Consider the following 135136-nt stretch of genomic DNA (forward strand, 5'->3'; position numbering starts at 1 on the left):
TGGAAATCAGAGGAGTCAGTTCTTTCCTTCCATCTCTATGTGTAGATTTCTGGGGTTGAATTCAGTCCCTCAGACATGCATACATGTACCTGCAGAGCCATCTCACCAGCCCAGGAGCCCGTGGGGGCTGAAATTAGTACGTCAAAGTGCTACTTGTTTGACTCCCCTCTTCTTGGGACCCCATTCATGCCTGGCGAAGCTTCCTTCCTCTGCTGGTCCTTCTGTGGACCCCATCTTTTACCCAGCCGTGATGACGGGGAACACGGTGTCGCTTTCTCACTTTTCTGGGTCAGTCCAACATTATCTGTGATGCTATCTGACATTCCCAGCTTTTCACCTCAGGTAGATGGAGTCGTGGCAGCTAGTGGCTATGGTAAAGTCAGTGATTCCGTACCTCCTGCTGATGGTATGATGTGGGTAGAAGTGGGGCCTTGGCAAAGTGAGGCACGCGGTATCACCTCTCCTATGGCTTGTTTGGTGCACACTGTCTGCTCTCCTACTCACCGGAGTACCAACAGCAGTGAGTCTGGCCACTGCCAAGCCTGGGTGAGCCTCGGGGACCTGCCAAGGCTCACGGCTCTCTGTGGGAAGGGGCTGAGACAGGAGGACACTTGTATCGTTAGGGGGTCTTTCCTACAGCAGAGAGAGAAACTGGCCTCATCCTGGTCCTTGAGACTGAGGAAAAGAGAGTCTCAAGGAGGCAATCTGATACCGCTTCAAGTCAACAATGCTGGCACCAGGGAGTGGCTGAACACTGTTCTCTCTGCTCAGAGTCCTCCCTGGGAAGGCTAGAGATGGCATGAGGAATGACTGGAAGCCTGTCAGTGTGACAGACAGCTGAAAGGGGACTCAGGGCTCGGGGCCTGTAGTGTGACAAAACTTTCCCTAGGGAAACACACACACACATCTACCCACCTCAGATAGGGAGCCCAGGAAAGATCAACTTACAGATACCACCAAAGTCCAACTTGATGAGCCAGTGAATTTCATTGGGGTTACTCACAGAATTATGGTTGAGGGGTTACTTACAGGAACAGAAATTGTTGGCAGGGGCGGTCTGCTTAAATCCAACATAACTCAAATGCCAGGTCAATGCACATGACAAAATTTATTGTAATCAGGCCGCTACTGATCAACCAAGGCTGCAGAAGAGACTTGGGAGCTGAACTATGACACTGAAGGGACGCTGTACAGCACATCAAAGGATGAAGCCATAGACGGAAGGGGAGCCGGGTGGGCTGTGGCAGTGTCCAGTCATATTTTGACATAAAGGGCTGATCAAGGGAGTCTCCATCAACCAGGGGAGGAGTGGGTCCCTGGGCCTGGGAACGTGAACTTAGTTTGACCCTGACAGCAAGATGGGGACGTTGTCCTTGAGATGTCTGGACTCAGACAACTGTCTCCTTGCAAATTGTCCTTGAGGTGTCTGGACTCAGATAACTATGTCCTTACAAGTTGTCGCTGAGATGGCTGGACTCAGACAACTGTCTCCTCACAACAGAAGCTGTTCAGCTATTGGGAAGTCCCCAGTTTCCCTAGGGCCTGGGACCTTGAACTGAGTTTCTCCCTAGGATTAAATGGAGCCTGAAAGCAAAATGGTAGGACTTAGAATGCTCGTTCCCAACAAAATGACTCAAAGACAACAGCATCACCAAAGCCTGCGCCAGGATAGGTGACAGCCCACAAAAGCTGGGAACCCAGAGCATACTGCACAGCCAGCAGGCAGCTCCACTGGTCAGAAGTGACTCCGTTTATCCACACCTACTGGTCTTAAGAGTCTTCACAACTTGTCTGGGAGAGACGCTCAGCTTTGGGAGAGAGAGACCTAGAGAATCTGGTCAGATTTAGAGACTTCTGGAAGCTATTTTTGGGTTGTTTACCTCCTGTTTAAAGAACTTCCCTTTAGGATGGAATGCTTCAATTTCAGATGAAACTGTTACACAGAGGGGAACAGACCCTGACAATTCTTTGTTGTTTATTTGTTTTTGTTGTTGTTGTTGTTGGTGGTGGTGGTGGTGGTGGTGGTTTTTCAAGACAGAGTTTCTCTGTACAGCCTTGGCTGTCCTGGACTCACTTTAGAGACCAGGCTGGCCTCGAACTCAGAGCAATCCACCTGCCTCTGCGTCCCAAGTGCTGGGAATTCTTTTTTGTTGTTGTTTGGTTTTTTTTGGGACAGGGTTTCTCTGTGTAGCCTTGGCTGTCCTGGACTCACTTTGTAGACCAGGCTGGCCTCGAACTTACAGCGATCTGCCTGCCCACTGCCTGAGTGCTCAGATTAAAGGCGTGCGCCACCACACCCGACTCCCTTGACAATTCTTGTAGCTTTCTTGCAGTATAAGAAAGCCTCAGTATAAGAAAGGCCAAGGGCTGGAGAGATGGCTCAGTGGTTAAGAGCACCACCTGCTCTTCCAGAGGTTCTGAGTTCAATTCCTAGCAACCACACGGTCGCTCACAACCATCTATAATGTGATCTGATGCCTTCTTTGGCAGATAAAACACTCATATACAATAAATAAACGAATCTTTAAAAAAAAAAGAAAACCCATGTGGCCTGGTGGTGGTGGCCCATATCTCTGTGAGTTTGAGGCAAGTCTGGTTTACATAGTGAGTTCCAGGATAATGACAGAATACAAGGCTCAGATATTATGTTGTAGAGGAGTTTATTAAATGAGCATGGGGCAAGAAGGAAAAAGGGGAAGGGGTTCCCCAGAGAGAGATAGAGAGTAAAGAGGGGGGTAGAAAGATAGAGGAGAGGAAGGGATTGTGGGAGGGAGAGAGAGAGAGAGAGAGAGAGAGAGAGAGAGAGAGAGAGGGAGAGAGAGCGCATGTGAGCATGTGGAGGGTCTGTCTTTTAAATGGCCCTGGGCAGGGCCACGCCCCCGTGGCAGGTAAGCAATGACATCACAGGTAGGCCCACTGAAGCAGAATCCTAACAGCCAGGGCTGCACAGTGAGACCCTGTCTCACAAAATTTGAGTGGTTCATAGAGTCTGTGAGTATTCTCTCCCGGGAAATTCCAAGTGCTGGCGCTTGGGCTTTGGAAGCAAATCAGAAGAAGCCGAGCACTAGCAGCCTGACCCAGAGGAGAAGTTCAGGATCCTGTGATGAGGCTGCAGATGGCAGAGCGCGAAGTTTACAGCAAGGTCCTGGGAGGGCAAAGCCGAGCACAGGCCCGAGGGGTGAGGAAGAAAGGGGACTAGGCAGAAGGCTCAGCATCTCCAAGGCCACAGAGCTGCGACTCTGCAAGAGGCTCAGCATCCCTTCAACAGGGCTCATGTGGGGCCCTGAAAGAATCAATCAGACACACAGTTATATGTTTATATATTCCTGTGCTGCCTGTCCTCCCACACAGTGTCAGCAGAAGGGAAGGAATTTTGCTTTATTCTTGGAGTCTGGAGGGAGGGCCAGAGGGTGCTCAGGGGAGATGGTGTGGGGCCTGCTGAAGCTGTGAGTTTTATCCTGCAGTCAGTAGTTTTTGGTGGTTCAAAGTAGAACCATGGCCTGGCTGCTCTCTTGCCTGTAATCCCAGCACTCGGGAGTGTAAGGTCTGTTGTGAGGTCCAAACTACCATGTTTAGTGTGAGTTTCAGGCCAGACTGGGTTACAGAATGAGGCCTTGTCTTGTAGCAAAACACAAAGGAACGGGGTGGGGGTGGGGTGGGGTGGGGTGGGGCTGGGGATGTGGTAGGTCGGAAATCACTTTGACAGGACTGGGGCAAAAGATGAAGGCTGGTAAGTGAGATGGGCTGAGAAATGTTGAAATTTCCATACAACAAGCCAGGAGCCTGGCAGGGAAGGCAGAGTAGGCTTTGAGGATGAGGGACTTGGTGACTAGTGTGTCCCCTGATTTCCAGGCTTTTATCTTGGGGCACCGTTGTCATTTAGTCAGAGCATCTGTCCTTTTCATGGGACCAGGGAAGCCTTCTTCCTCGTCTTCAACTAATTCTTCTCTGCCTCCTCTCCAGAAAGTAAAGTTTAAACACACAGTGTGTCTGAGGCAGGCAGGTGCTTCTTTGCAGAAGGAGGAGTGGACCTAAGCTGCCTCCTCCGACATCCAGCATCCGACAGCATCTGTCCTGAGCCAGCGGTGGTGAGAACTTGTTATTTCCGTCTAAGTTCCAGATGAAAAGCCAGGAAGATGGCGATTACCTAGGGTAAGTGGTCCGAGAAGGCAGGGAGGGCTCAGAGAGGCGGGAACGGAGAGTTTGGGTCTCTGCGGCCGCCGTAGTTGCAGCTCTGGGGTCCCCATGGCAACGGCAAGAAGCAGCGCCAAGCTTCTGGGCGGTGCTGGCGCCTTGGCGGTTCGGACCCGAGGCGGCGCGGAATCTGCCCGTGGCCGGGTGGTTGTAGGTGCTGTGGCCGCGTGGCCCGAGGGAGCCAGAATCTGGGGACCGTGGAGGGCGTGGCCCAGCCGGAGGGGAAGGCGCTGGATCCCCAGACTCCTGTGTGTCCAGCCGCCATCCGTGGGCCTCAGGTTTCCCACACAATAAGAGAGAAGAGATTGGGCACCCCGGCCTGAGGGTACTTTTTGAGCCCAGAATCTTCTCTCTTCTGCAGCTCCTGGACGGACTGGTGTTGCCCCCATGGACGTGAGTCCAGTGCTCTGTGCTCGCCTGCCTTGGAGCTCGGACTGGGGAGGGGGGCTTTCTATCTAATAAAAACTTCTGGCTCAGGACATGAGTTGGGAGACCGTGCCCGGGATGCACTTCCTGTGGGATGGCACATTTGGTGGGGGGCGGGGCGGGCGGGGCGGGGATTCCCAGCAATTAGGGAGACTTTGAGCGGTGCAGGCGGAGGCCTGGGGGCCAGAGAGAGATGATGGAGCCTTTGGGAACTGCTTAGAGTTCATTGTGATTGCAGGGTGGAGGGAGAGGAGTAGCCGGGCTGGCCTCGGGTGGGGAAGCTTTGTCCCTGAAATAAGCAGTTGTCTGGAGCCGTGGGTGGGAGATAACCGGGGAAGCTGGAGTGGAAGGAAAGAAGCAAGTTGGAAAAGGGGCCAGGGCTGAGGGCTTGAGAAGGTTGTCATACTGAAGTCAGATTGGAAAAAACTTAAAAATCTGTGTAACCGGGCGTCCAGCACTCGGGAGGCGGAGGCAGGCGGATCGCTGTGAGTTCGAGGCCAGCCTGGTCTACAAAGTGAGTTCAGGACAGCCAAGGCTACATAGCGAAACCCTGTCTCGAAAAACCAAAAAAAGAAAAAAAAAATCTGTGTAGATAAGTATTCCACAGAGAGCAGGATTTTGCAAGTGACTCTAAATTGACAGCAGGTACTTATAGTAAGTGGAGATCGCAGGGGGGACAAAGGACGGTGAGTCAGGGTGCTGCTCTGTTGAGTGTTCGCGTACTCCTGCGTCCCACCTGGCGCCCCTGTACAGCCCTTCCCCCACCTCCTTTTCATCTTTTCCTCTGTGCTTGTCCAGACCTCCTCTGGCCCGTGGAACCCAGCCCCGGCTTCCATCAGCAGCCCTTCCCTGCGGCTCCCCATGCCGGCTATCGTCTTCATCGCTGTGGGCGTCTATTTGTTGCTGCTGGGCCTAGTGTTGCTGACCAGGCATTGCCTGCTGGTGAGGAACCTGGTGATTAACGTGTCCGTCGTCCTGTCGTGGCACCCCCCCCCCCGCCCCCCGTCGTCCTGTCGTGGCACCCCCCCCCCCCGTCGTCGTCCCATCGTGGCACCCCCCCCCCCACACCCCTAGCAAACTTTTATCTTGGGACACTGTTGTCATTTAGTCAGATCAGCTGTCCTTTTCCTGGGGCCAGGGCAGTCTTCCTTCTTGTCTCCAGTTAATCGTCGCCTTGCCCCCCTCTCCAGAAAGCAAAGTGGAGAGCTGTCTGTCCCCTCTCCCCCCCCTTCTTGTCTGGCCCAGATCCTGATTCTTGTCATCTCCTAGGCCCAGGGCTGCTGTCCAGACTGCAGCTCCCCTTGCAGGAACCGAGGTGCCTCAGAGACCCAAGACTGTTGCTGGAGCTGTGCAGAAGCCTGCGACTTCCCCCTGCCCAGCCCTGCCCACTACTTGGATGCCTGCTGCCCTCATCCCAGCGACGTTGTGAGTTCCATTCTTAACCCACCCTGCTCCCCCTGACCTAGGTATGATCTGGGCCTTGGTTTTTGTTGTTCAGCACATTTAACTGAGCACTAACCCCGGGCCAGGCACCGTTCCAGGTATTGACTGAGTCATAGGCAGACAGCTAAGAGCAACACAACAGATCAGATTGTTTCTTGTGATGAATGGCTCTTGAAAGAAAAGAAAATAGAGGGTGCTCGCTGGAGAAAGATGGTTTGTGTGACAAGCCCACTACATAATCAGGACTTTTTTTTTTTTTTTTAATGCAGGGTTCTATTATGTGGCTCTGGTAGTCCTGGAACTTGCTGTGTAGACCAGGCTGGACTTGAACTCACAGAGGTCCTCTGCCTCTCGGGTGCTGGGAAGCCCGCCACTTCCAGCCTCGTAATCAGGATTCTGAACAAGGTAGTTAAAAGAAAACAGGGCTTTGAGTCAAGTGCTCAGCTAGTGTGAACCAGGACCTGGCTTTGATCTCAACAAAACACCCTGCGTTGTCTGGGTGAGTGTTAGAGTCCAGGGAACAGCATTACTGTATTCACTGTACTGTTTCCACATGCAGCTCTGAGAGCTCAGGACTTACATTTACCGCCCGGCACAGTGACCCACGCCTGTACCCAGCACTCAGGAGGCAGAAGCAGACAGAGTTTGAGGCCAGCCTAGTCTACAAAGCCAGTCCAGGACAGCTGAGGCTACACAGAGAAACCCTGTCTCAGCTGGGCATGGTGGTGCACGCCTTTAATCCCAGCACTTGGGAGGCAGCAGTAGGCGGATCACTGTGAGTTCGAGACCAGCCTGGTCTACATAGTGAGTCTAGAACAGCCAGGGCTACACACAGAGAAACCCTGTCCAGAAAACTAAAATAAAAAAAAGAAAAGAAAAGAAAGAAAGAAAAACCCTGTCTGGAAAAACCTTAAAATAAAGAAATAAATAAATAAAGTTACCATTACTTAATATAAAAAAAAATTTGAAGCCGGGCATGGTGGCGCATGTCTGTAATCCCAGTACTTGGGAGGCAGAGGCAGGCGGATCGCTGTGAGTTCAAGGCCAGCCTGGTCTACAAAGCGAGTTGTCCAGGATGCCCAGGGCTACACAGAGAGACCCTGTCTCGAAAAACCAAAATAAATAAATAAATAAATAAATAAATAAATAAAAATAAATAAATAAAAAAAATTTGAGAAACCGAGCTGGGCATGGTGGTGCATGCCTTTAATCCCAGCACTTGGGAGGCAGAGGCAGGCGGATCGCTGTGAGTTCAAGGCCAGCCTGGTCTACAAAGTGAGTCCAGGACAGCCAAGGCTACACAGAGAGACCCTATCTCAAAAAACAAAAACAAACAAAAAATCGATAAACCCTGAATTTTTTCGTTTTGCTTTGCTACAGGATCTTATACGAGCCTGGCCTTGATCCTTACTTTTGTTGTTGTTGTTGTCGTTGTTGTTTAAATTTGTGAGAGGAAAGCCAGGTGGAGGTGGCGCATACCTTTGACCCTAGGCAGAAGCAGGTGGATCTCTGAGTTCCAGGCCACACTAATCTACATAGTGAGTTCCAGGACAGCCAGGGTTACATAGGGAAACCCTGCCTCGAGAAAATAAATAAATTAAAATAAATTTGTGAGACCAATCTGTGTCCACTGGCTTTGGTCCTCAGTCACCTTTCCCCAGATCATTCTGGCTTTGTTCAGTTTGTCACCGGGAGTCACTGTGTTGTTTTCTGTATACACATAAGCACATCTCTTGCCCAAGTAGAATTAAATTTCATCTCAGCCATAACCACCTTTAGTCCTAAGAAGGGCTGTGTGCTCTCTTTGGTTCTGGTGACTCCCTTATAGCTAGTAAAACTGGCCTTGGACATAATGCCTTCCAGACATTAGCTCCTGGTCCCAGTAGACATCCGCAGTGCTGAGATGGTGAAAGGCTTAGTTTTACTTTATTTTTATTTATTTTTTGTTTTTGTTTTTCAAGACAGGGTTTCTCTGTATAGCCTTGGCTGTCCTAGACTCACTTTGTAGACCAGGCTGGCCTCGAACTCACATTGATCCACCTGCCGCTGCCTCCCAAGTGCTGGGATTAAAGGTGTGGGCCACCACGCCCTTTTTAAATTAAATAGCACTAATTATTAAAGAATCTGGATTTTTTCTAGTTTAGTTGGTCTGTTTTGTTTTGCTTGGCTTACTTGAGACATGGTCTTACCATGTATCTCAAGCTGGCCTGGAACTTTCTGTGTAAACTAGGTTGGCCTCAAACTCACAAGATCTGCCTGCCTCTCCGTCTCCCTAGTGCTGGGATTACAGGTGGGTTTTGTAATAGAAACCTACATTTTTATTACAAAAAGTATTGTTTCCAAAATATTCATTTAGAAAGGCAAAGTGTTGAGTGCTTGGCTAGCATCTTAAAGCCAGGGGAGGGAGGGGACAGAGAGACAGGAGGAGAGGACAGCCATTTTCTAGATCAGCTCTGTAAAGTTGTCTTATTTCCGTGTTACCCGCATGGGTTGCTGTTACTGCCATGTGTTGCTACCTCCCTGGCAAAAATGGAGCCCCATCTCATAGCCTGCTTCTTCACAGCCATTTTAACATGGTACTGCACTTTGGCCACGTGCCAAGCCTGAACAGGGAGCTATCTACCCAATACTATTCTGCTCCTCTATCAGAGGGGCAAGATGGCTTAGCAATGGTTGTGGCTTCCCCAGGGTTATGCAGCAAAGCCTTGGCTAGCAAGTTGCTCCTTGGTTTAAGCTGCCACGGAATCCTCGGAGGAGAAGCTGGCCCACAGAAGACGATTTTTACATCTGTGGGTTTAAACATGTTCCATGTGATCGACCACCTTCTTAGTGATTATTTTGAGTGCATAGATTGATACAGCAGAGTGCCTGTCCTTGGAGTGCTGACCTTCCTTAGCAGGGAGGGTTAATAGCCAGAGCCGCAGCAAATTCGTAACTTGGATTGACTGTACTTGGTACAAATCCTTGGCAGATGTTTTGAGTTTCAAAATAAATTATGAGGGCTGGAAATGTAGCCCAGTTGGTAGAATGTTTGCCTGGCATGCAGGAGGCACTGGTTGATTCCCAGCACTACATAAACCACGTATGCATGCCTTCTTTTGCTCCACAGGCAACAGGCGTGCAAGTGGTACACAAACATACACACAGTGAAAACACTCATACACATGAAATAAAAATAAAATGTTAAAAAAATAATCACTAGTTCAAGATAAAGCTACTTAGGAAGTTCAAGGCCAGACTGAGCTAGCTAACCCGTCTCTTAGCTGCTGAGCCCCCTCTTTAGACCCTTAGCTACCCTATCTCAAAACTTAAGTGTGAGGGCTGGAGAGCTGGCCCAGCAGTTAAGAGCACTGACTGCTCTTCCAGAGGACCTGGGTTTGATTCCCACCGATCACATGGCTCAGAACTGTCTGTAACTTCAGCTCCAGAGTTCCAAAGCCCTCTTCTGTCCCACAGCAATGCAAGTGGTGCTCAGACGTCCATGCAGCCAAAACACCCACACATACGAAATAAGTTTAAAATACATTTAAATCTATGTTCAAAAAAGAATTATAAAAATTAGGGCCAGGCATGGCGGTGTACACCGTCAATCCTGACCTCAGGAGGCAGAGGCAAGTGCAAATTCAAGGCCAGCTGTGGCTCCATAGTGAGAGAGTTCCCCAAACTGACCACGAGGGGGGTCTCCCAGGTTGGAGTTAGGGTTCTAAGAACTCCTATCTTAAGGAGATACAGAATGGTTTATGGCCCTGAACACCTGTCTTCTTCCCTATGTGTCCATATACAGTGACAAGTCAGAGATCCACCTCTTAGAAAAGGATGATTTGCCGGGCGTGGTGGCGCACGCCTTTAGTCCCAGCAGTCGGGAGGCAGAGGCAGGCAGATTGCTGTGAGTTCGAGGCCATCCTGGTCTACAAGATGAGTCCAGGACAGCCAAGGATACACAGAGAAACCCTGTCTCAAAAAACCAAAAAAAAAAAAAAAAAAAAGATGGTTTTTATGGCTTGAGAAGACAAAGTCTTCCACCTGTTGGTCCTGGGCTTCAGAACTGTGTGTATCTGGTCCTGTCCAGTTTCTGCCTGATCCAGGAAGAGCTATAGAATTAGCAAGGGTAGGGCAAGCGTGTCCTGTCCTTGGCTTGTCTTTCCTCAAAGTACACTGAGGTGCCTCTGTTCTCCGGGTTCCATGTAGTGACAATGACAGCACAGAGGCCACAGGGATTGTCTGTTTGGCCAGTGTCGATAACTGAGGCCCACAAGAGGCTTGAGTGACACACTGGCCCGGGCCAGTCAGACCACAAAGCCAGGGTTTTTCCTTCCTGTTTTTGAGACCTGCTTGCTGCTCTGCATTGTTAAGACAGAGTTCCTTCACCTCTTCCCTACCTTGTGTACAGTGTACAAGGAGCCAGTGTGGGAGGCTCTTTGCTAACCCTGGGGGCTCAGCAAAAATAAACCAAAGGCCAGCCCTGTGTTCCAAGGACTTACACTGTGGTGAAGGGCAGAGGTAAATAAGTAGAAGAAGGTGACGTGCATTTTGGTGATCAGAAACAAGTGGGAGCCTTGCAGGTCAGGTTTCCAAGGCCTCTCACCAGTAGGTCTGGGGTGGGACTGTAGTTTGTGCTTTTAAACAAGTTCTTGTTTTTGTTTTTTGTTTTTCGAGACAGGGTTTCTCTGTGTAGCCTTGATTGTCCTGGACTCACTTTGTAGACCAGGCTGGCCTCGAACTCACAGCAATCCGCCTGCCTCTGCCTCCCAAGTGCTGGGATTAAAGGTGTGCGCCACCACGCCCAGCTCTAAACAAGTTCTTGTAATTCCAGTGTACATTAGAATTAAGACAAACTGCTAAGGGGCTGGAGATCTGGCTCAGAGGTTAAGAGCACTGGCTGCTCTTCCAAAGGTCCTGAGTTCAATTCCCAGCAACCACATGGTGGCTCAAAACCATCTATACTGAGATCTGATGTCCTCTTCTGTCCTGCAGACCTACATGCAGGTAGAACACTGTATACATAATAAATAAATAAATTAAAAAAAATAAAAAGAAGAACAACTGCTAAGCCCGGTACGGTGGTGCATGCTTTTAATCTTAGCACTCAAGGCAAAGGCAGATGGATCTCTGTGAGTTTTAAGCCAGCCGGGTCTACAAAGTAAGCCCAGGACAGCCAAGGCCAAGTCTACACCGAGAGACCCTGTCTCAAAACAAAAACAAAACTATCGCTAAAGTTCAGCACAGTAGCACATTCCTTTGACTCCAGCACTTGGGAGGGAGAAGCAAATGGATCTCTGTGAGTTCGAGGCCAGCGTGGTCTCCATAGTGAGCTCCAGGCTACCCAGGGCTACATACTGAGTCAGGGAAACAAATTGCAGAGGGCAACTGGGACCTGGTGACAAGTGTGGCTCCCTTCTCTGAGCACTCACTAAGGGTTTCATTTCTCCCTACTGACACTCTGAAAAGCAAGTGCTGTTCTGTTTCAGAGATGAGGAAACTGAGGCTCAGAACGTGCTTTAGCCAGGCACACATAGGCCTTACTGACTAGGGCGTGAACATTGATTAGCCAGTAAAAATGTCTGGCCCTCCCAAAGTCCAAAAGTAAATCCCACCCAAGAGCCTATAGAAACAGAAGGGTTAACAGGCGGCAGAGTCCTTGTTTAATGTCCTTAAACAGCAGAGTCTTCCAGAAGCCTTTGCTTGTGAGAGTCAAGAAATCCATTAGCCAGTTATTAATGGCTGGACTAAACCCTTCCATGAACAGAGCCAAGAAATGCTTTTAATACCCTCTTTTCAGAGATAAAGGCAGTGGAGTGTTCTGGCAAGTGGCTCAGTGCACAGAGTGATGGTGTGGTCCTCTAGAAACCCACAGACCCGACTCCATCTCCAGAGTTGCCCACACCCTCCTCTTCATCGCCCATGAGAAAGCCACAGCCTTCTCCCCCTGTTGGCAGTAACTCTGCCCAGTTTAGACCCCTTGCCCTGTCACTGCCGCTCTCTTCCCCTTGCTGGAGCCCCTACTGACAGCTGATCTCACTGGTCATCTGACACCGTACCCCCGAAACCTCAGCTGTTGGAAAGGTCATTACCCTATTCCTGGCTTGGCCCAGTCTCTGATTGAACTGTGCAACTGTGGCTGTCACTAGCTTCGCTCGTGGCCTCAAGGAGCCAGTCTTCTGTCCCACAGCCATCCTGGGTGTGTCCACGCCAGCACCTTGGCCTGCCTCCCACCCATGCCTGAGGCAGCTGCAGATCGCCTCTGTCCCAGGCTAAAGGAGCTGTGGATTGAAGGGGCGCATGTCCCTTTCTCAGGACACCCTGTCCACGAGACAGGCATCTTCCCTGCAGTTAAGAGGCCCTCTACTGCCTTTGCCCAACGGGTAAAATGATACGCTTTTAGTTCACACGGTCAGCATTTATCTGTCTCAAAACACCTGCTGGGCTTGATTCCTCACACTTAAGCAGAGAACATTCCTTGCCTTTGAAGCCTTAGAATGAAGCCGACATTCCTGGCCTTGGGAGAGGAGGCCCAGGGCAGTCCCAGGCCTTGGGAAACCAGTTCCTCTTGGTGGTTGCGGGTTTTTTGTTTTTTCCTTTTTTTCTTTTTAGGTTTTTCAAGACAGGGTTTCTCTGTGTAGCCTTGGCTGTCCTAGACTCCCTTTGTAGACCAGGCTGGCTTTGAACTTGCAGAGATCCACCTGCCTCTGCCTCCCGAGTGCTGGGATTAAAGGCATGCGCCACTACACCAGGCTTTTTTTTTTTTTTAAAGATTTATTTACTTAGCTGGGCGTGGTGATGCACGCCTTTAATCCCAGCACTCAGGAGACAGAAGCAGGCAGAATGCTGTGAGTTCGAGGCCAGCCTGGTCTACAGAGTGAGTCCAGGATAGTCAAGATAACACAGAGAAACCCTGTCTCAAGAAAAAAACCAAACAGAAACAAAACAAAACAACGAAAAAACGATTTATTTGCTTTATCCATATGAGTGTTTTGCCTGAATGTATACTGTGTGTGCCTGAGGAAGTCAGAAGAAGGTGCCAGGTGCCCTGGGACTTGAGATCTGGAGGTAGGATGGTGTGAGCCACTGTATACATGCTGAGAACTGAACTCAGGTCCTCCGGAAGCGCAACCATTGCTCCTGGCCCCTTGGGTTGGATTGCTTGTCTTGTTCTGTCCTTTAAAGACAAGGCCTCATGTAGCTCAGGCTGGCTCGAACTTCTTGCCCTCCTGCCTCCCCATTTCCCTCAAAGACTGGGGTTATAGGCTCAGGACACATGGCTTGGAAAGTTTCTTGTTTTTGTTTCTGAGACAGGGTGTCTCTCTGGGGTTCCCAACCTCTGCACTTTCGCTTAAGACCATCCCAAAACACAGGCATTTACACTACGATTCATAATAGTAGCAAACTTAACAGTTCTGAAGTAGCAACAAAAATACTTTTTTGGGTCGGGGGCCACCACAGGATGAGGAACTGTATTAAAGTGTCACCCCATTAGGAGGGTTGAGAGCCACTGCGCTATGTAGGCTTGGCTGTCCTAGAACTTGATTTGTCAGCCAGGCTGGCCTCAAACTCAGAGATCAGCTCGCTTCAGCACTAGGAACTGATTGAGTCCCATGACAGCTGGGTCACACAGTGAAGCCCTGTGTGAAAACAAAGGGCAGCAGCGACCCCACAAAGGACAGCAGCGACCCCCATGCTTGGGAGGCTGAAGCCAGAGGATTGTGGTTTTGAGGCTGGCCTGGGTTTCAGAGGTGCAGACCAGCCTGAGCCAGAGAGCACAGCCCCATCTCACAGGGACAGGAAGGAAGAAAAGAAAGACATCTTGAACTTTGGTTTCATGCCAGCAAAGAAGTTCAAAACCCAGAGACTACCTTCATTGAAGATGGAAACCTGTTTTCTGTGTCCTGACTTCTCTCAGTTGCACAGGCCTCTGAGAGTAAAGCATCTCTGAGCTGGACACTGACATCAGAATTCTAGCCAGACATTAAAGCCTCGTCTTCCCTGCTCCACTGTTCTCACCCAGATGGCAGGAAAAGGGACCGTGCCCCTGAGCTTGGAGCCCACAGTGGGCTAGTCCTGTGTCACTGCTTTGTCCCACTGGGCAGGGGGGTTCCTAGGCCCCTCTGCTCCCTTCTCCAATTGGAGGAAGGCAGACTCAAGTCCTGGCTCTGCTTCATTCACCCTTTTCTTCTCCCTCAGGGTTGGGCCCCTCGCTGCCCGCGCTGCTGCCCGTTGTGTGACTGTGCCTGTGCCTGCCAGCTCCCAGACTGCCAGAGCCTCAACTGCCTCTGTTTTGAGATCAAGCTCAGATGAAAGATGGGGCTAGGGGGCTTGTTCTCTGGGGAGTGGCCAGCCCCCAGGGCCCCCTCTGCAATGGCCCTCAGGACACTACTACCAGGCCACTGGAATTACAGGTGGCAGGCTCAGCCTAACCTGGGAACTTTAACTAGAGGGCCCGGCTCCCTGCAGGGCAGGATTCTGAGAGCCTTTGGACAGCTGAAAGGGGGCTGGGGTTCTGGCCAGTGCCCCTGCCCCTCCCTCCCCTGATAAACTATGGTATGTGAAGGTGAGGTTGCAGGACATCACTCACCTAGGCAACAGTGTAGGAGGGCGCTGCCAACCTGGACTATCAGCATAAAGGGATGGCCGGCCACACCCTGCCTATAGACTACTGGTTACTTTAAGAGGTGAGTATCTTGCTTGCATCTGTTCTTTTTTTTTTTTTTTTTAAAGTGCACCTACCAGCAGGCCCAGAGTAAAGGGAGGAGGGGACACCAGAGGAGTCATTGCGTGGCAACATCGAGATACACCGCACACATCTAACCTTCTTGTGCTGCCTTATAGATCCCGGACCCAAGACTGATTTCTCGACCACCAAGTTCACTTTATTTCCAAGGAAGAGGTTCCTCTCAAGATGGTGAGTGGGCAGTGGCAACTCCTCCTCCTCTAGGCAAACCAGAGCTTCCTCTTTCTTCCCCCACGCAGGGGCCCCACGCTGGCATGAATGTCAGGAGCCTCAGGTTTCCCTAAATATAGGTCCCTATTCGTGCTGGGGAAAGGGCAGGGGTTACCGAGAAGGTCCGGGACACTGATGCGGGGGAGGGGGTGTGTGGAGGGGAGGGGTGGAAGGGAGGGGTGGAGGGTAGGAGCTGCCTTATAACCCAGCCCAGGTCTACCGGTCTCAGAGCAGCTGACCCGGCTCTGCGGGCTTCTTTCACGGTGCAACAGGTGGGCTGCTAGCCGGGTCGCCGGATGGAATTGGGGGTTGCGGATTGGGGCCTGAAGGAAATTGGATACTCGGAGAGTAAGGGGGTGGCAGAGAAGTCGAAGACGGATTTTTATTTAGGAGAAGGAAATTAGGTTCAGGGAAGACTAGTCTGGCTTGGGCCAGCCCCTGTCGATCATTTCCTTAAAAAATGGTGTGTTTAGCTAGCGTATGGTGACTCTCGCCAATCTGTTACTCTAGCCCGGGCCAGGCTAGGCCACTCTTGGGCGATGGGCTGGCGCGCTGGGCCAGGGAGGCTTTGCCTGCGTATCCTGTCAACTGCGCCGCCCTCACCCGTCCCCAGGGTGTGCGTGCTCGGTCTGGGGAGGGATCAACTCTTCAGCGGAGCTGGGTTAGCAGGCGCGGAACCTCTGTGTTCTTTGCGATGACGTCAGGCTGCAACTGCGCAGGGCGGAAGCAAAGGGTCTAGGAGGGGAGGCCAGCCACCATCTCACTCTGAGCGCCCCCCCAACTCCTAGCCAGCCCACATTCCGGCTGAGTCACGATGCTCGCGCGCGCGCCAGGCAGGGGCTGGCGGGGGGGCGGAGGGGGGGGGAGGGAGAGCCCTGGCGACCTGCGGGATGTGGCTTGAGTCACGTCCTAGCGGGGCGGAGGAGGGATCGAGTTCTGGACGCCAGTCTCCTCCCTAGCGCCGCCTCCCATCGTAGCATCTTTGGGCGGCTGCAATTGGACGCCTTGCGTCCCAGCAAGGAAAAAACCTGCAGAGGGCGGAGCGATGCCTTTAAATGGCCGGAACCCCGCCTCCCGTCCCCCCCACCCGGCTGAATAGGCTGCGTTCTCTTGGAACGCTCCATAGACCAGGGTTCTGGTGACCCTAGCTGCGTTCGCTCTTCAGTCCTTTCACCTACCCACCGCCGTACCCGACAGGCTCACCCACTCCTGTGCCAGGTGAGCGCCATTTGACACGTACGTGGGTTAGGGACCATGGAGTAGGATCTTGGGCTGGTGGTGGGCAGGGCGGCAGAGCGGAGCCTTCATCCCCATGGCCCCTGGTTTCTCCCTCCTTTACCCCTACGCCCGCCCCCAGCCTGGGTTCTCCGGCCTGCGTCCTGGCGGTTCGCTGCGCTGCGAAGCAGCTCCGCGCGCTGAGTCATGCCGGGGGAGGAAGCAAGATGGGGTGGAAAAACAGACCCCTATTTTTTTGCAGCCCGCTATGCAAAACACTAGGGTCCCATTGCCTATTTAGAGACCTCAAGAAGCAGTGGATGGTGGGGGGCGGGGTGTTGGCTCGTTTTCCGCCTCAGGGTACCCGCGATGGGGGTCAGGGAGATTGGTTCCTTTTGGGGGAGCCCCTGGGAGAAGGGGAAATTCCTCAGCTGTGGCGCTCTGTGGCCCATTAACACTTATCTTTCCTTATCGATTTTGTGACCTTGATTCTGAGCCTGGAGCTGCTGCAGCCGTACGAATAGCACGTGCCTATCGGGCGCCCTTTCCTTAACCTCTCCTACACCCTTCCCTTCGCCTTCTAGCGGTTTGGAGGCAAAGGCTTCCTTCTTTTCTACCTGGGCTCCACAGCCCGTTTTCTGTGTTTCTGATGGCCCTGTATTTTTTCCTAATATCCTTTTCCTCGGACTCTCCTCACATCCACCCCCACCCCCTGTGAAGCCTGACCTTGGGGTGTCCTTGAAGCCAGGGCCGGCCGTGGGCGGGTTACACCTCAGTCAGGAAATCTGGGTTCTGTCTCAGCTCTTGTTTTGAGGTTGCTGTGTGGCCTCAAGCACAGATCATTTCTTTCTTTCTCTCTTGGGCTCTTTCAGATGAGGGTATTAGGCTCTGCCCTGTTCGTGATCCTTAAGTTCTAAAATATTCCCGGTTCAATTTTGTTTCTAGGCGAGGTGACCCATGGCAACGCGCAGGCCAGATGGGTCCAGCTTCAACATGACCCGCCTATCCCTGGCTATGGCTTTTTCCTTTCCCCCACTTGTCAGTGAGCAACCCCACTCTCAGCTGGGCAACACCCAGCAACAGACAGAGTTAGGAAAGGTACAGGAAGAGGCAGGTCTAGTATAGGGAAGTTGGGTGTAGGGGAGAGCTCTGGGACAGGAAGTATCCCAGGACCCTCAGGGAGTGGGGCAGGGGAGGTGGGGGCTGTTGCCCTGGCCTCCAGGGAAGGGGCCTTCTTACCTGAGGAGACCATAGGAGGGCCCAACTAAACACTGCCTGTGTGCCTCCTTCCCCCAGGAACAAGCTGCCATCGGCACCATGCCCTACCCGTACCCAGCACTGACCCCGGAGCAGAAGAAGGAGCTGTGTGACATCGCTCACCGAATTGTCGCTCCGGGCAAGGGCATCCTGGCTGCAGATGAGTCCACTGGTGCGGTAGAGGCAGGAGAAAGGGGGAGGAGGGCCCAGGGTTGGGGTGGGCAGGCTGATCCCTTATCCCACCCACATGACCCTCCATTTAGGAAGCATTGCCAAGCGGCTGCAGTCCATTGGCACTGAGAACACCGAGGAGAACAGGCGCTTCTACCGCCAGCTGCTGCTGACTGCTGATGACCGTGTGAATCCCTGCATTGGGGGGGTCATCCTCTTCCATGAGACACTGTACCAGAAGGCGGATGATGGGCGTCCCTTCCCCCAAGTTATCAAGTCCAAGGGTGGTGTAGTGGGCATTAAGGTAAGGGCTGCGGGCCCTGGGGTGTGAGATTAGAGGAAGGGATTAGTACTGGGCCAGCCGCAGGGCTTAGGACTTAGGGGTGGCTTGCCTCCCACCGACAGGATGCAGCCTGGGTCCTTAGGTATGGGTCTCAGTGCCAGGATGCAGTAAAAATGCTCGCAGGCTGTGAGAGACTGGAGAGGGATGAAGTTGGGTCTAGGTAGATGAGGAAAGGGCGGTAGAGCTGACGGCTACCCTACTCTCTGGCAGGTAGATAAGGGCGTGGTGCCCCTGGCAGGAACCAACGGCGAGACCACTACCCAAGGTGAGGATGCTTTGCCTCCTTCCCTTCCCTGCCTGCTCAGCAGCGCTTCGGAGTGAGCTGGACTGTGGTCTGCCCTCTTCACCCTCTTCCTCCTCTTCAGGGCTCGATGGGCTGTCCGAACGCTGCGCCCAGTATAAGAAGGATGGAGCTGACTTCGCCAAGTGGCGCTGCGTGCTCAAGATTGGGGAGCACACACCCTCAGCCCTTGCCATCATGGAAAATGCCAATGTTCTGGCCCGTTACGCCAGCATCTGCCAGCAGGTGGGGCTAGACTGCTGGGGCCCCAGTTCACACCTCCTACCTCCATCTGGCAGGATGCTTACCTTCCCCTAGAGCAACTGCCTGCCCACCAGTAATCTGCTGAGGCTTTTGAAGCCTTGATCCCCTATCATCATGAAGACGAGATCTCGGCTAGTGGTGGTAGAGAGCTGAAGGGTGGGTTCCCAGTCAGGAGGCCTCACACTACCCTGTCGCTTCCACAGAATGGCATTGTCCCCATTGTGGAGCCTGAAATCCTCCCTGACGGGGACCATGACTTGAAGCGCTGTCAGTATGTAACTGAGAAGGTCCTGGCCGCTGTCTACAAGGCTCTGAGCGACCACCACGTCTACCTGGAAGGAACCTTGCTGAAGCCCAACATGGTTACCCAAGGTCATGCTTGCACCCAGAAATTTTCCAGTGAGGAGATTGCTATGGCAACTGTCACAGCACTTCGTCGCACAGTGCCCCCTGCTGTCACTGGTGAGGCCCACTCCCTCCTGGCTTGGTGAAGTAGATGCACCATCACATTTAACTCCTTGCCAGGATAGCTTCTCGAAGCGTTTGCCTGCCCCGCATCTCTAATGAAAGCCACCCTGTCCTTCTGTCCTTGTTCTCCAGGGGTCACTTTCCTGTCTGGAGGGCAGAGTGAGGAAGAGGCGTCCATCAACCTCAACGCTATCAACAAGTGCCCCCTGCTGAAGCCGTGGGCCTTGACTTTCTCCTATGGCCGAGCCCTGCAGGCCTCGGCTCTAAAGGCCTGGGGGGGCAAGAAGGAGAACCTGAAGGCTGCTCAGGAGGAGTACATCAAGCGAGCCCTGGTAAGGCAGGCGTGGCGGTGTGAGCAGGCGCCTGGGCGGGCGGTGGGAGCTCAGAAGAGAGCTCGGCTGATTGCTCTTCCCTTCTAGGCCAACAGCCTTGCTTGTCAAGGAAAGTACACCCCAAGTGGTCAGTCTGGAGCCGCGGCCAGTGAATCTCTCTTCGTCTCTAACCATGCCTACTAGACCGGAGGAGGTCTCCGGCTGCTCCATCAACAACACTCCAGGCCCCTGCCGACTCACTTGCTACTGAAGAGGGGCCCTTCAGGCTCTTGCCCGCCATTCTTGCTGCCCTCGTGACTGGTGTGTGGTGTTGTCTGTGAACGCTAACTCTGCCATCCCTTCCAGCCCACTGCCAATAAACAACTACTTAAGGGGGAGTCTGTTGTTGATGTCTTGTAGGGTACAGGGAGGGCCTGAGGAAAGAGCTGCCTCTTGGGTTCCTCCTTTCTAGGCAGGAACGTTTCATTGGTCTGTATATTTTTTGACCAGGGCTTTGAAAAAGGCAGAGTATTATGAAATGTTCTTCTGGCCACATCTAATTGAAGGTAACTTTGAACTCCTCATCTTCTGCCTGTCCCTCCTGAGTGCTGGGATGATAGGCGTAGGGTGCCATGCCCAGTTAGCCCATGGTGGGATCCAGCCATGCAATCTAGGCCTCTGAGCTCTGTCCCTCCCCGTCTCTCTCCTAACCTAGGCTGCATTATCTTGCCCAAGATGCAGCTCTGTTGGTGGAAACAAAACATTTCATATTTCTTTAACCTGCATAGTACAGCTATTGGTTCATTGTAACGGGAAATAAAATTAACAGCTTTTTAGTTTGTGGGGTTTTCTTGGAATATGGAATCTTTTCAAGCTCCAGAATCTTCTCCCACACAGATAGGTACACACACTTCAACTGTAGAATTCAGGTTCCAGGTTGAGCTCCTGGGTGGTCTTGGTAGTAGATTAAGAACCCAAACCATAGGCCATTTCTATCCTTGCCACCCAGAGTGGGGTGGAGTTTGTGTACTGTGCGCCCTTGGAGGCCAAAAGTACATCAGATCCTCTGGAACTGGAGTTACTGGTTATGGGCTACCATGTAGGTACCAGGAATTGAACCTGGGTCCTCTGGAAGAGCAAGTACTGCTCTCTTCTCTCTAGCCCCATCAAACCTCTAGGAAGTGATAGCTGTTGAAGATTCTAGATACAAACCTGGATTTATTTAGTCTTGACCACTTCTGCCTATAATCTATCCAAACTTTGGGTCCTTTCTGTTCTGCTTCCCTTCTCACCAGTATAAATATTTATTTACGCTGGTTTTCAACGATGATGTGCATAGCGTGTCTAGGAATATAGAGACAGGGTCTCTGCTGTTCCCACGCACTGCCTAGAGCCAAGCCTAAGCCCAGGCTGCAAGTGTAGCTCAGTGGTTGGGCACTTGGCCTAGCCTTCATGACGTTCCACCACTAGCACTGCAAGGAAATACTAAGTCTGCTCCACATGGCCTCACCTTTCTGTGTCCCACATTCAACTCCAGGAAACCAGCTTAAAAGGTTTTCTCTGTATAGCCTTGGCTGGCCTGGAACTGGCCTTGAACTCTGATCTGCCTCCCAAGTGTGACACCAGTGCCTGGCCTATGAGACACTCTTAAGGCACATGACAATTGTTCAAGATTAAAGGACAATAGAATACTGAAAAGTGAGGTATGCCAACATGGAGACTAGAAAGATTAAGATCAAAACCCTACTCTGCAGCAGGAGACTTTCCGTGTGAGCTTGAAGAGGTCTTAGTCTTGTGTCGAATTTCAGAAACAGCAAATGAAAGGTAGAGATCAGACTGGAAGGCCACTTTTTCCTGCATTCATATTTGAGCCTTGAATTAAACTCCAGATTTTTTAGCTTTTAACTGAGCAAGTAAGCCTCGTCCTATTGCTGCCTTGAATATGTGCAGGCAATAGGTCGTCATGCTGGGTGTGGTTGCTTGATATCTGTAATCACAGTGCTTGGGAGGCTGGCAAAAAGATTTGCTGTCATTTCCAGATCAGCACAGATGTACTGCAAAATTCTGGGCCACTCTGAGCTACAATGAGACCCTGTCAAAAACCGAATGTCACACTATTGGAAATTAAGGGAGTCTTAGAAACAAGCTTGGTGTCTGGAGAGTGGGCACTTGTTTTTCAGTTAGATTTAAACCTGTGTTTCATCACCCTGGGTATCCTATTGAGGTGAGTTGTTTTTGTGTGCATTTGCTATGTAGCTTTGACAGCCTCCCTGACGTATGTGTCAGCATACCTGCCCCAGGTTCGAAGCTCCTCCATTGCAAGGTTTCTCTAGAGGCAAGCTACGTGGACTAGAATCAGACTGCCCCATTCTCAACTATTTATGCATGTCTGTAATACTTGACTTTATTCTAAACATTGGGGAGGCAATGAACAATACAGTTTCATTCCTCGGATCTGTAGTAGAAGTAGGACAGAAAACAGGTAAGAGAAACGTGTAATGTGAGGTGACAAGCCTACTGGAGCTCCCGTAGGGAACCGAAGCACAGCTATACTTGCCTCCCAGCCCATGTCACCTCCACACTTCCGGCTCCTTCGTGCCTCCTTCCTGGCCCCTCGAGAGGGGCGTGACCTGTAATGTCACTTCCGGCGCGCGACCGAACTGGTTTCCCTTTGCTTCCGCGGCGAGGCCGGAAGTTGAAGCGGCGGTGGCGGAGGCCCAAAGCGGAGGGAAGTAGGGAGTCGGAGAGACCCAGCGGAGTCTCAGCGGCGGTAATTGTCCGAGGCCCCTCTAGGCCACCGTCCTTAGCGCGGGCCCGCGGGGTTCGACGGGAGTTGGCGGGGTGCGGCCGAGGCAGCGGGACGCGGAGGGTCCCGCACCGCCGTGAGGGGAGGGGGGGGCGGTCCCAGAATCGAGTCCCCCCTCCCGCACGGACCCTCTGATTGGCGGGCTCGCCTTCGCTTTTCCCAGGAGACCCCTGTGCGGTCCGGAGGGGGCGGCGGCCCCGACTCTGACCCGCGCCGGGGGTGGGCCATGGCGGAAATCAGCGATCTGGACCGACAGATCGAGCAGTTGCGGCGCTGCGAGCTCATCAAAGAGAGTGAAGTGAAGGCCCTGTGCGCCAAGGCCAGGTGAGGCCGCAGGAGGGAGGCCAACCCGTCGCCCAGGTCTTTGGCCTGGGCAAAACCAGCTTAGAATTTAGGACTTGCCTTATCCCGGAAGCGCTTCCGGAGAGGAGCTATCCCGAGGGTCACTCCCCCCCCCGACCCCCCCCCACCAAGGAACCACGGGTCGGCTGTGGCTGTGTTTCTAGTGGAATAAGAACGAGTGACAGAAAAGTTCTTAGGAAACTCAGGGAATCCGGCCTGCCCAGACGGGGGTGAAAGAAAAAGTTTCTTGGAGGGTCTGAGTTGGGGGACAGGTCTTGAAGAATGGGGAGCTGGTTCGTTGTGGTTTGTGAAAGTCGCCCAGTCTCATCAACCCTCAAAGAGAAAGTGGTTCTGTGCCCACTTTAACAGACAAGGACTCTAATTGTTAAAAGTTATCAGCAAGGAAGGAGTGGAATCTGAAGCCAGTTCTCTGAGCACTGATCGTTTACTTAGGTGAAGTTGGGTCACTCTCGTGTTCAGTTGGGCTCCTAAGAAAAACATAAGAAATAAGGTAGCATAGAAGGTAGTAATGACTTGCAAAACAGCTTGGTTTATTCAGTGAGACCCTTTCAAAAAAAAAAAGGAGAAAGAAAAGACACCTCTAATCCCAAGCACTTGGGAGTTAAAAAGAGAACAAGGAGTTTTAGGGTTATCCTTGGCTAGGTGGGGACCACCACACTAGACTCTGGCTTAGAAAAATAGAGCTGAAAGGAGAGTTAAGCATGATCTGGACAGAAGCGGGATTCTCTAGGAAGCAGAAGGAAGTTGTAAGGAAGGGTCCCAGTTTTGGGGTGCAGTGACTGTTGGTTTGACTCTGACCTCTGCCACTTTGGTGGTGATTTGGAAGTGAGTTAAGTGGAACAAATTGTATTCAGTAAAGTGGTTGTGATTAGTCCTTCAGCGAGCCTGGGCTGGAAGTGAACTTAGTGTTCGGGCGCTGTAAGTCATGAAGTTCGCTGTGTGTGGTAAGAAGGACACTTATGGTGTGGTTTTGGGTTGAAGCTAGCCGGAGGCTTCTTTTTGGGGGGCTGCTTGTTTCTTTTTGTCTTCTGAGACAGGGTTTCTCTTTGTGGCCCTGCCTTGTCCTGGAACTCATTCTGTAAACCAGCTGGCCTTGAACTCGGCGATCCGCCTGCCTCCGCCTCCTGAGTGCTGGGATCAAATGTGTGGGACAGCACCACCACTGGGTGGCCAGGGGCCTTCTAAGACAGAGTTGGCCTTGACCGAGCACACTGAGAAGGGGTAGTCAAGCGGCGTGGAGTATAGAGCAAATGTGGAGGCTGCTTACCTGCCTCAATCGGGAACTGTTTCCCTGTGGCTTCACCCTGTTTAATAGAATAGTAGCTTGGTCCTCAAACTTCCCTTCCCTTCCAGTCCTGTGAGGATGGGAGAGTATGTGTCTGTCTGTCCTCCCATGTAGCCCTAGGTGGCCTTGAACTAGGCTGGTCTCGAATTCAGAGATCCACCTGTCTCTGTCTCTCAAGTACTTGTTCCTTTTTACAGACTAGGAAGCCATGACTTGTACAGACGAGTGACTTGTGACGGAGTTGGCGTCTTAGTTTGCTTTCTCTTGCTGAGCTACGCTATCCCTAGCCCTGCTGTTTGGTTTGGGGCCTTTGTTTTTAGAGACGGGGTCTCACTGTGCCCCTTGGGCTGATCTGGAGCATGGGGTCCTTTACTTTTGCTACCATGCCATCATGCTTGTGTTTCAGGTTTCATTTAATGTCTTAAACAGGAACTCTCATATCTCAGGCTAGCCTTGAACTTGCCAAGCATAACTTTGATCTTTCTGCCTTACCTCCCAAGTGCTGAGATTCCATGTGTGGGTTCCTGGTTTTGACTTGAGGCTTGTGGAAGAGGCTGCTGTTGCTGGAAATTGTGCTCCCAGGCTCAGCAAGTTTCCAGCTTGATCCATTATTCTTGTTATCCTTGGCTGTCCTGGACTCACTTTGTAGACCAGGCTGGCCTCGAACTCACAGCGATCCGCCTGCCTCTGCCTCCCGAGTGCTGGGATTAAAGGCGTGCGCCATCACACCCGGCTTGACCCATTATTCTTGAAGGAGATCTTTGGGGAAATCATATGAGTTGATGTGAAAGAATGCTGTTTGCTGGTCATGGTGGCTCATACCTTTAATCTCAGCACTCAGTAGGCAGGCAGATCTCTGAGTTTGAGGCCAGCCTGCTCTACAGAGTTAGTTCCAGGACAGTCAAGGCTACACCAGGGCTGCATAGAGAAACCCTGTCTCAAAAAAGAAAACACAGGAGATAGAGACAGGTGGATCTCTTGAGCTTGCAAGTAGCTTGGTCTACATAATCAAGTTCCAGGCTAGCCAGGGATACCTAATGAGGCCATGTCTCAAATAAATTAAATAAATAAATTGTATTGCTGACAAGGAAGGAGCAGCACACGTCTGAAGGGGATGGGCCTCACCCTTTGGATAGTGTGGGAGAAGTGAGTCAGCTCAGCCTAGAGACAGGCAGTACTCTGGAGGGAAAGGAACCTCCCTTTTAGGAGTGTGTGCTGAAGGAACCACTGGGAGAGTCTAGGCTGAAAATGTCCTAGCCTGCTTGGAAGGGCTTGAACTGGGTGGGGTGCTGGGGGTGGTGAGAACTTGGGCCTTGTCCAGTTGGCAGCCAGGAGCAGGTAGAGGGCCATGGTCGTTGCTTTCTGACCAAAATCATGGGGACAGTGCATATTTCCTTCTGTCCCATGGAGGTTCAAGGACTACCTCCTGTCCTCCCTCCCTCCAAAAAAGGTCAGGAATTGGGCTGGGCTGGCCTGGCTGTGGTGACCCTGGTCTTCTCCTGTCTCCAGAGAGATCTTGGTAGAAGAGAGCAACGTGCAGAGAGTGGACTCGCCTGTCACAGTGAGTACTCTACCCCTTGGAGCATGACAGCTCCACCCTTAAGTTTATAAGATGGTAGAGCACCCCACAGCTCTTGATCCTAAGTCTTCAGGTGAGCCCTGATAGGAGAATTAGATGGTGGGCAGAGCTCGTAGCTTAGTGGTGGGACGCTCTGCCGCTTTGTATGAGGCCTCAGCACTACAGGAAAATAAAAGATGCTGTAAGAATTTTGATTTGTCATGGGGATGCTCATGGCCAAGGCAGAACTTGGTCTGGCGAAAGATCCTAGCTTGTGGGTCAGTGGCCCTATGTTACTAACTGTGCTGGGCACACGGGCAAACAGAGAAAGCCAGTCTTCCTGAAGCTGTGGATGTCCCTGCAAATACACATCTGCACTGGAGCATTTGGCTCTCAGTGGGGGATGGGTGAAACCAGAACAGGCGCACTTGCCCTGAGATGGAGTGATACACAGCCCTGGCTGGCCTGGAAAGTGACAAAGGGGGTATGCCTTTGTCCACTCTCAACCCCCGTTTTTCCTTTTCAGGTATGTGGTGACATCCATGGACAATTCTATGACCTCAAGGAGCTGTTCAGAGTGAGTGGGGGAACACCGGGGCTATAAACTGGGGGTGACTGGAAGAAATAATCATTGAGAGGCCTTAGGCTGCATGGGCTCTGGTGAAAGAAGGGGTGTAGCCAGACTTTGACTGTTGCTGTGGGAGGGGATGGTTTGGGGCCAAGAAGAGCCATATGCCTCCTCCCAGGTAGGTGGCGATGTCCCTGAGACCAACTACCTCTTCATGGGAGACTTTGTGGACCGTGGTTTCTACAGTGTTGAAACCTTCCTCCTCCTGCTGGCTCTTAAGGTGAGGACTCTTGGCCTCTGCAGCCTGCGCTTTGGCCACTACTTGCTGCCCTCATCACCTTTCCTGTCACCTACCTTGGAACTTTGCTGTGGCTGTGGACTGTATGCTTAGCAGGGCTGGTCATACATGGGGCCATCTTCTGAGCGCTTGAGGATGTGAGTTCTGGGAAGTAGACAGATGTTCAGGAAGCAGCAGCAGTTGAGTGAACTAGAAGAATTCATTGGTGAGGGGCCACGGTCGGAGTGGGGCGTTAGGGATTAGAACCTGAGTCTGACAGGTGCATCTTCAGAAAAGGCCCCAGGAGCCTGTGAGGCAGGGGCACCATGATTTGTGTGAGAGACAAGAGGGTCTGGGCTCCGAAGATCATGGTGAGGACTGAATGAGGCTGGTAGGTATGTGGACATGTGGGAGGGGCTAAGTGGATGGCAGAGGCTAGAACCAGACCTGCCTTGATTCTCCCCCTAGGTTCGATACCCTGACCGCATCACTTTGATCCGGGGCAATCATGAGAGTCGCCAGATTACCCAGGTCTATGGCTTCTATGATGAGTGTTTGCGCAAATATGGCTCGGTGACTGTATGGCGCTACTGTACTGAGATCTTTGACTACCTCAGCCTGTCTGCCATCATTGATGGCAAGGTAGGTTGGCCCTGGATCTCCTCCGGGACGGGGCATTGGTGGGTTTCTGGACTTCCAACTCCCTTCTCTCCGGCAGATTTTCTGTGTGCATGGGGGCCTTTCCCCATCCATCCAGACCCTGGACCAGATCCGGACAATTGACCGAAAACAAGAGGTACCCCATGACGGACCCATGTGTGACCTCCTGTGGTCTGACCCTGAAGGTGAGGGCAGTACCTGAGCTGGCTGCACCTTTAGCTTGCGGAGACTGGGTTTAAGCAAGCATATGAAGGAAGAGGAGTCAGGCCAGGGGAGTTTGGGGAGAGGAGGGTAAGGTTGGTCTACACTGCTCTGCCTTCCTGATTGGCCCTACCGTAAGGAGCAGAAAGCATGGTTGATGGTATGCTGAGGCCTACAGTAGGTTGGCACATACATTTCATTGCTCAGAGGGTCTGTTGAGGACGAAATGATTGACTCCCTGGCTGGGAAGAGGACATTGACCTTGATCGTAGCTGCTTCGGAGATGAGACCCTCCCCCTAGAAAGATGGCTCCTAGGGTTCCTTCCTTTGTATGATGTATTGTTCCCCCTAGTTGGGGGGCAGAATTGAGATTTAAAGCCAGCCTTTTTGAGTACCAGTCTTAAGCATACCCTCTAATCCTGTCACTGTTATTGCAGACTCTGCCCTGTGTGGCATAAGATGACCTTACTGCCAGGAAAGACCTTGTTCATAGTGGTGCTCTGGACATTTTTCTCCTTAGAGCTTCTCTGTTCCAGCGTTTGCTGTCCTGTTTCCCAGGGTCCCCTAGAACAAACCTCTGATAGATGCGGGAAGGGGTCCAGGCTTTTAATTCTGTGGTATAGTAAGCAACCAGAGGAGCCCATGCACTCTCCTTGTCTTGTCACAGACACAACAGGCTGGGGAGTGAGCCCCCGGGGGGCAGGCTACCTGTTTGGCAGCGATGTGGTGGCCCAGTTCAATGCAGCCAATGACATTGACATGATCTGCCGTGCACACCAATTGGTGATGGAAGGTTACAAGTGGCATTTCAATGAGACCGTGCTTACTGTGTGGTCAGCACCTAATTACTGCTACCGGTAAGCTGGCAAAGCTGGGGCCAGGGTGGGGGTAGGGATCTAGACCAACCATCGCTAACTGTGCTGTTCCTAAATCCAGCTGCGGGAATGTGGCAGCCATTTTGGAACTGGATGAGCACCTCCAGAAAGATTTCATCATCTTTGAGGCTGCACCCCAAGAGACACGTGGCATCCCCTCCAAAAAGCCGGTTGCCGACTATTTCCTGTGACTCCTTGGCCCCAGCCCCTCTGGCCCTTGGCCCACTGTGACTGCCCTCTGCCCAGCTGGAGGCCAGGTGTGAGGGGCTGCGGGCTTGGCTTGCCCCAGGGTGCGGACTTGCTCTGGAGAGGTTGGGTGGAGCCTCGGCTTCCGGCTTCCTCGCCTTTCTCCCACTTGATCCATGAAGTTTCCAGTCATTTTTTGTTTTTCTTTTTTCCTTTTTTTTTTTTTTTTTGGTTTGTTTTTAGATAAAACATTTTGAGAAAAAGAAGAAAAAAATTCTAATAAAAGAAGAAAAATAGTCTTGGAGTTTCTGTCAGGTTTGATTGGGATGACCGTGGAGACCATTCTGCTTGTCCCCTGGCCTGAGCCTTCCGCGCTCTATCTGGCCGTCTTTCCCTAAGGCTTCCTTAGTGCTGGGTAAAATCCAGGTCCCAGGACAGCCTGGACTCTTAAAGCAGCCTTTGTGAGGAAACACCCCTCTTCTTGAAGGGGGACATGCCCAGAGCAGGCTGCTCCTTAGCCACAAGGCAGGCATCTGGGACCTGCTTGGTCCTTAAAGCTGTAGCTCCCCAGCCCCACCCAGGGCCAACACCATTAGCTCAACGTTTCCTGAGCACCAACGTCTTTTGAGTTTTATTAACAAAAATACTCTGATCCTGAGAACAAATTGTTGTGGCTTACACTAGTGATGAGGCCCCCAGGAGGTGGGGGTCCTGGGGTGGGGCCCCATTTGGCCCGGCAGAGTCTCCCTCCATTCGCACTGAGGTGAGAGCTGGGAAGGGGAAGCTGGCCCCAGCTGGACTCTGAGCCGCCTTGCTTGAGCTTTGAAGCCAGAGGGGGTGGAGTGAAATCAAGGTGTGAACTAAGGGGTAGAAGAGGCCCAGGGCAGCCATTTGGTGGGGGGGGGGAGGGGGCACCACTTGAATGAGGGTGCTACCAGGCTGGGGGAAGGGAGTTGGAGGTGTTCAAGGGAAGACGGCATAGGCCTTGGCTTGGCTTCCTACACAGGGCTCAGTACATGGGCTTGGCTCCCATGTCCAGGTAACCTCCAGGTCCTGGGTATGGCAGAGGGAAGGGGCCCCCCTGAATGAAGTGTGAGGCAAAGGATGGTACAGTTGGAGCCGCCTGATAGGCAGAGGCCCCTGGTCCAGGCTGTAGCTCCAGGAATGCAGTTGAGTAGGGAGCTGGGCGCCCAGGGTCTGGAGCTTCCGGGAGGCTGGGGTTCCTGAAGTCAGGAGAGAGCAATCAGAACAGAAGAGGGGCCACCCACCTGCTGGAGCACCCAGCCTTCTGCTCTTGTGCACTTTACCTGGCTGGGAGGTGACTAGGGGCCCCATGAAAAGCTGCAGGGTGCAGGAGGTAGGCCTCAGCACTAGGGCCACCACATGGAGGAACTGAGGCAGAAGCAGCAGCTTCCCGGGGGGCTGGGGCCTGCTCTGGATCTGTGTCCCGGATGTCCCCACCCAGGGTTGAGTCACAGGGACCCCCTGGTGTATCTGAGGGGACAAAAGGCACAGGTTGGCTAGGAGAGGGTCCATGTCTCAGGCGTGGCCCCGTCACCATCAGGACAGCACTCACCCCCACTCCCACAGGCCTCTGTGGCCACTGGCTCTGGACCCCGGAGCTTCCTCTTGACACGCGCATCTCGCTCCCTGGGGAATGGTGATGATGATGATGGTGGTGATGATGATGGCACTAATAGTACTTACCAGGTGCCAGGCATTTCACCCTCGCAGGCACCCTGCTGGGCAGGTGCCATGTTATACCCATTTTACAGATAAGGAACTGAAGGCCTGACAAGCCACTAAAAAACAACAGAGCTGAAGTTTCTCTCAGACTTGGAACTTGATTCTTCAATGCTTTCCTTGGGTATTTAGAATCTGAGCCAGGCCAGGCCAGGCCGTCTGCCCTATTTCACAGCCGCCACACAGCCCTTCTGGAGGCTATGCTGCTTCCAGGACCTTCCATGGTATCACACACCTTCCTCATGGGCAGTCATAGCTCTACATTTGAGCTAGTGAACCAATCACTTGTCTTTTGGGATAGAGTAGCAGCTCTCCTGAGGAGGCCTAGGCCAGCTGTCAGGGGCTGTTTTCAGAGCAGGCGCCCCAGTCCTGCATTGCTAAGCAGCATGTGGCTTCTGGTCACTTCCCTGATTCTTCTGCCTCAGTGCCTTTGCACTTGTGGTTTGCCAGATGCCCACATGGCTCCTCCCCTTCGGAGCGATGCCTTTTAGCTGCCACTCCCTCCAGTCCTTGTCTTTCCCGTGCTTTATTGCTCATTAGAACTTTCTAGCTTTCTCTTGTTTTTGTCTTCTCTGCCCACTAGTTTATCAGTTGTATAAGGACCGAGCAATGTTAAGTATTGGTTGAATCAAAAGTGGACAGATGTTTTCACTTACCAGCCTGTTCCCGGTGCCCCAGCACAGTGCCTGGCACACAGTAAGCCATTAGTTAACATTCACTGAACGTATGATGCCTACCTCTTACAGTTTCTGCCATTGTCTCGGAAACCTTTGGCAAAGGGATTGGCTGCAATCTTCAGCTGTGTGATCTGAGGACACACATCCAGGTCAAAGCCCCTGTAGCCTGGGCAGGGCACTGCCCCTCCCTCCCTCAAGCAAAGTCACTCACCCTAGGGTTCTGGTAGGCTGTCACAGAGATGAATGTGGTCTCAGGAAACCGGAAGGAAGCCACGCCCCCCCAGTGCTGGCTGCAAAGCTGGGTGGCCCTCACCAGGTGGATGCGAGGCTGGTACTTGTGCATGGAGTGCAAGATCAGCTGGGAGGGAAGAAATGGGGTGACTCCCCGCCCTGAGCCCCAGCTTTCACCTTCCACCCGGTACCACCCTAAAACCCTATCAAGGAAGGGGTCCCAGCCTGGGTCTCACATGGCCGTGGGGGTCCAGCGTGCTGTTGGTGAGCTTAACACGATGGAAGGATACAGGCTGCCGCATCCAGTGGGCACCTGTGGCAGGGGAGTCGGGGTGAATGTAGACACGGTCGGGCAGGCGGGGCTCAGCCTTGCCACTAGGCTCCCAGTGCTGGCCCTGCCAGCGGTAACGCGCTCCATCCACCGGAACCACGTCCAGAAGGAACAAGTAGCGAGCCTCCGGGTCCAGGCCAGTGACTGAAACTCGGCAAGCGGGGAACATGCGCCTGCACAGGGGAAGGGGAGGACAGGGGAGGCCTCGAGCTACCCACTACCAGGGGTGAGCCCGGCACCAGCAACGGAACTAACCAGGCACCTCAAAGTTTGGCACGGTAACGGCAAGGGAGGTGTAATTAGACTCTCAGGTGCAGGATGTAAGAGCTGGAAGGCTTCACTTCACAGATGGGGAAATGGGACAGACAGGTTAGGAGATCTGACAGGCCACAGCAGGTTAATCTCTTCCTCACTTGCCCTTTCACTGTCTCCATTTCTAGCTACAGCATGGTACAGTCCTGTCTCGGGCCCGGTCGGGGTTCCTGACCCCCGTGACTCTATTTGCAGAAGCAATGGCTTAGGAGCATCATGCTTGCTACCTTGGTGCAGCACTGACCGCCCCCCTTCGGTTGGGAGGACGGGCTTTCTCTAGGATTCAGGCCTCAGAGGCCTTGCCAGAGCTCTCACACTGACTGACCATTTACTTTCCTCCAGAGCGAGCTTAATCACATACTGACCCTGATCCTGGACAGATCTTCCCAACATTGGTCACTGGCTGGTCCTTGACTCTTCTCATAGGCTGTCTGTGTCTGAGTTAGGCAACATGCCAACCTACAGCCCAGCTATTTTTCCTTGCCCCAGGATCAGACTGACCTCTCTGACCCTTAATAGAATGGCTCCTAAACCCAGTCACAAACTCCCCAAACTGCTCCTTGAACCTCACCACAGAAAAATCCCTGTTCACCCACTGTCACAGATGGTGTCAGGCCAGTCAGAGTCTGCTCTCTGGCTTGTAGTAAGCCTGAGAAGTCCCTAAACTTAGCTCTGTCCCCAGGAATTCTTTTCTACAAGCTGACTTGGCCATCCCTCACCTGCCAGCCTTGGTGATGATCATCTCTGTCCCCACAGCGCTGAACTCCTTCCACAGTTCCTGGTTCTCCAAGCTCAGGCTGACCCCCGGAAGCGAGGGAAGGGCCTCTGGAGGCGGCTGTGCTGTCTCGGGGCCCAGAGCAGACGGCAGAAGGGGCAAAGGAGGAGGAGGAGCAGCCAAAGTGTGGGGAGCTGCCTCGATCGCAGGGAAGAAGCAGTCCAGTTTAGAGGTGTCCAGATCTGGAGATGGGGAAAGCATGAAGGCCCAGGGGAGGGGTCACATGTTCCCAGACTCCTGCCCCCTACCCAAAGCCAAGCCAACCGCTCACCAGGGTAGCGGTAGCCCTCTGCCAGGGCAGGTGGGAAAGTAGAGTCTACCCCAGGCTGGGGGTGTCCCAGACGGTAGCCAGTCCCCAGGGACGGGTACAACTCTCGTGGATGGTACATGATGCAGTTTCTTCTGGCCTGGTGTCCCGTTGCTAAAGTCCGGGTCCAAGAGATGCCCCCTTTATAGCTCAAAGCACAGCCCCTTCTAAACCAGAGATCACAGCCCCTCCCCTCCTTGAGGCCCTGGAGGTGGGTTGGAATGGAGACCCCTGGGGCCTCGAAGGGGTCCAAGAGGAGGCCGGATACCTGGGTACCCTCCCCTCTCCCTCGCGGCTTCACTAGTCCCGACCCCCTGCCCCCTCATTACATAATTAACTCCTCGGCCTGATTGATCCCTAGGGCTAGGACAGGGACGCAGTTTGGCGCTTCCGGCCAGCTGGTCTCCGTTCCCACGGTGGGGGTAGACCGGCTGGGGGTAGGGGTGGGATCTGGATCCTGGTACCGAGTCTAGGATCCCTGGTTAGACCCTAGACTTTCTGTAAGGTGACCCCTCCCTTTCCTTCACTTGGAAGACTAGCCTTGCGAAGTGAACTGGAGGACAAGTGCAAGGGTTGGCGTCTGAGCTAATATGCCAGACACCAGGCATCTTCAAGAGACCGCAGCAGAGGACCAAAGCCTCCCTGGTTTACAGTCTGAAAAACCTCCACCAAGTCTCAAAAGTTGAGGGGCGTGCACAGCTATTTTGGTATCTCGTGCAAGGCGCAAGCTCTCACTTCAACTACATTTCCCAGTAGGCATTGCGCCAGACGCACGCAAAGGCTACGGACAGGCTATGTTGGGGTCGCTGGGAATTGTAGTTCAGGCAGGCACGGGAACCAGAGACGCGGTAGCCTTCCACGAAGCTTGCCCCCTGGGCACTAACGCCAAGACGTACACTGCCAAGAGGTCAAGGGGCTAGACCAGTTTGGTCCACCGTCCCTGCCCATTGCCCCTTGCTGAGTCTCAGACTGGAACTTGTCTATAGGGAAAGAGTTTGGATTCCAGGTCCCCTTTCTGTATTCCATGTGAGCCAGGGGCTGCCTCCATTCCATTGTTTTATTATTTACAAACGCTACAGAACGAGAACAGACACGCTGCGGGTAAGAGGGATCCAGTGGGAGAGGTTCACAGAAAGATAGTGCACCGGGGCCATGAGAGCAGCACACAGGCCATTATCTATGGGACAGGCAGGACAGGAAGGGGTTAAAAAATGAGATCCAAGCCAGCCAGATCGCAAGGAGGTGGGGGCGGGTGGGTGGGGGGAGAGTTTCCAATTCCCCCCTCCTGGTCTCCCCCCAAGGTCACAGTGCATGCAATAAAATATATGTACAGGAGCTGGATCCTTCCCCTGTGGGGGCCCTGAGGGTCCAGAGCTCCCCTTCAGGAGGAGCGAAACCAGTGGCTCCACCTGGCGGCCAGGCCAGGCTGAAGCCACATGCGTCAGGAGCTAGGTCAGTCCCAGCCGTTGTCTTTGATCATGTGGTTGAGTTCAATGATGTACTTCCCTTCTTTGTACTTCTGGCTGCTCTCAAAGGCTTGCTCCTGAAAGGAGAGAGAGGGCTGCCATTCGCCGCCGGCAAGGCTTTCACCACTAGGTAACAGGAGTGGGAAATGGATACGACTGGTCTTGTTTTATATAAGGAAAAAAACCAAACTAAAAAAAACAAAAACAAAAACAAAAAAACCCAAAAAACAAAACACACACACACACACACTACTGGCAGGGCTGTTTAAAACCCTGAACCATGGGTACTTCTGCACATTAATGACACCTCCAATGGGCAGGATATGGAAGTACCTACAAGATTTCACAGTCTAGGGATTGCAAACTGGTGGCCTAAGGGCCATTTCAGCCTACAGGTTTAGATAGCAGACAGCTTAATATAAATAACTTTAGGGGTTGGGGAAGGTTAGCATGTACGAGGGCCTGAATTTGATACAAGCACCACTTTGAAACAAAAGCAAACGAACAAACAAACAAGAAACAAAACACAATAAACCTCATGTACAAAACTATATATATATATATATATATATATATATATATATATATATATATATATATATATATGCACACTCCCGCCACTCTGCCCAGCCTGCTCTCCCTACCTTAAATCTAGTCACAGTAACTGCTTGGCCTTCAAGACATTTGAGGGTTTTGTTGTTTTTTGAGACAAGGTCTACACATCCCTGGGTGTCCTGGAACTCACTACAGACACCAGGCTGGCCTAGGACTCAGGAGATCACTTGCCTCTGCCTGCTCAGTGCTGAGATTAACGGCGTGCACTACCACACACTGTTGGCATTTGAGTTTTTAAACCTCTGGTCTAGGCCACATTCTTAGGAGTCTCAGAGGGGGCCAAGCCACCTGGCCAGAGACACACAGCAAATCCTGTAGCAGAGCCAGAGGTAAAGTCAAGTTAGGACTGTGTTGGTCTCTACCTGGGGCATCTAGCTCACAGCGACACTCCAAGTGCCCAACTCCTTATACCTTCTCAACATGTACAGGGAGTCACCCCCTCTCTGCTCTGATCTTCAGCGTGACCTTCTGTGCCAGGGGTGGCTTAATGCTGCACCGCCAGAGAAGGAAAGCAGCCTTGAGGTTGTGAAATCAGATGCGAGACAACCAGAAGCAATGGGAGCCAGCCGTGCAAAGGAGATCCGTGGACCCGATTTCCATGTTGCTGTAGGGTCTTAGCTGTGTGGTCTTGGGCAAACGCCCCGACACCTTCAGACCTCTATGTCTTCTGTAGTAGACTCTGCCCACCAGGACCATTGTAACAATTGAAAGAGAGGCTATACGCCAAATGTCTTAACGTGCGTGGTGTATAAGCACGCTGTAAATGGTGACTCTACTTGCTACTCATGTCTAGGATAGGCCTTTGCAGGAAAAGGAACATCATCCGCAGAGCCCTGCGTTGGAACGCAAGGGAGGGACAGCAGTCACTGGGGAGAAACAGCTTGCTTTGTCTGTGCTGGGCCAGTGGAACTCTGAGAGGTGTATGCTTTCAAGGAAGAAGGGACCGTGAGCTTAGGTCAAAGGGCAGCTTGGGGGTCAGAGATCATACACTCACATATTTCCAGCCCAAAGTGGTCTTGCAGTTCTCACAGTGGATGTCAGCCACAGCATGAAGGCCAGTCAGCAGTACCCGCTCCTCTGCTGGCCCACAGCCCACATTCACCCTGTGGGGACAAAGGGTGGTCCCAGCGAGGCTCTCGGCGGCCCAGAGCCCTCTCTAGCTAGTATACTCGGTGTCTGTTCTTAGCCTCTAAGAGAGGTCCGACCATAGCTTCCTGTCTGCAACAAGGGACTCTGGGAGTATCGGCGTGATGCCAGCAGGGGTCACAGGTCACAACAGAGGTCAGGAAAAGAAAGGCAGGAGATGAATACTCACACAGAGTTGAAGAGGTAGGCACGCCCCTGACTGCCCTGGAAGGACTGGAGGGTAGTGGGGAGACGAGAGGAGGGGGTTAGGGCTATTGGTGGGGATTTGCCAGGCAGCCCATTGCCATTGGAGACTCAAATGTGGCCTGCTTACCTTGGAGATGAGGTCGTCGTGGTTGGCCAGGTGAGCACGGCAGTGGGCACAGCTATACCGCCGGTGACAGTCATCCAAGTAGGCCTGAAACGTCTTGGGCTTTGAAATCCGCACCATGGCGGGGGCCAAGGGCAGTGGCCCCACGCGGGGAGCGGCCCACGGGGAGCAGAGGGAGCCCAGTGCCTGCCAGGGAGGAGAAGTGCACCGTCAGGACCAAGGCCACACATCTATGTAGGCAAGCCCAGAACTATGGGGACTCTGTCACACTTGGCTTCTCTCTCCTTTCCCTAGAGCCAGCAGTCTCACCAGGGACCAGAGTCATCTCAGTTTTGACTCACTGAGGAGGCCTCAGGTTGCATCAGCAGGTAAACTGAGGCGAGGTGAGTCACCCACCTGCTTCTGGCCTCACCCCTGCTGAGCTGGTAGCTGAAACGGGGAAGAAGGGACTTCAGAGTGGGGTGGGCTGCCAGTTTTCAGTTTCGAGGGGGTAGGGGGTGGGGGTGGGGATAAGAAACTGACTGGTCCTTGGGACCCTATTTGGACTAGGGATAGGGTAAACGTAGGCTATACGGAGTTCCTTGGAGAAAGGGTCTCTCACCTCCCCCAAAGGAGGAGGGTCCCCTAGGAAGAGGAGGGGCTTTTACCTGGAGGCGCTGAGCCTCATCTCCGTCGAGGGGATCTTACCTGTATCGCCAAGCCTTACCTGAGACCCCGGGGCTCACCTGGGGCGAGGGGATTGGGGGGGCGCGCGCGCGGGGGAAGGGGCAGTCCTCGCTTGCGGGGCGGGGGCGCGGGGCGACGTGCAGAGACGTCGGTCCAGGCCTCACCTCGCCTGGGCGTGTGGAGGGCCGGGTCCGCGGGGTGGCCTGGCCTGGGAGTGGGGGGCGCTCCTGATGGGCGCCGTCCCCCCCGGCCCGGTTCGCAAGCCGCCTCGACTTGTTTACACCGAGACCAGCTGCTGCCGCGGCTGCGGCGGGAGGGGGAGGGGGGGCTGGCCTCCTGTCCCGGCGGCCGCCGTGGCCAATCGGAGCGCCGCATGCAAATGAAGGGGCGGGCCATACGGCGGCCAGCGCAGGCTGGGCTGCCCTTCCCCCGCCTGCTCCGGGCTCCCGCTAGCCTGCTCGGCCGGAAATGCGGCTGCGACCCACAGCTTAACCCGGAGGCTGGTCGGTGCCCCGGCCTGTTTGCCCCTTTAGCTACCCCGGGTGCTCGAAGAGACAAGGATCCTACCCCGGCGTGTGTTAGAAGCAGGGTGGTGTCTGTACGCACACCCCTGAGACATAATCGTGATTGTCCACTGACCACCCTGGTAATCCCTTCCACAATCCTGTAGTTTCTCCATTTGAACCAGGTTCTGAGCCTTGGGGAGGAGATCCTCTCCAGAGATTATCCAGATGGTAAGAGTCACAGTTGGAATTCTCACTTTTCTCAAGTACGGGGAACAGACCCTTAGAAGGGCAGGGCTAAAGGTGTCCTTTTGCCATTAGACTCCCAGGAACCAGAGCTTTAGAAGCCAATCTCTACTGTTGGGCATCATCTGCTCCAGGCATCCTTGGCTACGCCCCGCCTCCAGGCTACTGTAGGTCTGACCCCAGTGGAAATGTTTGTTTCAACATGTGTCTGGCATACATAGACTTGTGTTCACTGCAGAGTCCCAGTACCCAGCAGGCCTGAAAAGTACTGCATTGGGAATACAGCATTAGGTACCAGTGTGAGAGATCAGAAAGTGGACAGTTGCTATGGAGGGGGGGGGCCTGTGAGCTCACCCATGCCTGCCTGCTGCAGTTCAGTGGGGGGGAAGACCCACAGCAGCAACGTAAGGGAAAACATTGTCTCTTGTTGTATGCCTGGATCTCTTCATGGTTCCAGAACACGACTCATCTCTGGATCTCTAGAATCTGGGGCCAGGACATTTGGGTTAGCATGCTACACAGTGGAGGCCGAGGTGGCACAGGGTGTGGTACTCCTCTGCTGGGTCTGGAATGTAGTGGAACAACTGGGCCAGGCGACTTGGGCCCCCCAGGCCATTTTTTTCAAGGTGGGTAGGGTCCCACTTTGTAGCCTTGGCCTGTAACTCACAGAAACCCACCTGTCCCAGCCTTGCAAGTGCTGAGGTTAAAGATGGTCATCACTAGGCCCACCTCATCCCAGGCTTTCTTAACCTCCCCTAAGATGACATGTGCGCTCGCTTGCAGTATGTACTAAGCTCAGAGCTGCATTCATGGTTTGCAAGCATTCTACCACTGAGTTATATCCCCAGCCCCCGAAATGCCATCTTTATAGTCTTCAGGATTGACCCTCCAACACCTTGCTCCATGAACTATGTTACTGACAAGAAATTGTTTGTTTGCGAATTTATTTATTATGGTTTTTCAAGACAGGGCTTCTCTGTGTAGTCTTGGCTGTCCTGGACTTGCTTTGTAAACCAGGCTGGCAATCCACCTGCCTCTGCCTCCCGGGTGTTGGGATTAAAGGTGTGCATCACCACACCTGGCTTTTTTTTTTTTTTAAAGAGACAGGTCAGAGCTCAGACTGATGAGGGAGGGACTTTTAGTTCCTGCTTGTCCAGGTATTGTCTCAGGGCAGTGGGGAAATCGGTCATAACACCATCCACTCCCAAGCTGAAGGCCACTTCAAAGTCCGATTCTTCATTAAGGCACCAAAATAGCACCTGGATAGGGAAGAACAAACAAGTTAGTTTCCAAACATCCAGCCAGAGCTCCCTTTAAGATCCAGGAGGTGGCAGCCCCCTTTTCTGCGCAGATCTCCAGCCATGGTGTGCTGGAGCAGAGGGTTCTCTTTTTAGGAATGTTCAAATTGGTTACTAAACACAACTGTTATCAAAATGTAAACTGTATGATCTTAGAGATAAGCGTCGCAGCGCGTGGCTGTAGCCCTGCACTTTGGGAGGCTGAGGCAAGAGGGTGGAAACGTCTGAGGCCGTCTGGCCTACATAGAGTAGTGGCCAGCCAGGGTTATGTAGCAAGACCCTGCCTCAAAAATAAATACATAAATCAGTTCATCGTATGAGCTTACAATTAAACAGTCTTAGCACTCAGGAGGCAAAGGCAGGTGGATGTCTGTGAGTTCTAAGCCAGCCTGGTTCTATATAGTTAAGTTTCAGGCCATCCAGGGTTACACGGTGAAACTTTGTCTCAAAACAAACAATTCTATGAAATAAAAACAGAGGTGAAGTGGCAGTGAGGTAGTGCATGCTTGTCTTTATAGCACCAAGAGGCAAGAGACAGGATGGAAAAGAATTCAAGGACACCCTCTGCTACATAGGGAGGGAGTTCAAGGGCTAGCCTGGGCTAAATGAAACCTGTCACAAACAAACCACCCAAAAGCTGGGAATGTTGCTCAACGGTTTAACCCTGGCCTGGTATGTGCAACGCCCTGGGTTTGCTCCTGAGCACTGCAAAGCAAATCGAACAAAAACACAACCCAGGGTCAGTGAAATGACTCAACAGGTCAGGGCACCAGAGGACCTGAGACTGATTCCCAGGATCCACAGGGGGCAAGGAGAACGGATTCCTACAATGTACTCTGTGACCTCTGCACGCACAGTGCTCCCAACACGCGCGCGCGCGCGCGCGCGCACACGCACACACACACACACACACGAATAAATGTAATATTTATTATGTTAAATACTACTCTAATGGCCTTTTTTCTTCTCTGTGATGCTCTCATGTAACCAAGCTGGCCTCAGACTTGTTTGTTTTTGTTTTGCCCGAGACAGGGTTTCTCTGTGTAGCCTTGGCTGTCCTGGACTCACTCTGTAGACCAGGTTGGCCTCGAACTGACAGCGATCCGCCAGCCTCTGCCTCCGGAGTGCTGGGATTAAAGGCGTGCGCCACCACTACTTGGCCTCAGACTGTTTATGCAGCTGATGATGACTTCAGACTTTTGTCCTGTGTCCACTTCCCAAGTGCACAGGTTGCAGGTGTATACCATTATACCTGTTTTTGTTTGTTTTATTTTTTGTTTTGCTTTGTTGCTGCTTTTTCCTATTTATTTATTTATTGGGTTTTTTTGTTTGTTTGTTTTGTTTTGTTGGTTTTTCAAGACAGGGTTTCTCTGTGTAGCCTTGGCTGTCCTGGACCCGCTTTGTAGACCATGCTGGCCTCGAACTCACAGCAATTCACCTGCCTCTGAGTGCTGGGATTATAGGCGTGTGCCACCATGCCCAGCTATTTATTGGTTTTTCAAGACAGGGCTTCTCTGTGTAGCCTTGGCTGTCCTAGACTCACTTGTACACCAGGCTGGCCTCGAACTCATAGTGATTCACCTGCCTCTGCCTCCTGAGTGCTGGGATTAAAGGCGGGTGCCATGCCCAGCTAAAAGATACTTTGCTTTGTTTTTGTTTTTGTTTCTAGAGCTGAGGACTGAAGCCAGGGCCTTGGGCTTGCTAGGCAAGCGCTCTTCCACGGAGCTAAGTTCTCAACCCCTTTACAATTTTATTTTATAAATTTTAAAGGATTTTTATTTGTTCACCTGTTTTATAGGTATAAATGTTTTCCTACATGTATGTCTGAGTACCACATGCGTGCCTGGTACCAACAGAGGTCAGAAGAGGGCATCTGATCCCCTGGGACTGGAGTTGGAATGCTGTGAGCCACTGATTATGGGTGCTCGGTCCCTCTAGAAGAGAGCAAATGCTCTCCTGACCAGCCATGTCCCTAGTCCCATTACCTCTTTTTTTTTTTAATTTTTATTTATTTTTTAGTGCTAGTGACTGAACCCATGGGTTTTGTGGCTGCTAGGAAGCTCTCTACCAACTGAACCACATCCCCAGCCAGTGGCTTTTAGTTCTTAAAATGTGATTATATTTATTTATGTGGGGGTGGGTGCACATCACACCAAGTATGTGCGTCAGAGGGCAACTCTTCCCCCCCCCCTTACCCCTCTCTCCAAGACAGGGTTTTTCTATGTAGCCTTGACTGTCCTGGACTCTTACCTTGTAGATCAGGCTGGCCTTGAACACACAGCAATCCACCTGCCTCTGCCTCCCAAGTGCTAGGATTAAAGGCGTGCACCATCACCACCCAGCCAGTATCAAGCTCTTAAAGACACCCTCCATCTGTCCCATCAGCACATGGTCTCCATGTTATAGGACAATGACTGTACCTCTGTGACTTTATCTGGCTCAGACCTCCTGTGGCTGACAGTCAGAAGCTTCCCTCCCTGGGTGCTGAAGGTCACAGTCCTGTCAGACATGAGGCCAGTGGGCCTAACTGACCTCCATTGCCCTTAGCCTGGGAACCCACCCAGTTCTTCTGAGCCTAGTCTGGCTCCGACTTTTCACATGTGGGGCTAACAGGCTTTGCTTCTTTCCCCCACGTTTGATAGAAAGCTCTCATCCCAGATAAATATCTGGAACCATCTCAGTGAGGCTTGCCAGTTGAATGATCCAAGTCTGGGGCTGGCGAGATGGCCCAGCAATTAAGAGCACTGGCTGCTCTTCCAGAAGACCAGGGTTCAAATCCCGGCACCCACATGGCAGCTCACAACTACCTGTCTGTAACTCCAAGGTCTGACACTCTCACATAGACATCCATGCAGGCAAAACACCAATGTACAGAAAGTAAACAATAAATTATTAAATAAAATGTCCCAGGCCAGGCACCCATATGCCTTTAATCGTAGCATAGGCAGGCAGATCTCTGTGAGTTTGAAGCCAGCCTGGTCTACAGAGTGAGTTCCAGAACAGCCTGCCAGGGTTGTTATGCAGAGAAACCCTGTCTCCAAACAAACAAACAAACAACAACAACAACAAAAGTCCTAGGTCGAAAGCTAGGCACAGGGGTTTATACCTGCAATTTCACCATTAGTGACGCGGAGGCAGGAGGACTGCCATGAGTTCGAGGCCAGCCTGGCCTACATAAAAACCAGGGGCTGGAGAGATGGCTCAGTGGTTAAGAGTGCTGCCTGCTCTTCCAAAGGTCCTGAGTTCAATTCCCAGCAACCACATGGTGGTTCACAACCATCTGTAATGTGATCTGATGCCCTCTTCTGGCTTGCAGGTGTTCATGCAGGCAGAGCACTGTATAAATAATAATAAATAAATAAAAGCTTAAAAAACAAACAAACAAAAAAAAAACCCAGGGGCTGGAGAGATGGCTCAGTGGTTAAGAGCACTGATTGCTCTTTCAGAGGTCATGAGTTCAATTCCCAGCAACCATATGGTGGCTCACAACCATCTATAATGAGATCTGATGCTCTCCTCTGGCCTGCAGATGTGCAGGCAGAGCTGTGCAGGCAGAGCACTGTGTACTTAATAAATAAATAAATATTAAAAAAAAAAGAGAGAGAGAGAGATCTGAAACTGGGCTGGAGAGATAGCTCAGTGGTTAAGAACGTTGCCTGGTCTTGCAAAGATCCTGAGTTCAATTCCCAGTAACCACATGGTGGCTCACAACCATCTATAGTGAGATCTGGTGCCCTCTTCTGGCCTGCTAGTGTATGTGCAGGCAGAACGCTGTATAATAAATACATCTTAAAAAAAAAAAAGAAGATGAAACCATCTTCTGACCTCAGCTCCAGTCCAGATATAATACAGACAAAACACTTACTACACAAAACACAAACCATTCACTATTTCCATAGACCATGATCAAGGCAGAGCAACAGGGTTGGCTGGGCCTGGCTTCCCAGCACGGTCCCAGCAGGCCACAAACATCATGAGCAGTGGCTTATCCATCCCTGATTAAGTACCAGGTCAACATCCAAAGGAGCTACAGGTACCATTCTCTGCATTGAGGTGAGCTCCTGCCCAAGTGATCAGCAACATAACACGGAGTGATGGAAACCCTGCTACCAGGTATCTCTCAGGAGGCAGCTTCCTGCCGGGGTAGTGGTTGGGTCCTCACCTGCACCCCTCGGGCCTGCAAGTATCGGATCAGACTCCTCCGCATGATGATCCTGGGGGTAAGGATGGTGATGAGTAGAGAGCAGTGGCGGGGGCCCCGGTGTGGACCCCCCCACCCATCAGCCTTGCCCACCTCACCATTTTAAAACCACAGCTGACAGTTTGTTCAGGCATCTGCAGGAAAACGGGAAGTAAGTCCTGTGGGGAGAAGGGGCGGGGTTAGCTCCTTGGTATCCTGTGTGTGTATGTGTTGTGTGTGTGTCTGTGTGTTGTGTGTGTGTGTGGTGTCTGTGTGGGGGTGTGTATGGTGTGTCTGTCTGTGTGTGGTGTATCTGTGTGTGTGTGTGGTGTATGTGTGAGTGTGTGTGGTGTGGTGTGTGTGTGATGTGTGTTGTGTGTGTGTGTGTGGTGTATGTGTGATGTGTGTGTGTGTGGTGTATGTGTGATGTGTGTTGTGTGTGTGTGTGTGGTGTGGTATGTGTATGTATTGGTAAGGACCCCTTGACCAATATAACCCTGGCCTAGCCTGAAGAAACTCTGAAGGCGCCTAGAGAGATATGTCACCCTGTTGTCAGTGACAGCTGACTGTGTCCTGGAGTCCCCTGGTTTAAGAGCTTGTCTTTCTTCCCACCTTAAGGGCAGGGAACTGAGTCTTAGACAACGGCATATCAGTGATGGGCCTTGTTTTGTGTTTTTGTTTTTTGAGACAGTTTCTCTCTGTAGCCCTGGCTATCCTGGAACTCACTCTGTAGACCAGACTGGCCTTGAACTCAGATTAAAGGCATGTACCACCAACTCCACTGCCCAGCCAAGGATGGGTTTTTAAGAATAGCTGAGGTTGGTCTGGAATTTATAACCCTTTGGCCACTGTTACAATAAAAAGTATCTGTTCCCCCTAGGAAACCAATAACTGACACAAAGCGAGTGAAACATAATTCAAAGCTGCAAGCACTACACAGCTTTGCAGCAAAGGTTTTACAATATGTGAAAACCTTTAACCCTGCTGCTGCACACACGAAGCTTTGTATGGGGCTGTGGGCTGGCTAGCTCTCCTGAGACATCGCAGAGCCAGCACTTTGGGGACAGTCCTAGAGACTTGTTAGAAAGGCAAGGGAGGGGGCAGACTCAAGCTGAGGAAGTACGGGCCTCCTATACTTCCTCCTGCAGTTACTTTGTTTGCAGGGCTACTGTGGGGTGGCCTAAAACCTTCTGAGCATGAGGAAGCCAGACAGTTAGCCCAGAGGGCCTAACTTGGCACCTCAGGCTTCTTCACTAGACTGGTGTCCCCAGATTATGATGTCATACTCCGAATGCCCTGACCAGAGAAGTCTTCCATCAGTGCTTTCAACGCATTTCTTCTAAAACTGCATAGCAATATACCTTAGCCTGCAAGCTTGTGTGTGTGTGTGTGTGTGTGTGTGTGTGTGTGACAAACCCCTTAGTGTTCATGACTTCCAGGCAAGAGCTACCGTGGCGCAGGCCCATGATCCCAGCACTAGGAAAGCTGAAACAGCAAGTTGAGAGTTTGAAGCCAACCTGGGCTACACGGTAAGGCCTTATCTCAAACAACGCCATCAGGCCCTCTCGATGGCTTACAGCCGTGGGTCTCGACGCTGTGACCCTTTAATACAGTTCCTCACATTGTGTGGTGACCCCTAACTATAAAATCGTTGTCATTGCTTCTTCACAGCTATAATTTTGCTATTATTCTTTGTAATGTAAATATCTGTGTTTTCTGATGGTCTTAGACAACCCCTGTGAAAGGGATGTTCAAGCCCTAAAGGGGTCTTGACCCACAGGTTGAGAACCATTGGCTAAAGGTCCTTGCCATGAAGGCTAGCAACCTGAGTCCAACCCCTGAACATACATAAAGGCAGAAAAAACAATGTTGTCTCTGACCTCCGTGTGCATGCCATGGTGCACAAGAGTGTCGACACACACACACACACACCTACCTGTATCAAAACAAAACAGCATGTGGCTCAGCTGATAAGAGTGTCCTCAGCATACACAAAGCCCTGGGTCCAGCCTCTAGCACTGAGTCAAGCCAGCTGGTGGTGGTACATGCCAATAATTGCAGCATCAGCAAGGTGGGGTCAGGAGGATTAAAAACTCAATGTCTTTCTCAGCTACTTAGTCCAGGTCAGCTTAAGATACATGAAATTCTGTCTCCGTACAACAAAACCAAAACCAAAAAGGAGTCGCTATCGTCTTAAAAGGGCCTTGGGGTTGGAGGGATGGCTCAGTGGCTAAGAACTTGCTGCTCCTTCAGAGGACCTGAATTTAGTTCTAAGTATTCATGTCAGGTGTTCACAACCACCTCTAACTCCAGTTTCTGGGACTCTAACGCCCTCTTCTGGACTCTATAGGTAACTGCACACATATGGTGGGCACACACACACACACACACACACACACACACACACACACACAGTAAAAATAAACTATTTAAAGAACCTTGGGGACTCTGAGGAAATTAGGGAACTGGGCCTCCTGGGATGTCTCCACACAGATCCGAGGAGACCTGAGCCTGGCCAGAGCAGGGTGGTTTTAAGCGCCATTTCACCACTGGTACCTGTTGATGATGGTGGGCAGGGGGGAGAAGAAAAACTTCTCCGGGATGGAGACAAAAGGCAGCAACCCCAGGTAGTAGAGCACCAGTATCCAGAATGACCGCCAGATCGTGAAGGACGTGGGCATCTCAGGGTTCTGTGTGGCAAGGAGAGACAGACCCGTTTGTCTGCACCCGAGACAGCAGAGACGGGAGACGGGCTGAAGGGATCAGGGCTGGACGTCAGAGCCACACCTTGAACAGTTTAATGGTTAATTCTGTCAACTTGGTTGGATTAAGAGGCAGCACCCAGGAGCTTGGTGAAACACACATGTGGGCGTGCCTGAGGATGTCTCCACAGCATTAGCTACGGGAGGAAGGGCCACCCTGAATGTGGGAGCACCGTCTCCGTCTCCGTCGGCTGGGAGCCGAAGGGTGCGAAGGAAGCAGCAGCCTCGCACCTGCTTCCAAGCACAGCGCCTTCTTCCCACCTCTGACACCCACAACAATGGGGAAGAAGGAAGAAGAGGCCGCCCAGGCGGTGACTATTCCTAAGCTGTTGTCAATGAGGGGCTCGGCTTCCCCTGACCTCTCGACCTCTAGCTGTGGGGCCAAGGTGATATGAGCTAACATCTCTGAAACCGTGAACCGTGAGTCATGGCCTGAGGGTCTGTCATAGTAACAAACAAGTGACCGACACCAGCCAGTATGGTTTCCTAGCTCTAGACTCACAGTGCACCCAGTCATACTGACCTACTTGTCCAAATCCTGGTCTTGGGGATGGTACTCAAGGCTATTTTTCTGGGCCCCTTAAGCATAGGCTCCTTGGGCAGGGGTGGCTCCCAGCCCCATAGCAGAGAGGTAGGGGGGTGGGGGGCGGGTCACTCACAGCAGCCTTGCACCTCTTCATGATTGAGCTCTTTTCTGAAACCCAGATAGTAATTTCCGTTCGGTCATAGCGCTTAGCCAGACTGGATACCTAGGACGAAGATATGGGGAGTAAGGGCAGCCAGGCCTCTCTCGGCCTGTCCTTACCTGCCAGGCTACAGTACTACCTTATGAATGAGCTCTTCGTTTTTTTCTTTGACCTCCAGGCACATGGGCATCCTTGGAAATTTCTGGAATACATCCTCCAAGCTAATCATGTGTCTGTCAGACCCGTGAGCAAAATGGCCTGGGTGTGGGGGGAGGGTCACAGAACTTGGGGTCAGAGTAGGATAAATAGACCAGAGGGAGGGGTTTATATGAGAAGGTGGCTGGGCAGTGCAAGGCTGGCTCCACACATCCTACCTGGTGAAAAGTAAATCTCTAGTTCTTGCTTGTAGAGGGGCAGTTCCTGCGGACAGCAGACAACTGTCATCAGGACACATGTGAACCAGAATGACAATGCTCACCATGAGGCGCTGCACAGCTCACCTCAAAGTCCAGGGTGTTTATATCTTTATTTAGGCCTGACTGGCGTGACAGGTTCTTGTCGTGTGACACTACCACCACGCCATCTTGTGTGAGCTGGCAGTCAAATTCCATGAGATCTGCTCGCTGGGCTACGGAGCTATGGCAGCAAAGGTCGGTGGCAGGGAACAAGACAAGGGAGGAATTAGGGCCGTGCAGTGGAGACATTTGGGACATGTGACCCCCACCTGTACAAGTTCAGGAAGTGAGTGAACAGCACCCCTGGTCGCCCTGCACAGCACCAGCCACCTTACGTGTCACGTGCTGAGGCAGTTGGACTTACTTCCTTACAGCCTCCATGGTGTTCTCCAGTCTCTCTCCAGACCCTGGATTAAAGTAGGTTGGTGGGTCCCGAGGACCCGGCCTGCTTGCCTTCCCACTTCTTTTAAGCTTCCTCTCTTCCAACCGTCTAAGTGGCCTCTCCTTCCCTATCCCGTGCCCTCCAGCGCCCGCCCCTGCCCCAACTCTCCTTACCTTTGTCTTTATGCAATATTCAGGCACCTTCACTATGTGCTGCCCACCATGGCACCTGGCTTGCTAGGCTCACTCCACCCAAAATGGCCTCCAATCTTTCCCATCTCCCTGAGTCAGCTCACCTCCTCGGTGAGCAGCCAGGCGTATGGGGAAGGCTGGAGCCCTGGGTGTGTGCAGCAGATGGGGTCGGCGCAGGAAGAGCATGGATAACACCACATAGCTGACCAGGGCGGGGAGAGCCAAGTACAGGAGGGCGATCATAGCCTCTCTCTCGCAGCAGGCTTCTGTCGAAAAGCACAGCCTCCCCAGTCCCAAAGGGCTCAGCTGCCTGGGGCTTGAGTCTGCCGGATGAGTAGGTGTGGGCCGGCTCCACACTGGGCAGTGTCACGCCCCTGGACCTGCTGAGCCTGCTGGGTGTTGCTGGAACACGGCCAGCCAGTAGTATGGCCCAGAGCAGGGGCAGGCACAGGAACTGATGCAGGCAGCTCTGGCCTTCATGTCACAGATCTTTCACAGATACCAGCACCCGCTTCTGTCCGTGTGTGTGTGTGTGTGTGTGTGTGTGTGTGTGTGTGTGTTTGTGTGTGGTGGTGGTGGTGGGGAATTAAGCACCGCCCCCTTTTAGGCTTCCCTGTTTCCCATGGGTACTTGTGGCCAGGATCTCTGTAAGTCACTACCTTTGCCACTTCCCAGGAATCTGGGGCCGTGTACGGTACTCCTGAGTCACCCCCAGATCACCCCCAAACAGGAAGCTCTTAGGGAAGGGAAACTGACCCCTTCCAGGGAGACTGGCACTCCTGAGAGCCCATCCTCGTCCCTGGCCAGCTGGAACCAAAGAAAGACCACCTGTGTAAAGCCGCAGAAGGAAGCAGACGTCCTTCCTTCTGCACGTCGGCACAACAGACAGAGGCAGGGTCATCGTATACACATCTCTATATTTATAATATTAGATACAGGCACGGGAGGTGTGGAGGGGCACAGGCTCTCCACGGGCCCCACCTCCGCTTCGAATCACCCACACACAGAAGCAGCAAGGGAGTTACACGTGGCAGCTTTGAGAGGGGAGAAGGGTTTGGCCTGGGCCTGGCTCCTCAGGAAACTAGCCCTTGAGACTTAGGAATGTTCCTTCGGGGAAAATGGGGTGGGGTGCCAACAAGAAGAGTTGGGCAGAGCTTAGCCTGAGTCCTAATCAGTGTCCTCCACCCCTCCGTAGCAGAGGTCCTACGGCAGTCAAGGCCCTGCCATTCCGGGCCGGTCAACCAGAACTGGGCTAGCGGGAGTAGATGAAGGCAGAGCAGCAGAGATCAGCTCTGGGGCCATCTCACCACTCAGGCCCCAGGGAGATGGGGCAGGGGATTGCAGTGGGAGAAGCCTGCCCGTGGCAGGGGACCCCAGAAAAGTGAGAGAAGGGGGCCAAGCCCATCCTTGGTCCAGCCTGGGCTGCCGGGGTCAGGGTTGAGCAAAGTTTCATTTTCTGACAATCTGCAGAGAAGGAGCGGGAAGGAGCAGGACCTGAAGGAAGAAACAGACAGAAAAGAACCATCAGCTGGGAGACGGCCCCACAGAGCCATGACAGCCAGAGAGACAGCCCCACAGAGCCATGGCAGCCAGGAAAGACGACCCCACAGAGCCATGACAGCCAGCGAGACGGCCCCACAGAGCCATGGCAGCCAGTGAGACGGCCCCACAGAGCCATGACAGCCAGCGAGACGGCCCCACAGAGCCATGACAGCCAGTGAGACGGCCCCACAGAGCCATGACAGCCAGAGAGACGGCCCCACAGAGCCATGACAGCCAGAGAGACGGCCCCACAGAGCCATGACAGCCAGAGAGACGGCCCCACAGAGCCCTGACAGCCAGTGAGATGGCCCCACAGAGCCATGACAGCTGGGTGGGAAAATCCCACAGAGCCATGGCAGCCAGTGAGAAGGCCCCACAGAGCCATGGCAGCCAGAGAGACAGCCCCACAGAGCCATGACAGCCAGTGAGACGGCCCCACAGAGCCATGACAGCCAGAGAGACGGCCCCACAGAGCCATGACAGCCAGACAGATGGCCCTACAGAGCCATGACAGCCAGAGAGACGGCCCCACAGAGCCATGACAGCCAGACAGATGGCCCTACAGAGCCATGACAGCCGGGTGGGAAGATCCCACAGAGCCATGGCAGCCGGGTGAAATGACCCCACAGAGCCATGGCAGCCAGGTGGGAAGATCCCACAGAGCGCGCCGACCCCAGTGCCTTTGGTCTGCCAGCTTCTGTGGGTCTTGGCATCCTTATCTGGAGCCAGTACCAGCAGCCATCACAGTCACCTTCTGTGATTATAGGTTCCTCTCAAAGCCACCATGGTATATTCTGCCCCCAAGTCTGGGGTGGCTCCTCAGAAGGGGTTGGATCCCTCACCTCTGTGGGTCTCCAGTGGATGGGACTGGAGGATGGAACGGCCACAAATGAGCAGCAGGCCCTGGCCCTTTTGTCATTCCCACACGTGTGGATGAGGAGGCACTCAGGCCAGGCAGCCTGTGCTCAGGGTGTGGGCTGTCCAGGGGCATTGTGAGCCACTCACCAGGCCCCGGGCGACAGGGATGTCTGTTCTTGTTAGGGGGCCTCTTGTGCCCCTGGCTGGAAGCGGGCTGTCTCTTGGAAAATGAGCTCCTTCAGCCGCTCCTTGGGGAGGTCATCCAGCTCCATGTCGAAGGTGAAGGGCTCCTCGGCCACCGGCTCGTCTGTGGGGTCATAGTACTGCTCCAGGTAGGGGTGAGCCAGGGCTTCCTCTACAGTGATGCGCTTGTTGGGGTTGAAGGTTAACATCCGGTCCAGCAGGTCAAGTGCTAAGGAAAGGCATGGGGAGCAGTCAAAGGGAAGGCTGAAGGAGTTCCACGGGCATCCTTTGTCCAGTGCCCAGGAGCCTATCTTCTGAGGCAGGCACTAGGCTCAGACATCTTTCACTGACACTGGGTTTGAGCCTACCCGAGGTCCTTTGTCTCACTCACCTTTGGAGTCTGATTTGGGGAAAAGCTTGGCCCAAGCCACCTTGGTTTTAGAGGGCAGAGACTGTAGGTAGTTCCGAGCCTTTATGTTGATGATACAGTTAAGGTCCTCCTGTGATGGGGAGCCCAGGATACCTGTGGATAGAACCAGTTGTTCTAGTGAAAAGTCAACTCCTCTTCTGGGAACAGGTCAGGAAGCAAGAACGGGAGCCACCTGCAACCTCCTCATTTACCCACTGGGGTAGTGACCCAAGACCAAAGAGCCGAGAGCCAGGGAGCCCTGGGCTCCGATCCTGCCTTCAGTCTGGCTTAGCTTTGCTTTTTCCCGGTTTTTTGGTTTGGTTTTTTTTTTTTTTTTTTTTTTCGAGACAGAGTTTCTCTGTGTTTAGCCTTAGCTGTCCCGGACTCACTTAGTAGAGCAGGCTGGCCTCGAACTCACAGCGATCCACCTGCCTCTGCCTCCCGAGTGCTAGGATTAAATGTGTGCGCCACCACACCCAGCCTGCTTTTCCTGGCTTTTAAACAGGAAGAATACTTTACAGAAATACCGTCAGATGCCGGGGAGGCTCCACATGCGGTACCCAATTCTCACCCTCCAGAAATGTCACCTCCCACCCTTTCAGCCAGCCAGGCCCTCTCACCTAGAATATGGTTGAGCTGGTCCAGGTAGTGCTTGCCGGGGAAGATGGGCCGGTTGGAGAGCATCTCAGCCAGAATGCAGCCCACAGACCAGATGTCGATGGATTTGGTGTAGCCCTGGGGAGGAGAGTGTGCTGAGCTCCCTGGCCAGCCTATCAGGGCCATTCCTGGTATTTGAGCCAAGCACTATACCCAACTTAGATTTAATACAGCAAAGGGGAGAGGACGGAGCCTAGGAAAACTCTATAATCTCTACATCTTGGGCTTGTGCCAAGGCCCATAGACCGCTCTAGAGATTCCTCGCCGAGGCGGGCAGCTCTCCTACCTTGGAGTTGAGCATGATCTCTGGAGCTCGGTACCAGCGTGTGGCCACATACTCCGTCAGAAAGCCAGTGTGGTCATGCTCAGGGTCAGCAATCCGGGCCAGGCCAAAATCACAGATCTGGAATTAGACCCAGGCCATTGAAGTAGGTGCCTAAGGCCTCCACAGCCCAGGAAGTAACCCTGCCCTGCCTATGCTGTTCTTGCTTGCCGTGCTGCAGGGTTGCCGCTGCCGTTGCTGGTCACCCCGAAGACCCCCGGGCCCAGGCAGGCAGAGGCAGGCACTCAAGCGCTGACCTTAAGGTCGCAGGTGGTGTTGATGAGCAGATTGGAGGGCTTCAGGTCCCGGTGCAGCACATTGGCTGAGTGGATGTACTTGAGGCCCCGGAGGATCTGGTAGAGGAAGTAGCAGATGTGGTCATTGCTTAACTGCTGGCTCTTGAGCAGCTTGTACAGATCTGTCTCCATGAGGTCCTGAACAATGTAACTGAGACCACTCCAGAGACGCCCCCCCAGGTTGGGGGAGTAGGAGACGTTGTTAAGGAAAACAAGCTCTGGACCCCTTGGCCTCACGAGCTCCACAAAGCCCAGAGCTGTCGGTGCGCAAGGGACATCTGTTCTGGGCCCTCGGTGTCCCTGCTGGGCAAATGAGGGTGCTGGTAAGTTGTAGTGAGAGACCTTAAGCGGAGTAGCTCTACCCCAACAGTTCCGTGTTCTTAACCTGGCCATGCCTCCGGCTCGCTAGCTGAGGCACAGGGAAAGTGCCTGTTGCTTGGAGGGTGGCTGTGAGGATAAGGTGCCCACTGAGTGCTCAGCACACAGCAGTGCTGCTGTTACTCCATGGGCTGCCATGCAGCCACTGAGTGGGTAAGATGAGACAATGCTTGAACGCCATCTGGCACACAGTAACTGTTTGCTTAAAAATAAACGCCTGCCTTATGGGAACGGTTTGTGCCAGAAAAGCGAGGCGACACTCCCCAACAGCACGCTCCTACAGGGTGCAGAAGGTGGGGAACTAAAAGTCCTTTTATACTCGAAGATAAAACAAAGATTAAACATAAACAAACGTCATCTGGCTTGTCTTTCAAAGAGGAGCCAGGAGCTGGGCGTGGCACTTTACTGTAATCTCAGCACTTGAGAGGCAGGGGCAAGAGGATTACCGGGAAATTCAAGGATAGCCTGGTCTACAAAGCTAGCCTGAGGCCAACCAGGGATACACAGTGACACTTTCTCAAAAACATTAAAGTCTGAACTGTTTTCTAGAGAGGACATGTGAGCTGGGCCTGGTGGCACTCAGGAGGCAATGGTAGCTAAATCTCTTGTGAGCTCAGGGCTAGCCTGGTCTATGTCGTGAGACCCTTTTTCAAAAAGAGGAGAATAAGCACACACAGATATACACACATGGTCCAACCCTGCTGCTTTATGGATGTGGAAGTCTAGAGATGCAGTGACCTGCTTAGGGTCACACAGCAAACCAGGAGGGGGGATTCCATGTGGTCCGGGTTGCAGATGCTGCAAAACAAATCCTGGGATTGGGAGGGGTAAGTAGGGAAGAGGCCACGGGTGCTATAGACTGCTAACAATGGAGCCAAGCAGGAAATAGATGTGGCCAATCAACTAGCTATTTGAACTAGGTGAGCAGTATCAAGGCTGGCCTGCCTTCCCTGGGCAAGGTACAAGTCCACAGGTAATTAGGGTGGAGCTGTCAGGAAAGTGGGAAGGCTCCAAGAAAGCCAGCCGGGGGAGAAGAGGAGGCAGCTGCATTTAGGCTTCCTTATAGGGGCGGACTCTCTGGACCTCTCACCCTTCCTTGAGCCCCTGGCTAGGCCAGGAGTGCGGAGGCTTGACTCTACCCTGTGACCCCAGGGTTCCCAGGTGCCCCTCCCTTAACAATACAAGGTCGTTTGAAAGCCTCCAAACCCCACCTCCACCTTGGAGAAAGTACTGCCCATCCCCCAGCAGTGCTGCAGACCATCAAGGGGGGGGGGCGGCCTCAGTTTCCTCATCTCTGAAATGGAAGTGGTAGAGCCCATCTCACAAGGAAGTTAGCACAATTAGAACCATCAAGGCCCGAGGCGTGCCCAATACCAGTTTTCTTCCCTGCTTTCAGTCCAGTGTGAGGTCTCAAAAAAAAAAAAAAAAAAAAAAAAAAAGAGCCCTGAGTCTGTTAAACAAGAACGGGACGTGGGAAGAGACTGGGGTCATGACACAGAACTGCAGATGACAGAAGACAAAGCTCTCATAGAGATCGCCGTCTCCCCCCTCCCCCTCCCTCCACACACCACACTGGGACACAGAGCAGAAAAGGATGTGTTCAACGCCACTCCACTTGGCTGCAACAGACCAGGACCTATCTAAGGCCTGCCGGGGCTATTATACTGTGGCCTCTCTGCTAAAAAGTTATTCTGTTGGCTTTTTTTTAGAAGATGAAAACAGAGAGCAAACCCAAGTCCCCTAGCCTAGTTCTGGGGCTGAGGCTAAGGCAAGGATACACATCCCTCATGGCTTCCAGGGTGGGCGCTCGCAGGATGTCTCGGATGCCTATGACATTCTCATGGCGGAAACGCAGCAGGATCTGGATTTCCCTCAGTGTGCGCTGGCAGTAGGTTTGATGCTCGAAGGGGCTGATCTTCTTGATGGCCACTCTGGTCTTGCGCACGTGGTCGTAAGCTGAGCTGAGAGGACCAGAGAGATGTGGCCTTACAAAGGGGGGAATCCAGGCCTGGTGGCCCCACCCAGGCCTTGGCAGAGACAGGAATGAGCAGGAGAGGGCTCTGGCCAAGTCGTAAACAATGCTGGCTCCTTCCTGCTGTGAAGGCCTGGAATCTCCAGGGGGAAAGCTGGGGACCAGCCAGGCAGCCTTTTAGTGACTTCACAAACAGAGGAAGAGAGTGGCCACTCACTGACTTCCTTTCTCCCGGACCCTCTTCCATTCTAGCTGCCTTCTCCCTCCCTCCCTCCCCTTTTCCAAGCTGGGCTCTCAATCCGAGACAGGTCCAGGGGACCGGAGTAGAGTGGAGGATGTAAATGGAGCCCAGAAGATTCGGTATTGGGACAGGAGGAAAGAGATAAGGAGGGGTAGGTCTCCCTCTGAGGTACCTGGGTCGCAGAGCTCTCCCCACAGGAACAAAGGCCCGGAGCATACAGTGGGGCATCGAGAACTCACAGACACGTATCCCACAAAACAAGGCAGACTCTTGGGTCTCATTCTACGGGCTCCCAGCCTTGCCACGGGCAGGGGTGCAAAGGTTTGCCTCACCCCGAGCTCTCCTCTTCGCTCCTTAACTCTCTGACACAGCCTCACCAGGGGGATTCAAGGCTCCCCCTGCCTGCTTAAGGGTCTTTCACTGCCCCCTCACCAAGAACACTATTCCTCTTAGCTCCACCCTTCGTCCCTAGGGTCCCCCAGATGCCCCTCCCTGAACAGTACAAGGTGGCCTCAAAGCTTCCAACCCCCCTCCCCGCAGAAAGTAGCGCCTGGTCCCCCAGAAGTCACTGCACGATCCCTCCCTGCGACACGCTCTAGGCCCCCACGTCCCAGGCACGCACCTGCCGTCCCGACTCTGAAGCCCCCCTCCCCAAGACACCCCCTCACCTGACCATGCCGTACGCGCCCTCGCCGATGTACTGCAGCTGCGTGTAGCGTGGGCCCACGTCGAATGGCTGCCCTTTCACCACCTCCACCTCCCCCGGGACCCCCGGGCCGACCCCAGCGGCTCCCCGGGGCTCCCCGCCCCCGCCCCCCGGAGCCGCCGCCGCCGCCATCTCCACTCCTCCCGCCTCCCCCCGCGGCCCCGCCCCTCCCGCCCGCTCTGTCACCCGCGGGGCCGCGCGCCAGGCTCCGCCCCCGCCCCCGCGCGCCCCGCCCCCGCGCCTGCCGGGCGAGCCTGCGCGGGCCCGCGGCGTCACGTGGTCTCCGGGCGCGCGCCCGGCTTTCCCGCCTAGGTACGCTGTACCTTCCCTGCCTTGGGCGCTGAGGTGACCTTCAGGGAGGGTTCTGCAGCCCAAGAGGCCAGTGGCCCTTTAGGGATGCTAAGGGAACCCACCTCTGTTTCACAATTAACTTTTGGAGACCTGCCTATTACCTTTTTAATTTTGTTGAAACAGTAATGATTCAGGCCAGCCCAAAGTGGCTATGTGGTGGAGGTTGGCCTTGAACACATTCTCTTGCCTTTAGGCCTGAGTCGTCACGCAGGTTGAACCCAGGAACTCAAGATGCTAGGCAAGCACATCTCCATCCTTTCTTCTCTTCTCCTCACAGATAGATGGATGGATGGATAGACAGATAGATCCGACTGTCCTGAAAGTCACTAAGTAGACAGGCTGGTCTCCATGTATGATCTCCTGAATGCTGGGATTAAATATGTGCACTGCCATGCCCAGCTTCCATAATTTCTTTTTTCTTCTTCTTTTGTTTTGTTCTTGGTTTTTCAAGACAGGGTTTCTCTGTGTAGCCTTGGCTGTCCTGGAACTCTCCTTGTAGACCAGGCTGGCCTTGAACTCACTGCGATCCACCTGCCTCTGCCTCCCGAGTGCTGGGATTAAAGGCGTGCGCCACCACGTCTGGCTCTGCTTTCTTTCTTTCTTTCTTTCTTTCTTTTTTTAAGATTTGTTTATTTATTATGTATACAGTGCACATCAGATCACATTATAGATGGTTGTGAGCCACCATGTGGTTGCTGGGAATTGAACTCAGGACCTCTGGAAGAGCAGTCAGCGCTCTTAACCTCTGAGCCATTTCTCCAGCCCCCTGCTTTATTTCTTAATCATTTATTTACCATTTATGTATTTGGTGTGTTGGGGCATGAGTATGTCACAGAGCCTGTGTGGAAGTCAGGAGCCATTAGATTCTTTCCGCCATGTGGGCCGGTCAGACTTAGTAAGAAATGCTCACAGACACTGGGCCACCCAATGATGTTGGGGGAAGCATATCTTCGTGTGTGTGTGTGTGTGTGTGTGTGTGTGTGTGTGTGTGTGTGTACATACATATGTACATATGTACATGAGTGCTTGATTTGCATGTACACCTGCCTGCCAGAAGAGGGCACCAGATCTCATTATAGATGGTTATGAGCCACCATGTGGTTGTCGGGAACTGAACTCAGGACCTGTGGAAGAGCAGACAGTGCTCTTAACCACTGAGCCATCTCTCCAGCCCTAAAGATCATTTCATGAAAGATGGGGACAGACCTCCTGGAGCTGGACTTGAGGCGGTTGCAAGCTGCCCCAATGTGGGTTTTGGGATCTGAATTTAGGGCTTCTGGGAAAGCAACAAGTGCTCCAAACTGCTGAGCCATCTCTCCAGTCCATCTTCTTGTTTTATAATGAGGAAAATTCCTTGATAGGTGGTAGGTGGCGGTACTAGAAAGCTGGGAAGTCAGTCTGGACTCTAGTGTGAAGAGGCAGACCAGCAGGAGCTTTCAGGTGTGTTATGAGGGTCCGATGTCATACATGCTCTGTGCTTTATTGCCCAGAGGACAGGCAATCCCAGTCCACTGCACATGGTAAGCAGGGAAAGGGTGGAGGTTGTGAACAAAGGTAACTAAACCAGTTAAAATGCACGCCCAGCCTTTCTGTCTCTGTCTCTCTGTCTCTTTGTCTGTTTGTCTCTGTCTCTGTCTCTCTGTCTCTCTCTGCCTGTTTGTCTGTCTCTGTCTCTGTCTCTGTCTCTGTCTCTGTCTCTGTCTCTGTCTCTGTCTCTCTCTCTCTCTCTCTCTCACACACACACACACACACACACACACACACACACACACACCAAACAGCAAAACCAAGACCCTGGATCTGGGCTGGTAAGATGGTTGGGCAGGTAACGATGCCCGCCAAGCAAGGCTAAAGATCTGAGTTGGATTTCTGGAACCACAGTAGGAGGAGAGAAGCAACTCCTAGGTTACCCTCTACCCAACCCAGGCATGCTATGGCATGTGTGTTGTATGTTCCCATGAGTGCAGGTGTCAGAGGGGCGAGGAGTCAGAACCCTCTGGGGCTGGACGTATAGGCAGTTGTGAGCTGCCTGATGTGGGTGCTGGGAAATCAAACTTGAGTCATCTGGAGGAACCGCAGGTGCTCTTCAGTGCTAACCCATCTCTCCAGCACTAAAAATGTAAATTTTAAGTTAGGATTTGAGACTCTGGAGAGACGGCTCAGAGGTTAAGAGCACTGACTGCTTCTGCAGAGCATCCGGGTTCAGTTCCCAGCCACAACGCGGTAGCACACAACCATCTAGTTCCACGGGACACAGCACCTTCTTCTGAACTTTTTAGGGCTCCTACATGCGCACGATGCTCCTGCATAGGCAACACCCAGACACATGAGATATTCACTTAATAAAACAGTTAGATTTGACAAAACCAGCCAGAATCCTGTCTTCACTTGGAAGGCCCGGGTAGGATGACTGTTGGTTTGAGGCTAGCCTGGGCTGTATAGCGAGACCTGTCTCTAAAGGAATGTTTATTTATTTTATGTATATGAGTGCTTTGTCAGCCTGCCCATCAGAAGAGGGCATTAGATCTCGTTATAGACCTGTGGAAGAGCAGCCAGTGCTCAATGCTCTTAATTGCTGAGCCATCTCTCTACCGTGAGAGCCTGTCTGTCTCTCTCCTCTTTTTTTTTTTTTTTTTGTTGTTGTTTTTTTATTTTTGGAGACAGGGTATCTCTGTGTAGCCTTGGCTGTCCTGGAATCACTTTGTAGACCAGGCAGGCGTCGAACTCACAGAAAGGCTCCTGCTTCTGCCTCCCAAGCGCTAGAATTAAAGGCCTGCGCCACCACCTCCCAGCCTGAGATCCTGTCTCTAAATATATAAATATAATGAAAGCCCTCGCTTTGATTCTGTACCACAGGAAAATTCCACATTTTTCCTGGTCAGGGATTGTATCCTTGTTCATTACTGTGCCTCCAGTGCCTGAAACACAAATGCTAAACTTTTTTTTTCTTCTTTTTTTCTGGTTTTTTCGAGACAGGGTTTCTCTGTGTAGCCTTGGCTGTCCTGGACTCACTTTGTAGACCAGGCTGGCCTCGAACTCACAGCGATCCACCTGCCTCTGCCTCCCGAGTGCTGGGATTAAAGGCGTGCGCCACCACGCCTGGCTCATGCTAAACATTTTAACATTTTTGTTGTGTTATTTATGTGTTGGTGTGTCTGTGTTGTTATATGTGAACGTGTGCAGGTGCTAGAATTACAGAACAGTCACATCACACCCAGCTAGGTCCAAAATGTTGAGTTTCGGCCCAGGGGTCTGGTGGGATCTGCATGCTTAGCAAGGCTAGAGTGGTGGTGGGCTCACCAGATTTGGAAAGTCGCAGAACCGAGAACCAGCAGCACCACAGGATTTGGACCTGTCCTGGCCCATGAGCAATCAATGCACCACTTGGCTCTACACCCCTGCAGGTGCTCCTGCATGACTCCGGTCAGCTGTCACCTGTAACTGGTCCTCGCCTTCCTAAACTGTCATCCAGTTAACAAAGTAGCTTCTTCTTCCTTGGGAAAACACCAAATGGAGGATGACGCTGGTGCAGCAGGAGACCCCCCGGGACCCAGGATTAGGAGGCCCTGCTGGCTTCTGAGGAGAATTCTGCAGGGGTCTTAAGGGGCTGAGGTCGAGGCCACAGCGCTCGAGGAGGTAAAGGTGACAAGGAGTGGATACCCCGTCATCAAGCTGGGCCACCTGGTTAAGGACATGAAGATCAAGTCCTTGGAGGAGACCTACCTGTTCTCCCTGCCCATTAAGGAGTCCGAGATTATTGACTTTTTCCTGGGCGCATCCCTAAAGGATGAGGTTCTCAAGATCATGCCAGTGCAGAAGCAGACACGGGCTGGCCAGTGGACCAGGTTCAAGGCTTTTGTCGCTATTGGGGACTACAATGGTCACGTTGGTCTTGGTGTTAAGTGCTCCAAGGAGGTAGCCACTGCTGTCCAAGGGGCCATCATCTTGGCCAAGCTTTCCATCATCCCTGTGCGGAGAGGCTACTGGGGGAACAAGATCGGCAAGCCACACACTGTTGCATGCAAGGTGACAGGCCGCTGTGGCTCTGTTTTGGTGGTCTCATCCCTGCTCCCAGAGGCACTGGCATTGTCTCTGCTCCTGTGCCCAAGAAGCTACTGATGATGGCCGGTGTTGATGACTGCTACACATTAGCCAAGGGCTGCACCGCCACCCTGGACAACTTTGCCAAGGTCGCTTTTGATGCCATTTCCAAGACCTACAGCTACCTGACACCCGACCTCTGGAAAGAAACTGTGTTCACCAAGTCTCCTTATCAGGAATTCACCGATCACCTTGTGAAAACCCACACCAGAGTCTCTATTCAGAGGACCCAGGAGACTCCAGCTGTGGCTACCACTTAGGGTTTTGTTTTGTTTTGTTTTTTGTTTTTTTGAGACAGGGTTTCTCTGTGCAGCCCTGCCTGTCCTGGACCAGGCTGCCCTCAAACTCAGAGATCCGCCTGCCTCTGCCTCCCAAGTGCTCGGATTACAGGCTTGTACCACCACACCCGGCCTCTGTGGGGCATTTTCTTAATTAGTGATTAGTGGGGGAGGGCCCAGCCCCTTGTGGGTGGGACCACCTCTGGGCTGGTGGTCCTGGGTTCTATAAGAAAGCAGGTTGGTCAAGCCATGAGGAGCAAGCCAGTAAGCAGCATCCTCCATGGCCTCTGCATCAGCTCCTGCCCTGTTGGAGTTCCTGTCCTGACTTCAGTAATGAACTACAGGGTGGAAGTATAAGCCAGATAAATAAACCCTTTCCTCCCCAGCTTGCTTTTGTTCATGGTGTTTCACCATGGCAACAGGAACCCTAATTGGGACTCTCAGGAAATACCCCCTAGAAGTCATCTGCGCTCCGAGGATTCTCGCCCCTGTCCCTGTCTGGATCAGTTCAATTGATGTGTTTTACCTGGGAAGCCGTCCGGGCAGTGTTCCTTACAGCCACCGGCTTCAGAGATGCTTTGGGGCTGGTCACCCTAGGTTTGTCTCTGCCCCTCCCCCCGTCGACATCCACTCTCTGCCCTGGAGACTCTCCCCCTTTGCCTTCCACTTGGGTTCTGCTACTGGGTGTGGTGACACACACCTGTAATGCCAACCTCTGGAAGCTGGAGCCGGAGGTGGAGTTTGAACCTGAGCTACAGAGGGAGACACCACCGTCTCACAGAATGCGGTTCTCGGTTGCACTAGCCAGGTTTCAACTGCTCAGTAGTCAGTGTGGGGACCTTCCCAGGCACAGAAGTGATGGTCGTCACAGAGTCAACAGCCACTCATTCACACTGGATAACAGGCTTCCAGAACCTTCTGAGAGCACCAGCCAAGGACAATACATGCAGTAAACATTGAACCCCTACTCAGATCTAGCCAATGGACAGGACATTCTCCGTAGTTGTGTGGAGAGCGGAGACTGACTTTGACATGAACTCTGGTGCCCCATATTTGACCACGTCCCCTTGGTGGGGAGGCCTGGTGGCACTCAGAGAAAAGATAAGCAGGCTGCCAAGGTGAGACTTGATAGCCTATGACCACATAGTGGGGGAGGAGGTCTCCCTCGGTCACAGACCTAGGGGAGGGGAATAGGGTGAAAGCAGGAGGGAGGGAGGAATGGGTGGATACAAGTGATGGAATGGCAATTGAGTTGTAACCTGAATAAATTTTAAAAAAAAGCTTCTGAGAAGCGAGGTGTGGTGGCGCACGCCTTTGATCCTAGCACTTGGGAGACAGAGGCAGGTGGATCTCTGTGAGTTCAAGGCCAGCTTGGACTACAGAGCGAGTTCCAGGACAGCCAGAGCTGTTAAACAGACAAACTCTGTCTTGAAAAACAAAACAAAACAAAATAAAAAACCAAAACCAAACAACAACAACAAAAAAAAAAAGAAAGAAAGAAAAAAGAAAAGAAAAGAAAAAGAAAGAAAGAAAAAAAACCCCTGTCTTGAAAAACTAAAAGATGAAGAAGAAAAAAGAACCTTCTGAGGCTAGGCCTGTTACAGTCACTGTTTTGTTGTTTTTCAAGACAGGATTTCTCTGTGTGGCATTGGCTGTCCTCTGTAGACCAGGCTAGTCTCAAACTCACAAAGATCCAACTGCCCCTGCCTCCTGAATGTTGGGATTAAAAGAGTGCACCACCACCACCCAGCTACAGTGAGGTTTTTAAATTTTTTATTTTATTATTTTTGTTTTTTTTTGTTTCGTTTTGTTTTGTTTTCCAGACAGGGTTTCTCTGTGTAACAGCTCTGGCTATCCTGGAACTCACTCTGTAGTCCAGGCTGGCCTAGAACTCCCAGAGATCCACATGCCTCTGGATCTCAAGCGCTGGGATTAAAGGTGTATGCCACCACCACCTGGCGAGGTTTTTAAATTTTTTACTTATTTGTTTATTTTGACCAGGCAGTTTTGTTTGTTTGTTTGTTTGTTTGTTTGTTTTCAAGACAGGGTTTCTCTGTGTGACAGCTCTGGCTGTCCTGGACTCTCTTTGTAGACTGGGCTGACCTCAAACTCACAGAAACCTACCTGCCTCTGTCTCCTGAGTGCTGAAATTAAAGGCGTGTACTGGCCCGGTGGTACACTCCTTTAATCCCAGCACTTGGAAGGCAGTTTGAGGCCAGTCTGGTCTACAGAACAGTTCCAGGACAGCCAGAGCTACACAGAGAAACACCGTCTTGGAAAAACAATTATTATTATTTATTTATTTTGGTTTTTCGAGACAGGGTCTCTGTGTTATCTTGACTATCCTGGACTCGCTTTGTAGATCAGGCTGGCCTTGAACTCACAGTGATCCACCTGCCTCTGCCTTCTGAGTGCTGGGATTAAAGGCGTGTGCCACTACCGCCCGGCTGGTGTGTGTGTGTGTGTGTGTGTGTGTGTGTGTGTGTGTGTGTGTGTGTTTGCATTTGTGCACATGAGTATAGGCGCTGGAGGGCCTTGGATCCCCTGGAGCTGGAGTTACATACAGGTGGTTGTGAGCCACCTGATGTGGGTGCCGGCAACTCAGGCCTTCTGGACGAGCATTGCGTATTTGTAACTGCTGAGGCCACCTCTCCCAGCCTCCCACTTTTAAATGAACCAATCATTTTACAAACGGGGAGTCTGAGAGTTAAGTTAGCTAACTTGAGTCAAGAACAAGAAAGGGCCACTATGATAAAAATGTCTTTTCACACAGAGACTCTCTCCAATACATTACGGTCTCAGAACCATGGATTTGTCACACGGAAGAGCTGGAACTGATGCGGCTGGATTAAAACTTCATCTATCATTGTCAGTTGTGGTAGCAACGCCTGTAAACCCAGCATTTAAGAGACAGAGGCAGGTTCAAGGCCATGCTGAGTCATATAAAGAGAAAACGTATCAGAAATAAGCCCCCAAAAGCTCAAGGGGGAAGAGCAACTTCACCTTCAGGAGAATCGAGGAGGTGGGTATTTATTATTTATTTATTTATTTATTTATTTATTTATTTGGTTTTTCTAGACAGTGTTTCTCTATGTAGTCTTGGCCATCCTGGATTCTGTAGACCAGGCTAACTCATGGAGATCGGTCTCCCAAGTGCTGGTATTCAAGGCATGACCCACCCTTGCCTTTTGTCACGTGACTGAAAACTAAATGAGGTTGCAGAAGGTGGAGACTGAGGAGGGACGTCGAGGAAAAGGGGCAGCCCACGCCAAGGGATAGAGGCAGGAGCCTGGCTTGTCTGGCGGCTGCAGAAAAGGATCCCAGGGAGGTCCAGGACAGCGCGAAGGAGGCAGGCCAGGCTGACAAGGCCTTAGCTTTAGGCAGTTTGGATGCTCCTCGGGAAGCCCTGGGGGAACTCCTGTCAGATCATATTGCTTCTGCGGGAGACTATGGTGACTCGGGAAGCACCGTGGGGTTCCGTTTTAAGTTGGGTTCCCTGAGCGGATTGAGGTTCCCGGAGCCCGGGAAGGCTGGAGAGAAGGGCGGGGCGACCCACCACCCTCAGGCCTCTGGGCAAGAGAGCGCGACTGCGCTCGCCCTCTAGTGTCAGAAGTTGGAATTTTCTTTAAGAATTGGGCTGGGGGCGGGGCGGCAATGGCGCATGCCTTTAATCCCAGCACTCGGGAAGCAGAGGCAGGGGGATCACTATGAGTTCGAGGCCAGCCTGGTCTATATAGTGAGTCCAGGACAGCTAGGGCTACACAGAGAAGCCCTGTCTCGAAAAACAAAACAAAAAAAGAATTGGGCTGGGATTTTGGGATTTCTTAGACTACTTTACTGATCAATTTTTTAAAATGATTTATTTATTATTACATATACAATGCTCTGTCTGCATGTACACCTGCACGCCAGAAGAGGGCATCAGATCACATTATAGATGGTTGTGGGCCACTGTGTGGTTACTGGGAATCGAACTCAGGACCTCCGGGAGAACCTCTGAGCCATCTCTCCAGCCCACAGATCAATATTTAACTAAAGTAGGGGCGCATGTCTATAATCTCAGCTCGTGGGGAGGCAGAGGCAGGCAATCCTCTGTCAGTTTTAGGACAGCCTGGTCTACATAGCGAGTTCCAAGACAGTCAGGACTACATAGACAGACTCTCGAAATTAATTAAAGTAGATTTATTCTTCACCAGTCACTTTCCTGTATACAATCTCCTACAATCCTCACATCAAACAAATGAAGGAAATAATATTGACTCCTAGCAAGAAAAGAGGCAAACACTGAACTACAGAGAACGAATGGACTTGGGAATTGAGCTCTGATTTTATTTTATTTTATTTTTATTTTTATTTATTTATTTATTTTTTTGAGACAGGGTTTCTCTGTGTAGCCTCCTGGACTCACTTTGTAGACCAGGCTGGCCTTGAATTTAGAGAGATCCACCAGCCTCTGCCTCCCGAGTGCTGGGATTAAAGGTGTGCGCCACCACGCCCGGCCTGAGCTCTGATTTTAATGATTAGTCCAGCTGGTAGGACTGAGGATTAGGAGGCGTGTCCTTGTTAGAGGTGTGTCACTGCATTAGGGAGTCTGTGTCACCCCCCTCCCTTGTGTCTCAAGATGCGAGCTCTGTACTGTTGTTCTGGAATCTGCCTAATCGCTGCCACGATGGCTGCAAACTCTAACCCTCTGAAGCCGTAAGCCCAGAGTTAAAGGCTTGCTTTTCTAAGCTGCCTTGGTCACTTAGACTGACCACAGCAACTCTAATGTAACCGAGACAAAGTGTTTTGCCTGTATGTATGTATGTATGTATGTATGTATGTATGTATATGCTCCATGTGCATGCCTGGTGCCGTGAAGGTCAGAAGAGGACACGGGAACCCCCAAATCTGGAGTTATGAGTGTGTGTGAGCAGCTACGTGGTACTGGGAACAAAACCCGGGTCCTCTGCAAGAACAGCAAGCGCCGTCTCTCCAGCACCATCACTGTTTATTTTGTTATATTATGAATACATATATGTGTAGTATGTGACTCTGTGTGAGTGAATGCCATATGTGTGCAGATGCCTCAGGCGGCCAGAAGAGGGCATTGGTTCCCCTGAAGCTGCGGTCACAGGTAGTTCTGAGCCACCCCACATGGGTGCTGGGAATCAAATTCAGGTCCTATTCTTTTTTTATTTATTTTTTGGAGGAGGATGGGTCAAGACAGGGTTTCTCTGTGTATCCCTGGCTATCCTGGAATGCTCTCTGTAGACCAGGCTTGCCTTGAGCTTAGAGATTCTCCTGCCTCTGACTCCCGAGTGCTGGGATTAAAGGTATGAGCCACCACACTGGGTCTTCTTATTTTATTTTTAATTGTGTATAGATCTGTTTGTGTGTGTGTGTGTGTGTGTGTGTGTGTGTGTGTGATCGTGTTACCCGCCTCCCCCTCCCGCCCTGGAAACCAAACTCGAGTCCTTTGCACGAGCAGTACATGTTCTTCCCCCCACTCCCCATGTTCATCCCCCCACTCCCCCACTCCCAACCCCCACCCTCTCTCGTTTGTTTTTCTTTTTTTTTAAAGATTTATTTATTTATTATTATGTATACAGTGCTCTGCCTGCATGTACTCCTGCAAGCCAGAAGAGGGCACCATATCACACATGGTTATAAGCCACCTTGTGGTTGCTGGGAATTGAACTCAGGACCTTTGGAAGAATAGGCAGCGCTCTTAACCACTGAGCCGTCTCTCCAGCCCCCTCGTTTGCTTTTCAAGACAGGGTTTTTCTGTGTAGCCCTGGCTGTCCTGGAGCTCACTAACTCTGTAGACCAGGCTGGCCTCGAACTCACAGCGATCCACCTATCTCTGCCTCCCGGGGGCTGGGATTAAAGGCGTGCGCCACCACTGTTCCCAACCACTGAATCATCTCTCTCCAGCCCAGCATCAAGCACTGTATTGCACCAAATTACCATTGCATAGGAACCTCAGCTATGTAGCTGTTACAGCGCAGCACAGGGGAGAAGCTACAGCTTGCCAGATGACCCAAGCTTGATCCTAGAACCCACCCACGATGGAGAGAGAGAACTGACTCCTGAAATCGTCCTCTGACTCCACGAATGTGCAGGGCACAGCGTGCACCCCTCCTCCATGAATAACAAAGTTAGGACTTGTAATATAACTCAGTGGTAGAGACTTTAATATGCGAGGCCTATGTTTAGTCCACTTTAGAAACGAAAGAGTGGAAAAGAAAGAGCAAAAACAATGGCTTGTTTTATTATCTTTGTAAGTTCTGTTTGGTTTTATGTTCTCTGACTATTCAGTGCGTGTGTACAGTATATTTTAGTTGTCTTCTCCCAGTTAAGCCCACTGAATGTCTCCTTTCTTTCAGCTCCCTTCCGTTTTCATGCCTTTTGTTTACCTGTTTTGTTATCCACTAAGTTTAGTTAAGATTGCTTGTAGGGGCCGGACGCGGTGGCGCATGCCTGTAATCGCAGCACTCGGGAAGTAGAGGCAGGCTGATCAGATCTCTGTGAGTTCGAAGCCAGCCTGGTCTACAAAGTGAGTCCAGGACAGCCAAGGCTACACAGAGAAACCCTGTCTCAAAAAACTAAAAAAAAAGAAAAAAAAATTGCTTGTAGGAACATAAGGTGGTGGTGGGTTACCTGGCAGTGACCTTATCACTGAGGAAAGTGACTCCCCTACTGTGGGTTTCTGGCTTTCTGAGAAAAGGTCTTATTATAGCCCAGGCTGGCCCCAAACTCTCAGGTAGCCAAGGATGACCCACTTGCCTCTACCTCCCAAGTTCTTGGATTATAGGCATGTGCCATTGTAGTGACAATTCTGGAATTTTGATTTCTGTAAAAAACAAAACAAACTAACAAACAAAACAAACAAACCACACACAACAGAAATATAAGAATGTGATTTTGCTTCAATCCCAGGTGTGGAGATGCGGGGCTGCTTCACAGCAGCCGACTATGGTTTCTCTCATGCCGTAGCAGAGGCGTGGCTTAGCCAGCTGCACATAGTTTCCGTGACTGTGTGACATTTGGAATTCTGGGAGCTTTCCAGAGGGTGTATAAATGCTAGGGCCCAGAGAGGCGGGGTGGGTGGTGGTTGGTCTATTGTTGGGGGGATTGGTTGTGTTTTGTTAGTAGTTAGTCATGCTCAGAGAAGAAACAAGAAATCAGATTCACATCTCTCTGTCTCTGTCCATCTGTCTGTCTGTCTGTCTGTTTCTCTCTCTCTCTCTTTCTCTCCCCCCCACTCCTTTCCTATCTATTGATAAGGGGTGAAGGGGGAAGAATAAAGAAAGAGAAAAATAAGAACCCACAAAGTAGCAAAGACAAGCTGCATACCGTCATACCTAGCTAAAATCCCATTTTTCAGATGTTGTGGTATAGCCAAAGTATCCTTCCTTCATATTGGCCCTTGTTTATTTTTTCCAGACACAGTTTCTCTGTGTAGCTCTGGCTGTCCTGGAACTCTCTCTCTGTAGACCAGGCTGGTCCTGAGCCCACAGAGATCCACTTGCCTCTGTCTCCTGAGTGCTGGGATTAAAGGCGTGCGCCACTGCATCTGGCTGGCCTAATATTTTATTCACTTTTATAAATGCCTCTCCCAGCCCTCCAACCTGAGCTACTTGTGTGCCTTGCTCATGGTGCTTTCTTCCAGGGAGCTCGCCACAGTCTCTCATAAGCTCCTTGGTAAGGTAATGACTACATATGTGAAGGCTCTTTTGTTTTTGTTTTTTAGAGTCTTAATGTAGCCCAGGCTGGCCTTGAACTTACTATAAACTCCTGAACCTTTCTCTCTCTCTCTCTCTCTCTCTCTCTCTCTCTCTCTCTCTCTCTCTCTCGATCTGGGCCTTTAAATCCACTTCCTGTCAGCTGCAGAAGCAATCAGTCCTGTTTAAGCATGTATTGATTTCCAAGCATGGTGCACAGCCGTATTCCTGGTCCTTAGAGGATGGACTATCTAGGGCTAGCCTGGGTTACAATGGTAAGTGGAACTGTAGAACAAGATTGTCTTAAGAACACCACACACACACACACACACACACACACACACACACACACACACACACAGAGTTTCATCTGCAGGTAGAGAAAGACCCTCCTGGTATGGGCTCACCTTCTCCAACAGGGCCACGGCTCCTCACACTCCCCAAACAGTCCACCAACTGGGAACCAACCATTCAACCATATGTTGCCCATTTTCATCCGACCGCCATCCTGAGCATCTCTGTCCTAGGTTGGCATGGCTAAGTCAGAGAGGAAGACGATGCCCGACCTTGCTCACTTTATAATAATAGCTGAGTGAGCTGGACGTGGTGGCGCACGCCTTTAATCCCGGCACTCAGGAGGCAGGCATCTCTTTGAGTTCGAGGCCAGCCTGGTCTACAAAGGGAGCCCAGGTCAGCCAAGGCTACACAGAGAAACCCTGTCTCAAAACAAACAAACAAACAAACAAACAAAACCCCCCAACAACCAAAAACCAAAACAACAACAACCAAACAACCAAACAAAAAATAATAATAGCTGTGTGAAATCAATGTCATTTTTCGATGTTTTAAAGGACTAAAGTAATACAGAGAATGTTCTTCAATCGCAAGAGTAAAAAAATCTGAAAATAACAACAAAAGAAATTTAGGGAATTCAAAAATATGTGGAAATTAAGCAACACTATTCAAGAACTAAAAAGCCAAAGAGAAAATCTCCAAGGAAACAGTAGAAACCTTGAGATGAACGAAGGATTGCAGGTCAGTGTCACTGTACCAATTTTTTTTGTGTGTGTGATCTTTTTTTTCCCTTTGTCAGTGACTTGAGCCAGTGTTGCATACCTGTTTGCTGTTTAACTATTTTTAATTACGTGTGTGTGTGTGTGTGTGTGTGTGTGTGTGTGTGTGTGTCTGAGAACAGCTTTCAGGAGTTAATGCCTTCCACCATCTGATTCCCAGAAATGGAGCCCAGGTCATCAGGCTTGGCAGCAAGTGATTTTACCCACTGAGCCATCTTTCTAGTCCCAGCTATTCTATTTTTTGAGAGGGTCTTGCTAAGTTGCCCAGGCTAGACCCAAATTTCAAAGCCCCCCTGTTTTGAAGCCTCCTGAGTAGCTGAGATTATAGGCACGCACAACTGTGCCTATTTGTTTTTCTGAGGCAAGGTCTCTTGTAGCCCAGGCTAGCTTCAAATTCCCGGTCCTTCTGCTCCTACTCCTAAGCGCACCTCTGTGTCAGTACTTTAATTTAATGGCACATTCTGAGCTCTTCATTGGGGCTAACATTGCTTCAAATGCTCCCAGCTGTAGTGATGAGGTGCTGCCTGGCATGCTCCAGCTCGCAGAGGCAGAGGCTCGCAAAGGCTCGCAAAGGCCTAGATGTGTGCCATGGAGAAAAGTCCATGAGTTAGCTGGGCAGTGGTGGCACACACCTTCAATCCCAGCACTCGGGAGGCAGAGGCAGGCAGATGGCTGTGAGTTCAAGGCCAGCCTGGACTACAAAGCAAGTTGAGGTCAGCCAAGGCTACACAGAGAAACCCTGCCTTGAAAAGCAAAAACAAAACAACAACAACAACAACAAAATCCATGAGTTGTGCCCAGGTATGAGCCATGTCACTGTTAACTATGAGTTCAATGTTAATAAATCAATACTCGATGTTTTCGTCAATGGTGTGATTTTTCCCTGAACCAATGTTCAGCTTTAATTAAAAAAAATATTTACTTATTTAGTGTGTGAGTATGCACATGCGCGTACACATGCCACCAAGTGTGTATAGAAGTCAGAGAACTTTCAGGAGCCAATTCTTTCCATCTGTGGGCTCTGGGGATCTGATTAGCAGGCTCTTTGAGCACCTCACTGGCCCATTTGTGTGTGTGTATGTGTGTGTGTGTATGTGTGTTGTGCATGTGTGTGTGGTGTGTGTAGTGTGTGTGTGTGTGTATGTGTGTGTGTGTGGTGTGTGTGGTGTGTGTAGTGTGTGTTGTGTGTGTATGTGTGGTATGCATGTGTGTGTGGTGTGTGTAGTGTGTGTGTGTATGGTGTGTGTATGTGTGTGTGTGTGGTGTGTGTGTGTGGTGTGTGTAGTGTGTGGTGTGTGGTGTGCATGTATGTGTGGTATGCATGTGTGTGTGGTGTGTGTATTGTGTGTGTATGTGTGTGTGTGTGGTGTGTGTGTATGTATGGTGTGCATGTGTGTGTGGTATGTATGTATGTGTGTGGTGTGTGTATGTGTGGTGTGCATGTGTGTGGTGTGTGTAGTGTGTGGTGTGTGTGTACGTGTGGTGTGCATGTGTGTGTGGTGTGTGTGTGTGTGGTCTGTGTGTATGGTGTGTGTGTGGTGTGTGTATATGTGTGTGTGTGGTGTGCATGTGTGTGGGGTGTGTGTGGTGTGCATGTGTGTGTGTGCATGTGTGTGTGCATGTGTGTGTGTGTGTGTGTGTGTGTGTGTGTACTGGGAATTAAACTAAGCCTCACTAGACCTTTTCATTCTCAGTCAGGGCCTCTGTCTGTAGCCCAGGCAGACTGGGAACTCACCAGCTAGCAGGCCTTGAACTCTTGAACTCCCTGCTTTAACCTCCCCACTAGCTGGATAGTACAGGCCTGTGCCACTAGGGCTCTCTCAGCATGTGTCAATTTAGTGCCTGTAGTGACTTTACAGAATAGAAGTACTATGAATACTAGTAATCAACGTATTTATTAATTTATTATGTTTATTTTATGTATCTTTTTAATATTTCTTTCTTTCTTTCTTTCTTCTTTGGTTTTTTTGAGACAAGGTCTCTCTGTGTAGCATTGGTTGTCCTGGACTCACTTTGTAGAACAGGCTGGTCTCAAACTCACAGCAATCCACCTGCCTCTGCCTCCTGAGTGCTGGGATTTAAGGCATGCACCACCACACCAAAAGACAAGATCTTTCTATATAGCCCTAGCTGGCCCGAGACTTACCGTATAGTCCAGGATGTCTGCAAACTCATGGCAGTCCCCTTGCCTCAGCTTGCCAGGTGTTGAGACTGTAGATGTGAGCCACAATGCCTGGCTTGCTGTTTTGTGGGATGTACTTGGGATGTGCCCCACCCTTCCATCTGGCCTGTCATATTGTTCTTGAAGCTAAGTTTCCTTGTACAACATGACAAGTTTTTTCCTTGCTGGTACCCAGCTCTTCTCCTTTTCCTTGTCCTCCATGTCCTTACTGTGATGCGTCTGAGTGTCAGTCTCTTCCCGTCTTCCCTGCTGGGCCATCACCTAGTTTCTTGGATGTATAGATTAACATTTTTCACCAGAGTTGGAAAGCATTCACTCTTTTTTGTCTGTTTTCATTTGATTTAAGACTATGTAGACCAGGCATGCCTGGAACTTGCTGTGTAGATCAGGCTAGCCTGGAACTCAGAGATCAGCCTGCTTCTGCCGCTAGAGTGCTGCAATTGAAGCCACCATGCCCAGCAGATTCATTTATTTTTATTTTATGTGTTTTGTGTTTTGTTTGAATGTGTGTTTTATGCACCATGTACAGGCTGTGCATGAGGAGTGCAGATTAGAGTTCCAGACAGGCGTCAGCCGCCACATGGGTGCTGGGAACTGAACCTCAGTCCTCTGCAAGAGCAATAAGCACTCGGAACCATCTCTCTGCATCCCTTCTTTTTCTTTTTTTTTAGTTTATTATATTATGCATATGGGAGTTTGTCTGTTAACCGCATGTGTGCAGTGCCTAAAGAAAGAGTGGATGCCCTGCAGCCGGAGTTACAGATAGTCACAATGAGCTGCTTTCTCGGTGCTGGGCATTGAACCCTGGCCTGTAGAACAACAGCTTTCGCTCTTAGCCACTGAGCCATCTCTCCAGCCCTCTCTTTTACTTCTTAAAACATGGTTCCCCGGGCTGGAGAGATGGCTCAGTGCTTAAGAGCGCCACCTGCTCTTCCAGAGGTCCTGAGTTCAATTCCCAGCAACCACATGGTGGCTCACAACTATCTATAATGTGATCTAACACCCTCTTCTGCAGATAAAGCACTCATATGCAATAAATAAAATAAATAAATCTTTTTAAAAAACATGGCTTCCTTGAATGTATTTAGTTTAGTTTGAGGGTTGTTTGCTTTGTGGTCCTTGAGATGGGAAGAGAGAACTCAGAGTCCTGCATAAAGTAGCTGTTCCATTTCTGTTCCTCTTGTGGCCAATGTCCTGACAAAAAGGCGGAAGGGCTTAGTTTAAGGCATATAGGTCACTGTCCATTACTGCAGGGACATCACAGGGGCCAGAGCTTGAAGCACCTGGTCCCATCACACCCACAGTCAAGGACAAGCCAGACTCGTGCTCAGCTCTAGTCACCATTCTCAGGAGCCCAGAGCCCAGCCCTGGAAATGGTGCCACCCGCACTCGGGGTGTCTCCTCATCGAACCAACACTCAAGACGCTCCCTCACAGACAAGCACCACCACCAACTTTGTTTAGATAATGCCTTATTAAAATTCTCTTCTCAGGGGACTCTAGGTTTGTCAAATCGACAGTTAAAACTGACCAACAAGGCCAGGCATGGGGCATATGCCTTTAATCCCAGCATGTATGTGCCCTCGTGCCTAGGGAGGACGGAAGGGGCATTGGGTTTCCTGAAACTGGATTTACAGGTGGTTGTGCGTCACCATGGGGGTGCTGGAATTGAACCTGGGTCCTCTTCGAGAGCAGCAAGCTCTCTTATTGCTGAGCTCATAGAGTTTGTTTCTGTTGTTTGCTTTCTAATTGAGTTTGTGACCTGCCTAAGCTATTTCCTTTTTCTTTCTTTCTTTCTTTCTTTCTTTCTTTCTTTCTTTCTTTCTTTCTTTCTTTAAGATTTATTTATTAGCCAGGCGGTGGTGGCGCATGCCTTTAATCCCAGCACTTGGGAGGCAGAGGCAGGTGGATCGCTGTGAGTTTGAGGCCAGCCTGGTCTACAAAGAGAGTCCAGGACAGCCAAGGCTACACAGAGAAACCCTGTCTAGAAAAACCAAAAATAAAAAAAAGATTTATTCATTTATTATACAGTATTCTGCCCAAATGTGTGCCTGCACACCAGAAGAGGACACCAGATTTCATTATAGATGGTTGTGAGCCACCATGTGGTTGCTGGGAACTGAACTCAGCACCTTTGGAAGAACAGCCCGTGCTCTTAACCTCTGAGCCATCTCTCCAGCCCTAAGCTATTTCTTTTTAAGATTTATTAATTTTTGTTTTATTGGTATGAATATTTTGCCTGCCTGTATGTATGTTCACCACGTGCATGCTGTACCCAAGGAAACTAGAAGAGGGCATCAGACCCTTTAGGAGCACCAAGTGAGGTCAGCTAGTGACAGCTTCTAAGGGAAGTCTTCCAGAGGACTGCAATGCAGTTCCAATAAGGACCGGTGCTTTGGAATGTGACTTTGAAGCAGGTCCCTCAAGTGGCCGAAAGGTTGCTCTGACCTTCAGTGGGGATGGAACAAGTAGATTTAAATAGATTTTGTTGTTGTTTTTGGGTTTTATTTTGCTTTGCTTTTTTGAGTTTTTCGAGACAGGGTTCCAAGACAGAGTTCTGTAGACCAGGCTGGTTTCGAACTCAGAGAAATCCACCTGCCTCTGCCTCCCAAGTGCTGAAATTAAAGGCGTGCATGACCACACCTGGCTATTAATGCTTATTTTTATTACATTTATTAAGTAACTGAGTATGTGTATGCGCGCGCGCGCGCGTGTATGTGTGTGTGTGTGTGTGTACCAACTTGTACATGTGGAAGCCAGAGGACAAGTGTCTCAGTTAGGGGTACTATTGCTGTGATAAAACCTAAAAAAAACAAAAAAAAACAAAACAAAAAAAAACCTGGGGAGGAATCAAAGTCCACTGAGGGAAGCCAAGGGAGGAACTCAAACTGGGCATGACCCGGAGGCAGGAGCTGATGCAGAGGCCATGGAGGGGTGCTGCTTACTGGCTCGCTCCTCACAAATTGCTCATCCCTCTTTCTTATAGTATCCAGGACCTCCAGCCCAGAGGCTGCCCCACCCACAACGGGCTAGGCCCTCTCACATGCATCATTAAGAAAATGACCTGTGGAAAAGCAGCCGGTGCTCCTAACTTCTGAGCCAGCTCTCCAGCCCCATTACTTCTTATTAAGGAATGAATTCCCATAGGTCTTTACACTGATATTTTTGCTAACTCTATAAAGCTTAGTTTAGAATCATTTTATTTATTTGTTTGTTTGTGGAGACAGAGTTTTTATGTAGCTCTTTTTTATTTTTTTAATTTTTTATTTTTGTAGCTCTTTTTTTAAAAACCTTAATTTATTTATTACATATACAATATTCTGCCTGCATCTATGTCTGCCCACCGGAAGAGGGCACCAGATCTCATTATAGATGGCTATAAGCCACCATGTGGTTGCTGGAAACTGAACTCAGAACCTTTGGAAGAGCAGACAGTGCTCTTAACCTCTTGAGCCATCTTTCCAACCCTTCTATGTAGCTCCGGCTAGCCTTGAACTCACTATGTAGATGAGGCTTCCTCAAACTCAGATTCTTTTTTGTTTTTTCAATACAGGGTTTTTGGCACCACCATGCCCAGCTTTATTTACTTACTTTTTGAGGCAGATAGCTCAGGCTGGCCTTGCATTTTCTATGTTGCTGAGGATGACCTTGAACTTCTGTCCTCAATGTTTTGCTTTGCAACAGGGCCTGATAAGTCACCCAAGATACTCTTTGTTGTTGTTGTGTTTGTTTTGTTTTTCCAGACAGCGTTTCTCTGTGTAGCCTTGGCTGTCCTGGACTCCCCTTGTAGACCAGACTGGCCTGGAACTCACAACGATCCACCTGCTTCTGCCTTTGGAGCGCTGGGATTAAAGGCGTGCGCCATCATGCCTAAAATACTCTTGAATAGCCCTGAGTGCAGGCTAGCCCTGAGGCCGTGTTCCTCTTTCCACAGCTTCCAGAGTAGCTAGTAGCTAGTAACTTCCTGTGGCAGCAGGCCCAGTTTATTTGGTAGGTCTTTCTTTCTTTCTTTTTTTGGTTTCTTTGTGTAACAGTCTTGGCCGTCCTCGACTCACTTTTGTAGACCAGGCTGGCCTCAAACTCAAAGCAATTCGCCTGCCTCTGCTTCCGGCGTGCTGGGATTAAAGGCGTGCGCCACCATGCCCAGCTTGGTAGGTTTTCCAAACCAGGTCTTTTTATGAAGCCCAGGCTAGCTCTGAATGTGTGGCTTCTTGGCCTGTGCTCTTCAGGTGCTGGGATTACAGGTGCGCATCACCACACTTGAGTAATGTTCACACTGTTGGGGGGCCCTGAACAGCTGTGCCTGTGCTGCTGCTTATGTCGTCTGCACATCCCCAAAGGCTGTGTCTCTGCCTGAGATCAAGGCACAAAGCGGCTGAAGCCCTCAGCGTCGCCTGTCAGCAGTGAGGGAGTGCTGTGGTGATGCTGGGAGAAGGGGAAGTCGACTCTGCTCATGCAACTTCCTACTGTTCCTGCCACGCACTGCTAACGGATACCAGAAAGTCACGGCTAAGTCATTTAAGATGGTTCATAAGCGCAACGCAGAACAACACTGACCAGCTAGTGTTTTTGTTTCTTCAAACCAATCAAAGTTTGTCTGTGATGGTTGCAGGGCGGCACACAGCTTCTGTTGGAGTCTAGAGAGCAAGCCAGATCCAAGTCTGTGGCCTAGAGCATTTTGATGGCGTTAATGTCCTCGTCCCCTCTTTAAAGGTTCCATTTCCTCCTGACTATATCATCTCTTTTTTGTTAGTTTGCTTTTCCTTCTTTCTTTCTTTGTTTCTTTCTCTTTCTCTCTCTCTCAAACAGAGAGCCTTACCTATGCCAGCTTTGCCACTGCACAACCCCAGCTCCTAACTGCAACCTTAAGTCATTTTCTAAAAAATGTATTTATTATTTATACAGTATTCTGCCCACATGTGTGCCTGCCCGCCTGATCTCATTACAGATGGTCATGAGCCACCATGTGATTGCTGGGGATTGAACTCGAGACCTTTGGAAGAGCAAACAGTACTCTTAACCTCTGAGCCATCTCTCCAGCCCCCTTAAGTCATTTTAATCCTGAGCACCTTCTGGTTGAAAAGACAAGATGAAAGTTTTGAAGTTCTGTTTCCTCTTGGTCATCTGTTGATATTACACCATCTGCCCCAAGCACTGGGTTGGTCTCTTCCTTCTTCCAAATATAGCTGTGGCCTTCTTGCTGCTGGTTTTGTTCTTAGCTCAATCCACAGCAGCCATCCTGATGCTGTCCATACACTGTGTGTGTGGTATGTGTGTGTGTGTTGTGTGTGTGGTGTATATGTATGTGTGTGGTGTGCATGTGTGTGTGTTGTGTGTGTGGTGTATATGTATGTGTGTGGTGTGCATGTGTGTGTGTTGTGTGTGTGGTGTATATGTATGTGTGTGGCATGCATGTGTGTGTGTTGTGTGTTGTGTGTGGTGTATATCTATGTGTGTGGCGTGCATGTGTGTGTGTTGTGTGTTGTGTGTGGTGTATATGTATGTGTGTGGTATGCATGTGTGTGTATGGTGCATGTGTGGTGTGTGTGTGTAGTGTGTGGTGTGTATGTGTGTGTGTTATATGTAGGGTGTGTGTGGTGTATATGTATGTGTGTGGTGTGCATGTGCATATGTGTGGTGCATGTGGGGTGTGTGTGTGTGTGGTATGTGTGGTGTGTGTGTGTTGAGTGTATGTGTGTGATGTGTGTGTGATGTGTGTGTGATGTGTGTGTGTTGCATGTACACATGTGGAGGTCAGAGGACAGCTTGTAAAGCCAGCCCTCCCCTTCTTCCCCATGGGTTGCAGATACCGCATTCAGTCAACAAGCTTGTCTGAAGATGCCTCTACCTGTTCAACCGACTCTCTGGCTTCCTCCTCCTCCTCCTCCTCTTCCTCCTTTTAAGGCTAGGTCTTACTATGCAGCCTGGGCTGGTCTTGAACTTGTGATCCTCCTGCTGGGATTATAGATGTGTGTCATTATGCCCAGCCTCTTTTTAATAAAAAAAAATTCCTGTCTGCTCTGTTAGTCCCTTGAACTCCTTTTCTGTGGCATTTTCATCAATTTCCAAAAGGATGAGAAAAAACCATTTTGTTTTTCTCATTGGATAGTCTTGAAATTATATTTGTTAGTTCAGTATTGGAACAGGTCAATAGCTAGTGCACGGATGGCATTTGCAATAATTAACTTAGTGTCAGTTGATTGATGTAGTATTCTAGCAGTCAGACACTCTCTGGTTTACTCTAAGTACATAAATACATAACCACACACTTTCCGCTGTAGCGTTTAGTTCAGTTATCTGTTGCTGTACAAGACCCCACCATAAAGCATGTGTGCTGGTGCATGCCTGACTCCTGGCTCTGGGGAGGTTGAGGCAAGAAGGGAGCAATGTGCACAGCCTGGGCTGCATAGAGAAACCCCGCCTCAAAAACAAACAAACCGACGCATACCTTTAATCTCAGCAGTTTGTCATGGACAGAAGCAGGAGGGTACTGTGTGGTCTACACAGAGAAAGCAGAAACAAAACAAACAAAATCCCCTCATTTCCTGGCGTAAAAGCATACTTTTGGTTTTTTTGATACTCCTTGATTCTGAGTGAAGTTTAGAAGAAGGTGCAGAGTGGGTAACACTGCACTCCCCGACTCTCACCCCCAGCACCCCACTGCCAGCCCCATCTAGGACCACCGAAGCCCAGAGCAACAGTCAAATAGCCACAGCTAGAGTGGGAACCACTTCTTGCCTGGCTCCCTCACGCACATCTTGCCATCTGGGCGGCTGAAGGGTGGGACTGTAAGCCATAGTGTGTCTCCACCTGCGTCCTGTGTCAACACTTGCACAGTGGCTGCTGCTACCATGACTATTTCTTTCTCCTGTCCTCCTCCTCCTCTTTTTTTTTTTTTGTTGTTGTTGTTTGAGACAAGGTTTGTTTGTGTAGCCTTGGCTGTCCTGGACTCACTTTGTAGACCAGGCAGGCCTCAACTGACAGTGATCCACCTGCCTCTGCCTCCCGAGTGCTGGGATTAACGGCGTGCGCCACCACCCCCAGGCTAAAACATCTTTTTATAAAGAAACAGCGACATGGTTTTGAAAGCCATGAAATTTCAGCTGAGTGTGATGGCTCCCAGCTGTAGCACTAGCAACTTGGGAGACTGAGGGACCAAGAATCACTGTGAGTCTGAGGTTCCATACTGAGGCCCTGTCCCAAAAAAGAAAGGAAAAGAAAAGAGAGGCAGGGAGAAAAAGTATGTCTGGGGAAATAGCTCAGAAGTGCAGAGCACTGGCTCCCTTTTCAGAGGATCCAGAGTTGGTTCCCAGCGGCCACACGGTGGCTCACACCATTTGGAACAACAGTTCCAGGGGATTACATGGATTATATGCCATTTTCTGGCTTCCACAGAGCAGCCATGTACATAGAGCATACACACACACACACACACACACACACACACACACACACACACACACGCAAAACATCCATACTCATGAAATATAGTAATGTAATGAATATAATGTGGTATATAATGAAATATAATAATAAAACAATGTGTGGTTGCGCAGTGTGAGTGCAGGTGCACCTGGAGCCCAGAGGCTTTGGAACTCCCACAGCTGGAGCCATAAAAGATGGCGGCGGCGAGCTGCCTGGCATGTGCAATGGAAATCCAACTCCATTCTTAACTGCCGAACCATCTCTCCAGCCTCAGATTTTTTTCTTTTTTCTTTCTTTCTTTTCTTTTCTTTTTTTTTTTTTTTTTACATAAGCAAATCCATTTATTGCAGGCTAGGGATGTCTCAAATGGTAGTGCACCCACTAGCCTTTCGGTTCCTTCAGTTTTCTGACAGCAGACTCAGCTGTGGCTCCGGCAGTGGTGGTGTAGGCGCAGGCCCCACCAGCCACTGTTTCCATGCAGGAACCCCGGTGCCAGATGCCACTGCCTCCCCCTTCATCTCAGTCTTGGAGTGCTGGATAATTTCTATTTTATTCGCCATTTCTGGAGGGAGGCACCATAGCGGCTTCCATAGTTGCTCACCTTGGTTTGTTTAGCCATGTCACCAGAACCTAAGCCTAAACCTGAGAGCCCTCAGATTTTTTTTTTCTCTCCCTGAGACAAGGTTTCTCTATTGTGGTAAATATAAAAATATCCAAAAATGTTTATTATAAAATTAGCTTGTAATTATTATGGTGGTATTATCTAACCTGCGTTCGTAAACAATAAAGCCGCAGGCACCTGCTGTAGTTTAGAATAGTCTCATTTTACCTGGGGCTGGGCAGGTACTAACCCCCTAAACTACCCCCCCCCCTCATCTCCCAGCCCCATCCCAGCCCGTCTGCTCTCATTTTTCCTGTCCGGGCCACCTCCCACCCACAATCCAAAAACACTTGGTAATGTTGTTTATCTGGACAGCAAGCAGACCTTGGCATGGGGTGGGGGTAGGGGTGGGGGGTGTAGGGGTCGGGGCAGATTCCAGGATAGTCAGGGACTACATGGAGAAACCTTGTCTTGAAAAAGCATCTATACAGTATACATTCACCTGTACAGTACTGTTGCTGTTAAAAAAAAATTTTTTTTTTCCGAGACAAGGTTTCTCTGTGTAGCCTTGGCTGTCCTGGACTCGTTTTTGTAGACCAGGCTGGCCTCGAACTCAGTGATCCACCTGCCTCTGCCTCCCTAGTGCTGGGATTAAAGGCGTGCACCAACACCATCTGGCACCTATAAGATCTTAAAGTTCTTGTTCTGGGTCTGATTACTCATTATGTTGGGTCATTCCATCTGGAAGCTAATTCCTGTTTTCTTCTATTATTATAGAACTGGGTGTGACATGTTTGAGGACAGTTTAAGGAAATCTCAGTGTGAGTCCTCAGTACTTCCAGGAGGGGTAATGTCCGTCCATTTCCAGCTACCACAGCACAGCCAAGGGCGTCACACGGTGAGTCACTGCCTCTTCTGCCTCTTTTTCTCTCCCTCTCCTTTGGGACAGAGTCTCACCATGCACACCAGGCTGGCCTGAAACTGCCAGAGATCTGTTCGCTTCTGCCTCAATGCCAGGATTAAAGGTGTGTGCCACACCTTTAATCCCAGCACTAGGGAGGCAGACGGATTGCTGCGAGTTCGAGGCCAGCCTGGTCTATAAATCAAGTCCAGGACAGCCAAGGCTACACAGAGAAACCCTGTCTCGAAAAACAAACAAACAAAGATGTGTGTCACGGTGCCAAGCTTTCCTTTTCTTCTAAAGCCTGGTGTGATGCAGAATATGGGCGCCATTAGATGCCTGCACCCCAATATCAGACTTTCCAGCCTCCGGAATGGTGAGGTGAGGGAAATGAGCCGCTATTCTTTATAAGTCATCCAGTTCCAGGATTCCAAACAGAAGAGAGGGAAAAACGCTACCTCTCAGAGGAGGCATGGGCTGGACTCAGTTTGTCAGATGCCTTTTACTTATTTGTTTTTCAGTTGTCTGGTGACTCGGATATCTCCTCGTACTTAGCCTGAGACTGCTGGAAGTTGGTTGAAAGTTTTTAGCTGGATGTGGTAGCACGTGAGTCTTCAATCCCGGCAGCTGGATGCGGTAGCACGCGTCTTCAGTCCCGGCAGCTGGATGCGGTAGCGCGCGTCTTCAGTCCCGGCAGCTGGATGCGGTAGCGCGCGTCTTCAGTCCCGGCAGCTGGATGCGGTAGCGCGCGTCTTCAGTCCCGGCAGCTGGATGCGGTAGCGCGCGTCTTCAACCCCGGCAGCTGGATGCGGTAGCACGCACGTGTCTTCAACCCCGGCAGCTGGATGCGGTAGCACGTGTCTTCAACCCCGGCAGCTGGATGCGGTAGCACGTATCTTCAACCCCAGCAGCTGGATGCGGTAGCACGCGTCTTCAGTCTCAGCAACTGGATGCGGTAGCACGCGTCTTCAGTCCCAGCAGCTGGATGCGGTAGCACGCGTTTTTCAGTCTCAGCAGCTGGATGCGGTAGCACGCGTCTTCAGTCCCAGCAGCTGGATGCGGTAGCACGTGCATCTTCAATCCCAGCAGCTGGATGTGGTAGCGCGTGCATCTGCAATCCCAGCAGCTGGATGCGGTAGCACGTGTCTTCAACCCCAGCAGCTGGATGCGGTAGCACGTGCATCTTCAATCCCAGCAGCTGGATGCGGTAGCGCGCGTGTTCAGTCCCAGCAGCTGGATGCGGTAGCACACGTCTTCAGTCCCGGCAGCTGGATGCGGTAGCACACGTCTTCAATCCCGGCAGCTGGATGTGGTAACACGTGAGTCTTCAATCCCGGCAGCACGCGTCTTCAGTCCCGGCAGCTGGATGCGGTAGCACGCGTCTTCAGTCTCAGTAGCTGGGAATCTAAAGCAGGAAGATCATAAATTCTGGGCCAGACTGGTCTGTGGAATAAGTCTTAATTATTTTTTCAGTTTTCTTTTCTTTTTCTAAATCTTTTTTTTTTTTGGTTTTTCGAGACAGTGTTTCACTGTGTGGCCTTGGCTGTCCTAGACTCACTTCGTAGACCAGGCTGGCCTCCAACCCACAGAGCTCTGCCTGCTTCTGCCTCCCTGAGTGCTGGGATTAAAGGCCTGCACCACCACCGCCCGGCTTCTGTTTCAATTTTTAATGTATTTAAATTTTAATTTAACTCCTTATTACTAATTTTTGAAACTACAATATGATTATATCATTTTCCCATTTCCCTTTCTTCCTTTTAACACCTCTCATGTACTCCCTCCCCTTTGTTCTCTCTCAGTTACATGGCCTCTTTTTCTTTGTTTATATACGTATATTCCTAAACATATTAATCAACCTCCCAATGAGGAGGGAGAGCCTCAATTAAAATGCCTCTTAGGCCGGGTCATAGGGTCATAGGTCATAGGGCCATAGGCAGGCCTGTAAGGTATTTTCCTTTCCTTTTCTTTCTTTCTTTCTTTCTTTCTTTCTTTTTTTAAAGATTTTATTTATTTATTTTTTGTATGAGTGCCCTATCTGCATGTACACCTGCAGGCCAGAAGAGGGCATCAGATCACATTACAGATGGTTGTGAGCCACCATCTGTACCTGAACTCAGGACCTCTGGAAAAGCAGAGATATTACCTTAAGGTACTTTCTTTTTCTTTTTCTTTCTTCTTCTTCTTCTTTTTTTCAAGACAGGGTTTCTCTGTGTAGCCTTGGCTGTTCTAGACTTGTATTGTAGACCAGACTGGCCTCGAACTCACAGCGACCCACCTGCCTCTGCCTCCCGAGTGCTGGGATTAAAGGCATGCACCACCATACCAGGCACCCGTAAAAGTATTTTCTTAATTAATGATTAATTGAGGAGGACCCAGCCCATTGTGGGTGGTGCCATATCTGGGCTGGTGGTCCTGGGTTCTTTAAGAAAGCAGTCCAAGCAAGCCATGAGGACAGGCCAGTAGGCAGCACCCCTCCGTGGCCTCTGCATCAGGTCCTGCCTCCAGGTTCCTGCCTCATTTGAGTTCCTATCTTGGTCTTCCTCGATGATGGACCACAATGTGGAACTGTAAGTCAAAATAAACTCTCAAGATGCTTTGGTCATGGTATTTTAGCATAGAAATAGTACTCTTGGGCCGGGTCTTGGTGGCACACGCCTTTAATCCCAGCACTCGCTGTGAGTTTGAGGTCAGCCTGGTCTACAAAGTTAGTCCAGGACAGCCAAGGCTACACAGAGAAATCTTGTCTGTGTGTGTGTGTGTGTGTGTGTGTGTGTGTGTGTGTGTGTCTGTGTGTGTGTGTGTGTGTGTGTGTGTGTGTGTGTGTGTGTGTGTGTGCCTGGATATGTGAGTGTACAGAGACCAGTAGAGGGCATTCGATCCCTCAAAGCTGAAGTTCCAGGCATTTGTGGGACACCTCACTTGTTACATGGGATTCCAATAGGTGTTGTAATTTCTGTTCCTTGTGATTACAGAGCAAGTGCTTTTATTTTTTTATTTTTTGTTTTTGTTTGTTTTTGATACAGGGTTTCTCTGTGTAGCCTTGCCTGACATGGACTCACTTTGTAGACCAGGCTGGCCTCGAACTCACAGCGATCCACCTGCCTCTGCCTCCCAAGTGCTGGGATTAAAGGCGTGCGCCATTACTGCCTGGCCAGAGCAAGTGCTTTTAACCACTCTAGCCTCAAGACCCTGTCTCAAACAACAACAACAACAACAACAACAACAACAGCAGCAACAACAACTGTTGGCATAAAGTTATTGTGTAATTCAAATGCTGATTTCTGAGCTGGTCATGGTAGTGCACGCCTTTAATCTCAGCACTCGGGAAGCAGAGGCAGGCAGATCACTGGGAGTTCGAGACCAGCCTGGTCTGCAAAGCAAGACCAGGACAGCCAAGGCCACACAGGGAAACCCTGTCTTGAAAAAAGAAAGAGAATCTGTTTATTCTAGCACCCCTTCCTCCCCTCCCCCACAGTAGCTCAAGATTTTGCTTCCTGGTCCTAGTGAATAACTTAGCATCTGTCTGCCAGCCACCTGCCAGTAAAGGCCTACTCCCCGGTCACGGAATGTCCTGGACTGAAGAGTTAAGATTAGTGAGCTGGGAGGAGGTCAGTGATGGGGCCAGGTCAGAGGTCAGAGGTCAGAGGGCTAGCATGAGAGGGCAAGGCTTCTGTCAGGAACGAGAAGGGTTAAGCTGCTAGTCAGCTTCTGGGTGTCACAGTGAGAAATTTACACATTCCAAAGCCTCTGAAGACATTCGCAAATATAGACCAAGTGTGGTAATTTGTGCCGCTCCCTGATGACAGCCTCAGTTGGTGTTGGTGATGTCATACGATCACACTAGTCACGGTGGAGGAATGCCAAGATGATACACCGTGTTTGAATGTCAGCTGTGAATTTGAAGGAAAAGGAAACTATTATCTCAGGCTCAGGCAGGCAGGCAAGAGCAACAGGAGCCTGCTAACCGTCACTTTTTGCATATAAAACGTCCCTCGAAAGACTGTGTGATGAGTCTGCGATCCTGAGCCGTGGGCTGTTTGGGCAGCATCTGCCAAACTCACCCATGGAATGATCCGTTAGTGACTTCATTGCTGAGTAGGGTTATTAGGAGGTGGGGTCTGGCTGGAGGAAGTGGATGCACTGGCTGGTGCCCTGGAAGAGCAGGTCTTGTTTGGGCTGCTTTGCTTACGTGGCTGCTGTGAGGTGAGCAGCTTAGTCCACCACCGCCCTTCTGTGTGTCTCTATAGGTGTAGGAGCACCTGTGTCAGCTGACCCTGGACAGAAATCAGGAGTCAAACTTTCTTCTTCTTCTTCTTCTTCTTCTTCTTCTTCTTCTTCTTCTTCTTCTTCTTCTTCTTTCTTTCTTTTCATTTTTCGAGACAGGGTCTCTGTGTTAGCCTTGGCTATCCTGGACTCGTTTTGTAGACCAGGCTGGCCTTGAACTCACAGCAATCCCCCTGCCTCTGCCTCCCGAGTGCTGGGACCAAAGGCGTGTACCACCATGCCCGGCTTCAAACTTCCTTCTTCTAAGTGCCCCTCCCCGTCCAGTATTTCTCACAGAGACAAGAAGTAACAGACCACATGGCAGGTTGAGACAGAGCTTATGTGAATGTTCACTTACTGAAATGCCAAAGTTGGCAGAACCCAGCACACAGTTACCTGTGTCAGGCCCTCACCAAGGAGCTCCGGCTGCCCTGCATGCAGACCCCGCCATGACGAAGGGGACTATGAGCTGATGATCAGCAACATTCCTGTCCTGGCTCCTGAGAGGTGAGGCCAGACCTGCAGGAACTGATTGGTCCCTCAGCTCAGGCTTTGGAGTAGAAACCACAAAAGAAAACCAAGTCTAGGGATGCTGGCAAGGCCAACACAAACATTTCAAAACAGTGCTGTGGAACATGAAGACATTTCAAAGTTATATTTAGATATAGAAACTTCCAGAAGCATTACTTTTTCTTTTCTTTTCTTGTTTTGTTTTTTTCTTTTTTCCAAGACAGGGTTTCTCTGTGTAACCTTGGCTGTCCTGGACTCACTTTGTAGAACAGGCTGGCCTCCAAGTCACAGTGATCCTCCTGCCTCTGCCTCCCTAGTGCTGGGATTAAAGGTGTGTGCCACTGCACCCGGCTCTGCTTTTTTTATTTTTATTTTTTTGAGATTTTATTTGTTGGGTCGGGCATGGTCAAGGCTACAGGACAGTCAAGGCTACACAGAGAAAGCCTGTCTCCAAAAACCAAAAATAAATAAATAAATAAATAAAAATAAAAAAGTGTTTGTTTTATGTATGAGTGCTCTATTTGCATGTGCACTTGCATTACAGAAGAGTGCATTAGATCATATTACAGCCTCCATGTGGTTGCTGGGAATTGAACTCAGGACCTCTGGAAGAGCAGACAGTGCTCTTAACCGCTGAGCCATCTCTTCAGCTCCCTCTGCTTTTTTTGTTTTTGTTTTTGTTTTAAACTACAGCAGAGAAGATAGAAAATTATGTCAGCAGCCATTGTGAATGGAACGTGCCTGTAATTCTACCACTTGAAACATGGAGGCAGGAGGACCATAAATTCAAGGTCTTCCTTGGCTATACGGTGAGTTTGGATTCAGCTGGGGCTGTGTGAGACTGTCTCGAAAGACTGACAGAAAGAAAGAAAGAAAGAAAGAAAGAAAGAAAGAAAGAAAGAAAGAAAGATGCTTTGAAGGAACAAAGGAGAAAGTTAGTTAGATTAGGAGTAGGAGTTTCATAAACTCCTTTGTACGTCAGGCTCAGCTGACAGGTAAGGTGAGGGAGTGAGCATTAGCCCCTGCCAGCCGTACTAAGGAAGTCCTCGGAATTATTAAAATATATTTCACAGGGCTCAAAAGATGGCTCAGTCATTAGGAGCATTTGCTGCTCTTCCAGAAGGCCAGAGTTCAGACACCAGCACTGGTGCCTCAAAACTGCCTGTAATTCTAGGGGAAAAACCAACACCCTCTTCTGGACCTTGAGCAATGCCCCCCTAACCTCTTTATCCTCCCAACACACACACACACACACACACACACACACACACACACACACACACACAAAATTTAAGGCCAGGTGGTGGCAGCACATGCCTTTAGTCCCAGCACTTGGGAGGCAGAGGCAGGCAGATCTCTGAGTTTGAGGACAACCAGGGCTACACTGGGTTTCTCTGTGTAGCCTTGCCTGTCCTGGACTCGCTTTGTAGACGAGGCTGGCCTCAAACTCATAGCGATCCACCTGTCTTCTGCCTCCTGAGTGCTGGGATTAAAGGTGTGCACCACCATGCCCGGCACAAAATAAAATTTTTAAGTAAAATGTTTCACTGTTCTTTTAAAAATTACATTGTGCCGGGCATGGTGGTGCACGTCTTTAATCCCAGCACTCGGGAGGCAGAGGCAGGCGGATTAATGTGAGTTCGAAGCCAGCCTGGTCTACAAAGCGAGTCCAGGATGGGCAAGGTTATACAGAGAAACCTTGTCTCAAAAAACCAAAAAAAAAAAAAAAAAAGTACATTGTGTGTGTGTGTGTGTGTGTGTGTATGTGTGTGTGTGAAAGAGAGAGAGAGACAGACAGACAGACAGACAGACAGAGAGCGAGTGTGTAGAGTGTTTGTGTGTGGACTCACAAGCCCCATAGTGTGCGTGGAAGTCAGAGGACAACTTTTGGGACTCGGTTTTTTTCCTTCCACCATGCAGGTCCTGGGGATCCAGCAAAGCATCTCTCTAGCTCACCAAGCTAATATTTGTTTCTATAGATTTAACCATTTTGGATCGTCTATATGTGAAATATCTGCTAAGACACAGGAGCTTATTTACAGTTACTACAGTTTGACAGAAAAATAACTTTTGTTTTTAAAAAATTTGACATTTAGATCTGGGTGTAGTAGCCTTTGGGAAGCTAAGATAGAAGGGCAGAGTGTTCTCATATATAATGGTGATGCAAGGGGGCGGGTACCATGGCACCCTTGAGAGATTACGCCACACAACAGAGCTGATATAAGGAAGTTTGTTGGGGGAAGGGAGAGAAGGCCTGAAGAAAGGCAAGAGGCAGCGAGCAAGCCGCAAACAGGCATGGAGCCATGAAGGGAGATGGGGTGGGGCAGAGAAGGACAGAAACAGAGAGAGGGAGCCTGAGGTGGCTGGAGGTCTTTTTATGGGCTGCATACACCCAGGCAGTGGCGTCAGATGATGATGTAAACAATTTTATTGGTCCCTGAAGGCAGATCAGCTGAAGAGCCTGTAAGGAACACAGAGCAAGGATGGCTTGGACAACACAGCAGGAGGGAAGGAGGGAGGGAGGGAAGGAGGGAAGGAGGGAGGGGAGAGAGAGAGAACTTGGCCTCTGAAAAATCTTTTATTAGGCCCAAGTGATTCATTTCTACTGCCACTTATTAAAACTAAATTTCTTTTAGAGACCGGGTTTCACTATGTAGCCCCGGCAGGCCTGAAATACGATATGTAGACCAGGCTGGCCTTGAACTTACAGAGGGCAGCCTGCCTCTACCTTCCAAGGACTGGGATGTAAGGTGCCTCCACACCTGGCAAACTGATTTCTAATTAGAGACCTGGGGGCATCACTACCGGCTTTACAGAAGTAGACGGGATTTAAAGGAATACAGCAATCACTTGTGAATGATGAACACCAATAAATCTGCTAACAGATAAAATTCGTAAAGACACAGGGAAACAAAAACAAACAAAATAAAAAAAATAAAAAAAACCATTTTTAAAAAAAGAAAAGATAAAAATGAAAACAAAAATTCCATATCAAATCTATAGAAGAGAAAACATGAATGGGCCTATCACAAGCAAAGAGACTGAATTGATGGTGATAAAATACACCCCACCCACCCACACACAGACAAACACTGAGGTCTAGACTGTGCCACTGGTGATCTGAGCAAACAGGGAGAGCACAGCAGACAGTCTCTCATAGAACTGATGGAATCCGTTCACAAGAAAGCAAGCGTGACACTTGGGTACCCTGGCTGGCCTGAATGTGCTGTATAAACCAGGTTGGCCTCGAGCTCACAGAGATCTGACTTCCTCTGCCTATGGAGGGCTGGGTGCAAAGGCTTGCGCCTCTTCCGGTCTCCTTCTCAAGTCCCCGTTGTAAACGGGGAACGGTTTGTACAGCCAGGTCTCCAGCCACTGGCTTCGGGATTGATCCCTGAAGGCAGGATGAGCTGAGGGCCCTCACCAAGGCGGAGCTGCCTTCACTTGAAAGCACCCACTGCACCCCAGCCAGGGACGCAGGTGGGCAGGTCTTCACCCCTCCCTCCTCTCCTCCAGATCCAATCCCCTAGTCTCACCGGCAGCTCTGTAGCAGACTACCTGCCGCAGCCTCTCCTCAACTCCGTGTCCTCGTTGCCAGGGGCCTAAGCAGTTCCTGGCGGCACACTCTTGCTTTTCTCCATCCTGTGGACCCACTTAGTGCCCGTCTCCAGCTCCCAATATCCAGAGCTGTGAAAGCAGAATCCATCCTTCCGCTGGATCTAAGAAACACACCTGACTTAATATCTAGGAGGGACATCACCTGGGAAAAGAATGGAAAAAGATTTTCCAAGCAAATGGACCTAGGAACCAAGCTGATGTAGCCATTTTAATATCTGACAAAATAATTGCTAACCAAAACTAATCACAAGAGATAGGGGAGGATGCTACTGTTGGGATTCAGGCACGGGGGCAAGTGGCTGAGGTGCTTAGTTAACCAAAGTGGACCGGGCCTCCAGGTTCTCCCAGCATCCTTCAGTCCTTACCTGAACTTTCCAGCCTGAGGACTGGGCTTCCTCTTCCCCAGAGGCTCTTCACTATATAATCCAGCCATTTTGGATCTCCCTCTTCTCTCTTTTCACTCTCTGCACACATGCTTTTCCCTGCCTCACATGGCGACTTCCCTGGCCTCGTTCTCAGGGACTGGTGGGCTTGCTGGAGAGATGCCCCAATAACCCTGTTTTCTATACTTTAATTTGGCTTGAATTGTTTCGTTTTGTCAGTGTAGAGTACCTACCAACTACATACTCATCAAAGGAAAAATCCACCAAGAGGGGCCGAGTGTGGTGGCGCACACCTTTAATCCCAGCACTCGGGAGGCAGGGGCAGGTGGATCCTGTGAGTTCCAGGACAGCCAAGGCTACACAGAGAAACCCTGTCTTGAAAAACAAAACGAAAACAAAAAAATCCACCAAGAGGACATTGTATCCACCACCTATGGACCAAACACAAGGACACCCAGTTCATATAAAACAAACGGCTGGAGAGATGGTTCCATGGTTAAGAATACACACTATTCTTCCGAAGGTCCTGACGTCAACTCTCAGCACCCAGATGGAGGCTCACAACTGTCTGATGCTGTCTTCTGGTGTGCACATGTACATGCAGACAACGTACCACATACATAAATACATAAATAAATCTAAAAAACAAGCAAACAGGAAACCAACTACTATAGCTTAAAGCACATAATGACCCTCACACTCTGACAAGGCAAGACTTCAGTGCTCCAGTTCACCAAAGGACAGGTCATCCAGGCAAAAAATAAACCGAAATGCTAGAGCTAATTGACGTCTTAAACCAGTTGGACCTAACACATATTTTACAGAACATTTCACCCAAACACTGAAGAATATGCCTTTTTTCTCAGCACCACATGGAACTTTCTTCAAAACTGACCACATACTTAGGCACAAAGCAAGTCTCAAAGGATACAAGAAAATTGAAATAACTTTCCATATTCTGACTGCCACAGATTAAAGCTCAATTTCAACGACAAAAACAATAGAAAGCTTACAACTCATGGAAACTCTTGACTGAATAAAAAGAGGTCAATACAGAAGTTAAGAAAGAAACTAAAGACTTTTCTGGAATTGAGTGAAAATGAATATACAACATCCTGAATTATGGGGCACAATAACACAGTTCTAAAGGCAAGTTCATAGTTCTAAGTGCCTACAAAAAAAAATGAAGAGATAGCATACTAGAAACTTAACAGTATAGCAGAAAGTCTAGAACAAAAAGAAATCACACACACACACACACACACACACACACACACACACACACACACACACTACAAAGAATCAATAAGACAAAGGGTTGGTTCTTTGAGAAAATCAGTAAGATTGACAAATCTTTATCCAAATAAACTAAAAGGTGGAGAGAGAGAAGATCCAAATTAACAAAATCAGAGATGAAAAGGACTTAACTGACACTGAGGAAATCAAGAGAATCACAAGGACATTATTTTAATAATCTGCACTCATGCTGGACGTGGGTGGTGCACGCCTTTAATCCCAGCACTTGGGAGGCAGAGGCAGGCTGATCGCTGTGAGTTCAAGGCCAGCCTGGTCTACATAGCAAGTCCAGGACAGCTAATGCTACACAGAGAGACCCTGTCTTGAAAAATAAAATAAAATAAATAAATAAATAAATAAATAAATAAATAAAGTAAAAAATAAAAAACATCTGTACTCCATGGAATTGAAAAATTTAAAAGACATAGATAATGTTTTGATACATAACAGCTACCTATGTTAAATCAAGAAAAGACAAGCAATTCAAGGCTGAAGAGATGGCTCAGAGGTTAAGAGCACTGGCCGCTCTTCCAAAGGTCCTGAGTTCAATTCCCAGCAACCACATGGTAGCTCACAACCATCTGTAATGAGATCTGGTGCCCTCTACTGACCTGCAGGCGTTACATGCAGGCAACACCATATACATAATAAATAAATAAATAAATATTTTTTTAAAACATAAGCAATTTAAATAGATTTATAACCCCTAGTGGAATAGAAACTGTAATCAAAAGTCTACCAACCAAAGATCAGGGCCAGATGGTTTTAGCACAGAATTCTACCAGACTTTCAAATGAGAGTTAATGCCAAATTTCCTCAAATGATTTCACGAAACAGAAACAGAAGGAACATTGCCCAATTTGTTTTACAAGGCCACAGTTACCTGGTTACCCAAACCACATCAAGACCCAACAACAACAACAAAAAGAGAATTATAGACCAATTTTCATTATGAATATAGATGCAAAAATACTCAATAAAATACTTGTACATTGAATTCAACACTGCATAAAATGATCACCCACAATGATCAAGTAGGCTTCATCCTAGAGATACAGGAATGATTCAACATACATAAATCAATAAATGTGATCCATCATAAACAAACTGAAAGAAGAACCACATGATCATGGCATTAGATGTAGAAAAGGCCTTTGACAAAATCTAGCACCTTTCATGATAAAAGTCCTGGAGATATCAGGGGTACAAGGACACACCTCAAAATAATAAAGGCGGTTTACTGCAGGCCCAAAGCCAGCATCAACTTAAATGGAGGGAAACTCGAAACAATTCCACTAAAGTCAGGAACGAGACAAAGTTGTCCACTCTTTCCACAGCTATTTATTTTAATAGAGTATTTGAAGTCTTGGCTAGGGCAATAAGACAACTAAAGGAGATTAAGGGGATGTAAATTGGAAAGGAAGAATCAAAGTATCTTTATTTGCAGATGATATATACGTGACCCCCCAAAATTTCATTAGGAAACTCCTATAGCTGATGTTTTCAACAAAGAAACACAAAAATCAGCGGCCGTCCTATGTACAAACAACAAACCAACTGAGAAAGACAAGCCTTTCACAAGAGCTGGTCAGTATCGTGGGGTAAATATAACCAAGCAAGTGAAAGACTTGTGTATGATTTAAAAAACCTTTAAGACACTGAAGAAGATATCAGAAGATGGAAAGATCTCCTAAATTCATGGATCAGTAGGATTAACATAATAAAAATGGACATCCTGCCAAAAGCAATCTACAGATTCAGTGCAGTCCCCATCAAAACTCCAACACAACTTTTTGTAGATTTTCAAAGGATGATTTTCAGCATCATATAGAAACACACACACACACACACACACACACACACACAGAAATACTCGCACACACACACACACACTCAGGATATCTAAAACAAAAGAATTGTTGGAGGTGTCCACCATCCCTGACCTTAAATTGTGCTATAGAGCTATAGTAATAAAAACAGCATGCTATTAGCATAAAAATAGACACGCCTATCAATGGAATAAAATTGAAGACCCAGACACCTATGCGCCAACTGGGTTCTTTTTCTTCCACCCTTTTCCACCCCTTTTCCTCTTCCCTTTCAACCTCCTAACACTAGATATGAGAGAAAAAAAAAAGGATAAAGAGTAAAGGAAAGAGATCAATGAATAAAGTCAGGGGTCAGAAAGAGGTGACATTATCGTTAGACTACTTCGGATCTTTATAAACTTTGATAGTCTTTCATCACCTATGGCAACATAACATAGTCCCTGAGTTCCATTCTGATGTTGAAACATCTTTAAAGTGTACAGGTTGATCTCAGTCTGTAGTTTTCCCCACCATCCAGTATCTTTCAGGTAAATCTTATTCCCCCTGTTTATAAAGATCTGTAGAATTAGATCTTCATCAATTCACACATACAGTAGACACTTAGGTACTCTCATTCGATGCCCAGCTCCATGCCTGTGAGCTGGAGCCCACTCCAGTGAGCCAGGCTTCTACCCGTTATCAATGGGCTGTCTACCTTGATCCTCAATTTCATTAGGTACCATAGATTCACAATTAAGCATTTTCTGTTCTCTTAGTTCCTCTGTCTCTTTTCTTTCAAGCCTACCCGAGAGATACCTGCTCAACCGTGTTCATTTGCTGCTCTTCATAATAGCCAGAAATTGGAAACAACGTAGATGTCCCTGAACAGGTCAATGGATAAGAAAATATGGTACATTTACACAATGAAATATTACTCAGCCTTTAGAAATGAAATAATTAAATTTGCAGGCAAATGGGAGGAACCAGGAAAAAAAAAAACAACCTGAGTGAGGCAACCCAGACTCAGACAGACAAATATGGTATGTATTAGCTTATATGTGGATATTAGCTGTTCTGTCAATGATAACCAGGCTACAACCTGTAGAACCACAGAAGTTAGGTATAGAGTAACAGACTGGGGAACATGGGCAGATCTCCCTAGGAAAGGGAGGTAGAATATACAGTTATGGACGGAGGGGGAGGGAGACTGGAACAGGGGGATCAAATGGGGAGGGGAAGGACAGGGTGGGATAATGGAGGGACTAGGAAGAGAAACAGCTAAAACGAAGGACCATTTTAGGAGTAGTCTGGAAACCTAATACAGTAGAAACCTTCTAAAATATATACACATATAAAGGCGATCTAAATAAGATTACTGTATAATGGGGGAGACAGAGGCCCAACTGACATCTCTTGTTACCAAATGAAACTTCCAGTACCAGGACTGGGCTACATCCAATTGGCATTGTTGGCCAATGAGACCCCATGGAACACCCCCCCCCCACACACACACACACAAATCAAGGGCCAAGATTGTGCTCTCTCCAAACTGACGGCAAGTCCCCATGGTTGAAGAAAACACACGTACAGCTCACTGAACACAGAGAAGTCACAATGGCGCCTTCACCCCTACATGCTGCTTTCTTTGTACAGGAAAGTACTTTGCACACTACCAGCAAGAAAACACAACCACCAACCCAGCCAAAACCTCTCTGAGACCCACGGCCAGACATTGTGCAAAGAGTGAGAGAGCTTGGAACACGCAATCCTCTCAATCCTAAATGGGATGGCTCCATCGAATGCCACCCCTCAGGGCTCAGGGAGCCCTGTGGAAGAGAAGGAGGACAGAGTGTGAGAGCCAGAGGGGATGAGGGACACAGGAAAACAAGGCCCTCTAAATCAACATTAGCAAAGCTCATAGGAAGAAATCGCAGCGACTGAGGCAGCAGCCATGTAGGGTCCACACTCTCTGCACCACATGGGGTCCTGGAGCTGAAGGGGAAGCAGGCACACGCCCAGCCCCTAGGCCAGGAGCTCTCTCTAAGGGAGTCCTACAGGGGAAACAAACTACTCTCAAGGCCGAGCCACAGGCCCAGCTGTAGACGGTCAACAGAAAGTGAACTCGGCTGCGGCATCTTTGAAGGGTTCTTGTCTCATAATATGGAGTCAGGGCTCCCTCTCCCTACCCCCTTTTTTTTTTCAGGACAGGGTTTCTCAGTGTGGCCTTGGTTGTCCTGAACTCACTTTGTAGATGAGGCTGTCCTTGAACTCAGAGATCTTCATGCCTCTGCCTCGGAAGTGCTGGGATTACAAGCAGGCCCCACTGCACCCGGCTGGCTTTCCCTTTTTAAAAATTATCTTTTTTTTTTTTTTGGTTTTTCAAGACAGGGTCTCTCTGTGTAGCCTTGGCTGCCCTGGACTCACTTTGTAGACCAGGCTGGCCTCGAACTCACAGCGATCCGCCTGCCTCTGCCTCCCAAGTGCTGGGATTAAAGGCGTGCGCCACCACCACCCAGCTTAAAAATTATCTTATTTCTAAATTTAAATTTTATTTATATTTTTTCTTCTCCCTTTTTATCCCACAGTTCCTTTGCGCATATATTGTGGATTCTAGTTCAGTGCTTTTCTGGGATTCCTGAGTACGCTAACAAGTGGATATCTGCACTTTATTTATTTATTTATTTATTTGGATGCCTTTCCTCCTGCTTGTTTGTCCTATTCTGGTGTGTTAGTTTTTGTTTTATCTTATTATGTTATATTATTATTGTATTAATTATATTATGTTATAATCCCTTAGAAACTTGTTTTTGTTTTTCTTACTTTCTTTCTTTTTTTGGTGTTTCAAGACAGGGTTTCTCTATGTCTGGCTGTCCTGGAACTCACAGAGATCTGGCTGCCTCTGCCTCTTGAGTGTGGGAATTAAAGGCGTGTGCCACTGACAGAAAGGACGTAGCTCTGCAAGGGAGAGGAAGTGGGGAGGAACAGGGAGTAGGGGGCGGAAGCCAAAATCTGCATATATTACATGAGAAAAAAAATCAGATAATAGATGCCTTGGGCTGGAGAGGTGGCTCAGTGGTTAAGAGCACTAGCTGCTCTTCCAGAGGTCCTGAGTTCTATTCCCAGCAGCCACATGGTGGCTCGCAACCATCTATACCCTCTTCTGGCATAGAGGTGTGCCTGCAGATAGAGCACTCAAATACATATTGTTGCATGATAGATTGAGTTTATAGTTTACCTAGTCCCTGGTGCTTATCCTTGGGCAGGCCTTGGCTACCTTTCAAGGAGTCCTCAGGCTCCTCCCTGGGGGAAGCCTGAGCGGGCTTGCAAGTTTCTAGGAATCTGGGCCCCACATTGGAGATGTGCTTGCTGACTGCAGTACAGGGGTCTGGGGTGAATCCTCATGGACACAGAGATATCTGATCTCTATTCTGCCATTCTTTAAATAGTTGTCTTTCAATGTTTTTTTATTTCTTTATAATTATTATGTGTGTACATGATGTGTGTACACTGGTGTGTATGCCCAGGATGAGAGTGTCAGAAGATAACTGTGTGGAATTGGTTATCTTCTCCCATTTTTACATGGGATCCAGGGATCAAACCCTGGGTCTCCTGCTTTGTAGGGCCAGTCCCCTAGCTGACTCATCTGCCAGCCCCTCCCCTGCCCCACATCCCACAATGTTTTACAATTTTATTTAGTATTTGAATCTTTTCTCCCTAGTAAGTTATAGAAGTTGAGCAAAGAAAAACAGAAAGGTTTGGTTTGGTTTTGAAATAAAGGGTGGTTGGCTTTCCTCTAGGGCTGTGCCAAGGTGGGATTTTTAAGGTACTCTCTTTGTGGTTCTGGGGATGCAACCCACAGCTCTGTTTTATTATGGACTGGAATCCATAAAAAAAAAAAAAAAACTTAGGGAATTGTTTTTCTGCCAACACTGGAGAATGTCATGTTTTTATAAAACACTTTGGCAGATGGATATATTTTCTCACTCTTAAAAATATCTATTTTATTTTTGTGCATGTGTGGTGTGCGCATGTGCGTAGGTGCCCATCAAGGCCAGCAGAGGGTGTTGTTTTCCCTGGAGCTGGAGTTAGAGGCATTTGTGAGACACCCAACATAGTACTCCAGCCAAACTCTGGTCCTCTGAAAAAGCAGCAAGTGCTCTTAACCAATGACCCCTCTCTCTGGCTCCTCAACTATTTGTTTGTTTATTGTGACAAGGTGTCACTCTGTAGCCCTGGCTGTCCTGGAACTCCTATGTAGACCATACTGGCCTTAAACTCGCAGAGATCCATCTGTCTAAGCCTCCCAAGTGCTAGGATTAAAGGCGTGTGCCTTTAGTCTTTTTTAAAAGAGACAGTCTTTACTGGGTTTGAACCTCCAGCTTGGATCTCAATGAAGATGCTATTTTTGCTGTTGATAGGATTAAAGATTTAACCCTGTCTAAGTTTGAGAATAAAAGATTGTTAAGTGCTATGTAGACTGCTAGAGGAGAAAAGTCACCAGTGGTCTTACTCAGTGGTGAATCCTGTGTGCTACAATGCTGATCTGCCAGGCAAAAGATGCCTACCATTGGAGCACTAGTGGCATGAGCATTGTGGGGGCAACCAAAGACTTCCTGATTGAACTTAAAGCCTATTTTACAGAAGGAGATTTTTGTGTTTTGTGTTTTGGTTTTTTGAGACAGAGTTTCTCTGTGTAGCCCTGGCTGTCCTGGACTCGTTCTGTAGACCAGGCTGGCCTTGAACTCACAGTGATCTGCCTGCCTCTGCCTCCCAAATGCTGGGATTAAAGGCATGCGCCACCATGCCCGGCAACAGAAGGAATTTTTTTTAAGTGTGTGGAGGAATGTCTTGAGTGGATGTAACAACTGTCAACAAAGTGCTGTTTAGCCAATCAGCTGGGCAGAAGGACAGGAAGTGGAAGGCGAGACTTCCTGGAGAGGGGGCGGAGCCACATATTGACAGTTGATGGTGGAAGAGAGAAGATGGTTGACAGTCGATGGGAGAAGGAAGAAGAAGCCTCTGAGGACCAGATTGGCAAGTGTTTAGGATATATGTATGTTATGAGGTTTAGAGTAGTTTATGTTAGTTCACGAGTAGATTAGAATCAGTTTAGATTCTGCCCAATGTAGTGCTTGCAGCTTTAAAATATGTTTCAGACTCTGTGTCAGTTATTGGCTTCCTAGGCTGAACTGATACAATTTATTATAACGTGTGTAAGTGTATGAGTGTTTTCCTTACAAGCATTTATGTGCACCATATGCATAAAGTGCCTCCAAAAGACAGAAGAATTAGTCAGATCTCTGAAAGTAGAGCTTTAGATTAGCACCATTATATGGGTCCTAGAAACCAAACTCGGGTCCTCAAGAGCAGCAAGTGCTTTTAACCACTGAACCATCTCTCCTGCCCCAGGACGCATTTCTTGCCTGACTATAAGCCTGGTCAAAAGCCCATGATCCTGTAGTTCATGGGCTCTAGACGTGGAGCCTACTACTGTTGTTTGGCTGAATGGATATGTTTTCAAACTGCTTTCTAAATGCTTACAATTATATCCACAAAATCACGCTGCTCTCAGTCTTGGTAGACGCCTTCCTACCGCGGGCAACAGCTAATGTGGAGTCTTATAGACAACCAAAGTGCTGACAATAAATCACTGTTGACAGGCTGGAGAGATGGAGAGAGGTTAAGAGCCCTGGCTACTCTTCCAGAGGTTCCTGAGTTCAATTCCCAGTAGCCACATGGTGACTTACAACCATCTATAGTGAGATCTGGTGCCCTCTTCTGGTGTGTAGGCATACATGCAGGCAGAACACTGTATACATGTACAGTAAACTAATAAGTCTTAAAAAATAAATAAATAAACAAATCGCTGTTGACTGCTTAGCCCTCAGTGAGACTGATGGAACACCCTGAAAGAAGGGCCAGGAAGAACGTAAGAGCTGGAGGCCGGGGAGGAATGCTGTGAGGTGCTGACTGCTGGACATGACCCGGTCATTGCACTCACAGCAGCTGTGGTCACCTGCACAAGATCAAGCCGACAAACTCAGTCAACACTTCAGAAGGCAGTACTAACTGGACTCAGTATGCTGCAAGGGACAGTAGAAGAAGACATGAAAGTGGGAGGGGGACACACAGGGGGTGCCCGGGGTGGGGGGGTGGGAGGGGGACACACAGGGGATGCCTGGGGATGGGAGGAGGGCACACAGGGAGTAGCCAGGGGTGTGGGAGGGGGTGCCCCGAGGGTGGGTGGGGACACATGGCGGGGGAGGGCAGACACATTGTATTCATGTATTATTTTCCCCCAAAATGAATAAAAATATTCTTTTTTAAAAATAATTAATTTATTATTATGTATACACAGTGCTTTACCCACATGTACACTTGCACACCAGAAGAGGACATCAGATCACATTGTAGATGGTTGTGAGCCATCATGTGGTTGCTGGGAATTGAACTCTGTACCTCTGGAAAAGCAGTCAGTGCTCTTAACCACTGAGCTATCTCTCCAGCCCATAAAAATGTTCTTTAAACATTGAAATTTGAAAGATAAAGTCTATCTATGAAAACTAAGGAAGAAAACAAAATAAAAAGGGCTCAAGAATTAGAAATATAGCTTGATGCTAGACCACTTACATAGCATGTGTGTGACCCTAAGTTTGATCCCACAGAAAGGAAAATAAGGTACCTACATTGAAAAAATTAGAATTAAAACCATACTTGCACATGACTTCATACACAGAAAATCCTAAGGGATCCATTGAAGATTAATTATTATAGAAAAGCAACTGATATTTCACTACACCAATGTTAGGCTAACTATAATAAGCACAACTGAAAAAAAAAAGAAAACTTAAGCATTGGCAAGAATGTAAAGAAATCTGGACATGGTGGTGGTAGGTGGCAGTGGTGGTGGTGGCGGTGGCAGTGACAATGGCAGCAGCTCACACCTTTAATTCCAGCACTCCGGAGGTAGAGGTAGGCAGATCTTTGAGTTCGAGGCCAGCTGATCTACAAAGTGTGTTCCAGGACAGCCATGGCTGTACAGAGAAAATTTCTCCAAAAAACAATAGCAATAAAGTGTAAAGAAATATAAACTTGGGACCAGTGTGACGGCTCAGTAGGCTGGAGTGCCTGACACCAAGCCTGAGCATCCGAGCTCAATCCAAGTTACCCACACTGGTGACAGGAGAGGTACCGACCTTTGAAAGTTTCTGTCTTTTGGCTTCTACACATGTGTGGTGTCCCCACCACAGACACTAAACAAATATCATAATTTTTAAAAATTCATGTCCTATTGGCGGGAGTGTAAAGGGTGTAGCTGCAGACTTGGTAAAAGGCTTCAGTGACTAAAGCACGTGCTATGCAGGAAAGAGGCCCTGAATGTGAACCCAGCTAAGCCTGGGCGCAGTAGCGACTCCGTAACTCCAGTGTTCCACAGCAAGACTGACGTGGAGGCAACAGAATTCTCTGAAGCCCAGAAGCTCTGACACTCAGAGCAGCAGGCGACAGCAAAGAGACCCTGGTGTAGATAAGGTGAGAGGTAGGGATGGATCTCTGTCCTCTGCATATGAGCCACAATGTGTCCACTCACACATGAACATTTGTTTAGTGTGTGTAGGTCTTCCACGAGGAACCCAGAGGTCAAACTCTGGGCTTATCAGGCTTAGTGACAAGCACCTTTACCCTCTAAGCCATCTTGTTTGTTTGCTTGCTTGTTTTTTTAAGACAGGGTCTCTCTGTGTAGCCTTGGCTGCTCTGGACTCGCTTTGTAGACCAGGCTGGCCTAGACCTCACAGCGATCCGCCTGCCTGTGCACCACCACATGTGGCTCCCTCTAAGCCATCTTGAAGGCTCACTAAAATAAAAAGCATTTAAGAAGGTGTAGTTGCTTTGGAGAGCAGTGTAGTGGTTGCTGTAAAAGGTAAAAATAGAACAGTGTCTCTGCCAGCAATGTCACCTCAAAGAGTCCAGAAAAACTGAGATCAGGCTCTCAAACAGTATTATTTATATTGCTCAAAGGTGGAAATAGCCTAAATACCTATTCACGGATAAATAAAGTGTGGGGTTGGAGAGATGGCTGAGTGGATTAAGTGTTTGCCAGGTGAGGCTGACACCCTGAGTTCAGATCCCTGAATCCATGTAAAACTGGAGTGCAGTGGGGTGTGTCTGTAATCCCAGGACCCCTTACAAGAAGATGGGCAGGCAGTGACAGGGGAGTTGCCAGATATACATGAGCCAGCTAGCCTGATATATGTGGTTCAAACAAGGTGGAAGACAAGGACTGGCTCCCACACTGCCCTCTGACCACAACAGATGTGCTGTGAAATGCATCTCTCTCTCTCTCTCTCTCTCTCTCTCTCTCTCTCTCTCTCTCTCTCTCACACACACACACACACACACACACACACACACACACACGGAAAGAGAGAGAGAGAGACAGAGAGAGAGAGAGAGAGACAGAGAGAGAATATAACAAAAAGGAATTGTGATATTTATATACAAGTGGACTATTATTATTCAGCCTTGAAAACATTGTGCTTAAAGTAGGCCTGACCCTGATGATGGGGTGGGGGTCCACAGGAGGATGAGTTAGGCTGTAGGTGTGAGCTTTGGAGAGTTGGCCCTGGGGTCATGAGAGCTGGAGAGCTGCTCCTGCCCCTGACCTGCTGCAGCACTCTGGATATCAGGCCCTACATTTTGACTGGGCAGCACAGTGGGGCTGGCCCCTGGATGTGAGGGTTGCAGGTAAGCCAGCCCCAAGGATATGAGCATAGGAGAGGTGGTCCTGTCTCTAGTCTGTTGTGCGGTGGTACAGATGTGGAAAAGACACCCTCCTCCACTCCTTCATCCCTGAACACCTATGGCAGCTGGGAGAGATGGCCCAGGGGTCAAGAGTGGGAGAACTGGCTATGTTCATCACCAGATGCAACCCTAGGGCGAAGAGGCCCTGAATCTTGCCTGGGCAGCAGGGTAGAACTAGCCCTGGTTGCCAGGGTTGCTGGTGAGCAGGTCCCAAGGGTGTGAAAGTGGGAGAGCCAAGAGGCTGACCAGCTCGGACACCTCTTAGGCCCAGATCCAGGCCTTAGAGTTGGCCTATCCCTACCCCACTGATGAACTGCTCGAGTACCTGAAGGGGTGGGTCCTACAGACCCAAAGCTGCTGGATCTCCATGACACAGGGCAACAATCTGAAAGGAGTCCCTGTGAGGATCCAGAACTGACAGAGTAGCAGAAGCCAGAGGTCTCGTACCAGACCAATGAGTCATTGCAATGAACCTCTGCGAGCAAAGGAGTGTGGACTAAAGGGTGTACTGTGGGAAACATGCCACACACTACAGCTTCCACAATGAGTTGGGTTTTTTTTTCCACTCTCTCTCTCTATTGGGAGGAGTTTGCGAGGGTGGAGGGCTGGTAAGAGGGAGGGGAAGATGAGTGGGATGGGGGTGCACGGTGTGAAATTCACAATGAACCAATAAAAAGTACCAAAACAAAACAAAACATTGTGTCTAGTGAAGTAAGTCAGACACAGGACAAACACTGCTGCTTCTGTTTATGTGAGGCATCAAAATAGCTACACTCAGGAACAGAAACTAGAGCAGTGGTTTCCAGGGGTTTGAAGAACTGCTGTCCAGCGCACATACAGTTTCAATCACGCAAGATGAAAACACTCTGGAAATTTGCATATAATACTGTACTTACAGTTAAACCCTTGTTGAAAAGGTATGTATCTCTTCTCTCTCTCTCTCTCCCTCTCTCCCTCTTTCTCTCTCTCTCTCTCTGTTTATTTATTTTTGTTTTCTGAAATGGGTTTCTCTGTATAGCTCTGGCTGTCCTGGAACTCCCTCTGTAGACCAGGCTGGTCTCAAACTCAGAGATCCATCTACCTCTGCCTCCAGAGTGCTGGGATTAAAGGCATCTGCCACCGCTACTTGGTACATTTTAGTTTTTTCTAGACAGGGTCTCACTATTTAGCTGTATGAAACTCACTATGTAGATCAGGCTGACCTTGAACACACAGAGATCTACTTGTGACTAACATATACTATATATTTTTTAAAAAGATTAATTAATGAAAGCAGCAATGTTAGAGAATTCAAAACCAATATGCAAAAATGAATTATTCCCATACAAGTTTCAAACTTCCATTTTTTAAGGTTTTCAGTGTGTGTGTGAGTGTTGTGGGGGGAGTTCACAGTGGGAAGTCCAAAGATGACTTTGAGGAGGTGGACAGCTTTAGAGCTCTCTCTTTCCTTCCAATAAGGGTTTTATAAACTGAACTCAAGTTATCAGACTTTCATAGAGTGTTTTTACCCACTGAGCCATCTCACTTATCCCATAATAATCGTACTTTATTTTCTTCCTCGTTTCCTTCCTTCCTTCCTTCCTTCCTTCCTTCCTTCCTTCCTTCCTTTCATTTGATTTATTTTAAGACATCTCACTATATAGCCCTGGTTGGCCTGAATATCTCTATGAAGATCAGGCTAGACTTGAACGCATAAAAAACTCCAAAACTTTCCTATCCCTCCGAGGGGCTAAGATTAAAGGCATGGGCCACTGAGGCAGTTTGAGTGAAGATGTCCTTATGTCCCCATAGTCTCCACTATTTGAACACTTGGTCCCCAGTTGGTGATGGAGTTTGTGGAACCTTTGAGAGGTGCAGTCTTGCTTGCGGAAGTGCATCACTAGGGGCGGGCTTTGTCTGGTGGTGGCAAGCATCTAAAAAAGAAAGGGAAAGAAGGAGAGAAAAGGAGCACACACACACACACTTACACTTGATAAAATAAGGCAGACTCCAGCAGGTAGATTCCAACAAGCTGCTTCTTTCAAGCTTCTCTTTACACATTCACATATGTACATACATACACACATACTTACATACATACATACACACATACTTACATACATACATACACACATACTTACATACATACATACACACATACTTACATACATACATACACACATACTTACATAATACATACATACACACATACTTACATACATACACACATACTTACATAATACATACATACACACATACTTACATACATACACACATACTTACATAATACATACATACACACATACTTACATACATACACACATACCTACATAATACATACATACACACATACTTACATAATACATACATACACACATACTTACATACATACATACATACACACATACCAACATACATACATACACACACATATACATACATACTTACATACATACACACATACTTACATACATACATATACACATACTAACACATACATACACACATACTTACATACATACATACACACATACTTACATACATACATACACACACATACTTACATACATACATACACACATACTTACATACATACATACATTCACCCACATACTTACATACATACACACATACTTACATACATACATACATACTTACATACATACATACACTCACATATTGGGTGGATGGAAATGGATTCCAACAACATTACACCACATATACACATACACATATTTTTGTGGATGGAAAAAGATTCTAACCCAACCAGCCATTGTACATATGCACATACATATATATACATTTGGTGATTTGGTGGGCGGAACAAACTCCGAAGAGCGAGTTCCAACAACTCTATTATTTCTCCCACAGCTTATATATCCAGCAGTATCTTTCAAGCAGTACAAGAATCACATTGTGGTTACATTCTATTTTTGTTAAGTGAATAACTACAATGAGTATATGTAAGGGAAACATGGTCCTCAACGCCTTCACATGACCAAATGTTTTACCTATTATGGGTGAGAAACAAACATGAAAAACAAGTTATTTCCAAGAACCCATATACATTTGTAACTAAGCAACCTATATATTAACAGAAAATAAGCAAGCAAGGTCATATCTCAGCCAGCTTTTCTTTTCTGACAGGCTGCAATTTGTGGTTACAAAGAAACAATCAATTATCTTAAAAAGTAATCTTATAGCTGGGCAAGGTGGCGCACGCCTTTATTTCCAAGCGCCAGGAGGCAGAGGCAGGCAGATCTCTGTGAGTTTCAGGCCAGCCTGGTGTACAAAGCAAGTCCAGGACAGCCAAGGCTACACAGAGAGACCCTGTCTTGAAAAACCAAAAAAAAAAAAAAAAAAAAGAAAAAAAGAAAAAGTAAGTAATCTTATAAAATCTTAAAGAAATCACAAACCTAAACTTCTATATGAAAAACAATCAGCCATTTCTACTTTACATTCTAAAGGTGCTCATCTACTTATTAATATTTTTATTAAAGCTGAGGGCAAAAATACGTGAAAGAAATTAGACCATGCTGGGCGTGGTGGCACATGCCTGTAATCCCAGCACTCGGGAGGCAGAGGCAGGCGGATCGCTGTGAGTTCGAGGCCAGCCTGGTCTACAAAGTGAGTCCAGGGCAGCCAAGGCTACACAGAGAGACCTTGTCTCTAAAATTAAAAATAAATAAATAAATAAATAAATAAATAAATAAGGCCAGGTGGCGCACACCTTTAGTCCCAGCACTTGGGAGGCAGAGGCAGGTGGGTCACTGTGAGTTTGAGGCCAGCCTGGTCTACAAAGAGAGTTCCAGGACAGCCAAGGCTACAGAGAAAAAAGAAAAGAAAAGAAATTAGTCACCATGAAGTTCAGCTTCAGTGAGAGAGTCAGCTAGTGCTAATCTTTGCTCATCACCCTCAAAAAGTCCCTAACTTTACTATTAAGAGTGTACTCTTTCTTTCTTTCTTTCTTTCTTTCTTTCTTTCTTTCTTTCTTTCTTTCTTTCTCCTCTCTCTCTCTCTCTCTCTCTCTCTCTCTCTCTCTCTCTCTCTCTCTCCAGGGTTTCTCTGGGTAGCCTTGACTATCCTGGACTCCCTTTGTAGACCAGGCTGGCCTCGAACTCACAGAGATCCACCTGCCTCTGCCTCCTGAGTGCTTGGATTACAGGCGTGCGCCACCACCACCCAGCCAAGAGTGTACTTTTTCTTAACTTCAAATTGTTCCCTAAGATTTTCTGCATCAGAGCCAATAGCAAAAACATCTTTGCCTAACTTTGCTAAACAATCTATTTTTGCCTAATATTTTCTACATGAGAGCCCCTAACAAAAACATCTTTACTTAACCTTGTTGAACAATTTCTTTTTCCAAATTCTTTCCAAGGGCGGTGGTCGCTGCTAGCAATTTCATCTGCAGGTTCTTTTCAAGGGTGGTGGTTGAGTCATTAATCTGCTCCAGCAGCAATGCCTGAAAGAGATCAAGCATTGTGTGCCAATGATGTTGCCCAGTGAGGGTCCGGGAGCCCTCTTATAGTGCTCACACACCTCACATAGTAGGACCTCACATAGTAGGGGGATTATGAGAACCACAAGGTGACACGCAGAGCTGTGTCCTCAGGACACGGAGTTCTCGGGTCTATGCCTCGCAGAGACATGTCCATCATGGGTGTGCTAACCGGTGGGCCGCATTCCAATGAGTTCTAGGGCTGTTTTGTTCTTCCTCCTGCACGGCCCCCAACAGTGCATGATCTATGTGTGCACACGTATGCAAGCACGTTCGTGCTGTGTTGTGTCATGGATGCAGAATTCAGAGGACAGCTTGGGTGTCCGTTTTTGCCTTCCACCTTGTTGTCACTTGTTCCTTTCAGTATATGCCAGGCTTCTGTTGTCTGGGCCACCGCCCCGCTGTATGAGCTCTGGGATTGCAGATCATGCTGCGCCTCCCACTTTCCATGGGCTCTAAGGATCTGAGCTCAGGCCCTCATACTTGCCCGTCGAGCACTTTCCTACCTATCTCTCCCCCAGTTCCTTCTTCCTTCTCTTTAAAAAGAAAGCCTCTATGGGGACACATCTATGGGGCTGGAGAGATGGCTCCATGGTTAATAACACTGTGTGCTCTTCCAGAGGTCTTGAGTTCAATTCCCAGCAACCACATTATGGCTCACAACCATCTATAATGAGATCTGGTGCCCTCTACTGTCGGGCAGACATACATGCAAGCAGAACACTTATATACATAAAATAAATAAATCTCAAGGGGGGGAAAAAGCACCTATGACTTAGGTGTATGAGTGCCTGAGAGTGTGCTAGTGCTCTAAAAGACCAGAAGGGGGCGTCAGAGTCTCCAGAACTGGGGCTACAGGCAGTTATGAACTACCATGTGGGGGCTGGGAAACAAACCTAGGTCCTCTGGGGGAAAAGAAAGCAGCAATTACGCTGAAACACTGAGCCACTTCAGTTCCATCTCCTTCTCCTTTGAGACATGGCTTTCCTCTGTTGCCCCGGCTGGCCTCAAAACCATGGCCTCAAAACCTTTGCCTCCACTTCCTGAGTGCTGGAATTACACATGTAAGCTGCCATGTCCCGGCCACCAAAGTAATCTTGAAAAGAAATAAAATGGACAGACTCACACTTCTCATTTTTAAAATTTACTACCACTGAGTGTGGTGGCGCACATCCCAGCACTTGGGAGGATTTTTGTGAGTTTGAGGCCAGTCTGGTCTACAAAGCGAGTCCAGGACATCCAGGGCTACACAGAGAAACCCTGTCTCAAAAAACAAACAAATAAACAACGACAACAACAACACCTCCCCCCCAAAGACTCACAAACTAGGTTCGGTCATACACACCTTTAACCCCAGCCCTCAGGAGCAGAGGGTAGGTGGATCTCTGTGAGTTCAAGGCTTGGTCGATGATGTAGGGAGTTCCACACCAGCCAGGGCTACAATAACTTGTCTCAAAAACAAAACAAAATAAAAGACTAGCTCCAAAGATTGATGGACTAAAATAGAATGTTCAGGAAGGTACCCACAGCACTAAAGTCAATAGGTTTGGACAAGGATGCCAAGACCATGCAATGAAAGAAAGGATAGCCTTTGAGCAGATGGTGTTAGAATATTCATGGACACACACACACACATATCCACATGCACACACACACATACGCACATATACACACACACATATACACATGCACATACACACACATACGCACATATACACACACACATATACACATGCACATACACACACATACCCACACACACATATACATACATACACACACATACACACACATACATACACACCAGTGAATGTGGAATTGTGACCTTGTGCCATAAACAAGAACCAAATAGACAGATGAAACCTCATATGTAAAAGCTACCGTGGTAAAACTGAAGAACACTTGCGGCTAAGTCTTGACTATGTCTTTTCCCATATATCACCTGGGGCACACGGAAGAAAAAAAACACAGACAAGCTGGTCTTCATCAGAACCTTAAAGATTTATTTTTATTTTCTCCAAGATAACATTGTTTTCATTTTTCCCCTGACATGGTGGAGTCAAGGGGGTGGAAACGTGGAGTCCACGGCTCAGCAAGGCATCGCTGCTGGAGGAGTGACAGGCGTCAGCATTGCTTCACAAGGGTTGAAGTAGGGCCTCAGCCATGACGCGATTCACAAAGCAACCAAAATCTTAAGACCAGTGCCAAGCTCAGCCTGTGAGCCTGCGTCCAGTTGTGATGAGCCAACGCACTCCAGGTTGGTGGAGGCCCTTTGTGGTGGGCACCAAGTCAACCTGACTAAGGGTGAAAACAAGCAGAAGCCAGGAGAGTAGGCAGGGCTCTGGAGAACTGACAGAAAGGGGAAACGGTCCTCGGTGGCTGACTGCAGTTCGTATAGTGGTTAAGGGCTGTGGGGAACATTTTCAGGCCCAGGATGTCTTTGAAGAGTACTTCAAGCAAGAAATGAATAAAATGTTAAAATATCATGCCCAAAGCAGGAGCGTAACACAAGGCCGGGTGATAGAATTTTCCAATGTATGCATAAGTTTAAAAAAAAAAGCCAGAAACAAGAGCCGGGAGTGGTGGCACACGCCTTTAATCCCAGCACTCCAGAGGCAGAGGCAGGCAGATTGATGTGAGTTCAAGGCCAGCCTGGTCTACAAAGGAGTCCAGGACAGCCAAGGCTGCACAGAAAAACTCTGTCTCCAAAAAAGCCAAACCAACCAACCAACCAACCAACAACAACAAAAGGGCATGGTAGCATATACCTGCTGTTCTAGAACTTGGAGGGCTGAGGCAGAGGGATCATGAATTTGAAGCTTATCTAGGCTGTACAGAGACCTATCTGAAAGCAAAAAAAAAAAAAAAAAAAAAAAAAGGAAAAACAACCAAACATGGCTGTTTTGATTAGATTTGCCTCATAGGGACCAGTTCTAGCAATGCTATAACGGGCAAAAATGATTCTCAGTAGGTTGTCGTATTAGATACCTGAAACGAAGTGTTTCATATGGTAGTCACAGGATTTCATGTGGCCTTGACTGGGCGGAGTCTATGTGGAATGGCAGGGCAGAGGCAGAAGCCTCAAGTAGGGAGAAGAGAGGGGGCAGGAAGTGGAGACAAAGCGGAAGCTGGCCAGTCACAAAGCCTGAGTGTGCGCACGGGGAGGAGAAGGGAAGTGGTCTGGGGCTGCAGCTCTCCTGACTCCGGAACACTTAACTCTGGTTTTCTTCTTTCCTTCATTCCTTGCTTTCTTTGGACAGGTTCTCGCTGTGTAGTTCAGGCTGGCCTGCCTCTTACCTCGGCCCCTCCAGTGCTAGGGTTGCAGGTGTGTCCCCTGCTGCACCTAGCCTACTTACTTAACCTTTTCCTTTCTTTCTTGAGAGTCTAGGGGTGTAACCTAGGGCCTGTGGATGTTAGGCAATCGCTTCACCACTGAGTTATACCCCCAGCCCCTTAAGTGGTTCCCTCTCTCTCTCTCTCTCTCTCTCTCTCTCCCTCTCCCTTCCTCCCCTCTCTCTTTCTGTGTGTGTGTGTGTGTGTGTGTGTGTACAGAGCTTAGAGAACAATTTGCAGGAGTCAGCTCTACCTTTCTACCATGTGGATTCCAGGAATCACACTCAGGTGGCCAGGCTAGGCAGCAAGTGTCTTTGTCAACTAAGCCATCTCGTAAGGCCTGTTTCAGTTTTTGTTGTTGTTGTTGGGATGAGCACAGAAACACAGACAAGCCAGGCGTGGTGGTCCACACCTTTATTCCCAGCACTTGGGAGGCAGAGGCAAGTGTATCTGTGAGTCTGAGGCCAGCCTGGTCTACAGAGTGAGTTCCAGACCAACCTGAGTTATGTGATGAGATCCTGTCTCGAAAAGGGGGGGGGGGGGAGGGAGAGAGAGGGAGAGGAGTGTGTATCTTTCCACAATGCCAGAATTTATTGAATAACAATAAATTCACAAAGAAGGCCTGTGTCGGGCTGGAGAGATGGCCCAGCAGTTAAGAACACTGGCTGCTCCTCCAGAGGACCAGGGTTTAATTCCCGGCACCCACGTGGCAGCTCACAGCTGTCTGTAACTCCAAGATCTGATACCCTCACACCAATGCACATAAAAACAAAATTAAAATAGAAGTGTAAAAAGAAGGGTTGGGCCAGCGGCAGCAGTGCACTAAACATTCCCAGGTTGCCTTGGTAACCCCGTGAAGCAAACACAGGCTCTTTTTCTTTGTAAAGTTTTATTTTTATTTCAGGTACATGGGTGTTTTGCCTGCATGTATGTCTGTGAGTTACACGTGTGTCCATGTATATGTACACATGTATGTGTGTCCATGGAGGCCAGAAGATGGAGTCGGATCCCTTTTAACTAGAGTTTTCTCCTTTTTTATTTTTTTTTATTTTTTTGGTTTTTCGAAACAGGGTTTCTCTGTGTAGCCTTGGCTGTCCTAGACTCACTTTGCAGACCAGGCTGGCCTCGAACTCACAGCGATCCGCCTGCCTCTGCCTCCCAAGTGCTAGGATTAAAGGCGTGCGCCACCACCGCCCGGCGAGTTTTCTCCTTTTTTAAAAATAAAGATCCTTTATTTGTCCATAGCTATCCTGGACCAGGCTGGCCTCAAACTTATAGAGATCCCCAAGTGCTGAGGTTAAAGGAGTACACTACCAAGCCTGGCTTAGAACCGGAGTTAAAGGCAGGAGCCATGATGTGGGTGCTGAGAATTAAGCCTGGTTCCTATACAAAAGCCCCCAGCGCTCTTAACCGCGGAGCCATCGCTCCAGCCCAGAACACAGGTTTTCTTACTCCAGTTTTAACTGCTATCCCACCTCTCTGTGATGGTTTGCATGAGAATGAACCCCATAGACTCATAGTTTTGAATTCTTGGTCCCCAATTAATGCGTCTGTTTGGGAAACATCAGGAGGTGTGTCACCAGAGATAGCCTTTGTGGTTTTGAAGCACTCCTGTAGCGCCCAGTGCCTGCCCTCTCTCTCTCTCTCTCTCTCTCTCTCTCTCTCTCTCTCTCTCTCTCTCTCTCTCTCTCCTTCAGAGACAAGAGCTCTCAGCTCTTCCTGTCTCCCTGCCTTTGCTCTGCCATCATGGACTCTAGCCCCCTGAGACCATAAGCCTGATTAAACACTTACCTTTGTAAGTTGCCCCAGCCATGGTGTCTTTTCACAGCAGTAGAACAGTAACTGAGGCAGGTCCTTCATGGTTTCACTTAAGTAGACTGTCTTTACTTCAAGCATAGCTGGGCCCAGGGTGGGTGTGACATATAGTCCTCAGGGCTTGTGTCTTTTGTGTATCTCCTGTCCTCCAGCTTGGTTCTATTCTCAGACAGGCTTGTTTGTCACGCAGGAGAGATGACACCAGAACTGTGTAGGCTTTCCTTTGACGCTGGCACCTTTCATACACATGGGTGGTCCTACTCCATAAAACTAGCAAGTTAAGCCAGGTGTGGTGGTGCATGCCTGTAATCCCAGCACTCGGGAGGCAGAGGCAGGCAGATCTCTGTGAGTTTGAGGCCAGCCTGGTCTACGGAGCAAGTCTAGGACAGCCAGGGCTACACAGAGAAACCCTATCTCGAAACACCAACCAACCAACCAAACCAGCAAGTTACATACTTTCTAGAAAAGTCAACATCACTTGGTGAGGGTCCATAAGGAAAGAACAGCAAGGTCTCTCCAGGTCATCGGGCCCTGTCATGTCCCACAACCTCTTTAGAGGCAGACAGACAAGAGACCCCCTGCAGCTGGACCAGTTGGAATAAAAACTTACTAACTTATATATAACCACACAGAAAGGCTGAGTGATTCTGGCACAGCTTGGCCCAGGCCCACTGATGATGCATAGAATTTATCTCTCTAGCTTGCCTCTGCAGTTCCCTGCATGGGCAACTCCGACTGGCTCTTCCCACATGGCAACAAGATGTTCTCTCTCTTAGGGTTGTGTTTTCATCTTCAGTGCAAAGAGGGCTATCCCCACCCAGTGCAGATCCAAGATGAGCCTCTTTCTCACAGTACAAATCAAGTCAGCGGGGCTAAGCCAGGGGAAGGTGTTTCACTAGACAGAGAAGCCTGGCTGTATGCTAAATCCCAGACGGTCTAGGGTGGAAGGCTACACCCCTGAGAGAAAACCAAGGTGATATCACAGATGAGGACTGGGGGTAGAGTCTAGTGGCAGAGCGCTAGCCTGGCATGCTCAAGGCCCTGGGTTTGGTCTCCAACACATGTACACACACACACACACACACACACACACACACACACACACACACACACGTTAGTCAGATGCTGGGTTCACCTGTTACTGGGCTAACAGTCATTCTCGGTTCTGTAGACATCTGCTTTGGAGAACTCCCCCGCCCCCACTGGTTTCTGTGTCTGTCCACTACAACATCTGCCTGTTTCCCTCTTCTCACACTGGACACTGTGCCCGGCATCTAAGAGCAGCGCGTGGCTGCCTAGCTCTCTCTCTCTCCAGCCTGAAAAGCTCGCTACCCCTGAAGGCATGGGTTTCACCAGTGTGCTTGTTCTCTGCCTGAGTGTGAGCAGTAGGCCCTCCGGGGCTGAAGGTGGCGTGTGCCTATATACTCCCTGCCAAATGCAAAGTACCACCAAGTAGTAGCCACCCTCAGGGTGTGTGTGTGTGGGGGGGGAAGGGGTGTCAGGTTTTTTTTTTTTGTAAGTGAATATAGTACTTTTTTGTTTGCTTGTTTTTGAGACAGGGTCTTGCTGTGTAGCCTAGGCTGGCAACCTGCCGCAGCCTCCAGAGTACTGGAATTGCAGGTATGTACCACCATGCCCAGTGAGCCTGCAATCTACAATGTTTAGAACAGTCTGGCGTACAGCAGCTGCACAATAAACAATAGCTATTACTGTTTGTAGGGGAGGGTTGGGGCAGAGTCTCATTTAGCCCAAGCTGGTCTTGAACTCCTTTTTAAAAAATTATTTATTTTTATTTTATGTACATTGGTATTTTGATTAAATGTATGTCTGGGTGAGAGTGTTGGATCTCCTGGAACAGGAGTTACAGACAGTTGTGAGCTGACACGTGGGTTGCTGGGAATTGAACCTGGGTCCTCTGGAAGAACAGTCAGTGTTCTTAACCTCTGAGCCATCTCTCCAGCCCCAATGAACTCCTTAATGTATCTAAGAATGATCTGGAATTTCTGAGCCTCCTACTTCTGCTACTGAGATTACAGGCATGCACCATCATATCTGTTCTTGTTTTTGTTTTTGTTTTTGGTTGGTTGTTGGTTTCTCTGTGTAGCCTTGGCTGTCCTGGACTCCCTTTTGTAGACCAGGCTGGCCTTGAACTCACAGTGATCTGCCTGCCTCTGCCTCCCGAGTGCTGGGATTAAAGACACGCGTGCCACCACGCCCAGCTCCAGCTCTGGTTTTGTTTTTTATTTTTTATTTTTTTCTGAGATAGAGTTTCTCTCTGTAGCCCTGGCTGTCCTGGAACTCACTTTGTAGACCAGGCTGGCCTCGAACTCACAGCGATCTGCCTGTCTCTGACTCCGGAGTGCTGGGATTAAAGGCGTGCGCCACCACGCCTGGCCAGAAAGTGCTCTTAAACCACTGAGCCATCTTCCAGCCAGCCACCTAGTCAGATGCTGGGTCACTTTACCACGCCCGGCGAGCACTCTGCCAGCTGAGCAGAGCTACACTCTCAGCCCCACCACTCTAGGTGGAGACTGTATTGTCCCTGTCCCTGGTCACAGAGCTTCAGGCACAATACAACCCGGCGCTTCGTAACTGCAGAGCACTTTAATCTACATCACTGCATTTGAGCTCCGTCAGCTGCGAACTGGGCAGGGCCACCTTTGTTTGCCCCTCACCTACAGAGACCCAGGTTTGGAGAGGTTGGGCCTCTTAGAGCCAGGCCCTTCTTGTTCTTTGAGCTACTTCTTCCTTGAAGAGCAGTTTCTTTTGGACAGGGCCTCGCTATGTAGCCCAGGCTAGCCTCCGGCCTCAGCTTCCTGAGTGCTCAAACTACAGATGACTATCAGCACACCTGCGTCCTTGAACTGTGATGACACTGTGCCTCAGCGCACACACACCACCCCCCAGCCTTCCTCCAAAGCCATGTGTTGTGTTTCCCCATCCTTTCAGGACAGCCCAAAGCTCTGGTAAGTGACAGTGATGCCAGAACGGACACCTTTTGGTTTTTCGAAACAGGGTCTCATTATGCAGCCGTGGCCTGGGACTGATTTGTGGACCAGGCTGGCCTTGATATCACTGTGACCTTTTTGCCTCTGCCTCCCCAGATTCACAGGTGTGGGCCACCAAATCTGTCTGTGAAAGCTAACATTAATTACCCCCGCCACTCTGTAGAAGCGCATGCAGATATCCTTGGAGTGATCATCTCTGTACGAGGCAGGTAATAAAGAGGGAAATGGGGTTGAGATTAAATTAATCTACCCAAGGTCACTCAGAAGAGTGACAGCCAAGAGTCACAAGAGTGCTTCTAGCAAAGGCCTTTTTTGCCCTGCCCTTGTTCATGTGACAACCCGCCTCCCCCTGAGGGACAGGAATGGACGTTAGCCCTCCTGTGTGTGATATCAGACTTCTGTGTGTGTACCCAGGGGCCTGGAAACGGTAGCAGACCGCCTCCACCCCGCAAAAAGCTGAGAGAGCTCTACAGAAGCGAGAGCCTGACTCACTTGCTCTCTCAACCCCGGCAGCAAACAGGTGCTCCGTAAAGCCCAATTATTTTACTTCTTCCGGGCCTCTACCCTGTGAAGCAGAGGGCGAGAGTGTCCCCCGTTGAAGCCCTGAGCCTCCTGAGAGGAGACATGATTCCCAAGGCCATCCAGGAATCTGTTTTGGGGGCAGCGACAGGAGCGGTCCCTCCTGTCGCAGGGAAGGCTCTCAAGCTGGTTGCAGCCCTGTGGAGCTTTCTCTTGTGCCAGGGAAAGGACCTCCAGTAGGCTGCGGGCCGCTGGGGGAGGGATGATGGAACGGGATATTTTTTGCGTTTTGACATTAAAAAAAGAGAGAGAGCTGATTCGCGTCAGCATCTGTTGGGGGTTGGAGCTGACAGCACGGGCGGGGAGGGGGGGGCTGAGGGGGTGGTTCCCAACCTCCCCGCCCAGGAGCGAAGGGCCGGGCCTTCATAAGCTCCGCCCAAAAGGGGCGCTGCCACTCGGAGGAGGCCGGCCGCACGGCGGCTGCTCATTCATTGTCTTGACAGAGCATCCTCACCGGCCAGCCTGCAGCTCCTCCATCCTCCTTTCCTTCCTCCTCCACTTGGGGGGGTCACGCTCAGCTCTCCTCAGCAGGTGAGGCTGGACGCCAGGGGAGGGCTGCTCACAAGGGCCCGGCATCGCTGCTATGGGCCACCTGTGGGGCCAGCGCTGGCGTGGGAGCAGGGTTGTGGGGGTGGGCGAGCTGTCAGGGGCATCAGGCTAGGGACAGAGAGCCGATTCGTGAACCCCGCCTGGAGAGCCGGGGACCAAGAAGTGCGAAGGGGCAAGTAGGTCCCAGAGTGCTCCAAGGTGAGGGCGAAAGACCATCGTGACCAAGATGGAGGTGGGCGCGCTGGGAGCGGGCGGCAGCTGGGCTCAGAACCTGTGCCCCGGAGAGGGAGTTTCTGGGCGGTGGGGAGTGGGGGCAGGGTGGGGTGAGCCAAGTAACTGCCCCGAGCTTTGAGACAGGAAGGGGTTGAGTGCAAAACAAGAAAAGACCAAGTTCCCCTTTCCGTGGTTTCCGGGCTTGGTACCTGGGTGGGGGAGGAGGCCGGGTGGGGCACATCTACCGCCCCCACCTCTGGATTGGGTTTTCCCCCCCAAAGCCAGACCGTTCACTGGGGGCTTATCTCCCCTTCTGCTCTTGGAGACTTCACTCACACGCTTCACCTGCTTTCTGTTTAGACCTGGGAGCCTCTTTGGGGATGGAGTCCCCGCAAGAAGAGGCTCCCCATTAAGGCCGAGCAGATGGATGAAACCTGGAGAGGTGGGCAGAGGCTCTGGGCAGAATGCCCTCCGTAGCGCAGCCATCGCTTTCACTGAGCAGGAAGGTGGAAGGCTTGGGCACGGGGATAGAGGCAGCCCCTGGGCTGTTCGCTGGCTGGCTGCTCAGCCACAGTGGGTAACCATCTTAGCGGACCTCAGGGAAGTCAAGGAAGCAGAGATGGCTCAGAAGAGCACCTGCCTTTTCTGAGCTGAGCTTGAGAGGCAGAGGTGTGGAGGGATGCTGAGACCCAAGCCAATGCTGCTTCTTGGGGCCAGAAACCTGGGGAAGCCATCCTGTGACCTCATTCTCTTCTGGGCAAGCTGGTGTCCATCCTCGTGTGCCATTCCTGAGCTGGAAGGCCAAGGAGAAGGCCTGCCCACCCTCTAGGAAGCTCTGTGTGGGTGGGAGGATCTGGGTGTAGGATCTGGAACCCTACACCCACAACAGGAGGGAATCCACACCTCCAGGGCGTCAGGAACCAGACCCTCAGAGCCTAAGGGCTGCTGGTGCAGGATTGAGGGTGTGGCTTGGAGCTCCTGGGAGTTTGACAGGAGGAAAACTGGGGAGGGTAAGCAGGCTGTCAGTCATGGAGAATAGTAGTAGTCGGAGGTCAGGGTGCCTCAGACACGATGCTGGGGACTTGTGAAGCCAGGCCAAGAAGGGTTGTGCTCTGGGGCTGGCCATGTGCAGCCAGAATTGATCTAGAGAAAAGTTTGCAATCTGTGTCCCTCAGGATGAGCCGGCAGGTGGTTCGCTCCAGCAAATTCCGCCACGTGTTTGGACAGCCAGCCAAGGCTGACCAGTGCTATGAGGATGTGCGCGTCTCACAAACCACCTGGGACAGTGGCTTCTGCGCTGTCAACCCCAAGTTCATGGCTCTGATCTGTGAGGCCAGTGGGGGAGGGGCCTTCCTGGTGCTACCCCTAGGCAAGGTGAGCTTCTGGGACAGCAGCGCTCCTGAGGAGGGTTCTGCTGCCCACCGAGACTGTGGGGACCTGAGTAGGGGACTGTGACCAAGCATTCCTGGGGTTCTGTGTTGTCATCTGTAAAATGTGATAAGGCCGTTTGCTCCTTAAATTCTCTGGGGACAAAACAAGGCAGGGCATCTCTCACGTCTTGGCCTGGGGGGGTTCTGCTCAGGATAGAGTTGCTCCCCTGTTCTCAGGGGTGAGGACTCCAGGTCTGGCTTGTGAGGAATTGAGCCTTTGGGGGCCTTCATCAAGTGTAAGCCCTTGCTCACAGGTGGAGCCTGCCCTCTGAGCCCACCGCCCTTCAACCCCAGTATACTCCTGGACTCTTTTACCGGGTGAAACAGGAAGGGGAGTTAGGCCCTAAGTTGTTACCTTAAAAGGGCCGATGGAAGCAGAAGGGAAGAGGAAGTGGTTGCCGCGTTGAAGCTGGGCCCGCACAGCTCTTGCTTTACACAGGAAGCAGTTGGCCCTCGGGAGAGGCCATTTCCAAACCTTTGATTATGTCTAGAGGCATCTAGGTGTGCGTGTACAACACACATCCTATAGCCTCCCACCTTATGCTCCCCCTGGGCCCCCAGAGATAATACTGAGTTAACGGGGGTCAGGATCTTGGCCAGGGTCTCATGCAGTTTGGTGCTAGCCTCCCTGGGTCTGGGGCAAAGGCCAAGTCCTCCCCATCCCAGTACCAACCCCCCCCCAGGGACCCCACAGCCTTCCTCTGTGTCCCTTTGCAGGGGTGTGGGGAGGTTGGATTGGGTTTGGAGGCCAAAGCGCCTCCATCAGAAGCCCCGCTGTGCCCTCCAGACTGGACGCGTGGACAAGAACGTGCCCCTAGTTTGCGGCCACACTGCCCCTGTGTTAGACATCGCCTGGTGCCCGCACAATGACAATGTCATTGCCAGTGGCTCTGAGGACTGCACGGTTATGGTGAGTCTGGGTAGGAATGTGGATTATGAGGGGTCTCCAGGAAGAAGCTGGATTTGGAAGTCCCAGAGACTCACTCGCCCCTTTCTGCAGGTGTGGGAGATCCCTGATGGGGGTCTGGTGATGCCCCTGCGGGAGCCCGTCGTCACCCTGGAGGGTCACACCAAGCGGGTCGGCATCGTGGCCTGGCACCCCACAGCCCAGAACGTACTGCTCAGTGCAGGTGCCATAAGGGTGAGGGGGGGAGGGCTAGGGCACGCGACAGGAGGGCCAAGCCTCATAGTTCAACGCTGGACAATTGTGCAGGTTGTGACAATGTGATCCTGGTGTGGGACGTGGGCACTGGGGCATCTGTGCTGACACTGGGCCCGGATGTGCACCCGGACACAATCTACAGTGTGGACTGGAGCCGGGATGGCGCTCTCATCTGCACCTCCTGCCGTGACAAGCGAGTTCGCATCATTGAACCTCGCAAAGGCACCGTGGTGGCTGTAAGTTGCCATGAAGCCAAAACCTTGGCCCTTGGATGTTGCTTTCCCTGCACCCACCTGGGGGTCTAGATGTCCCTTGGTGAGCCTGTGAGAGGCTGACTTAGCACATTTCTTTCCTCTCAGGAAAAGGACCGTCCTCACGAGGGAACTCGGCCGGTGCACGCTGTGTTTGTGTCAGAAGGAAAGATTCTAACCACCGGGTTCAGCCGCATGAGTGAGCGGCAGGTGGCGCTGTGGGACACGGTGAGTGCCGAGAAACAGAGCCCTTTAGGCTGGGACTCAAGGCACGGTCTCTGCCCCACCACGTGACCTTGGCCTCAGTTTACCTGCAAGATGGGGAGTTTGCATGCTTAGTCTTGAGGACCCTTGACCGCTTACTGTCCAGCGAAGACTGGACACGGCCCCGCCTATTGCTGTCCCCACCTGTCTCTACAGAAGCACCTGGAGGAGCCACTGTCCCTGCAGGAGCTGGACACAAGCAGTGGAGTCCTGCTGCCTTTTTTTGACCCTGACACCAACATTGTCTACCTCTGTGGCAAGGTGACTCAGTCAGGAGGGCTGGGGGCAGGGAAGTGGGCAAGTGGATGGGTGAGCACAAAGGCTGGTGCCCTGTGCTGCTACTGACCCGCTTGTCCATACAACCTACAGGGTGACAGCTCTATCCGGTATTTTGAGATCACTTCTGAGGCTCCGTTCCTGCACTATCTTTCCATGTTCAGTTCCAAGGAGTCTCAGCGTGGGATGGGCTACATGCCCAAACGTGGCCTGGAAGTGAATAAGTGTGAGATTGCCAGGTGACTGACCCCGCCCCCGCGATCTTAACCAGACCTTGGGCACCCAACGAGCCGTGTTGTATAGTGCCACTCCTCTTCCTGTTTCCACAGGTTCTATAAGCTTCATGAGCGGAAGTGTGAGCCCATTGCCATGACAGTGCCTAGGAAGGTGATGCTCCTGTGCTCCTTCCTCCCTGGGTGCTGGGATAGGAACGGACCGTGGGGGCTCACAGGGTGGGGCAGGAATGTAAACACTCTCATGACCAGCCTTGGCCTTGCCCACAGTCGGACCTGTTCCAGGAGGACCTGTACCCACCCACCGCAGGACCTGACCCTGCCCTCACAGCTGAGGAGTGGCTGGGTGGTCGGGATGCCGGGCCCCTCCTCATTTCCCTCAAGGATGGCTACGTGCCCCCAAAGAGCCGGGAGCTGAGAGTCAACAAGGGCCTAGACAGTGCTCGCAGAAGAGCTACACCAGAGGCCAGCGGCACTCTGGGCTTGGTAAGGCAGGTGGGAGCTGGCGGGGGAGGGGGCAGGGCAGGAAGGTGGGTAAGGCCAAGGCTGCATGGGAAGTGCTCAGTGTCTCACAGGGAAAGAGTTCAGTGTTTAGAGATGGCCAAGCTCCTCATAGAGGGAGATTCTTGAAGGGTAAGACCCCGAAGCCTTAAACACCAGGTTGCAAGCATATAGCCCTGCAGGAATGTGGGTAGCAGCTGCTGGGACAGAAGGGCCCAAGCCTTGCAGCTCTTGGGAAGGTTAACTGATGCCAGAGGAAGGAAAGCTACAGAAAAGCCGGGCCTAATGCAATGCTGGGTCTCCTAGGACGTTGTGTCACAGCTGGAGGGAGAGATAAGGAACCTGAAGGCCATGATGCAAAAGTTACAGGAGCGCTTGGACAGGCTGGAGGAGACTGTTCAGGCCAAGTAAAGGACCTCAGAGGCTTCAGCTGGGGCCAGCCATTCACTCTGCCCCCACCCCAACCCTCAGGCCATATCGTGAATAAGATGAAAATAATAAAATGGCTTTATTTTCTGGTACCTCTCAGACTCTGGTGAACTGACCAGCCCCAAGGCTGCCCTTTGGTTGCTAGGATACCTGCAGTGATGGAGCTGAGAGACTGTTCTCTATTTCCCAGCTCCACCTCAGAGTGCAAGGTCTGAGCCATCGAAATCCCTATCTTAGGGCCCCAAGAATGTGCATAGTCACCTCAAATCTTTTCTTGTGGCTTCTTTGGTAGTGCTGGGGGACAAAGTCACACCCGTTAATATGCTATGCAAGCTCTCTGTAAACTCTAGCTGTGTCCCAGACCAAATGAGCATTTCCTGGTCCGCTCCAGCACAAACTGCAAACAACCACAGTGACCACTGTTCCTTGTGGAGAAATCAAGAAGCACACAGTGACATCTTTCTTTTTTTAAGATTTATTTATTTTATGTATATGAGTACATGTCTTTATGCACACCAGAGGGGGCATCAGATCTCATTATCGATGGATGTGAGCCACCATGTGGTTGCTGGGAATTGAACTCAGGACCTCTGGAAGAACAGTCAGTGCTCTTAACCACTGATCCATCTCTCTAGCCCGACATTTTTCTTTTCTTTTTTTCGAGACAGGGTTTCTGTGTGTAGCCCTGGCTGTCCTGGACTCTCTTTGTAGACCAGGCTGGCCTCGAACTCACAGGGATCTGCTTGTTTCTGCCTTCCAAGTGCTGGGATTAAAGGCGTGTGCCACCTCGCCTGGCCTGACATTTTCCAAACTATAGACTCAAAGAACAAAAACAATGAGACTCTGATCAGACATGACTCACACTTGTAATCCCAGCACTGGGAGGCTGGACAGGCCTGTTGTGTGCTTAAAGCCAGAAATCCAACTGTGATTGGCTATAAAGCGAGACACTGCCTCGACAAAACAGAACAAAAAAATCAGATGGGGGTGGGGGAGCTGGTGCTGAGATGTGGCCTGGTGGGCAGCACAAGCTGAAAGGATGTCTTGGTGGTGTAGAGTGTTCGTCCTGCAATCATAAGGAGTGGAATTCAGATCCCAGCACCTGTAACAAACTGGGTAATCTTGCAAACACCTGTAACCCAAGCTCTGGTGTGGATGAGACAGGATTGCTAGAGCTGGCTGGCTGGCTTCTAGCCTAAAGAAGATGCAAGCACCAGGCTCAGAGAGAGAACCTGGCTCAAAGAGATAAATAGAAAGTGACAGAGGACAGACATCCGACATCCTCTTCTGGCCTCGTGTGTATAGGCATGTATACCTGCATGCACACACATTCACACATACACGTAAGTAAAAACAAATCTTGGGCTGGAGACATAGCTCAGCAGTTAAGAACACTTGCTGCCCTCCCTGAGGACCAATCCCAACACGCACATCAGGTGGCTCACAACCACCTGCAACTCCAGCCGCAGGAGGTTTGATGCCCTCTGCAAGCAACCACACCCACATCCATAAACACGGATAAGTCAGGTGTGGGGACACATGCCTTTAGTCTCAGCACTAAGGAAGCAGAGGCAGGCAGATTTCTTAGTCCCGGGATAGCCTGGGCTCTACAAAGACCCTGTCTCAAAAAACAAAACAAACAAAAAATTAAGGGAAAATTTTGACAAAACAAAGACTACGTCCCATAAGGACAAAGCTTAGGGACAAGGAAACGGCCTGACTCTGGACTGCAGAGCATGGAGCAGGGTCTGCTGACTGGCATTTCTGGAGTCATGGGCTAAGCACCCCCTTTCACGCAGCATTCTCCTACTGCTTCAGAGCATTTCCTGTGGGGTTCAAAGGACCTGGCCTCTGAGGAAAACAGGAAGGAATAGATCTCTTAAACCCTTTGTATAGTGAGGTGATTGTTCCGGTGTGTTGTGACTGTCTCGCACAGCCCAGCGTGGTCCTGAACGCCTGATCCTTGTACCCGGCAAGTACTGCTCTAGGTGTGCATCACAATGCCTGGTTCTTGGGGTGCTGAGGACTGAACCTAGGGCTTCGTGTACAGTAGGCAAGCACTGTCTACGGGCTATCTGCATGCATGCTTCCTGAAGGAGTGTCTTAGTGTGTAAGCAGATCTTGGTGCACAACTGGCGGGAGACCCTGAGATGAAACCGAGCATTTCTACAGGGTACCACGGCCATGGGCTGAAGTCATACAGTGCAGAGTACCCAGGACCGCAGCCCTTTTCTCTTCAGCACACCATGGAGTTATCTGCCTGCCCACTTGTGTGTCACCCTCTGACAGGGCATGAGGTCCTGGGCAAGTCTCTTCTACTCTATAAACCGGAGGAGGGACCATCACTGGGGGTGAAGGGGTCAGTCCTCTGGGAACGCAGGCTAGGCTACTCTCTGCATCTTTCCTGTGTCCTCTTTTGGCGGTCCTTGTGAGTCGACTGAATTATTAGTCCTCCAGAGGAACCAAAAATGTTCAGGAAATGACATCGGGGATGGAGAAGGCATCAACAGTGACGACCATGGCCTCAGCTTGACCAGGAGAAGGTGGGGGCAGAGGTAACTAAGTGGCAGGGACAGTCCCTAACCATATGGGTTAGAACTGAGCTCCGTGATGACATGTAGTCACAGCTGCATGGGACGCCAAGGCCAGAGGATCATCTGAGCTCATGAACTTAAGAACAGCCTGGAAAACATATTGAGACCCCATCTGAGAGACCAAACCAAACCAAAGATCCACAGTGGAGAGGAATTAGTTGTGGAGTAGCCTTGAGGCCTGTCAAGAGACCGACAACCTGATAGAAATTCTGTATCTTGTCTCTGACACCCCTCCAGGGTCCTGGAGAAACAGAGGCAAGGGGAAATGCTCGGGGTTTGTTGGTCCTGAGGCTGGCGGAGCAGGCACACCTTGCTTTTTGAGGGCTGCCCTTGGTGACAGTACAGAGACCAGCAGGGACTGACCGTGCAGGCTTACAAGGCAGCCTTGGCAGAGACTTAGAACAGAACTCTCATTTGTTTAACTTGGAAGCTAGAGGGCCCAGGAGAGAAATACATCCAAATGGGGGGGGGGGGGGAGAAGGGGGGGAAACAACCAAAAAACAACGGATGGAGAGTCAGGGAAACGCCACGCCCTTGACTCAGTCTCGGAGCACACTGAAACCAGCTGGACCAGATACACAATTTAATGGCTGTTCAGGTCTGAGCCTCTCATTGCTGCCGCTCTCGGGTCCACTGTTCTGGCGTCAGAGTTTTCTGTTCAAAGGCATGGATGTGCGGGAGCTCTTCCGCTAAGCACTCATTCACCAGCCTGGGGAGAGACAAGAAATTGGAAAATGACCGGCCTCAGGGTAGTGGGCTCCGAAGGTGGCGTGACCAAGGAGATCGGAGATGTCTCCAAGAAGTGGGAATTCGAGGAGGGTGCAGAATTCCAACCACAAAGACAGGAGCCACCCTCAGGGTTATGGGGCACATCGAGGGGCGTTGGGAGTTAGTCCCCACCCGGGCGGACCGAGACTGGGGCAGCGGTTTCCAAACCCGATGCCACGCTGGGCGAGGGGCTCCCAGGGGCTCACCGGTGTCTCTGGAGCAGTGGCTTTCCCTCGAACTTAGCCGACACCACCAGGACTCGGAAGCTGGTCGCGCAACGGTTGAGAGTCGTGTCCTCCACCTCCTAGCCAGCGGAAGATCCGGACGATGGAGCACTCGCCCGGGAGCCCTTCGACACCGCCCGCGACCCCTCGGTCCCACACTCACCACATGCTCTGCGTCCAGGTCCCGCTGCAGCTTCTCGCGGAGGTAGTTAGCGCTGAGTGCCATGGTCACAGCGCGGTGGGACCACAGCCCGGCATGTACAAAACCTCGCCTCGGAGCCCGCCACCCCGCTTTCCGCCCTCACTGTAGCCACTTCCTCAACGCCATTCACTTCCGCCCTTCCTGGGGCGGCCTCGAAGGCAGCACTTCCGCCTCCTGATACACCGCCCCCCTCCCGAATTCGCAACATTTGGGAAGTTCCGCCCCAGCAATTAGCCAATCGGCGCCGGGCTGGAGGGCAGCCGGTTTTTTTGGCCGCTTTTGCACATCCCCCTGCCGTCAGGCGGCGCACCAAGACGCTGCACGATCGTTCTCCAGTGCTTTTTCCTAAACAAACGTTCTGCATCCTGGCTAACCCAGCTCTTCCCGAGGTCGGGGGGTCCCAGAAATCACCCATCCACACACACTTTGGACCTTCAACCCGCAGAGTCCCGATGGGACACGCGGCAAGACCGGGGCGTTTCTTCGGGGTCTACCTGCTCTACTGCCAGAACCCTCGGCATCGGGGCCGCGTGTACGTGGGATTCACAGTCAATCCTGCTCGACGGGTCCGGCAACACAACGCCGGTCGCAAAAAAGGTGGCGCCTGGCGGACCAGCGGGCGAGGACCCTGGTAAGAGGGCGCCGGTGTCTTGCCGGAAGGCTCCGGGTAGGAGGCGGGCCGCCAGGGCAGAAGACTAATGACCGAGGTGGGGCTTTTTTTTTTTTTTTTTTTTTTTGGTGATCGCGGGCGTTTCTGAGTCCCTGGCCTGTCACCGAGGAGAGCGTAGCAGGGAGGCAGCACCTTGTGGATCTCAACACTCTGCGAAGGCTGGATTAAGACTTGGAGTGGTTATTTGGGGGAGCCTGTGCACAAGCTGCGTTGTAACTCCACGACCTGGGTATCGAACGCCCTCTTCTGACATCTGCGCCCACCAGGCACGCACGTGGTTGCACAGACATTCACACACACACACACACACACACACACACACACACACACACACACATACACACATATCGTATGCAAGCATACAAGCAAAACAGTCACACAATAAAATAAAATGAATCTAAGAAAATATTAAGTACATCAACGAAGCTATGGAGTCAACCAAGGTGTTACTTAGGGTTACTCTTGCTGTGATGAAACATCACGACCAAAAGCTATTGGGGAGGAAAGCGCGCTTACACTTACACATCACTGTTCGTCATTGGAGGAAGACAGGCAGGACCCCAAATAAAAACTGATGCAGAGGCCATGGAACCCAGGACCATCAGCTCAGGGGCTACACCACCCACAGTGGGTGGGGCTCTCCCATATCAATCAATAATCAAGAAAATTCTTTCCAGGCTTGCATATAATCTGATCTTATGGAGGAACTTTCTCAATTGAGGCTCCCTTTTCTCTGATCAGTCAAGTTGACATAAAACTAGCCAGCACAGTGCCCATCTCAACAGGTGAGTGGGTGAAGAAAATGTGACATATACAAGCTACAGTTAAAAACAAAAACAAAAACAAACAAACAGAACGTTTTGGGCTAAAGAGATGGCTTAGTGGTTAAGAGCACTGTCTGCTCCTCCAGGGGTCCTGAGTTCAATTCCAGCAACTACATGGTGGCTCACTACCGTCTATACTGGGATCTGATGCCCTCTTCTGGCAGGCAGGTGTAACATGCAGATAGAGCACTCATACATAAAATAATAAATTTTAAAAATTTAAAGTTTTATTTTTATTTGATCCATATGAATGTTTTCCCCTTAAGTGCACCATGTGCATGCAGTGCCTGCAGAGGCCAGAAGAGGGCGCCGTGCCTCCTGGAATGGGAGTTACAGATACGTTCTGAGCCCAGGTCCCTCTGCAGGAGCAAGTTCTCCAGCCCCAAAATGCAGTCGCTCATTGAGAAAAGTGGGTGGAGCTAGACGGCATCGTGTTAAGTGATATAACAGACAAACATCTCAAGTTTTCTTCAGGATTTAAAGAAAAAGTGTGAAAGTAGGAAGAGAATTATTTGGAATGATGAAGAAAACAAAAACAAAAGTGATTATATAATAAGAGGCATCAAATACAATGTAGGTGTAATATGTACTAGTATAAGTTGTTTTAAGACTGGGATCATGAGACAGGGGCCTTGTCTTAAGGCTGGGGCTAGAATACAGCTTCCAGAGGAGAGCGATCAAGAACTTGGTGAGGAGCCTGAGTGAGCTGGGCAAGTGCCTGCACCTCCATGAAAGGTTCGAGTCCTGATGGCTCCGTGTGAACCGGAGCACAGGCCTGGTGGGGGTGGGGAGTTCAGCTTCTAGCAGGGTTGAGGTGTGATGGAGACTCACTGGCCGTGCCCCTCTCTTCTCCCAAGGGACATGGTGCTGATCCTGCACGGTTTCCCGTCTGCTGTGGCCGCCCTTCGGGTAAGAAAGGCGTCCTAAGGGCAGGCTAGATTGGGGCACAGGATTTGTCTAGAGGACTTTGCCCAGGACCACCCTGACTTTGTTTTGCGTCATCCCTCCTACAGTTTGAATGGGCCTGGCAGCATCCTCAAGCTTCACGCCGCCTGACGCACGTGGGGCCGCGCCTGCGCAGCGAGGCTGCCTTTGCCTTCCACCTGCGTGTGTTGGCACACATGCTCCGAGCTCCTCCGTGGGTACGACTCCCTCTAACAATACGCTGGCTGCGACCTGACTTCCGCCATGAACTCTGTCCAGCGCCACCACCACACATGCCCATTGCCTTTGGACCGCCACCATCCCAGCCCTCGGTCCCGAAACGACCCTCTGCAAGTGAGGCTGACAGCGAGTGCCGGCCGGATCTAGGTGCCACGGCCAGCTGCACTCTGTGTGCACGTATGCTGCAGGTAGGGGTACAGAGCGGCTGAGACCCCGGACTTTGCCCGCTAGACATATGTCTGGGTGGTCCTTTCAGCTGTTTCTTGATCTATCAGAACCTGCCAGGGGCCCGTTAGATTCTCCGAATGGGCAACCAGTCACCTTGCGAGATCTTTCCTGGCCTCCTGAAGTCACAGCTCTTTTGTGTGCTTCCTGCTGTCCCCCTGTCTCTTTCTTGTCTCACAAGCTGTGTGTTGCCTCAGTTACTTAAAAATTACTTCCGTATCTCCTCGCCTGCCACCTCCGACAGGATGAAGAGGGCCCCCTGTGCTGCCCCCACCCTGGTTGTCCCCTAAGGGCCCATATCATCTGCCTGGCCGAGCAGTTCCTGCAGGAAGAGCCCGGGCAGCTTCTGCCCCTGGAGGGCCGTTGTCCTAGGTGAGCCCGGCCCCTCCTCCCAGCCTGTGGGGGCCCTGGGGAGAAGTTGCCCTGTGTGCCAGTCCTGGCTCGTTGAATCCTCACTCTGCCATCTCCACCAAATGCACCCTTTGGCAGCTGTAAGGAGTCACTACTTTGGGGACACCTGGTTGGACAGTGCCACATGGATGCTGAGGAGGAAGAGGATTTGGAATTAGAGGAGGTGAGAGGTAACTCTGGCCCCCCCTCCTCCTCAACCCTCCTAGACTACCTCTGACTCACCCTCTGTCCTTTCAGGAACACTGGACAGACTTGCTGGAGACCTGATCCTATGTGCCCCCAACCTTCAGCGCATACCTCTTCCGCCTCTCCCTTCAGTGGTCGGCAGCTTTTACTTAAGCACAATAAAAAGGATGAGTTAAGTGTACGTTCTGGAGTTTTGTCGGAGCCAGGCAGGAAGTGAAGTCCAGCCTTTGGGCTGACCATGTGGCCTCGCTGCTCTCTTAACCTTTCTCAGAAGTAACAGATACTGTCTTCATTCGCTTTCCCTTAGCTATAATTAACATGGGACCAGTAACTTGAGGAGGAAAAGGCTTGTTTCATCTTATACTTACAGGTAAAAGCCCATCAGGAGTAGGAACTCAAGGCCAGAGCCTGGAGCCCTGACTGTGCAGGCATCTGTTTATTGGCGCCATCTGCCTGGTGCCTTAGTCACATGACTACACAACCCAGGGCCACCTGCGTAGGGGTGGCACTGTCCACAGTGGGCTGGGCCCCTCACATCAATCAACAATTCAGGAAATGCCCCCACAGACATGCCCACAGGCCAGGCCAGCCAGAACAGTCTCCCGATTGAAGATCCCTCAGAGAAGGCTGGGCTGTGTGAAGGTGACAGTTGACACTAAATAAGAGAATAAATAGAGGCTCAGGAGACTAGGCAGGTGGCTTGGAGCCTGCGTGTCTGCCTTACAGGCAGCACCAGGGAAACCAGAAATGTGGAACAACCAGGCTTGTCATTTCAAGGGAAAAGATGCATAATCTGTTTTCCACCCAGAAGTTGGGGAATGGAGGTGGCCAACAGGGTAGACAACGCCTGGGCTATCTCTTTGGCCAGGCCTTACCTCCAATCCCCGAAGCTCCCACAACCAGGACCAGAAGTGGTTAATAGTCTAGGTGACCTATGTACTATCTGCATGACCAAGATTACACCCGATCTTCCCCTAGGCCCTTAAGATAACAAGTGTAGGGGCTGGAGAGATGGCTCAGAGGTTAAGAGCACTGGCTGCTCTTCCAAAGGTCCTGAGTTCAATTCCCAGCAACCACATGGTGGCTCACAACCACCTATAATGAGATCTGGTGCCCTCTTCTGGCCGGCAGTGTACATGCAAGCAGAATACCATATACATAATAAATAAACCTTTAAAAAAAAATAGCCTATGTCACCTGTCTCTAGAACCCACCTTCATGGAGGAAGTAACCACCTTGAGAAGAATTCAGATGAAATTATGCCTCCTTGTGCACATAGGGCTGTGGTATACCAGGAAACCTTTTTCTGAATTGCACTGTACTTACATACATCAGCCTAAAACAAACTTCCTGTGTCACACTCCAGAACTTTGAGCCACCGCCAGCTCCTGAGTCCTGTTGAATCTTGTTGCCTCAGCAGGTGGGTGGACACTCTGAAGACCTCCAGTGTCAAGCTTGCTGCTAAATCTTAATCTACATGTTTTGGACATGGGAGTCACAACCTATACCAAGTCAGTCTGACCACCTGGCCTCAATAAGCCAATTGAAAGAAGTGGAAGGCAGAGAAAGGAGATTTATTCAGTGTGGCCATGTTGGGAAGAGGAACAAAGAGGTCCAGCAAACCCCTGGAGTCCTTGTTCAGGGCCCAAATAAGGTCAAAGTTGAAAATACAGGTTCAGCAAGGCATGGTGGTGCACGCTTTCGATCCCAGCACTCAGGCCGCAGAGGCTGGAGGATCTCTGTGAGTTCGAGGCCAGCCTGGTCTACAAAATGAGTCCAGGACAGCCAAGGTTACACAGAGAAACCCTGTCTTGAAAAAAAAATTACATTTAATGCCGGGCGGTGGTGGCGCACGGCTTTAACCCCAGCACTCTGGAGGCAGAGGCAGGCGGATCGCTGTGAGTTCGAGGCCAGCCTGGTCTACAAAGCAAGTCCAGGATAGTCAAGGCTACACAGAGAAACCCTGTCTCAAAAAAAGAAAGAAAGAAAGAAAGAAAATACAGGTTGAAGGATAAGCATATCAACACAGCCCCTGGCAAGGTTCGGCTGCACCCATCACTGACACATCATCCGGGCGTCCATCTTATCCAGTAAGATAGATGGACAAATTGTTGAACCCTGTGCCTCTTTTTCAGGGAAACAACTTCCCCCTCCAGCTGGGTTCCGTTCTTTTTCCTAGCAGAAATTCCTGGAGGAAATTCCCATTTCCTTGGGGTCCATTGTTTCAATAGTTTGATATTCCTGGAGCAATTCCCATTACTTTGGGTTCATTGTTTTAATTGTCTAATAGGAAATAGCCCCACCCACCTTGCCCTGTCGCCCTCTTTCTTCCTGCAGAGGTAGAGTTTCTCGAGCTAACCTAGCTATAGGTCACTTTTGGGGAAAACAAAACTGTCCACCCATGGGTGCATTCTCCACCATCTGTCCCTTCATTTAGTACCTCAGGGCCAAAAAGGGTTTGGGTTGCAGACGTAATGACCTTGCTTCTGGCTGGGGATCTGTAGAGGGTAACTGAGCACTTCCTTCATGAAGCATAGCCAGTCCTGGGGGGGGGGGGCGGAGCTCTCAGCCCCTCCCACCTGGGGACCTACAAAACCCTCAGGTGAGAGAATCCTGCACTCCCAGGCTGCACACATATGCCCAGGGAGCCGCAAGGCCAGGTCCTCTTAAGTCAGGTGAGTGCCTGTGTGGGATGGGTAGACCGGAAGGCCTCTGCGGTGCCCAGCTCCTCACTCTCTGGTCCTGTGGGCAACTCCTATTTGATCTTTGCCTGGACTTCTCCCTTCCGGGCTCCTTGTCCATGCTTCCCCATCTTATTTGAGGCAGCTCCTGCTAGCCAGCGGTTTTGCTCATGTACGTAGAAGCCTCTGACCGCCCCCCCCCAAACAAGCTCAGTGCCTGGGCTAACTGCATTTGTCCTAGTGCCTTGTGGAGACTGGGCTGGGCAGGTAGGGGCTGAGAAGTCCACTCCCTGAGTGGTTGCCTTATGTGGACAGCCTGAGGGGCTCAGGGAGGGGCATAGTGGGGACAGGAGGCCATCCATGGTTATAGGCTGACTTCTGCAGTGGGAGGCGGTTAGAGAAATGAAGCCTCTGCTAGCAGTGAGCATGGGCAGGTTCTAGGGGACTGTCTCTGGTACAGTACAGCATCTCCTGGAAAGCTGCTCATCTTTGAGGCTGGGCACGACCCCCAAGAGTTCTTTAATGGTCTGGATACCAGTGGGATACAGAGGCCGTAGAATGTTCTGCGGATGAGCTGCTGTACAACCACAGGGTGACCACTGCCTGGAAGGTAGACCTGCCTTCCAGTCAGTTCCACCACAGGCTGGCTCTGTGAGCTCCGGCAAAGTCCTTGGCCACATAAAGCCTCCTGCTCTTTAGCTTGAGGCAAGACCACCTCAAATGGTAGTGGGGTGCTACTAACAGAAGTGGGCTGGTGCAAGAAACCTCATCTGTCACTAATGGATCTGAAGGGCAATCCCAGTGATCAAATTCTCCACAGAGGGAGGCTGGAGAGATGGCTCAGTGGTTAGGAGCACTGCTTGCTTTTCCAAAGGTCCTGAGTTCAATTCCCAGCAACCACATGGTGGCTCACAACCATCCGTAATGTGATATGGTGCCCTCTTCTGGCTTGCAGGAGTACATGCAAGCAGAACACTGTATACATAATAAATAAATTAAAAAAAACTCTCCACAGAGGGGTTTGCTGAACTGCAGAACTTTCAAGCCTTTCCTGATGACCTGATCATCAGCATGTACCCAAAGTCTGATAAGCCAAGAGAGCCCCATTACCAGGCCTGCGGCTGCCACGTTGGCAGACAGAGCCAAGCCCTCAGCCGCACTCACTTTCCACTACCTCCTTTCTAGGTTCCACATGGGTCAGTGAGATCCTTGACTTCATCTATCAGAATGTGGAACTAGAGAAATGTCACCATGCCCCCGTCTATTTCCGGGTGCCCTTCCTAGAGTTCAAAGGTCCTGGGGTCCCCTCAGGTATGTGGAGAAATATTGGGGAAACTGGCCTGGAGTGAGACTGGACCAGGGTCCTGATCAGCAGCCCTTCCTTCCATACATTTGGGTCTTAACTTTCAGGAAAACACTCCAGCCCTGAGGCTCTTCAAGATGCACTTGCCCGTGTCTCTGGTCCCCAGAGCTTGCTGGACCAGAAGGTCAAGGTGAGCAGCCAGGACAGTGCCAGACAATCCTGCTTAGACCCTTGGTCCTGTGCTCCCTCTGCCTCTTCAAGTGCTGAGATTATAGTGAGTTGTGCACTGCCACGCCTAGTCTAAAATACAATTATTTATTTGTTTTGTTTTGTTTTGGAAACAGGGTCCCTCTGTATTAGCCTTGGCTATCCTGGAGTCATTTTGTAGACCAGGCTAGCCTTGAACTCACAGTGATCCAGCTGCCTCTGCCTCCGAGTGCTGGAATTAAAGGCGCGCACCACCAACACCAGGCTTCACTTGCTGCTCGTCTAAAGAACTTGAGTTCAGTTCCCAGCACCCACACCAGGTGGCTCACAACTGTCTAAAGTCCTGTTGCAGCTGAGCAGCTGACACGGCCTCCACAGACACCTGCACACATGTTCAATGCCCACGTGTAGACACAAGCACCTACAAATAATTTAAAAATAAACATTTAAATAAAGAAAAGGAAATGTGCCGGGTGTAGTGGCGCACGCCTTTAATCCCAGCACTCGGGAGGCAGAGGTAGGCAGATCACTGTGAGTTTGAGGCCAGCCTGGTCTACAAAGTGAGTCCAGGACAGCCAAGGCTACACAGAGAAACCCTGTCTCAAAAAACAAAAAAAAAAAAAAAAAAAAAAAAAAAGAAAAACAAAAACAAACAAATAAACAAACAAAAGAAAAGGAAATACAGCCGGGCAATGGTAGTACATGTCTTTAATGCCAGCATTTAGGAGACAGGTGTAGGTAGATCTCTGAGTTTGAGGCCAACCTAGTCTACATATTAGTTCCAGGACAGTCAGAGCTACACAGAGTAACTCTAACCCTATAAACAAACAAACAAAAAAGATAAGGAAAAGCAAAACACTGGGATTAACTGGGGGAAGGGAACTGGCTGTTGGGGAGTCACAGAAGGGGAGTGAGAGAGAGCCATGTGAGAAAAAGTGCGACATTGTTACAACCATGGACGATAAAATCCGTAAGTTGGTATACCAGCCTGAAAAAGAAGAGAAGAGAAAAAGCAGTGACCCTGAGCTCCACACCTGTAACCCCAGCACCTGGGATCCCGGGGCAGGAGGAGCCACAGTTCAAATCCATTCTCAACTACAGAGCAACTGCCAGGCCAGTCTGGGCTAAATGAGACGGTCTGAATAATCAAAACACTCACAAAGCCTAACAGGCACAGGATGCTCAAACCGTGCATGGCAAAAGGCCTCCATGAGGCTCTATAAGGTACCAACTGCGGCCTGGAGAGATGGCTCAGAGGTTAAGAGCACTGTCTGCTCTTCCAGAGGTCCTGAGTTCAATTCCCAGCAACCACATGGTGGCTCACAACCATCTATAATGTGATCTGATGCCCTCTTCTGGCCTGCAGGTGTATGTGCAGGTAGAACACTGTATACATAATAAATAAATAAATAAATAAACAAACCTTTAAAATATAAAGGTACCAACTGCTAAGGGGAAAGACTGGCAGCTGGAAACAACATCTGAGCTCCACTGGGTTTGCCTGACCTAAGTCCCTGTACGTCAGGCAGGTGAGCTCTTCAGGCCACTAAGCTGGAACCAGGAGGAACTCTTTCTTTCATTCCTTTTCTTTTTGGTTTTTTCGAGGCAGGGTTTCTCTACGTAGCCCTGGCTGTCCTGGACTGACTTTGTAGACCAGGCTGGCCTCGAACTCACAGAGATTCGCCTGCCTCTGCCTCTTGAGTGCTGGGACTGCAGATGTGAGCTGCCTTGCCTGGCTTTTAGAAACTGTTTTTTTGCTCTGCCTTGGGTGCACTTTTTTTTTTTTTAAAGATTTATTTATTTGTATGTATACAGTGCTCTGCCTGCATGTTCCCCTGCAGGCCAGAAGAGGGCATCAGATCACATTATAGATGCTTGTGAGCCACCATGTGGTTGCTGGGAATTGAACTCATGACCTCTGGAAGGGCAGTCAGTGCTCTTAACCTCTGGGCCATCTCTCCAGCCCCAGGTGCACTTTTTTTGTTGTTGTTGATGACATGCTTGGCAACACCTCCCCTGGAGAAGCCATCTGAACGCTCACTTCCCCTACAACTGAGCAGCCATGGTCCTATCAGGGGCCACTGTCATCATATCAAACCTAAGATACGGGCCCCTGAGCTCCACTGGGTTGGCTTCTGTGGCATTCCTGGTATTGATTAGGCAAGACTAGGCAGCAATTAGGCCTGTGACTCCTGTAGAACCTGCCAGAAGTCTGTGTCTTGCCTCTGATAACCGTGATACTGTGGACAGGGAGAGGCATGTACTGGTGCTTGGAGTCTGAAACCCTGGGCACTATCTCACCCCCTGAAGGCTGGCAGCCGGAACCTGTGGTCTGAGGGCAACACGGTGGAGGCAGCATAGACAGCAGTAAAGAGAGGTCTCCAAATGAATGACCGTGAAATCGTTTTGTTTGTTTGTTTTGGAGAGCAGTTTTTTCATTTCGTTCACACAATAACTCCTGTTTTTGAGGTCACAGAAATCACCTCTAGCTTCTGCCTAAAGTGCTCAAAGTCCAGACTCCCTGCTGGAGTATGGCCAGGCCGAGGACTTTGTTTGGTGTACACCTGTGCCATCGCCTGCACCCTCAGCCCATCACTGCTGTTCTGTAATTCACTGTCAATCCTGATGTGCAAGTCAAAAATGGCATTGTGTGGTTTCAAAAGCCAGGGCCTAGAGGAGTGGAGTGAGGGGGCGCTGGTCCTTGTGGAGGCAGCCCTGGGGGAGGGACCCAGGCTGGTTGCCAGGGCGCAGGGCCAACGCTGTGGCTATACAGGGTTTAGGGACGTAAACCACCCCCCCCCCCATCTCTTTTGTTTTTTGAGGCAGGGTTTCTCTGTGTAGCCTTGGCGCTCCCAGACTCGCTCTGTAAACCAGGCTGGCCTCGAACTCACAGACCCACTCCCCCACCCCACCCCCGCTTCTGCCTCCCGAGTGCTGGGATTAAAGACATGCACACCACCACACCTGCTGGCTGGAAGTACTTAACTTCATATCTCTGAAGAGCACTGGATAAGTGGTCTGTTGGTGTCTGAGAAACCAAAACAACCCAAGCAGGCACGTGCAGCTTTTTGTCTTTTGTTTGCTCTGCTGCTTTGCGGCTTCTTCTCCGGTCTCCTAACACTGTCTTCTCTGGCTCAGCTCAGCTGCTCCCTGTTCAGCTGTCACCAGGTGTCTTCTCACTCTGCTAGGCCAGGCCCCTTTCAACTGGCTCCTGTTCTCACTCCACTTCATCTCATCAGCTGTCCTCTCTTCTCTAGACTTACTCAGTCTTTCTCCCTGCACCATCTTCTCTGACCCTACGCCTATCCCGAGAGACCAGGAGAATTAAAGTTGGATTTCAGAGTCACTGGGCCAAAGTTTACTAAAGTCAGGTAGCTTTGTTCCTGGAATGTGCTAATTGCCCCTCTCCCTGAGCAACAGCCCATCAGCACTAGACAGGATGTTCCAACTGAAACCCGAGATCAGATGTTTCCCACAACCAGAGAGAGCAAAGAAAGCCAGAGCCATTTGTGGTTTTGGTGCTCTCTCACAACAAATCATTTTAAAACACAATATCCCAAGCCGGTTGGTGGTGGTACACGCCTTTAATCCCAGCACTTAGGAGGCAGAGGCAAGTTGATTGCTGTGAGTTCGAGGCTAGCCTGGTCTACAAAGTGAGTCCAGGACAGCCAAGGCTACATAGAGAATCCCTGTCTTGAAACAAAGAAAGAACCACCCCCCAAACTCCCACAATATCCTATTTTCTATTTTAACCCATAGATGCTTGCCAAGCTGGAACTGTCCTGCTTTGGGCAAGCTGGGAGGGTGAGGGACCTATAAATTGCCCTCAACCCAGAGCCCAAGGCTCTTCTCTGGATACCACTGCATAGGTGACAGTCGGAGCCTGGCTCGAGCCTCGAGTAAAGATCCTCTTGTGCTTGCATCAATTTCATCTCCTGGTGGTCTTTTGGGGGTCTCGGGAATGGACACAACATTCTGGGGGCTCATCTGGGATCCGGGATCACCCAAGATCCTGGAACCGGAGGATCCAAACCCTTGCCTTGGCCAAGTGTTGTGGCTTTGTGTTGAGGAATGCCTTGAGTGGATTAGCAGTTGTCAATAAAGTGCCGTTTAGCCACTCATCTGGGCAGAAGGACAGGAAGTGTAAGGTGAGGCTTCCTGGTGAGGAGGAGGAGCCAGGAGTTGACAGTTAAGAGTGGAGAGTTGGGAGCCAGGCGGTGGTGGCACACGCCTTTAATCCCAGCACTCAGAGGCAGGTGGATCGCTGTGAGTTTGAGGCCATCCTCATCTACAAAGCGAGTCCAGGACATCCAAGCCTACACAGAGAAACCCTGTCTCAAAAAGCAAACAAAAAAATGAGTGGAGGGTTGACAGAGGGAGTTGATGGAGAGAAACTGCCCAAGGACCATCAGATTGGCAAGTGCTTGGGATATAGTAGGTTTTGAGGACATAGGATTAGATTAGTTTAGTTTAGTTTAGTTTACTAGTAGGATAGAAGTAGTTTAGATTCTGCCCAGTGTTGTGCTTGCAGCTTTGAATTACATTTTAGTCTCTTTGTGTCAGTTATTGGCTTCTCAGGCCTTAAAGATATAATATCTGCTATATCTTTGTTGTATGTTTGTGTTGTGTCTTTGTTCTATGTTCTTTTGTGAGAGCTCAAAGCAGTGAGTTGCAGCAGGCCGCAGGTGGCTAAGAAACGGTCATTGGAAGAGTTTTTAAGACCCTGGAAGATGGTCTCAGAAACCATGGCCATGAGGGTGTAGGGGATGCCCTAGACCCCAGGAGGGATGGAAGGTCCCAAGGAGGGCACGGCATGCCCCAGGAGAGGGACACGGGGTCCCAAGATTGTCTGGTTGAATTTGGAGATGAAGTGGGCCACTCCCATGGTGTGGAGAGATGCCAACATCTAACTGCCTGTGCATTCCAGGAAG

General features: G+C 50.2%; 10 protein-coding genes, 3 long non-coding RNA genes and 1 pseudogene across 22 annotated transcripts; 9 read left to right on the plus strand and 5 right to left on the minus strand.

Moving 5' to 3' along the window:
• The first annotated feature begins 3668 nt into the window (after nt 1–3668).
• Nucleotides 3669–17643, plus strand: LOC311592772 (uncharacterized protein). Its single transcript, XM_084773561.1, has 7 exons — nt 3669–4152; nt 4556–4587; nt 5419–5562; nt 5890–6045; nt 14242–14729; nt 14887–14959; nt 17510–17643. Exons 2-5 carry the CDS (start codon nt 4582–4584, stop codon nt 14353–14355), a joined length of 420 nt encoding a protein of 139 aa, XP_084629687.1. The 5' UTR covers nt 3669–4152; nt 4556–4581; the 3' UTR covers nt 14356–14729; nt 14887–14959; nt 17510–17643.
• ALDOA (aldolase, fructose-bisphosphate A) lies at nt 14829–19705 on the plus strand. Of its 2 annotated transcripts, none has more exons than XM_084773558.1 (8): nt 14829–14959; nt 17510–17642; nt 17734–17945; nt 18195–18249; nt 18350–18510; nt 18732–18990; nt 19129–19328; nt 19416–19705. In XM_084773558.1, exons 1-8 carry the CDS (start codon nt 14957–14959, stop codon nt 19509–19511), a joined length of 1119 nt encoding a protein of 372 aa, XP_084629684.1. In that variant the 5' UTR covers nt 14829–14956; the 3' UTR covers nt 19512–19705. The 2 variants fall into 2 exon arrangements, with proteins under 2 accessions (XP_084629684.1, XP_084629683.1); XM_084773557.1 differs by lacking the exon at nt 14829–14959 and adding an exon at nt 17159–17311.
• Nucleotides 19706–21937: 2232 nt separating this feature from the next.
• Nucleotides 21938–28382, plus strand: PPP4C (protein phosphatase 4 catalytic subunit). Of its 2 annotated transcripts, XM_084773559.1 has the most exons (9): nt 21938–22077; nt 22277–22437; nt 25271–25322; nt 25846–25896; nt 26066–26167; nt 26633–26806; nt 26883–27009; nt 27693–27882; nt 27962–28382. In XM_084773559.1, the coding sequence occupies exons 1-9, from the start codon at nt 21943–21945 to the stop codon at nt 28089–28091; spliced, it is 1122 nt and encodes a 373-aa protein (XP_084629685.1). In that variant the 5' UTR covers nt 21938–21942; the 3' UTR covers nt 28092–28382. The 2 variants fall into 2 exon arrangements, with proteins under 2 accessions (XP_084629685.1, XP_084629686.1); XM_084773560.1 differs by lacking the exon at nt 21938–22077 and having other exon boundaries at nt 22300–22437; nt 25212–25322.
• Nucleotides 28383–28495: 113 nt separating this feature from the next.
• TBX6 (T-box transcription factor 6) lies at nt 28496–33360 on the minus strand. 2 transcript variants are annotated; one of them, XM_084773555.1, is made up of 8 exons: nt 32427–32731; nt 32100–32337; nt 30974–31241; nt 30718–30864; nt 30567–30637; nt 29663–29736; nt 29394–29580; nt 28496–29309 (listed from the first exon to the last, which is right to left on the minus strand). In XM_084773555.1, the coding sequence occupies exons 1-8, from the start codon at nt 32542–32544 to the stop codon at nt 29096–29098; spliced, it is 1317 nt and encodes a 438-aa protein (XP_084629681.1). In that variant the 5' UTR covers nt 32545–32731; the 3' UTR covers nt 28496–29095. The 2 variants fall into 2 exon arrangements, with proteins under 2 accessions (XP_084629681.1, XP_084629682.1); XM_084773556.1 differs by lacking the exon at nt 29394–29580 and having other exon boundaries at nt 32427–33360.
• Nucleotides 33361–33501: 141 nt separating this feature from the next.
• Nucleotides 33502–36990, minus strand: YPEL3 (yippee like 3). 2 transcript variants are annotated; one of them, XM_084773563.1, is made up of 5 exons: nt 36830–36990; nt 36003–36185; nt 35859–35902; nt 35538–35646; nt 33502–34005 (listed from the first exon to the last, which is right to left on the minus strand). In XM_084773563.1, the coding sequence occupies exons 2-5, from the start codon at nt 36117–36119 to the stop codon at nt 33916–33918; spliced, it is 360 nt and encodes a 119-aa protein (XP_084629689.1). In that variant the 5' UTR covers nt 36120–36185; nt 36830–36990; the 3' UTR covers nt 33502–33915. The 2 variants fall into 2 exon arrangements, with proteins under 2 accessions (XP_084629689.1, XP_084629688.1); XM_084773562.1 differs by lacking the exon at nt 35859–35902 and having other exon boundaries at nt 36830–36969.
• Nucleotides 36991–38329: 1339 nt separating this feature from the next.
• On the minus strand, nt 38330–48129 carry GDPD3 (glycerophosphodiester phosphodiesterase domain containing 3). Of its 4 annotated transcripts, none has more exons than XM_084772116.1 (11): nt 47351–47484; nt 47160–47202; nt 46841–46976; nt 46715–46760; nt 46480–46598; nt 46314–46403; nt 45756–45791; nt 45449–45645; nt 43012–43071; nt 42875–42926; nt 38330–38673 (listed from the first exon to the last, which is right to left on the minus strand). In XM_084772116.1, exons 2-11 carry the CDS (start codon nt 47174–47176, stop codon nt 38530–38532), a joined length of 897 nt encoding a protein of 298 aa, XP_084628242.1. In that variant the 5' UTR covers nt 47177–47202; nt 47351–47484; the 3' UTR covers nt 38330–38529. The 4 variants fall into 4 exon arrangements, with proteins under 4 accessions (XP_084628242.1, XP_084628243.1, XP_084628240.1 ...); XM_084772114.1 differs by having other exon boundaries at nt 38331–38673; nt 47473–48129; XM_084772117.1 differs by lacking the exon at nt 47160–47202 and having other exon boundaries at nt 47351–47481.
• A 136-nt stretch (nt 48130–48265) lies between these two features.
• On the minus strand, nt 48266–55084 carry MAPK3 (mitogen-activated protein kinase 3). Its single transcript, XM_084772113.1, has 8 exons — nt 54895–55084; nt 53792–53974; nt 51597–51786; nt 51304–51420; nt 50981–51095; nt 50343–50474; nt 49916–50180; nt 48266–48862 (listed from the first exon to the last, which is right to left on the minus strand). The coding sequence occupies exons 1-7, from the start codon at nt 55062–55064 to the stop codon at nt 49948–49950; spliced, it is 1140 nt and encodes a 379-aa protein (XP_084628239.1). The 5' UTR covers nt 55065–55084; the 3' UTR covers nt 48266–48862; nt 49916–49947.
• Nucleotides 55085–58793: 3709 nt separating this feature from the next.
• On the plus strand, nt 58794–59676 carry LOC311581631 (small ribosomal subunit protein uS5-like; annotated as a pseudogene). Its single transcript has one exon. The product of its transcript is annotated as a small ribosomal subunit protein uS5-like (transcript).
• A 7375-nt stretch (nt 59677–67051) lies between these two features.
• On the plus strand, nt 67052–80308 carry LOC311592127. Its single transcript, XR_014777299.1, has 4 exons — nt 67052–67643; nt 68220–68403; nt 79426–79546; nt 80071–80308. It is a non-coding gene; the product is annotated as an uncharacterized lncRNA (long non-coding RNA).
• Nucleotides 80309–84293: 3985 nt separating this feature from the next.
• Nucleotides 84294–94147, plus strand: LOC311592128. Of its 2 annotated transcripts, none has more exons than XR_014777300.1 (3): nt 84294–84319; nt 85019–85131; nt 94013–94147. It is a non-coding gene; the product is annotated as an uncharacterized lncRNA (long non-coding RNA). The 2 variants fall into 2 exon arrangements; XR_014777301.1 differs by lacking the exon at nt 94013–94147 and adding an exon at nt 93081–93480.
• Nucleotides 94148–111408: 17261 nt separating this feature from the next.
• On the plus strand, nt 111409–113685 carry LOC311592130. Its single transcript, XR_014777303.1, has 4 exons — nt 111409–111471; nt 112626–112817; nt 112956–113068; nt 113274–113685. It is a non-coding gene; the product is annotated as an uncharacterized lncRNA (long non-coding RNA).
• Nucleotides 113686–113813: 128 nt separating this feature from the next.
• CORO1A (coronin 1A) lies at nt 113814–118838 on the plus strand. The gene is made up of 11 exons (XM_084773896.1): nt 113814–113969; nt 115376–115574; nt 116418–116540; nt 116631–116760; nt 116844–117028; nt 117152–117271; nt 117464–117568; nt 117677–117822; nt 117913–117970; nt 118087–118302; nt 118624–118838. Exons 2-11 carry the CDS (start codon nt 115377–115379, stop codon nt 118726–118728), a joined length of 1386 nt encoding a protein of 461 aa, XP_084630022.1. The 5' UTR covers nt 113814–113969; nt 115376; the 3' UTR covers nt 118729–118838.
• A 3070-nt stretch (nt 118839–121908) lies between these two features.
• Nucleotides 121909–122709, minus strand: BOLA2B (bolA family member 2B). Its single transcript, XM_084773903.1, has 3 exons — nt 122496–122709; nt 122315–122412; nt 121909–122049 (listed from the first exon to the last, which is right to left on the minus strand). Exons 1-3 carry the CDS (start codon nt 122556–122558, stop codon nt 121950–121952), a joined length of 261 nt encoding a protein of 86 aa, XP_084630029.1. The 5' UTR covers nt 122559–122709; the 3' UTR covers nt 121909–121949.
• Nucleotides 122710–122804: 95 nt separating this feature from the next.
• Nucleotides 122805–126195, plus strand: SLX1A (SLX1 homolog A, structure-specific endonuclease subunit). The gene is made up of 6 exons (XM_084773902.1): nt 122805–123165; nt 124886–124937; nt 125042–125380; nt 125662–125789; nt 125907–125991; nt 126066–126195. The coding sequence occupies exons 1-6, from the start codon at nt 122987–122989 to the stop codon at nt 126093–126095; spliced, it is 813 nt and encodes a 270-aa protein (XP_084630028.1). The 5' UTR covers nt 122805–122986; the 3' UTR covers nt 126096–126195.
• Nucleotides 126196–135136: the final 8941 nt, after the last annotated feature.

Source organism: Acomys minous, assembly GCF_964271855.1.
Source record: "Acomys minous genome assembly, chromosome: 2".
NCBI lineage: Eukaryota > Metazoa > Chordata > Mammalia > Rodentia > Muridae > Acomys > Acomys minous.

What these genes read in the sequence shown, in the direction of transcription:
- LOC311592772 (XM_084773561.1), top strand. An exon ending in TGACCAGGCATTGCCTGCTG is followed by an intron (nt 5,563 to 5,889) that starts GTGAGGAACCTG and finishes GTCATCTCCTAG; the next exon opens with GCCCAGGGCTGCTGTCCAGA. An exon ending in GCCCTCATCCCAGCGACGTT is followed by an intron (nt 6,046 to 14,241) that starts GTGAGTTCCATT and finishes CTTCTCCCTCAG; the next exon opens with GGTTGGGCCCCTCGCTGCCC.
- ALDOA (XM_084773557.1), top strand. Translation starts at nt 17,171, where the DNA reads ATGGCAACGCGCAGGCCAGATGGGTCCAGCTTCAACATGACCCGCCTA. An exon ending in ACGCCAGCATCTGCCAGCAG is followed by an intron (nt 18,511 to 18,731) that starts GTGGGGCTAGAC and finishes TCGCTTCCACAG; the next exon opens with AATGGCATTGTCCCCATTGT. An exon ending in AGTACATCAAGCGAGCCCTG is followed by an intron (nt 19,329 to 19,415) that starts GTAAGGCAGGCG and finishes CTTCCCTTCTAG; the next exon opens with GCCAACAGCCTTGCTTGTCA.
- PPP4C (XM_084773559.1), top strand. Translation starts at nt 21,943, where the DNA reads ATGTCACTTCCGGCGCGCGACCGAACTGGTTTCCCTTTGCTTCCGCGG. An exon ending in GAGTGGACTCGCCTGTCACA is followed by an intron (nt 25,323 to 25,845) that starts GTGAGTACTCTA and finishes TTTCCTTTTCAG; the next exon opens with GTATGTGGTGACATCCATGG. An exon ending in CTGCCATCATTGATGGCAAG is followed by an intron (nt 26,807 to 26,882) that starts GTAGGTTGGCCC and finishes TCTCTCCGGCAG; the next exon opens with ATTTTCTGTGTGCATGGGGG.
- TBX6 (XM_084773555.1), bottom strand. Translation starts at nt 32,544, where the DNA reads ATGTACCATCCACGAGAGTTGTACCCGTCCCTGGGGACTGGCTACCGT. An exon ending in CAGCCTACCAGAACCCTAGG is followed by an intron (nt 30,638 to 30,717) that starts GTGAGTGACTTT and finishes GTGTGTCCTCAG; the next exon opens with ATCACACAGCTGAAGATTGC. An exon ending in AATGGCAGAAACTGTAAGAG is followed by an intron (nt 29,737 to 30,566) that starts GTAGGCATCATA and finishes ACCATTCCCCAG; the next exon opens with GGAGCGAGATGCGCGTGTCA.
- YPEL3 (XM_084773563.1), bottom strand. Translation starts at nt 36,119, where the DNA reads ATGGTGCGGATTTCAAAGCCCAAGACGTTTCAGGCCTACTTGGATGAC. An exon ending in ACGACGACCTCATCTCCAAG is followed by an intron (nt 35,903 to 36,002) that starts GTAAGCAGGCCA and finishes ACTACCCTCCAG; the next exon opens with TCCTTCCAGGGCAGTCAGGG. An exon ending in GCCTACCTCTTCAACTCTGT is followed by an intron (nt 35,647 to 35,858) that starts GTGAGTATTCAT and finishes TTGTCCCCACAG; the next exon opens with GGTGAATGTGGGCTGTGGGC.
- GDPD3 (XM_084772114.1), bottom strand. Translation starts at nt 47,611, where the DNA reads ATGATCGCCCTCCTGTACTTGGCTCTCCCCGCCCTGGTCAGCTATGTG. An exon ending in ACCATGGAGGCTGTAAGGAA is followed by an intron (nt 46,977 to 47,159) that starts GTAAGTCCAACT and finishes TTGCTGCCATAG; the next exon opens with CTCCGTAGCCCAGCGAGCAG. An exon ending in TGAAGAGGTGCAAGGCTGCT is followed by an intron (nt 45,792 to 46,313) that starts GTGAGTGACCCG and finishes TTCCTCCCGTAG; the next exon opens with CTAATGCTGTGGAGACATCC.
- MAPK3 (XM_084772113.1), bottom strand. Translation starts at nt 55,064, where the DNA reads ATGGCGGCGGCGGCGGCTCCGGGGGGCGGGGGCGGGGAGCCCCGGGGA. An exon ending in ACACCACCTGCGACCTTAAG is followed by an intron (nt 51,421 to 51,596) that starts GTCAGCGCTTGA and finishes GTCTAATTCCAG; the next exon opens with ATCTGTGATTTTGGCCTGGC. An exon ending in CCCCAAATCAGACTCCAAAG is followed by an intron (nt 50,181 to 50,342) that starts GTGAGTGAGACA and finishes GCCTTTCCTTAG; the next exon opens with CACTTGACCTGCTGGACCGG.
- CORO1A (XM_084773896.1), top strand. Translation starts at nt 115,377, where the DNA reads ATGAGCCGGCAGGTGGTTCGCTCCAGCAAATTCCGCCACGTGTTTGGA. An exon ending in GCAAAGGCACCGTGGTGGCT is followed by an intron (nt 117,029 to 117,151) that starts GTAAGTTGCCAT and finishes CTTTCCTCTCAG; the next exon opens with GAAAAGGACCGTCCTCACGA. An exon ending in AATAAGTGTGAGATTGCCAG is followed by an intron (nt 117,823 to 117,912) that starts GTGACTGACCCC and finishes CTGTTTCCACAG; the next exon opens with GTTCTATAAGCTTCATGAGC.
- BOLA2B (XM_084773903.1), bottom strand. Translation starts at nt 122,558, where the DNA reads ATGGCACTCAGCGCTAACTACCTCCGCGAGAAGCTGCAGCGGGACCTG. An exon ending in ACCTGGACGCAGAGCATGTG is followed by an intron (nt 122,413 to 122,495) that starts GTGAGTGTGGGA and finishes TCCGCTGGCTAG; the next exon opens with GAGGTGGAGGACACGACTCT. An exon ending in CCACTGCTCCAGAGACACCG is followed by an intron (nt 122,050 to 122,314) that starts GTGAGCCCCTGG and finishes GTCTCTCCCCAG; the next exon opens with GCTGGTGAATGAGTGCTTAG.
- SLX1A (XM_084773902.1), top strand. Translation starts at nt 122,987, where the DNA reads ATGGGACACGCGGCAAGACCGGGGCGTTTCTTCGGGGTCTACCTGCTC. An exon ending in CTGCTGTGGCCGCCCTTCGG is followed by an intron (nt 124,938 to 125,041) that starts GTAAGAAAGGCG and finishes TCCCTCCTACAG; the next exon opens with TTTGAATGGGCCTGGCAGCA. An exon ending in AGGATTTGGAATTAGAGGAG is followed by an intron (nt 125,992 to 126,065) that starts GTGAGAGGTAAC and finishes CTGTCCTTTCAG; the next exon opens with GAACACTGGACAGACTTGCT.